This window comes from Oncorhynchus clarkii, chromosome 33 (assembly GCF_045791955.1).
Source record: "Oncorhynchus clarkii lewisi isolate Uvic-CL-2024 chromosome 33, UVic_Ocla_1.0, whole genome shotgun sequence".
NCBI lineage: Eukaryota > Metazoa > Chordata > Actinopteri > Salmoniformes > Salmonidae > Oncorhynchus > Oncorhynchus clarkii.
Window position 1 is genome coordinate 488,385 of NC_092179.1, and position 112,980 is coordinate 601,364.

At 42.3% G+C, this 112,980-nt stretch overlaps 1 protein-coding gene across 2 annotated transcripts; it reads left to right on the top strand.

Moving 5' to 3' along the window:
• Window positions 1-10,000: 10,000 nt before the first annotated feature.
• LOC139393157 (fibroblast growth factor 12-like) lies at window positions 10,001-77,258 on the top strand. 2 transcript variants are annotated; one of them, XM_071141549.1, is made up of 5 exons: window positions 10,001-10,337; window positions 56,103-56,213; window positions 63,957-64,060; window positions 76,071-76,269; window positions 77,023-77,258. In XM_071141549.1, the coding sequence occupies exons 1-5, from the start codon at window positions 10,196-10,198 to the stop codon at window positions 77,166-77,168; spliced, it is 702 nt and encodes a 233-aa protein (XP_070997650.1). In that variant the 5' UTR covers window positions 10,001-10,195; the 3' UTR covers window positions 77,169-77,258. The 2 variants fall into 2 exon arrangements, with proteins under 2 accessions (XP_070997650.1, XP_070997649.1); XM_071141548.1 differs by lacking the exon at window positions 10,001-10,337 and adding an exon at window positions 52,122-53,317.
• The last annotated feature ends 35,722 nt before the right edge of the window (window positions 77,259-112,980 follow it).

The window sequence follows — 112,980 nt, forward strand, 5'->3', positions numbered from 1 at the left end:
TTTCCTTCACTCTGTGGTCCAACTCATCCCAAACCATCTCAATTGGGTTGAGGTCGGGTGATTGTGGAAGCCAGGTCATATGATGCAGTACTCCATCACTCTCCTTCTTGGTCAAATAGCCCTTACACAGCCTGAAGGTGTGTTGGGTCATTGTCCTGTTGAAAAACAAATTATAGTTCCATTAAGCGCAAACAAGATGGGATTGCGTATTGCTGCAGAATCATGTGGTAGCCATGCTGGTTAAGTGTGCCTTGAATTCGAAATAAATTAGACAGTGTCACCAGCAAAGCACCCCCAGACCATCACACCACCTCCTCCATGCTTCACAGTGGGAACCACACATGCAGAGATCATCCGTCGTTCACCTACTCTGTGTCTCACAAAGACACGGCAGTTGGAACCAAAAATCTCAAATTTGGACTCATCAGTCTAAAGGACAGTTTTCCACCGGTCTAATGTCTATTGCTTGTGTTTCTTGGGCCAAGCAAGTCTCTTCTTCTTGTTGGTGTTGAGATGTGTCTGTCACTTGAACTCTGAAGCTTTTATTTGGGCTGCAATTTCTGAGGCTGGTAACTCTAATGAACTTATCCTCTGCAGCAGAGGTAACTCTGGGTCTTCCTTTCATGTGGCTGTCCTCATGACTGATTTTAATGTCTTAAAGTAATGATGGACTGTTATTTCTCTTTGCTTATTTGAGCTGTTCTTGCCATAATATGGACTTGGTCTTTTACCAAATAGGGCTATCTTCTGTATACCACCCCTACCTTGTCACAACACAACTGATTGGCTCAAATGCCAAGTGTTTAACCCTTTTTAGGTTACTACATGATTCCATATGTGTTATTTAATAGTTTTGATGTCTTCACTATTATTCTACAATGTAGAAAATAGTTTAAAAAAAAGAAAATCCCTTGAATGAGTAGGTGTGTCAACTTTTAACTGGTACTGTATGTTAACGTGGGCTATTTTTAGCACTTTCCTGAGATGTATGATTGTTTTCATTGCTTTACTGGGAAGCTTAGCAGATGTAGACATGCTCATGTTATTTATGTTAGTGCAAGAGTGAGCTGCAGACAATGGACTTCCTACTAGCGCACACCACCTCAGTTAACATACTTACTCTGGTTCATAGGAACATACTGCATACACTAGCTGTAGGATCAGCAGAGGCATTCAGGGCAGTTAAGAGAGACATACATTAGGTTACTTACATTGTGTCTTTCACCACCCCTGGGATAATGTACATTTGCTGAAGCATTATGCCAACTCAGTTACACAATGGTAGGGATTACCTGACCTGGGCTTTGGTCCTTGATAAGTCAACTCAACGTGGCCTTATAATGCTGTGAAATGATCCAGGATCCCAAACAATTTGGGTGGATCCCATTCTCCTTATAAAACAAGCTTTGTTTCCAGAAGGTATCAAAATTGTCAATCAATGTTACATCCATATAGCTGCAATAGTCTCGATGCCAGGTATGGAGGGCTGAAAGTCTGAAACTTTCAATGCCACGATTTAGGGAGTGTACAGGGCCAGATATTTTTGGGCATTTATTGGTGTCAAGCAGTGACCCAATCAATTCTTCAAAATCCTTCTTCAGCTGTTCTGAGCTGTCCTTCAAAATGTCATTGAATCCCACATGAACTATGATAGACAAAATTTCCTGATGCAGGTTTAAAATGTTTGGTAGTAGCTTATTGATGTCTTGTACTGGTGCTCCTGGATAACACAATGTTTTTGCTTCAGGGAATAAGACATTTCACACCATTGAACTGCCCAACACAACAGCCGGGAAAAGGGGATGGAAAAATCTGCCCATTCCTACCCCTCACACAATTTGTTGAACCTTTCATGGGCCTACGAAAAGCCGGATAGAATACGCCCGCTGCTCCCGGTGATCGGTCCAGACCTTCCACAGTAGGTAGTGCCCCGTCTGATCCAGAGAGGGAAAGGAGCTGGACTCAACGACAAAGCCGCTGCTGAAGTCAGCGTGGCTGGGGTCATTGTAACATTGTAACCTAGCAAGCTAGCTGGCCAGTTGGTAGCAGGTGTTGACACAAACACTTATGAACAAAATAAAAATAAAACAAAATAAAACTTCAGAAACAACAGGCCTAACCAACAGGTCGAGGAGCAGGAGGTATCTGAGTTCGTGACAGAAATTACGACCGTTAAGGTGAAGAGAGGGGTGGGGGTGTGTCCCTTAGAGATCGCGCACCAGCTGTTGATACCATTTAAGGTAATCTATCTCTCCTGATTTAGTATACCTCATGATAAGCTGCAGAATGCAGATCATACTATTTACCAAGCGAGTTTACAGTGCCGTGAATAAGTATTTGCCTCAGATTTTCAAATTTTTTGCATATTTGACACTGAATGAGATCAGATCTTCAACCAAAACCTAATATAATATAAAAGGGACCCTGAATGAACAAATAACACAAAATATGTATGCATATTTAATTTATTTATTAAAGTTATGCAACACCCAGTTATGAAAAAACCTCTTGGACTCTGGTTACGCCACCTTTAGCGGTAATAACTTGCAATAACTTAAACCAAACACTTCATGTAGTTATCAGTTAGTCTCTCACAGCGTTGTGGAGGAATTTTGGCCCACTCCTCCATGCAGAACGTCTTCAACTCTGATATTTCTGGGTTGTCGAGGGTCCTGCCACAACATCTCAATGGGATTTAGGTCTGGACTGATTAGGCCATTCCAAAACGTTCAGTTTCTTATTCTTCAACCATTCTGATGTAGACTTGCTTGTGTGTTTTGGATCATTGTCTTGCTGCATGACCCAGCTGCGCTTCAGCTTCAGCTCACTGATGGATGGCCTGACATATCTGATACAGAACAGAATTCATGTTTCCTTCAATGATGGCAAGGTGTCCAGGTCTTGATGCAGCAAAGCATCCCCAAACCATGACACTACCCCCACCATGCTTGACCATTGGTATGGGGTTCTTACTGTGGAATGTATTGTTTGATTTTTGCCAGATATAACGGGCTCATATCAGCCAAAAAGTTCCACTTTTGACTCATCTGTGCATAGAACATTGTTCCAGATCTTTTGAAGATCATCCAAGTGCTTTATGGCAAACTTGAGATGAGAATTCATGTTCTTAGTGAGCAATGGTTTCTGCCTTGCTAATGACAGAAACCATTGAATCCCATTTTTGAATTTCTGGTGATGGAATCATGAACACCGACCTTAGCCGAGGCAAGAGAGGCCTGGAGATCCCTGGATGTTGTTCGATATGGATCTGACTATGGTTCGGTGTAGCCCCATATTCTTAGAAATGGCATTGTAACCCTTTCCAGACTGATAGCCATGAACAACTTTTTTTACAGAAGTCTTCAGGAATGTATTTTGATTGTGGCATGATGTGCCTCTAGAATCTGTGTGCTCACAACTTCTCTCCGAAGTTAGTCAAATCTATATTGGGCAGGGCTGGCTCAAGTCAGGCCTGATTGTTAACCTAAGTAATCAAAAAGCTTACTCTAATTATCCCTTTAATTGGGTTGAGTTAACTAGGCGTGGGGGCAATAACTTTTTCACACCTGAAGATTGCGTGATTGGTTACCTTGCACACCAAACAAATGAAAGAAGCACCAAATTTGTGTCATTTTTTCTCTCGGACTCCCTCTATATACCACTACAACCCACAAAAAGATCTGACCAAATTCAATGTGAAAATGTGCAATAATGCAGAAAAACAGACAGGGTCAAATATTTCCCACGGCACTGTATATGTTTTGTAGCTGTCTACTAACCACCACAAACCAATGCTGGCACTGAAACCACACTCAATGAGCTGTATAGGACCATAACCAAAAATAAATACAGTTGAAGTCGGATGTTTACATACACTTAGGTTGGAGTCATTAAAACTTGTTTTTCAACCACTCCACAAATTTCTTGTTAACAAACTATAGTTTTGGCAAGTCGATTAGGATAATTTTTCCAAGTATTGTTTATGGACAGATTATTTCACTTATAATTCACTGTATCACAATTCCAGTGGATCAGAAGTTTACATACACTAAGTTGACTGTGCCTTTAAACAGCTTGGAAAATTCCAAAAAATTGTCATGGCTTTAGAAGCTTCTGATAGGCTAATTGACATAATTTGAGTGAATTGGAGGTGTACTTGTGGATCTATTTCAAGGCCTACCTTGAAACGCAGTGCCTCTTTGCTTGACATCATGGGAAAATCAAAAGAAATCAGCCAAGACCTCAGAATTTTTTTTGTAGACGTCCACAAGTTTGGTTCATCCTTGGGAGCAATTTCCAAACGCCTGAAGGTACCACGTTAATCTGTACAAACAATAGTATACAAGTATAAACACTATGCAGCCGTCATACCGCTCAGGAAGGAGACGCGTTCTGTCTCCTAGAGATGAACGTACTTTGGTGCGAAACGTGCAAATCAATCCCAGAACAACAGCAAAGGACCTTGTGAAGATGCTGGAGGACACAGGTACAAAAGTATCTATATCCACAGTAAAACGAGTCCTGTGTCGACATAACCTGAAAGGCCGCTCAGCAAGGAAGAAGCCACTACTCCAAAACCGCCATAAAAAAGCCAGACGGTTTGCAGCTGCACATGCGAACAAAGATCGTACTTTTTTGAGAAATGTCCTCTGGTCTGATGAAACAAAAATAGAACTGTTTGGCCATAATGACCATCGTTATGTTTGGAGGAAAAAGGGGATGCTTGCAAGCCGAAGAACACCATCCCAACCGTGAAGCACGGGGGTGGCAGCATCATGTTGTGGGGGTGCTTTGTTGCAGGAGGGTCTGGTGCACTTCACAAAATAAATGGCATCATGAGGGAGGACAATTATGTGGATATATTGAAGCAACATCTCAAGACATCAGTCAGGAAGTTAAAGCTTGGTTGCAAAAGGGTCTTCCAAATGGACAATGACCCCAAGCATACTTCCAAAGTTGTGGCAAAATGGCTTATGGACAACCTAGTCAATATATTGGATTGGCCATCACAAGGCCCTGACCTCAATCCTATAGAATATGTGTGGTCAGAACTGAAAAAGCATGAGCGAGCAAGGAGGCCTACAATCCTGAGTCAGTTACAACAACAGCTCTGTCAGGAGGAATGGGCCAAAATTCATCCAACTTATTATGGGAAGCTTGTGGAAGGCTACCTGAAACAGTTGACCCAAGTTAAACAATTTAAAGGCAATGCTACCAAATACTAATTTAGTGTATGTAAACTTCTGACCAACTGGGAATGTGATGAAAGAAATCCAAGCTGAAATAAATCATTCTCTCTACTATTATTCTGACATTTCACATTCTTCAAATAAAGTGGTGATCCTAACTGACCTAAAACAGGGATTTTTTTTTTAGATAAATGCCTTCCGTGCTCGCTTCGAGGCAGGCAACACTGAACTATGCATGACAGCACCAGCTGTTCCGAACAACTGTGTGATCCCGCTCTCCATAACTGATGTAACAAATTTAAACCGGTTAGCAGTCACAAAACCGCAGGGCCAGACGGATTACCAGGACACATACTCAGAGAATGCACTGACCAGCTGACCCCAAGCATACTTCCAAAGTTGTGGCAAAATGGCTCTTCACTGATATTTTCAAACTCTCCCTGACCCCGTCTGTAATGTTTCAAGCAGATCACCATTGTCCTTGTGCCCAAGAACGCCAAGCTAACCAGTCTAAATGGCTATAGCACTCACATCTGTAGCCAAGAAATGCTTTGAATGGCTGGTCATGGCTCACATCAACACCATCATCCCAGACAACATGTACCCACCAATTCGCATACTGCCCCAACAGATCCACAGATGGTGCAATCTCTAATGCACTCCATACTGCCTTCTCCCATCTGGACAATAGGAACAACTACAGTGCATTCGGAAAGTATTCAGACCACTTTTTCCACATTTTGTTACATTACAGCCATTTTCGAAATGCTTTAAATAGTTTCCCCCTAATCAATCTACACAATAGTTTGTGTTCAAGTCTGCGCTCTGGCTGGGCCACTCAAGGACATTCAGAGACTTGTCCCGAAGCCACTCCTGCATTGTCTTGGCTGTGTGCTTTAGGGTCGTTGTCCTGTTGAAAGGTAAACCTTTGCCCCAGTCTGAAGTCATGAGCGCTTTGGAGCAGGTTTTCATCAAGGATCTCTCTGTATTTTTCTCCGTTCATCTTTCCCTTGATCCTGACTAGTCTCACAGTCCCTGCCACTGAAAAACATCTCCACAGCATGATGTTGCCACCACCCTGCTTCACCATAGGGATGGTGCCAGGTTTCCTCTAGATGGGACATTTAGAATTCAGGCCAAAGCATTCAATCTTGGTTTCATCAGATCAAAGAATCTTGTTTGTCATGGTCTGAGAGTCCTTTAGGTGCCAACTGGAAGGTTCTCCCATCTCCACAGAAGAACTCTGGAGCTCTGTCAGAGTGATCATTGGGTTATTTTGTCATCTCCCTGACCAAGGCCCTTCTCCCCCCATTGCTCAGTTTGGCCTGGCGGCCAGCTCTAGGAAGAGTCTTGGTGGTTCCAAACTTCTTCCATTTAAGAATGATGGAGGCCACTGTGTTATTTGGGACCTTCAATGCTGCAGACATTTTTTGGTACCTTATGTAGACAAGTGTGTGTGCCTTTCCAAATCATGTCCAATCAATTGACTTTACCACAGGTGGACTCCAATCAAGTTGTAGAAACAGGCTGCACCTGAGCTCATTTTCAAGTCTCATAGCAAAGGGTCTGAATACTTATGCAAATATATTTAACAGATAATTCTGTTTTTATTTTGTCATTATGGGGTAATGTTTGTAGATTGAGGGAAAACATTTGTTTAATCAATTATAGAATAAGGCAGTAACATAACAAAATGTGGAAAAAGGGAAGAGGTCTCAATACTTTCCAAATGCACTGTATGTGAGAATGCTGTTCATTGACTACAGCTCACCTTACTGTAGGGCCCTCCAAGCTCATCCCTAAGCTCTTGGACTGAACACCTCCATCTGCAACTGGATCCGGGACTGCCTGACGGACCACCCCAGGTGGTGAGGGTAAGCAACAACACATCAATGGGGGCCCCTCGGGTTTCGTATTTAGTCTCCGCCTGTACTCCCTGTTCACCCACGACTGCGTGGGTGCACACGACTCAAATCGAATTGTATATGTCACATGCGCCGAATACAACAGGTGTAGACCTTACAGTGAATTGCTTACTACAAGCCAATGCAGTTGGTTAAGGGTAACAAATAAATAAAGAGCAGCAGTAAAAGAACAATAGCGAGGCTACATACGTACCAGTACAGAGTGGGTTTGCTTGGGCACCGATTAGTTGAGGTAATTGAGGTAATATGTACAGTGGGGCAAAAAAGTATTTAGTCAGCCACCAATTGTGCAAGTTCTCCCACTTAAAAGATGAGAGAGGCCTGTAATTTTCATCATAGGTACACTTCAACTACGACAGACAAAATGAGAAAGAAATACAGAAAATCACATTGTAGGATTTTTTATGAATTTATTTGCAAATTATGGTGGAAAATAAGTATTTGGTCACCTACAAACTAGCAAGATTTCTGGCTCTCACAGACCTGTAACTTCTTCTTTAAGAGGCTCCTCTGTCCTCCACTCGTTACCTGTATTAATGGCACCTGTTTGAACTTGTTATCAGTATAAAAGACACAACCTCAAACAGTCACACTCCAAACTCCACTATGGCCAATACCAAAGAGCTGTCAAAGGACACCATAAACAAAATTGTAGACCTGCACCAGGCTGGGAAGGTCTTATTGTCCTGCTGAAAGGGGAATTTGCTTCCCAGTGTCTGTTGGAAAGCAGACTGGACCATGTTTTTGCCTGTGCTTTGCTCTGTTCTGTTTCCTTTTATCCTACAAAACTCCCTAGTCCTTGCCGATGACAATTTAACCTTTATTTAACTAGGCAAGTCAGTTCAGAACAAATTCTTATATACAATGACGGCCTACCAAACCAGGACGACGCTGGGCCAGTTGTGCGCCGCCCTATGGGACTCCCAATCACAGCTGGATGTGATACAGCCAGGATTCAAACCAGGGACTGTAGTGACGCCTCTTGCACTGAGATGCAGTGCCTTAGACAGCTGAGCCACTCGGGAGCCCATAACATGATGCAGCCACCGCCAAGCGTGGTAATCAGTAATGTGTTGTTGGATTTGCCCAAATATAACACTTTGTATTCAGGACATTATTTATTTTTATTTAACTAGGCAAGTCAGATAAGAACAAATTCATATTTTCAATGATGGCCTAGGAACAGTCGGTTAACTGCATTGTTCAGGGGTAGAACAACATATTTTTTTCCTTGTCAGCTCGGGGATTTGATCTCGCAACCTTTCGGTTACAAGTCTAATGCTCTAACCACTAGGCTACCTGCCACCCCTTAAATATGTGAGATAAGGAACCAAAGACGGTCTTGGGATATCAAACAACAGCTTGGGAAGTGTGAAAACAGTGGAGGATATCATTTTTTAAATGTTGGGGTTGCTCTTTGCTGAAAGACAAACTTCCAATTTTGGCTTAAAGAACATTAAACGGGGTTTACACAACCCATATTTCTTGACAAACCCTACTTGTTTTACCAAGAATATATACAGTAGGGTTAAGGACTGGTACTAGTAAATAAATTGAGTTACCAGCAAAGCACACCCATTGACTATACATTAGAATTAGCTTATTATCATTATCGAAATTAAGGTTCTCATTATCCGAAACAGACCTAAAAATGATGGGATAATGAGAAATGTGTGTTTCGGTAATGAGAGGGCCTTTAGCTCAACCTGTAAACAATAGGATACAGATTATTATGAGTCATCAAACAATTGACAACATCACTGAAGCCCATTCATGCCCCCATGTTGGTAAGGTAATGTTTTTTTCTCTCCCAATTTGAGATTTTTAGCTGTTTCAGTAACAAGAAGGTTAAGTTGGGTATAGGGGGTGTCTGAGAATAAGAACCTGGTGAAGGCATATAAGCAAATACATTTACTTAGCATGTGCTCATCTAAGGACTCCTCCTCTAAATGATGCATCATTGGTGAATAAAACTTCATTTAAAAACTGATTGGAGTTTTTACAGGAACTTGAAAAGGTGTTACGTTAATGAGACACATGTCCGCAGACACTGTGTTTGTACGTAATAAATGTTATAGTTTAATGTAAACTTCAATAAGTATACCAATTGTATGATTTATGGACAGACTACAGCAACATATTTTGTGTTGTATTCAAATAACTTTGTTTTTTTCTAAAGTAACATTTCCTAAAATTCCCTGAATTTAATCCGGACGCATTTATGTAATGAGAATATTCAGGCGAAAATGTAAAATTGATATAAAATAAAACACTTTGGCAAAAACTAGCCATCTTAGTCTTTAGAATTTTCTAATTTATGCAGAATCATGATGGGTTTGTAACTGAATTCCCCCCCCCACCCACACAAACGTACTTGAAGATCACTCATAGAAAAAAAAAACAGTGTTCAAACATTTACTGACTTCCATATTTACCCACCTACACCCTGGTTACCTAACGAAGACATACTCTCTTTAATATGTCTCTGATGTCTTGCCTCTGTCATTGCTCACTGGGAATTTCCTCTACCAGCACTTTCTCCACGTAAACACAGATATAAATAGTTCCCACCATGCAGTGATGCCCATTTACACTATCAGAATAGACCCTATCCATTTCTATTGCATGGCGTGCCGGGGTCAAGGGATCACATATCCACATAGTTAAACCATTTGAATAACTCCTAATTGTGTTTGACGCATGGCGTTGCACACACTGGACAGGGAGGTGTGCAGCTGTCCCGCTTGACAAAGGTTAAAATGTTGATTCCAGTGTCTCATTGCAGTGTTAGATAACCTTCTCGTAAAGTCAAGGCGCGTATGGACGCAAGCGTGTGTGTGCTACAGGAGCCTGGAGAGAGTGGTGGTGGTGAGGTGGGGGTTTAGGGAGTTAGAGTTTTAGTGTTGCTGCAGCCAGGGCTAAATATGGCCAGACAGACCCACACCGAGTAGACTAGGACTGGTCAGCTAACCTATCCCTTTACAAGTGACATGGACAACTGACTTATACAGGTGCAGAGGGGTTGTGTAAGCAGCGGCAAAGGGGGGCGATAGCAGATTAAGGGATACAAACTGTGTCTTTATGGATGTCTCAGAGAGAGTTGAGGAGCCAGAAATGACTCGTTCGCTTGGTAGCCTGTTACGACGGTTGCTGTCCAAAGACAGTAAGGGAGAGGAGGAAGACAAGGAGGAAGGAACAGCAAAACCGGACAGCGATGAGCAGGGTGAGTTCTCTCTACTCCAAGCCAGGGGTTTCAAACTCCTTCCATGGAGGGCCGAGTGTCGGCAGGTTTTTTTTTCTTCCCTTTCAATTAAGACCTAGACAACCAGGTGAGGTAAGTTCCTTACTAATTAATGATCTTAATTCATTAATCAAGTACAAGGGTGGAGCGAAAACCCTCAGACACTCGGCCCTTCGTGGAATGAGCTTAACACGTGCTCCAAGCCATCCGCATAGGCTCAGAAGGAGTAGTTGGCGATAGTGTTCAGTAAGCTAGCTGTAGTAACGAAGTTAATTCAGTGCACGCTCATGTGAGGAGTAACTTTGCCTGAGACCTGAACTTGCATTAGCTCCTACCTAGATGACTAGGATTTATATCAACAGGCTGAGGCAGTCTTGTGGAATTGGTTCAATGGAGTTGGTTCAGTGCACACTGACATGAGGAGTAACATTGCAGTGTGCAGTGCGATGGCGATATCCAAGATAGCAATCCAAGATGGCAACAACTTACAACAAACTAGTGACAGACAAATGACTGTCACTAGTAGATTTTAACCTACAAATAACCTATTAATTTATGGTGGAGCAAATCTACAATTTCCTTGTTGTGTAGTGCAAACTGTTTAGTTTTGCTGGTGTAAAGATCGTGGGTCTCCCTCAACTCGGGTATATATATTTTTTGCTATTTGCACTCCTTTACTTGAAGTTTACTCAAGTAACCCTCTATGGCTGGCTTGGGTTCTATCCTTAGCTTTCCCTCTGAGGAGTGTCTCGTCCAAGCTGCTCCTCTTCGCTCTCAGCCTGATTGGCAGCTAAACAATCCGCAACCCGTTCTCTCAATCGACCTCCCACGCCCAATCTACTCACACATGCACACACTCACATACAGACTCATACATACACACAGTACCTCTCTCCCCTTACTTTTCCTTGGCCTCTATTTCTTACATCTCTCAGAGAAAATGTCAATTTTCATGATATTGCTTTGTTCACTGAAAAACAAACATTGCCGCTGGGTGAGTACATCTGACAATGTGCTCTCCCGTCCATTAGACATTTTGTCTGTGGGAACTCACTCTTTTTCACTCGGTCCACTTGTCCAAGTCCTGATGCATTTGTGGCATGATGTGAACAGTATAAACTTGTGTCACTACCAAAGTCTAATAGTTTTTAAATGACTGTTGGTTAAAGCCGGTGTCTGATTTTATTTTATTTTATCAATGTACCAATCGGGCTTCAGGAAGAAGCATAGCACAATTACAGCTGCCATGAAGGTTTTAAACGATATCACTGAAGCCGTTGACAAAAAACAGCACTGTATCTCACTTTTTATTGATCTTATCATCAATACTGACAAAACTAAACTAATGGTGTTTTCTAAAGCAAGAAATAGACCTCTGAACTTTTCACCTATTACTACCTTTCAGGGAAATGAGATTGAGACTAACCTCATATAAATATCTTGGTAATTGAATTGATGACAGCCTCTCTTTTAAATTGCATATTCAACAACTTACAAAAAAATTGAAGCTGAAGTTGGGATTTTATTTTAGAAATAAGGCCTGTTTTTATTTTGTATTGTCTGGAAACTCACTTGTAGAATTTGCTTGCAGAAGGTCTCTTAAAAAAGAGAAGCCGTTCAAGATTATTAAACAAAGAAGCCTAGTTATTCTTCTTTTGTTGATATCAAGTAATGTGCAACCTAACCCTGGCCCTGATATGCAATGTCTCCAAACTCCCTCTGATTTTAAATCTAGATCTGGTTTTGGTAATTTCTCATTTAAATGTATGCAGCTTGTTGTTGAATTGATGGGTTTAGGATTTGGCCTAAATCAACTGATGCTGATGTAATTGTCTTTTCTGAAACCTGGCTCAGCAAGTCTGTTCTTGATAAGGATATTTGTATAAATGGTTACAATGTGCATCGCACTGATCGAGTTAAGAAAGATTGGGTGTGGCTATATATGTAAAATACTAAATTCCTTGTAAGTGTGGCAAAGTCTGACTAATTGTAAACAGTTGGAATTTCTTGCTTTGAATCTTGAGGTTTCAAAGGGTCTTTCTATAACTGTGATTGACTGTTATAGACTCCCCTCTGCTCTCAGTGATGCATTTTCTTCTCTGCACCTTATGTCTAAACTTCTTTACAAGTGAAATGATCTTGATTTGTGTTGGTTAAAGCCGGTGTCTGATGATTTTAAAATGTTTTGTAATTCTATGAATCTAGCCTGGGCTAAAGCAAGGAAATCATTTTCTGATGCTGATTGGCTTCTTTTTAGGCAGCTACAAAACAAGTGTTATTTTCTTCTAGGGGAGGCCAAGTCTGAATATGTTATGTCTGTTTCCACTGATAACCTGAATGACCCTAGAAAGTTTTGGAAGGCAATTAAGTCTGTATGGTAAGAGTAAGGTTAATGAATTACCGTCATGTGTATTGAAGGACTCTGTTGCTGTATATGACAAAACTGAAATGCTGAATTGTTTCAATAAGCGCTTTGTATTATCTGGTAGGCTGTTTGATTCAGTACCCTCTGTCTCTGTACAACCCTGTGTGGATGAACTAGTGAGAGCAGGTCAAAGGTTTAGCTTTTTGACATTCTCAGTGCAGGAGGTACATAAGCACTGAAATCCTTAGATCAGAGAGAACCTGCAGGTCCTGATCTTCTTGATCCCTGCTTTTTAAACTTGGCAGCTGATTTCATAGCTGAACCACTTACATCTCTGTTCATTGAGATTAATTTTAAACTGCAAAACCCTTACACACCACTGCACTTTATATAGAAGGGTGGCTGGCCTTTTAGTCAATCGTAGGCTCAGTCACTGGTATACTTTTATTTACAAAGCCATTTTGGGTTTACTACCATTTTTATTTGGGCATTTCTATTGTTCAGACATGTGGTGGGTACTCTCTTCGTTTGCAGGACTTTAACTGTTCCAAATGTCCAAATGAATTTGGTAAAAAGGGCTTTTATGTACCATTGGCTTGGAACGCCTTACAAAATACTTTTAAACTGGAAGAACTTGTCCCGATTGGTGTTTTTAAATTGTTGATGAAGGATTTTGGGGTTGATTCCCTGACCTGTCAATGTTTTTAATTTGCTGTTTTACGATGTTTATGATGTACTCTTGTGACTTCTATGTTTTTTTACTAGATAACCTGTAGTTTTTCATGTCTGTCTGTAATTGTATAATGACTTGGTGCTGTTTATCTTGGCCAGGACACTCTTGAAAAAGATATTTCAAATCTCAATGAGCCCTTCCTGGTTAAATAAAGGTTAAATAAAAATGTAAGTAACTTTGTCTGAGTCCTGAAAACTTGCGTTAGTTCCAACCTAGAGCAAATGCCTGGGCTTTAGCTCAACAGGCTGACACAGACCCGAGTTCGAACCCAGTCAGTAATAATGCCTATGCACATGGTAACAGCTGAAACATTAAGAGACCATAATATAGTTGTCATTCACCTGTACAAGTTGAGGTTTTCATGGGAAAAAGTTGTTTAACATTTTAGGGTTTTGAATAGAAGGCCTGGATAGTGTAAAGATAAAATAAAAACATCTATAAAATTGCCTGGTTAGTTTTTGTGATAGATGATGGTGAATCATGATGATGATGAGGATGATTATGTGGAAGAGAAGAGGGATGATGTGAATGACTATAATGGTAATTGTGATGATGGTAGTGACGATGAAGAGTACAGTAGTAGCTTGGTCTTGGTGGGATGGCTCGCTCTTTATTATACATTGCTCCTGGCTTAGATTGGAGGGGTCGGAGTGTGGTTGGCAAGGAATTTGTGTTTGTCTAAGTGGGGGGATGAAACTGTTTCTGTTTTAATTTCCAAATATCAGGGAAAGTAAGTTAGTAGGTTGATAAGAGTATGATAAGGGTAAGCAGTAATATGATGATGATGATGATGATGCTCTCTAAAGTATCTGTGACACTGACCCAGTTCCAACTTGTCCACACCTGCCATCTGCCAACCAAACTTCTTCCTCCCCCTTCTCTCAATGCCGGCAATAGAAAGTACACAAATACTCAACACTGTATAAAAATACATTAATTATAAGGAGCTCCGATCACCTCTCAAATCTCACAACTCTCTGCCCACAATGTCTCACCTCAGAAATATCTGTGTGTTAACACCACCAATAGGACAAACATACGTGCCCCCATACGTGCCCCTGCACATATACACACACAACATTGTATTATTTTTTATGAGAATATTCTGTGAGTGGCAATAGTCTGCACATCTGTTCACTGGTAGGCCTATGTGTTGGATCCATAACGGGGGGCAGAAACGATGAGAAACGATGAGCCATATATGAAATCCATATTAATGAGGCATACAAGATTATTAGGCACATGTGAGAGGCAGAGATAAAGGACCGGAGGGTGCTACAGTGGTGTGAAAAGAGTGGGGTGCGTTGACAATTTGTCATTCACTTCTGTCTTGTCTGCCTAATGTGTGAGACTGTGTTTGCTGCTCTTTGTGTGTTAGTGGGTGTGTGTCTGTGAGAGAGTTGATGTTCGTTGCCTATTCTCCCTGTGTGTGTGTGTGTGCATCAACGGACCTTGACCATGAAGACTGTGATGCATCTATAGCAGTCAGTAGCAGTAGCATAGTTCCTTTTTCTATCTCATTTCAACACTCAAGTCAGAGATTTCATCACCCTGTAAATCTAGTGTGTACCTGGGCATAGATAAAGAGACAAAACTATGGAAATATTGACGGCTATTTTCTAGTGCTATGATGAAACAAAATACATGTTCAGGTTGTCATCATGCAGTCATGAAAAAAGTGAGGAGGGTATTCTGTGTGGCACAGAGATAGGTTGCACAATGTTTACAATAGGACCACAATGAAACTGTAAGCAAAATGTAATTAACACAATTTTTTTCTGTATCATATTTAGTAAATAAGTATTGATTTCATACTTTTCAATATTATGAAACCATAAAATGACTCTGCAGTAGGAATGAAGGTAATGTAGTACCCTATGAAGAGAGCTGTGTGTTGTTTGGTGTTTAGTTGCGTTGACTGTACGTGTACGCAAGTACATAAGAGCGTCGACCTCCCATCCTTTGATGTAGATGGATGTGATGGGGAGCCAGGGTTCCCATGTGACAGCTGCATTTGCCTCAGTCCCTCAGCATGATACCGCCCCCTCCTGGCATGGAGCTGTGAGCACATTCACCTGAATAGACGTTAGTTGCCTATAATAGGCCTATAGCTGGCAGGTTTACATTTTATTGGAATGAGTCTTATCCTGGAGGCAGAGATGTGCGATTTCTGCTAGATGTGCCAGCAGCAAAGTAAAAATTGTCTATATCGTAAAAATTCATGAAAACAAAAATGATCTTCTCCTGATACGATCATCTTGTTTAGCCCTATGGTCCCAGTGCAGGCTACCTGCAGGCTACGTTTCAATGTAAAAATATTCCTAGAAACAATTTATCTAATGTTATCACTTGGCATACTTAATGTTGCCTGTAGTATAGAAAAAGCAAAATGTGATTTCATAGTCAAATGCATAACTTGGGCAGTGAAATAAAATACCAGTAGGGTAGTTGTTTTTTCAGAAAAAAACATACTCCCTAGACAGTGGACCCACTCCTCGCTTTGCCTTTAAAATCTTCAAACCCACCAGCACACGTCTGCGGACTGTAACCACACTCTCCCCTTTCCCCTTGGCCACACATATAATCAACAGTGCCCGGGAAAACTGTTTCTCATTGCTACTGATTGGATCATGTTCTGCGAATGTGTTATTCTACTCATACACATTTCTCTCTTTTACTCACCTTCTTCTGAACCATGATGGTGTAGCCTATGTCTCTGCCTCATACTTCTGAACAGCTAAAATAAAAACCCTGCAGCGATTTGAATGAACAAACATTCAAGGCCATTATGAAGGATACAACCTTCTGTCTGTTGTAACATATATTGCAGTTGCACAAGCAGGACATAGTCCCTACAAATCACATTGGAGCAAAAACAATCTGTGTTTTGTGTGACGATGTAGGCTAATCTTTATAGTTGATGCCATATCATAGTTACTAGCCAGAGTTGCTGAACAAGAACACGATTAATTTGACTGCCTCTCTGCCTCCTGCTTAGCCAATGTTTGCAATGATGATTAAAACATAACATTAAATCGCTAATTAGACTGTCTGTGTCTTGCTTGTGTTTGTTGTAACTCCCCACTTTAGTTTTGCCCTTGAGTTTGCGTTTGCGAGTTTGTACAAACATGTTGATAATTTATTTTGTACACATGTAAATAGCTGCATGTAGCCTAACTACCTTCCTGAAAGAATGACATGAAATAGAGCTTATTCTTAATAGCCGACTGAGGCATGGAATGCAGTAGTTCAAACATGTCGACCATGACCTCCTATGTACAACATGAAGTTTGTAGGCTACACCAGACAAAGGCGCTCATTGGGGAAGCGGCAGTGGAGCATTGAGGAGCAGCAACGCAGGCAACAGAGTGGGCAGCGTCTACCTAAAATAATACACATGCGCAGAACTATCGTATAATTTAGCCACGGCAAATCAGGTTTCCAGAAAATCCGGAACAGCAGCCACTTCGATAATCAATAGCTTCTCACTGACATGTCCTGGAATCTCTTGCGCCCCAGGCTTTTCGCACCACTATAGCCAACCACCAAAGATGAACAAGGCGCATTACCTCATCCACGGTGATCCTGTCACTCTACCCTGCGGTTTAACTTTGGCGTGCGCGCTTGCACCAGAAGAGTCATCGTTTTGTCTGCGAGTAAAACCGAAAGGAGGCATGGGCTATGGGAAATTATTCTGACGTCCTTGCAGCATAACTTGCAATTCATGGAGCCATGGGTGTTTTTGTTGGATTTCTTATCAATGAAAAATATCTCAAGATGTGTCGGTCTAATCCATCGCGTCCCTTTGTTGAGGCTTTTCTGCCGTTTTCGATCTGCTGAGGGAAGCCAGAGATCTGGATAGCACGGTGGTCGACCTGAGGTGGCTATGCTTCAATAACCTCCATCGCAATAGAGCGTGTCAGATTGCGTGAATTGACGAAGGAACACAATAACCCAAATCAATGAAGATTCTGAGGCTTTTCCTGAAGAAAGGTGCGCATATGCTGCAGTGTCTCTGTGGAAAGCGATCGAAGTCGACTACAACCACGAGCGGTGAGACATCTTGCATACTTCTTTCTTTCAGTCTGTTCTCAGTAGTGTCGTGGGGGGATTTGCTTCTGCAGCGCTGTGCTTTTAACAGTCTAATTTTCTCAATGGGAGGAACAGTGAGAGAGGTAAATTTGAAAACAAACAATTAGGCATTATGGTTGACTCATTACCATTGAGACAAAATGCCTCCTTTATCAGCAGTTTTACTCAATCAGTGCGACCAGCTCGACATCTAAAAGTCCTTATATTCAAATCAGTGGAGTGGGCTACTGAGAGGCAGTAATTTCATACAGAGTGAGCATCTATGTACATGAGCCATGCCACTTATATGATCATATTTCATAATCTTCTATTTGATGTGTAAGTCAATGTGATTTTATCAGAAAACATGTTTGTGCGTTGGAGTATGTCAGTGTGTGGATACATTAATGGGTGTATGTAAGCCTAGACTTTCAAGTGCAAAGTTTCACAAGTCAATAGTGTAGTGTGTGTAGAATAGATTGCTTCAAACAGTGGAAGAAAGTAACTGCATTCAGGAATTGTATTCTGGGGCGCTGGTATTCCACCCAGCGATGTCCAAAGTCGCCAAATAGGTGCAGACTTCTATGTAGTAATGGATTGACTGACACAGGAGCTGGCTGTGTAGTATGCTACTGTACCTTTTGGCCATGTGTCCCCACATATATATAATGAGAGAGAGATGCATGCAGCTGACATTCAAATAACTACATCAAACTGTTTTTCTACTTCTAATACTAAGACCTCAATAAAACAAAATTTACATATAATCTTAGGGTATTTTGACAGGGAGGAAATCAAAGGTGATACAGGCAAGTGGGAGAAAAAGATTGAGAGGTTGGAGTGGGAATTGAACCCTGGTCTCTGGTGAGGAGAGGAGCAGTGGTGATTTTAGCATGTGAATCTTGATGGGGTAAAACAAAAAAATGTGGCTTTGCTGGCATGCATCCCACTACACACAACCTAAACAATTACATGAATTGCACTCAAACAGCAGAGTCCCAACACCTTACCACTGCTACACCTGGCTTTCAGTTGAGCGTTGTCTGGCAGTGAAACAGTTCATTCAGCCTCATTTACTGCCTTTAAAAAAAACATAGCTGATATGGCTGACTTGCTTAAACAAATGTGGGTTCTACTGACAATTGAAATGCACAAACTATGGCATAAGGGGACGACAAGTGGATAAGAGGCAAGCCGTAATTTCAATGAAGACATTAACCTCTCTGGGATTGTTCGGGGCGCTAGCGTCCCACCTCGCCAACAGCCAGTGAAATTTCAGGGTGCCAAAAACAGAAATTTCACAATTAAAATTCCTCAACCATAAGTATTTTACACCATTTTAAAGATACACTTCTCGTTAATCCAACCACAGTGTCCGATTTCAAAAAGGCTTTTCGGCGAAAGCAGAACATATTGTTAGGTCAGCAACTAGTCACAGAAAGCATTCAGCCATTTTCCAACCAACGAGAGGTGTCACAAAAAGCAGAAATATAGATACAATTAATCACTAACCTTTGATCTTCATCAGATGACACTCCCAGGACTCAATGTAACACAATACATGTATGTTTTGTTCGATCAAGTTCATATTTATATCCAAAAACCTCAGTTTACATTGGCGCCATGTTCAGAAATGCCTCCAAAACATCCGGAGAAATTGCAGAGCCACATCAAATAACATAAATACTCATCATCAACTTTGATGAAAGATACATGTTTTACATAGAATTAAAGATACACTTGTTCTTAATGCAACCGCTGTGTCAGATTTCAAAAAAGCTTTACGGCAAAAGCACAATATTCAATAATCTGAGAACAGCATTCAGCCACAAAAGCAAGCCATACAGTTACCTGCCAAATTGTGGAGTCAACAAAAGTCATAAATAGCATTATAAATCTTCACTTACCTTTGCTGATCTTCTCCGGAATGCCCTCCCAGGACTCCCATTTCCACAAGAAATGTTTGTTTTGTTCGATTATGTCCATATTTATGTCCAAATACCGTTTTTTTTTTGCGCGTTTAGTTCGCTATTCCAAAGGCACAATGCCGAGCGCAAAATCCAGACGAAAAGTCAAAATAGTTCCATTACAGTTTGTAGAAACATGTCAAACGATGTTTACAATCAATCCTTAGGGTATTTTTATAATAAATCTTCAATAATATTCCAGCCGGACAATAGCGTATTCATTACAGAGGAAAAAGAAGGAACGGCGTAAACAACTGATTGGCCTCAGCCTAGTCCACTTGTTGAAACATCTCTTATTCGACACCCTTCCACAATAGAAGCCTCAAACAACTTTCTAAAGACTGTTGACATCTGCTGGAAGCCTTGGGAAGTGCAATATGGCCCCATAGACACAGCATATTGGATAGGCAATCACTTAAATGAAACTACAAACCTCAGATTTCCCACTTCCTGGTTGGATTTGTCTCAGGTTTTCACCTGCCATATGAGTTCTGTTATACTCAGACATTCAAACAGTTTTAGAAACTTCAGTGTTTTCTATCCAATACAACTAATAATATGCATATATTAGCATCTGGGACAGAGTAGCAGGCAGTTTACGCTGGGCACCTTATTCATCCAAACTACTCAATACTGCCCCCCCTGTCACCAAGAAGTTAATGAGCGAGTGACGACGGACGTAGTCAATATAACTATTTGTTCAGCACTTTTGAAATGTACAGCGACAGAATTCAGAACATGGGCCGTTCTTAGTGTACTCCCTGTACAACAAGTCAGAACCATAGGATAAATAAAGGGGGCATATAAATAGCCAATGAAAGCTCTTACTATATTCAAAGATTTTTCTAAAACAGGTTACATGTGCACCACCAAGTTAGAACAGTAGGTGAAAATAGACCAAATTATTAGGGTGAGGCACTTTGCGTGTCAAAAAAGATGCACGTCATATAACACAATAGAATGTTGTGTGTGCTAAATTTGCAGGTGCAAGCCAAGCGCCACCACCACTATCAGTTGCACTGTGAAAGCTGTACAAAAAAGTTTGCAAACAACCACACACCGGGCCACAAACAATGTATTTACAATACCGCGTAGATGAAAATAGGTCAAGTTATTAGGGTGAGGCACGTGGGCTACAAACGGCTTACTACACAACATACACTTAGTATTAATTTCTTAGCTACAGTATGCAGATCTCCCTTGCATACATATGCATATATAATTCATGCAGCTGCATACAAAACATTTTTGGACTCGCCTTGTGAAGGTTGCGCAGCTGTCCTTTGTGGCCAAATGTTGTCGTCATAAATTCGGCATTCTCTGTATTTATGGTGGGAGAGGGGGGGGGGGGGAGAGGCAGAACCCACACAGCCACTCCATTGAACGTTAGTGGTTGCTTTGCCATGCTTGCAGTTAGCCACTGAATCCTTCCAAACGACTCATTGTGGAATTTGCAATTTCAAATCAAATTGGATTTGTCACCTGCGCCGAATAGAATAGGTATAGACCTTAGTGAAATGCTTTATTAAGAAGTAAAACAAAATAGAAAAAAAGTGATAAGTAAAAAAATAAAATGAACAAATAATTAAACAGCAGCAGTAAAATAACAAGCGAGGCTATATACAGAGTACCGACACAATGTGAGGAGGCACCGGTTAGTTGAGGTAATTAAGATAATATGTACATGTAGGTAGAGTTAAAGTGACTATGCATAGATTATAAACAGAGTAGCAGCAGTGTAAAAGAGGGGTTTGTGTAGCCCTTTGATTAGCTGTTCAGGAGTCTTATGGCTTGGGGGTAGAAACTGTTAAGAAGCCTTTTGGCGCTCCGGTACCACTTGCCGTGCGGTAGCAGAGAGAACAGTCTATGACTAGGGTGGCTGGAGTCTTTGGCAATTTTATGGCCTTCCTCTGACACTGCCTGGTATAGAAGTCCTGGATGGCAGGAAAATTGGCCCCAGTGATGTACTGGGCTGTAGGCACTATCGTCTGTGGTGCCTTGCATTCTGAGGCCAAGCAGTTGCCACACCAGGCAGTGATGCAACTATAGAACCTTTTTGAGGATCTGAGGACCCATACCAAATCTTTTCAATCTCCTGAGGGGGAATAGGCGCTGTCGCTCCCTCTTCACATCTGTCTTAGTGTGTTTGGACTAGAGGTCGACCGATTTATGATTTTTCAACACCGATACCGATTGTTGGAGGACCAAAAAAAGCCGGTGCCGATTTAAAAAATAAATAAAATAATAAAATAAAATAAAAAATAATAATTATATATATATATATATATATATATATATATATATTAATAATAATAAATAAAAAAAGTAATAATACTTTTTTTTAAAAGAAAAAAAAATGATTTGTAATAATGACAATTACAACAATACTGAATGAACACTTATTTTAACTTAATATAATACATCAATAAAAATCAATTTAGCCTCAAATAAATAATGAAACATGTTCAATTTTGTTTAAATAATGCAAAAACAAAGTGTTGTAGAAGTAAAAGTGCAATATGTGCCGTGTAAAAAAGCTAACGTTTGAGTTCCTTGCTCAGAACATATGAAAGTTGGTGGTTCCTTTTAACATGAGACTTCAATATTCCAAGGTAAGAGGTTTTAGGTTGTAGTTATTATAGGACTATTTCCCTCTATACCATTTGTATTTCATTAACCTTTGACTATTAGATGTTCTTATAGTCACTTTAGTATTGCCAGTGTAACAGTATAGCTTCCGTCCCTCTCCTCGCCCCTACCTGGGCTCGAACCAGGAACACATCGACAACAGCCACACTCGAAGTAATGTTACACATCGCTCCACAAAAGCCACGGCCCTTGCATAGCAAGGGGAATAACTACTCCAAGTCTCAGAGCGAGTGACGTTTGAAACGCTATTAGCTCGCACCCCGCTAACTAGCTAGCCATTTCACATCGGTTACACCAGCCATTAGGCTGATGGGCTTGAAGTCATAAACAGCGCTGTGCTTGTGAAGAGCTGCTGGCAAAACGCACAAAAGGGCTGTTTGAATTAATGCTTACGAGCCTGCTGCTGCCTACCATTGCTCAGTCAGACTGCTCTATCAAATATCAAATCATAGACTTAATTATAACATAATAACACACAGAAATACGAGCCTTTGGTCATTAATATGGTAGAATCCGGAAACTATCATTTCGAAAACAAAACGTTTATTATTTCAGTGAAATACGGAACCGTTTGGTATTTTATCTAACGGGTTGCATCCCTAAGTCTAAATATTCTTGTTACATTACGTAAAATTTTGGCAAATTAGTTCGCAATGAGCCAGGCTGCCCAAACTGTTGCATATACCCTGACTCTGCGTGCAATGAACGCAAGAGAAGTGACACAATTTCACCTGGTTAATATTGCCTACTAACCTGGATTTCTTTTAGCTGAATATGCAGGATAAAAAATATAGACTTCTGTGTATTGATTTTAAGAAAGGCATTGGTGTTTATGGTTAGGTACAGTCGTGAAACGATTGTGCTTTTTTTGCAAATGCGCTTTTGTTAAATCATCCCCCAGCGTTGCATCGATTATATGCAACACAGGACACGCTAGATAAACTAGTAATATCATCAAACGTGTAGTTAACTAGTGATTATGATTGATTGCTTTTTATAAGATAAGTTTAATGCTAGCTAGCAACTTACCTTTGCTTCTACTGCATTCACGTAACAGGCAGGCTCCTTGTGGAGGCAGGTGGTTAGAGCGTTGGACTAATTAACCGTAAGGTTGCAAGATTGAATTCCAGAACTGACAAGGTAAAAATCTGTCGTTCTGCCCCTGAACAAGGCAGTTAACCCACCGTTCCTAGGCCTCATTGAAAATAAGAATATGTTCTTAACTGACTTGCCTAGTTAAATAATTAAATAAAGGTGTAAAAAAAAGACATCGGCAAAATCGGCTTCCAAAAATAGCGATTTCCGATTGTTATGAAAACTTGAAATTGGCCCTAATTAATCGACCTCTAGTTTGGACCATGATTTTTTGTTGGTGATGTGGATACCAAGGAACTTGAAGCTCACAACCTGCTCCACTACAGCCCCGTCGATGAGAATGGGGACGTGCTCGTGCTCGGTCCTCCTTTTCCTGTAGCCCACGATCATCTCCTTTGTCTGTCTTAGGCTGTCTCATCGTTGTCGGTGATTAGTAATACCACTGTTGTGTCATCGCAAAACTTAATGATGGTGTTGGAGTTGTGCCTGGCTGTGCAGTCATGAGTGAACAATGAGTACAGGAGGGGACTGAGCACGCACCCCTGAGGGGCTCCCGTGTTGAGGATCAGTGTGGTGGATGTGTTGTTCCCTACCCTTACCACCTGGGGGTGGCCTGTCAGGAAGTCCAGGATCCAGTTGCAGAGGGAGGTGTTTAGTCCCAGGGTCCTTAACTTAGTGATGAGCTTTGAGGACACTATGGTATTGAACACTGAGCTGTAGTCAACGAATAGGTTCTCACATAGGTGTTCCTTTTGTCCAGGTATTTCTGTTGAGTGCAATAGAAATTGTATCATCTGTGAATCTGTTGGGGTGGTATGCAAATTGGAGTGGGTCTAGGGTTCCTGGGATAATGGTGTTGATGTGAGCCATGACCAGCCTTTCAAAGCACTTCATGGCTACGGACGTGAGTGCTACGGGTCGGTAGTCATTTAGGCAGGTTACTTTAGTGTTCTTGGGCACAGGGACTATGGTGGTCTGCTTGAAACAACATGTTGGTATTGCAGACTCAGTCAGGGACTGGTTGAAAATGTCAGTGAAGACACTTGCCAGTTGGTCAGCGCATGCTCAGAGTACATGTCCTGGTAATCCGTCTGGCCCTGCGACCTTAAGAATGTTGACTTGTTTAAAGGTCTTACTCCCATCGGCTACGGAGAGCATGATCACACAGTCGTCCAGAACAGCTGGTGCTCTCATGCATGTTTCTGTGTTACTTGCCTCGAAGCGAGCTTAGAAGTGATTTAGCTCGTCTGGTAGGTTTGTGTCACTGGGCATCTCTCGGCTGTGCTTCCCTTTGTAGTCTGTAATAGTTTGCAAGCCCTGCCACATTCGACGGGCATTGGAGCCAGTGTAGTACGATTCAATATTAGTCCTGTATTGAAACTTTGCCTGTTTGATGGTTCGTCAGAATATAGCGGGATTTCTTATAAGCTTCCGGGTTAGAGTCCCGCTCCTTGAAAGCGGCAGCTCTACCCTTTAGGCAGTGCGGATGTTGCCTGTAGTCCATGGCTTCTGGTTGGGGTATGTACATACGGTCACTGTGGGGGCGACGCCATCGATGCACTTGTTGATGAAGCCAATGACTGATGTGATGGACTTCTCAGAGCCATCGGAAGAATCCCGGAACAAGTTCCAGTCTGCTAGTAAAACAGTCCTGTAGCTTAGCATCTGCTTCATCTGACCGCTTTCTTATTGACTGAGTCACTGGGGCCTCCTGCTTGAGTTTTTGCTTGTAAGCAGGAATCAGGAGTATAGAATTATTGTCAGATTTGCCAAATGGAGGGCGAGGGAGAGCTTTATACGCGTCTCTGTGTGGGGATTAAAGGTGAACTAGAGTTAAATAAATAATAATAATTCCCCTCTGGTTGCACACTTAACATGCTGGTAGAGATTAGGTAAACGGATTTGTGTTTGCCTGCATTAAAGTCCCCGGCCACTAGGAGCGATGCCTCTGGCGTTTTCCTGTTTGCTTATGGCCGTATACAGCTCATTGAGAGCGGTCTTCATGCCAGCATCGATCTGTGGTGGTACAGATGAAGTCTAAGTTTACATACACTTCGGTTGGAGTCATTAAAACTCGTTTTTCAACCACTCCACAAATGTCTTGTTAAACTATAGTTTTGGCAAGTCGGTTAGGGAATCTATTGTGTGCATGACAAGTAATTTTTCCAACAATTGTTGACTGACTGATTATGTCCCTTTATAATTCACTGTATCACAATTCCAGTGGGTCAGAAGTTTACATACAATAAGTTGACTGTGCCTTTAAACAGCTTGGAAAATTCCAGAAAATTATGTCATAGCTTTAGAAGTTTATGATTTGAGTCAATTGGAGGTGTACCTGTGGATGTATTTCAAGGCATACCTTGAAACTCAGCTCCTCTTTGCTTTACATCATGGGAAAATCAAAAGAAATCAGCCAAGACCTCAGAATTTTTTTTTGTAGACCTCCACAAGTCTGGTTCATCCTTGAGAGCAATTTCCAAACACCTGAACGTACCACACTCATCTGTACAAACAATAGTACGCAAGTATAAACACCATGGGACCGCGCAGCCGTCATACCGCTCAGGAAGGAGAGGTGTTCTGTCTCCTAAAGATTAACATACTTTGATGCGAAAAGTGCAAATCAATCCCAGAACAACAGCAAAGGACCTTGTGAAGATGCTGGAGGAAACGGGTACAAAAGTATCTATATCCACAGTAAAACAAGTCCTATATCAACTTAACCTGAAAGGCCGCTCAGCAAGGAAGAAGCCACTGCTCCAAAACCTGTGGTTTGCAATTCCACATGGGGACAAAGATTGTACTTTTTGGAGAAATGTCTTCTGGTCTGATGAAACAAAAATAGAACTGTTTGGCCATAATGATGACCATCATTATGTTTGGAGGATAAAGGGAACACCATCCCAACCGTGAAGCATGGGGGTGGCAGCATCATGTTGTGGGGGTGCTTTGCTGCAGGATGGACTGGTGCACTTCACAAAATAGATGGCTTCATGAGGAGTAAAATGATATGGATATTTTGAAGCAACATCTTAAGACATCAGTCAAATGCTTGGTTGCAAATGGGTCTTCCAAATAGACAATGACCCCAAGCATACTTCCAAAGTTGTGGCAAAATGGCTTATGGACAACCTTGTCACGGTATTGGATTGGCCATCACAAGGCCCTGACCTCAATCCTATAGAATATGTGTGGTCAGAACTGAAAAAGCATGAGCGAGCAAGGAGGCCTACAATCCTGAGTCAGTTACAACAGCTCTGTCAGGAGGAATGGGACAAAATTCACCCGACTTATTGTGGGAAGCTTGTGGAAGGCTAGCCAAAACGTTGGACCCAAGTTAAACAATTTAAAGGCGATGCTACCAAATACTAATTGAGTGTATGTAAACTTCTGACCCACTGGAAATGTGATGAAAGAAATCCAAGCTGAAATAAATAATTCTCTCTCTACTATTATTCTGATATTTCACATTCTTCAAATAGTGGTGATCCTAACTGACCTAAGACAGGGAATTTTTACTAGGATTAAATGTCAGGAATTGTGAAACTGAGTTTAAATGTATTTGGCTAAAGGTGTATGTGAACTTGGATGGTTGAGGGGCAGCTGTTGGGGAACTGTGGTGGGGGGGGGGGGGGGGGGGTTGGAGAGCTGGCGGTTGGGAGCTTGGGTCAGTGGCTGGTTCGGGTCTGCCTTTTTGACCGTGTGGGAGATCTGTCGACGTGCCCTTGAGCAGGGTGTTGCCCCTGGTTGCTTCTCTGTGTCGCTCTGGATGTGAGTCCGTTAGATGACTAATGTGATAGTTGTTGAGCTGCTTCACTGCAAGTATGTTTTAAATTTTCAATATATAAAAAATACACACACCTTTACACATAATTTGCTGCTGCTATTATTATCTATCCTCAAGTCTTGTCACTTTACCCTGCCTATGTATGTACACTATATACACAAAAGTATGTGGACACCCCTTCAAATGAGTGGATTCTGCCCATTTCAACCACACCCATTGCGACAGTTGTATAAAATTGAGCACAGACATTCAATCTCCATAGACAAACATTGGAAGTAAAATGGTTTAACTGAAGAGCGTGGTACTGTCATAGCCACTTTCCAACAAGTCCGTTCATCAAATTTTTGCCCTGATAGAGCTGTCCCGGTAAACTGAAGTGGAAACGTCTAAGAGCAACAATGGCTCAGCTGTAAAGTGGGAGGCCACACAAGCTCACAGAATGGGACCGTCGAATGCGAAAGCGAGTAAAAATCGTCCACGGTTGCAACACTTACTATTGAATTGCAAACTGCCTCTCAAAGCAACGGCAGAACAATAACTAAACATTGGGAGCTTCATGAAATGGGGTTCCATGGCCGAGCAGACACACACAAGCCTAAGATCACCATGCGCAATGTTAAGAGTCGGCTGGAGTAGTGTAAAGATTGCCGCCATTGGACTCTAGAGCAGTGGAAACGCCTTCTCTGGAGTGATTAATCACGCTTCACCATCTGGCAGTCCAACGGACAAATCTTGGTTTAGCGGATGCTAGGAGAACACTACCTGCCCGAATGCATAGTGCCAACTGTAAAGTTTGGTGGAGGAGGAATAATGGGGCTGTTTTTCATAGTTCCATTGAAGGGAAATCTTAACGCTGCAGCATACTATGACGTTCTAGATGATTCTGTGCTTCCAACTTTGTGGCAACAGTTTGGGGAAAGCCCTTTTACTGTTTCAGCATGGCAATACCCCTGTGCACAAAGCGAGGTCCATACAGAAATGGTTTGTTGAGGACGGTGTTGAACTTACGGGCCTGCACAGAATCCTGACCTCAACCCTATCGAACACATTTGGGATGAATTGGAATGCCGACTGCGAGCCAGGTCCTAATCGCCAAACATCAGTGCCCTACCTCACTAATGCTCTTGGGGCCTACAATCCTAACACCTGGATATGTTTATTTTTGAACCATTCCATTGTAGATTTTGCTTTATGTTTTGGATCATTGTCTTGTTGGAAGACAAATCTCAGTCCCAGTCTCAGGTCTTTTGCAGACTCCATCAGGTTTTCTTCCAGAATGGTCCTGTATTTGGCTCCATCCATCTTCCCAGCAATTTTAACCATCTTCCCTGTCCCTGCTGAAGAAAAGCAGGCCCAAACCATGATGCTGCCACCACCATGTTTGACAGTGGGGATGGTGTGTTCAGCTGTGTTTCTTTTACGCCAAACATAACGTTTTGCATTGTTGCCAAAAAGTTCAATTTTGGTTTCATCTGACCAGAGCACCTTCTTCCACATGTTTGGTGTGTCACCCAGGTGGCTTGTGGCAAACTTTAAACAACACTTTTTATGGATATCTTTAAGAAATGGCTTTCTTCTTGCCACTCTTCCATAAAGGCCAGATTTGTGCAATATACGACTGATTGTTGTCCTATGGACAGAGTCTCCCACCTCAGCTGTAGATCTCTGCAGTTCATCCAGAGTGATCATGGGCCTCTTGGCTGCATCTCTGATCAGTCTTCTCCTTGTATGAGCTGAAAGTTTAGAGGGACGGCCAGGTCTTGGTAGATTTTCAGTGGTCTGATACTCCTTCCATTTCAATATTATCGCTTGCACAGTGCTCCTTGGGATGTTTAAAGCTTGGGAAATCTTTTGTATCCAAATCCGGCTTTAAACTTCTTCACAACAGTATCTCGGACCTGCCTGGTGTGTTCCTTGTTCTTCCTGATGCTCTCTGCGCTTTTAACGGACCTCTGAGACTATCACAGTGCAGGTGCATTTATACGGAGACTTGATTACACACAGGTGGATTGTATTTATCATCATTAGTCATTTAGGTCAACATTGGATCATTCAGAGATCCTCACTGAACTTCTGGAGAGAGTTTGCTGCACTGAAAGTAAAGGGGCTGAATAATTTTGCACGCCCATTTTTCAGTTTTTGATTTGTTAAAAAAGTTTGAAATATCCAATAAATGTCGTTCCACTTCATGATTGTGTCCCACTTGTTGTTGATTCTCCACAAAAAAATACAGTTTTATATCTTTATGTTTGAAGCCTGAAATGTGGCAAAAGGTCGCAAAGTTCAAGGGGCCGAATACTTTATATATATATGTATATATATGCAAGGCACTGTATATATATATATATATATATATATATATATATATATATATATATATATATATTTATATATGTATATATATATATATATATATATATATATATATATATTTATATATATATATATATTATATTTATATATTATATTTATATATATATTATATTTATATATTATATATATATATATTATTTATATATTTAAAAAAAACAAAAAAAATCAGAACAATCGGAAATCGGTATTTTTGGGCTCCATTTAAAAAAAAATGTAAAAAATAATTCAATCTTTATTAAACTAGGAAAGTCAGTTAAGAACACATTATTTTCAATGACGGCCTAGGAACGAGGCAGAACGACAGATTTTTACCTTGTCAGCTCGGGAGACCCAATCTTGCAACCTCACAGTTAACTAGTCCAACGCTCTAACCACCTGCCTCACGAGGAGCCTGCCTGTTACGCGAATGCCAAGATAAGTTGCTAGCTAGCATTAAACTTATCTTATAAAAAAAACAATCAATCGACTGTCGTTGCTCCAATGTGTACTTAACCATAAACATCAATGCCTTTCTTAAAATCAATACACAAGTATATATTTTTAAACCTGCATATTTAGCTAAAAGAAATCCAGGTTAGCAGGCAATATTAACCAGGTGAAATTGTGTCATTTCTCTTGCGTTCATTGCACGCAGAGTCATGGTATATGCAACAGTTTGGGCCGCCTGGCTCTTTGCGACCTAATATGCCAGAGTTTTACGTAATTATGACATAACATTGAAGGTTGTGTAATGTAACAGGAATATTTAGACTCATGGATGCCACCCGTTAGATAAAATACGGAACGGAATAAATGTTTTGTTTTCGAGGTGATAGTTTTCGGATTTGACCTAAGGCTCATATTCCTGTGTGTTTATTATAGTTAAGTCTATGATTTGATATTTGATAGAGCAGTCTGACTGAGGGGTGGTAGGCAGCTGCAGGCTCGTAATAGTCAAGGGTATATGGTTTAGAGAAATAGTCGACGCGTTATAATTCCTGTAATAACTTGCGGCTGAACTTGAAAGGGGTTCCTTCGTTATTTTACCGTTCATGGTTTCCATAGAGAATGTGTTGATCTACTTCAAATAAGGTCTGTGTTTCGTGAAGGCTTAAACCACCTCTGCGTTTTGATACCCGTGTAAATCTCACTAGGATAAAGTAACATTTGTCAAAATATTTTCATAAATCCACTCTACAAAAAAAATCTTTGCTTATATTTAGCCAATATTGATCAGAGTTACCTTGTTCTATGGATATCTACACAGTTATAAAATTGGCAAGGTGGTGTAAGCCTACACGAAACACAGACCTTATTTTAAGTGAATCTAAAAATATCCTATGGAATAAATGAATGAAGGAACCGCTTTTCAGATGTTGCTAGAAGGTGTCATGGGAATTATGACTCGCACTTTGGTAGTCAATTCTTACCAATTCTTACCATGTCCACTATTAAAATATGATTTCCTGCATATAGAAATGACAGTTTTTGTTTTCAACATTCATCACAGGTATCTTAAACTCTATTTTTATTCAAACAGTTGAGAGTATTTGTCTCCTAAGCAGATTCTTAAGTATCATTGTCACTTCAGAGCTTTGTGTGTGTGTTTTACAGATGTCAGAGAAAAGCAGAGCACCAGTGTGGGACTATTACATGGAATTGGCACCAGGGAAAGCAAGGTGTCTTATTTGTGATAAAGATGTAATCATGGGGTCCGCAACGACTAAATCAAAAAATACCACCAACCTGTGGAATCACCTTAAGAACACCCATCTAAAAGCCCATATGTATTATATTAAGTGAAAATAAGTGTTCATTGTTCATTCAGTATTGTTGCAATTGTCATTATTACAAAAATGTGTGTTATTATATTATTGGAGGACAAAAAAAAGCAGATACCGATTAAAATCGGGCAATTTTTAGTATGTATGTATGTATGTATATCGGTATCGGCGTTGAAAAATCATAATCGGTAGACCTCTAGTCCGAGCTGTGCGCCAGTAGTTCAAACAGACAGCTTGGTGGATTCAACATCAAGACCTCTCACAAATACAAGTAGTGATGAAGTCAATGTCTCCACAACTTTGAGCCAGGAGAGATTGACATGCATATTATTCATGTAAGCTCTCTGTGTGCATCTAAGGACCAGCTGTGCTGCCTTGTTCTGAGCCAATTGCAATTTTCCTAAATCCCTCTTTGTGGCACCTGACCACACAACTGAACAGTAATCCAGGTGCGACAAAACTAGGGCCTGTAGGACCTGCCTTGTTGATAGTGCTGTTAAGAAGGCAGAACAGAGCTTTATTTTGGACAGACTTCTCCCCATTTTAGCTACTGTTGTATCAATATGTTTTGACCATAACAGTTTACAATCAAGGGTTACTCCAAGCAGTTTAGTCACCTCAACTTGCTCAATTTCCACATTATTCACTACAAGATTTAGTTGAAGTTTAGTGAATGATTTGTCCCAAATACAATGCTTTTAGTTTTTGAACTATTTAGGATTAACTTATTCCTTACCACCCATTCTGAAACTAACTGCAGCTCTTTAAGTGTTGCAGTCATTTAAGTTGCTGTAGTAGCTGACGTGTATAGTGTTGAGTCATCTACATACATAGACACACTGGCCTTACTTAAAGCCAGTGGCATGTCGTTAGTAAAGATTGAAGAAAGTAGACCGCTGCCCTGGGGAATTCCTGATTCTACCTGGATTATGTTGGAGAGGCTTCCATTAAAGAACACCCTCTGTGTTCTGTTAGTCAGGTAACTCTTTATCCACAATATAGCAGAGGTCTAAAGTCATAACACAAAAATATTTCCAGCAGCAGACTATGATCAATAATGTCAAGAGCTGCACTGAAGTCTAACAAAACAGCCCCCACAATAATTTGATCATCAATTTCTCTCAGCCAATCATCAGTCATTTGTATAAGTGCCTTGCTTATTGAATGTCCTTTGCTATAAGTGTGCTGAAAGTCTATCAATTTGTTTACTGTAAAATAGCATTGTATCTGGTCAAATTTTTTTCTCCAAATGTTTACTAAAGGTTGGTAACTGGCTGATTGGTCAGCTATCTGAGCCAATAAAGGGGCTTTACTATTATTAGGTAAGGGAAATTACTTTTAGTTCTCTCCAGGCCTGACTTTCTAGTAGGCCTAGATTGAAGATGTGGCTCTTAGTTAAGTGTTTCAGTCATTTCAGTTGTCGTAGTAGCTCAAATCAAATCAAATTTTATTTGTCACATACACATGGTTAGCAGATGTTAATGCGAGTGTAGCGAAATGCTTGTGCTTCTAGTTCCGACAATGCAGTAATAACCAACAAGTAATCTAGCTAACAACTCCAAATCTACTACCTTATAGACACAAGTGTAAGGGGATAAATAATATGTACATAAAGATATATGAATGAGTGATGGTACAGAGCGGCATAGGCAAGATACAGAAGATGGTATTGAGTGCAGTATATACATATGAGATGAGTATGTAAACAAAGTGGCATAGTTAAAGTGGCTAGTGATACATGTATTACATAAAGATGCAGTAGATGATATAGAGTACAGTATATACGTATACATATGAGATGAATAATGTAGGGTATGTAAACATTATATTAGGTAGCATTGTTTAAAGTGGCTAGTGATATATTTTACATAATTTCCCATCAATTCCCATTATTAAAGTGGCTGGAGTTGAGTCAGTGTGTTGGCAGCAGCCACTCAATGTTAGTGGTGGCTGTTTGACAGTCTGATGGCCTTGAGATAGAAGCTGTTTTTCAGTCTCTCGGTCCCAGCTTTGATGCACCTGTACTGACCTCGCCTTCTGGATGATAGCGGGGTGAACAGGCAGTGGCTCGGGTGGTTGTTGTCCTTGATGATCTTTATGGCCTTCCTGTGACATCGGGTGGTGTAGGTGTCCTGGAGGGCAGGTAGTTTGCCCCCGGTGATGCGTTGTGCAGACCTCACTACCCTCTGGAGAGCCTTACGGTTGTGGGCGGAGCAGTTGCCGTACCAGGCGGTGAGACAGCCCGACAGGATGCTCTCGATTGTGCATCTGTAGAAGTTTGTGAGTGCTTTTGGTGACAAGCCAAATTTCTTCAGCCTCCTGAGGTTGAAGAGGCGCTGCTGCGCCTTCTTCACGATGCTGTCTGTGTGGGTGGACCAATTCAGTTTGTCTGTGATGTGTACGCCGAGGAACTTAAAACTTACTACCCTCTCCACTACTGTTCCATCGATGTGGATAGGGGGGTGTTCCCTCTGCTGTTTCCTGAAGTCCACAATCATCTCCTTAGTTTTGTTGACGTTGAGTGTGAGGTTATTTTCCTGACACCACACTCCGAGGGCCCTCACCTCCTCCCTGTAGGCCGTCTCGTTGTTGTTGGTAATCAAGCCTACCACTGTTGTGTCGTCCGCAAACTTGATGATTGAGTTGGAGGCGTGCGTGGCCACACAGTTGTGGGTGAACAGGGAGTACAGGAGAGGGCTCAGAACGCACCCTTGTGGGGCCCCAGTGTTGAGGATCAGTGGGGTGGAGATGTTGTTGCCTACCCTCACCACCTGGGGGCGGCCCGTCAGGAAGTCCAGTACCCAGTTGCACAGGGCGGGGTCGAGACCCAGGGTCTCGAGCTTGATGACGAGCTTGGAGGGCACTATGGTGTTAAATGCCGAGCTGTAGTCGATGAACAGCATTCTCACATAGGTATTCCTCTTGTCCAGATGGGTTAGGGCAGTGTGGTTGAGATTGCATCATCTGTGGACCTATTTGGGTGGTAAGCAAATTGGAGTGGGTCTAGGGTGTCAGGTAGGGTGGAGGTGATATGGTCCTTGACTGGTCTCTCAAAGCACTTCATGATGACGGAAGTGAGTGCTACGGGGCGGTAGTCGTTTAGCTCAGTTACCTTAGCTTTCTTGGGAACAGGAACAATGGTGGCCCTCTTGAAGCATGTGGGAACAACAGACTGGGATAGGGATTGATTGAATATGTCCGTAAACACACCAGCCAGCTGGTCTGCGCATGCTCTGAGGGCGCGGCTGGGGATGCCGTCTGGGCCTGCAGCCTTGCGAGGGTTAACACGTTTAAATGTTTTCCTCACGTCGGCTGCAGTGAAGGAGAGTCTGCATGTTTTAGTTGCGGGCCGTGTCAGTGGCACTGTATTGTCCTCAAAGCGGGCAAAAAAGTTATTTAGTCTGCCTGGAAGCAAGACATCCTGGTCCGTGACGGGGCTGGTTTTCTTTTTGTAATCCGTGATTGACTGTAGACCCTGCCACATACCTCTTGTGTCTGAGCCGTTGAATTGAGATTCTACTTTGTCTCTATTCTGACGCTTAGCTTGTTTGATTGCATTGCGGAGGGAATAGTTACACTGTTTGTATTCGGTCATGTTTCCGGTCACCTTGCCCTGATTAAAAGCAGTGTTTCGCGCGTTCAGTTTCACGCGAATGCTGCCATCAATCCACGGTTTCTGGTTTGGGAATGGAGAAACCAGCTGGCTGCACCGACTCTGATAGCGTCTCTCCAGTGAGCCATGTTTCCGTGAAGCAAAGAACGTTACAGTCTCTGATGTCCCTCTGGAATGCTACCCCTGCTCGGATTTCATCAACCTTGTTTTCAAGAGACTGGTCATTGGCGAGAAGAATGCTAGGGAGTGGTGCACGATGTGCCTATCTCCGGAGTCTGACCAGAAGGACCGCTTCGTTTCCACCTTTTACGAAGTAGTTTTTTTGGGTCGCCGGCTGGGATCCATTCCGTTGTCCTGGGTGAAAGGCAGAACACAGGATCCGCTTCGCGAAAGTCATATTCTTGGTCGTACTGATGGTGAGTTGACGCTGCTCTTATGTTCAGTAGTTCTTCTCGACTGTATGTAATGAAACCTAAGATGACCTGGGGTACCAATGTAAGAAATAACACGTAAAAAAACAAAAAACTGCATAGTTTCCTAGGAACGCGAAGCGAGGCGGCCATCTCTGTCGGCGCCGGAAGTAGCTGACGTGTATAGTGTTAAATCATCCGCATACAAAGACACACTGGCCTTACTCAATGACCTTAGTGGTCACTGTTTTACAGCCTGTGTTTGTAATGGCTGCTCAGTGAAATGACCTGTCCTGACTAATCATAGATGCTTTCTCAACTTTAATGAGCAAGCCTTCCTTCATTATCTTATTTATAAAACCCTCTTAGCCCTCACTCCCCCCTACTGCAGACCTCATCTTCCACATTGTCGTGGAAATTCTAATCAATAATGAGGAGAGACAAGGTCAATCACCAATCAGGATATAACTTTTTTCAAAACGTATTAATAAGGAAAGCATGTCACACCATACACACAAGTGAGTGATGTGAGTGTTCTGCAATAATGGCCAAAAGCCAGGGAAAATGCAGGGCGCCAAATAAAAAAAAAACACTATAAAAATCCAACTTTCATTAAATCACACATGCAAGATAGCAAATTAAAGCTACACTTGTTGTGAATCCAGCCAACATGTCAGATTTCAAAAAGGCTTTTTGGCGAAAGCAAACAATGCTAGGATAAGATATGCATATTAGTAGATTTGGATAGAAAAAACTGAAGTTTCTAAAACTGTTTGAATCATGTCTGTGAGTATAACAGAACTTATTTAGCAGGCAAAACCCCGAGGACAATGGGTTATCATTGGGAAACCAGATTTCTAAGGGACCTTCTTGCAGTTCCTATCGCTTCCACTGGATGTCAACAGTCTTTAAAAATTGGTTGAGGTTTTTCCTTTGTGTAATGAAGAAGTACGGCCGTCAATTGAAGTGTACTGTTAGATAGAGGCGCGTGACCAGAAAGCTAGCTACAGTTTGTTTTCCTGCTGTATTGAACACAGATCACCCCGTCTTCAATTTGATCGATTATTTACATTTAAAAAATACCTAACGTTGTATTACAAAAGTAGTTTGAAATGTTTTGGCAAAGTTTGAAATATTTTGTAGTCAAGTTGGAACCGGTGTTTTTCTGGATCAAACGCGACAAATTAAATGGACATTTTGGATCTATATCGACAGAATTAATCGAACAAAAGGACCATTGGTGATGTTTATGGGACATATTGGAGTGCCAACAAAAGAAGCTTGTCAAAGGTAAGGCATGAATTATATTTTTATTTCAGCGTTTTGTGTCACGCCTGCAGGGTTGAAATATGCTTCTCTCTCTTTGTTTACGGAGGTGCTATCCTCAGATAGTAAACTGTCAGTAAACTGTCATGGTTAAAACATATTGATACAACAGTAGCTAAGGTGGGGAGAAGTCTGTTCGTAATAAAGCGCTCATCTGCCTTAACAACACTATCAACAAGGCAAGTCCTACAGGCCCTAGTTTTGTCGCACCTGGACTACAGTTCAGTAGTGTGGTCAGGTGCCATAAAGAGGGACTTGGGAAAATTACAATTGGCTCAGAACATGGCAGCACAGCTGGCCCTTAAAAGTACACAGGAAGCTAACAATGATATGCATGTCAATCTCTCATGGCTCAAAGTGGAAGAGAGCTTGACTTCATCACTACTTGCTTTTGTAAGAAGTGTTGCCAAGCTGAATGTACCGAGCTGTCTGTTTAACTAACACACAGCTTAGGCACCCATGAATACCCCCACAAAACATGCCACCAGAGGTCTCTTCACAATCCCCAAGTCCAGAACAGACTATGGGAGGCGCACAGTACTACATAGAGCCATGACTACATGGAACTCTATTCCACATCAGGTAACTGATGCAAGCAGTATAATCACATTTTTAAAAACACAGCTTATGGAACAGCGGGGATGTGAAGAGACACACAAAGGTACAGACAGGCATATGCACACAAGCACTAGCACACGCACTCTACACACGTGTACATTGTAATATTTTTGTATGGTGGTATTATATTTTGTATTGTAGATATGTAGTGGTGTAATAATGTTTTGTGATGTACTGTTTTATATTTTGTTTTATATGTAATGTAAGTTCCTTAATGTGTTTGGTCCCCAGGAAGAGTAGCTGCTAATGGGGATCCGTAATAAATACAAAAATGCTAATATTTTAAATGTTACTAAATCAAGTAAATCATGATTAAGTTATATAATCTATATTGTTTTATCAAATGAAAATTTAGTCTTAAGCTATCTTGAATGGCATATTATATATTTTGCCATTTTAAGGTAAAGAATGAAGGAAATATAGGCTTACTACTTCTATACGCTTATGCCGCGTTTATGTTCTAGTGCGAACTAGGAAACTGAAATTTCCGACTTGCTAACGCAGCACATTTATAACTACAACCAGTTATCAAGTCAGACATTTGAGTTTCCTAGTTCCAACTAGCACATGAATGCGGTATTTTACTCAAATACATATATTATTATTTTTTTTAACATTCAGTATCCTTGGTTTCTAATGCTCCGTATAGGTCGATATTTCATTGTGGCGGGAGTATAGATCCTAGACCAGCTGTCAGGTGTCATAATCGCCTGATGTGGTAACAACAATCATTTGGGGTGCAATCATTCCTTTAATTCTGTAGCAAAATGTTTTGCAACAAACCATTTACTCCAAACTGAAAACAAGTGTTTCTATTGGACAAATTCAAGCAGGTCCAGTTTTTTTCTGTTTCTGTAATGAATACACCCCTTATCTGCTGTTTTATCCTTGTGGGTTTTTTGTTGCCATCAAGCTTAGTTTAGCCCACAGGTGCATGTAATCTCCCGTTAGTAGCATTTTAAGAAATCCAGCGGTAACCTGCAGGATCACGTTAAGTTCTGCCTGTTGGTTGCAATCAAGCCTCTGAATCTACTGAAATCACTTGTCACAACATCATAATGGTTGACATGAGCAACCCCACCTGGCTAGATTAAGTAGGTAGAAGTTGCCCCTTACCCGGTCCTAGATCTGGGGTTAAGGGCAACTTCACCCTCAACACATGACGTGATGATGAGCCTAGATATAGCTTATTATCCGACTTATAGACATGGCTTGAGACGAGAGACTAGCCCAGACATGGTTGAAGAGCGTGATGCGGTATCCATTATGTAACATTTCTCAATCATAAAACGGTGGTGGCAGTCTCTCGGTTAGAGAGGGGGACAGTAACCAAAGGGTTGCTGGTTCACATCCCAGGGTGGACAGAGAGCAATCTGGTGCAAATCTCGTGTACCAGCTACTGCCATTGTGCCCTTGAGCAAGGCACCTAACCGGATCTAGGGGTGCTGCTCAGCAGCTGACCCTGTGCTGTTTCCAACCTCTTGTATGTGTGGTTTTCGGGGGGGAGGTTGGGAATTTCCGATACAATAACATTTTGTTCTTGACTGTATTGTAAAATTAGAGATGGTAATTATTTAAGCATAAAGAAAGCAGTAAGAGTACAGTGATTTACTTACATTTAGGATACTGATGGGAGAGTGCAGTGCGCTCTTGAAAAACAGAAGCCAAATCTCAAATTTAGTCATTAGTTGTGTAATGGAGCTTAGAGATATGTGGTATATGCGTGGGTGCCCGGCTGAAAGAGCAAGGCTATCTTTCAGAGATGTATATTTGTAAGCTACAGGAAACATACTGTGTCTCCTTAAACCCTATACAAAGTAATTTATCCTTCAGATATGATCAAACAGGGGCGGCAGGGTAGCCTAGTGGTTAGAGTGTTGGACTAGTAACCGAAAGGATGCAAGTTCAAATCCCCGAGCTGACAAGGTACGTTCTGCTCCTGAAAAGGCACCCACTGTTCCTAGGCCGTCATTGAAAATAAGAATTTGTTCTTAACTGACTTGCCTAGTTAAATAAAGGTAAAAAAAAAAAAAAAAAACAGTGCTGCTGATCATTGTAGTGGAGTACAGTTCTCATGAACATACACTAGATGGCAATGTCTCATTAATAACTCACCCATCAACATACACAGTATTTTGTTTCTATTCTGCAAGGATTCATAGTATTCATAGTAACCTTGTTATGTTATGCTCATATTATTTGCATTTGTGTGTGAGTGTCTACACAACTATTTGCTAAGGCTATTTATCCACATACACCTAATATTAGGGATGCAATGGTACAGTGGGCCCACGTTTCGGTATGTATCACGGTTTGTGGGCCACGGAAATGGTACAGTTTCGGTATCTTTATATTTAAGAAAAAAATTTAAACATCACCCTTTAAACAATGGACTCTTTATTTATTTTTAACTCTTTAAAACTTTCCATTCAGAAAAATGGCAGCATGACTGACTAGGCCTGGTTTTTGTCTCTACTGTATGAAATCAAGGGGAGAAAAACATTACAATTAAAAGTGCTTCTTAGCTTTGACAACCTGTAGCTCTTCATCTCCCAATCCAGTACATAGTGAACCGTCACAGTGAGGTAGCTTTGGAAGTCCAACTATCAGTGGAGAGGGCTAGATAGGGTGTCTGTGTCAATTTGTTTTCAATTTCTCTGTTTCATAGAGTTTGGGAATTACTTTGCTGCTGAAATGTGTGCGGGAGGGGATATTGTAACACGGTTACATTTTTTTCATCAGGTGACGAAATCCTCAGTTTGTAACCACCAACTAGGGCTGCAAATCTTTGGCTATGAATACTCACACTGCTTTCGTTATTTCTTGTCTTACTGAATTTGTCACAAATTGTTGTTGGAAGGCAGCAGCGAGAGAGTGTTGTGTTTTCGCTAATGAGTGGACTCTCCTTGCGCCAGCTCCACCTGCAATGGACACAGCTGGGTGATGGCGACGTAAATGACACATAATGTTAGAAGTGTTTCCACTCAAGTAGCCGACAGTGGCAAAGCAATGCTTGCAGACTGTACTTTATGTTCTTCTTACCCTCGTCATTGTATTGAAGGCTGAATCCAAAATGTTCACCCACAGCGGATTTGAAAGACATCGGTGCCAATTCAAATGTTCTTCTCTCGGTCTCACTAGCACTTGCCATTGTCAGTTGGGGCTGAGAATATTTGTTTTTAATTCCCCCTCTCTTCATGGGGCCCCTTTAGGGAGGTTTTCTACTGAGATGTCATTGCAAATCATCCATTAGTTAGTCACTACATTTTGAGACATTGCTGTGGAGTAAAGTTTGTCAACCCTCAGGAGCCCCTAACGGCCACAAGCTACACGTCTGGTTCTGTGGATCTGAATGTACAATGTGCGTGTAGTCTGCATCGTAATATGCAAGTTTTGGAAATTATAGGAAAATGACAGGCATACCGGAGTTCCGCGGTTCACGTGCGCATATTGAACCATTGGGGGCGTACCGAATATTGTGTACTGTTGCATCCCTACTTAATATGCAAACCTGTTCAACAGACCTGGGTTAAAATACTATTTGAACTATTTCAAATACTTTTATCGTTTGCTTTATCCTGCCTGGAGTGCCAGATGGACAGAATTTGCACTCCTTGGTTCTATTGTGTCAGGAATGCTCAATCAAGCCCAGATAAAGTATTTGAGATCATTTCAAATATGATTTGCTGTGCAGATGTTTTTAAAGCAAAAATAACTCCACTATAATAGATTTAAGGGGACTGGGAGGTGTTGACTCTGGGCCAGAGTGTTCTCAGTGTTCTCTGAGAACAGGAAAAACATGTCATTGGCTTACATTCACGTCGACTTGAATGTTTAATGCTGATAGCTTGTAGGCCGGCGCGCAAGAGGGATTTTGTGTACTTAGTAACACTTTTTAAAAACACAATGCACTGATTGCCTCCCTCCTCATCCCACGGGAGACAAGGCCATCATCATAATCTCCTGCCTCTACTGTGTGCTGTAGGTTGACTCAGGTGCACACAGAGAGGAAGTTGTAGGAAAATTGTCCTATTTACTCACACTGGCACAAATGAGTTGGATACATGCAACCTGACGCCTGTAATAATGCGCAGTGTGCTATGATGAACTGCATCTAACTGATTTAATCAAGTGGCAGCTGCTTTCATATACAGTGCATTCAGAAAGTATTCAGACCGCTTGACTTTTTACACATTTTGTTACGTTATAGCCTTATTCTAAAATGGATGAAATTGCCCCCCCCCCCCCCCCCCATTTACTCAGTACTTTGTTGAAGCACCTTTGGCAGCGATTACAGCCTCGTCTTCTTGGGTATGACGCTACAAGCTTGGCACACCTGTATTCGGGGAGTTTCTCCCACTCTTCTCTGCAGATCCACTCATGCTCTGTCATGTTGGATGGGGAGCGTCGCTGCACAGCTATTTTCAGGTCTCTCCAGAGATGTTCGATCGGGTTCAAGTCCTGGCTCTGGCTGGGCCACTCAAAGGACATTCAGGGAATGTGGGGATGTAAACAAAGCCACTCCTGCGTTGTCTTTGCTGTGTGCTTAGGGTCGTTGTCCTGTTGGAAGGTGAACCTTCTCCCCAGTCTAAGGTCCTGAGTGCTCTGGAGCAGGTTTTCATCAAGGATCTCTCTGTACATTTCTCAGTTCATCTTTCCCTCGATCCTGACTATCTCCTAGTTCCCGCTGCTGAAAAACATCCCCACAGCATAATGCTGCCACCACCATGCTTCACTGTAGGGATGGTCCCAGGTTTCCTCCAGATGTGACACTTGGCATTCAAGCCAAAGAGTTCAATCTTGGTTTCATCAGACCAGAGAATTTTGATTCTCATGGTCTGAGAGTCCTTTAGGTGCTTTAGAGGAGTGGCTTCCGTCTGGCCACTCTACCATAAAGACCTGATTGGTGGACTGCTGCAGAGAAGGTTGTCCTTCTGGAAGGTTCTCCCATCTCCACAGAGGAACTCTGGAACTCTGTCAGAGTGACCATCGGGTTCTTGGTCACCTCCCTGACCAAGGCCCTTCTCTCCGATTGCTCAGTTTGGCCAGACAGCCAGCTCTAGGAAGAGTCTTGGTGGTTCCAAACTTCTTGAATTTCAGAATGATGGAGGTTACTGTGTTCTTGGGGACCTGCATGCTACAGAGATTGTTTGGTATCCTTCCCCAGATCTACGGTCAATTCCTTCGACCTCATTGCCTGGGTTTTGCTCTGACATGCACTGTGAACTGTGGGACCTTATATAGACAGGTGTGTGCCTTTCCAAATCATGTCCAATCAATTGAACTTACCACAGGCGAACTCCAAGTTGTAGAAACATCTCAAGGATGATCAATGGAAACAGGATGTACCTGAACTCAATTTTGAATCTCATGGCAAAGGGTTTGAATACTTATTTACATAAGGTATGTTTTTTTTTATTTGTAATACATTTGCAAAATTTCAAAAAACCTGTTTTCGCTTTGTCATTATGGGGTATTGTGTAGATTCATGAACATTTTTTATTTAATCCATTTTAGAATAAGGTTGTAACGTAACAATGTGGAAAAGGGAAGGGGTCTGAATACTTTACTGAGTGTACTGTAGACGATTTCGCCATAGTCTTGGGCGGGTAGGAACGCCGACTGAATAATCTGCTTTCTACTATTTAGCGAGAGGCATGACTTACACATTTTTTTAATAGAAGGAACCCATTTTTATTCTCAGCTTCTAAACAAACTAATCAATATTCTTTCAAAAACAGCTTTTTCTCGAGTTGCCCAGATATATGGAAGCAGGGCACCATCCAAAGTACATATGCTTAAATCATCAGAGTCATGTTTGTGAACAACATTTACACTGGGGGGGAAAAAAGTTCACAAATGTTCCATATGTACAAAATGCTTATTTCTCTCAAATTTTGTGTACATCCCTGTTGGTGAGCATTTCTCATTTTCCAAGATAATCCATTCACATGACAGGTGTGGCTTATCAAGAAGCTGATTAAACATCATGATCATTACACAGGTGCTGGGGACAATAAAAGGCCACTAAAATGTGCAGTTTTGTCACACAACACAATGCCACTGATGTCTCAAGTTGAGGGACTGTGCAAGTGGCATGCTGACTGCAGAAATGTCAATCAGAGCTGTTGCCAGATAATTGAATGTTATATGTTATTTTAGAGAATTTGGCAGAACATCCAACTGGCCTTACATTGGTAGACCATGTGTAACCACGCCAGCCCAGGAATTCCACATCCGGCTTTTTCACCTGCAGGATTGTCTGAGACCAGCCACCCGGACAGCTGAGGAAATGGAGGAGTATTTCTGTCTGTAATAAAGCCCTTTTGTGGGGAAAAACATTCTGTTTGGCTGGATCTGGCTCCCAAGTGGGTGGGCCTATATCGCCCCAGGCCTACCTATGGCTGCACACCTGCCCAGTCATGTGAAATCTATAGATTAGGGTCTAATTAATTTATTTCAATTGACTTATTTCCTTATTTGAATTGTAACTCAGTAAAATTGTTGCATGTTGCGTTTAATTTTGTTCGGGATACATTTAAAAAAATATATATTTCATATATAAAGAAAGATCTTAGATGAGATTCTAATATTTTAGCCAGCCAACAACGTTTTGAAATAGGGTGATAGTTATTTAGGTCCCAAGGGTCACCACCTTTGTGAATAGGGAGTACCTGAGCCGCCTTCCAAACCTAATCGTCAGGTTAAAAATGTAGGTTAATGATTCCACAATCATTAGGGGAGCAGAGAGCTGAATCAAAAATGGATCAAGCTTATATGCTTGATCACATGTTGAAATTAAAACAAAGATCACTAGAAGATGGCTTAACCACCGAGTCAGCTAAAGGCTGGGAGAGGGAATAGCAGTCAATTGACTGACCACGGTCAAATACACCACTGGTTCTCTCAAACATGATAAAATGCTGGTTAAAAGAATGGGATAGGTTCCCATTCTTCTCAGTAATGATGCCAGAGTCAGAACTTGCATGGAAGAAGAGGAATTTGTATGCATTAACTGTTTTCCAAAATTTGAAAGACTCGAGATGGCGCTTAAAAAGTAGCTTGATTTAGCTAGCTTAATTGAGAGAGTACATCTTTCTCAGTTGTCCAAAAGATTGCCAATCCATTAGTCAGTTTTCCTTGCCTGTCCAGGCCTGGTTTCTCATCATGGTTTCTTCAGATAGCTCTGAAGAAAACCAAGGGTTAAATCTAAATCCATCACCCATTATTTTATTTTTTTGTGTGAATTTTTACCCCTTTTTCTCCCCAATTTCGTGGTGTCCAATTGTTATAGTAGCTACTATCTTGTCTCGTCGCTACAACTCCCGTACGGGCTCGGGAGAGACTAAGGTTGAAGTCATGCGTCCTCCGATACACAACCCAACCTAGCCGCACTGCTTCTTAACACATCCAACCCGGAAGCCAGCCGGAAGCCAGCCGCACCAATGTGTCGGAGTTAACACCGTGCACCTGGCAACCTTGGTTAGCACGCACTGCGCCCGGCCCGCCACAGGAGTCGCTGGTGCGCGATGAGACAAGGACATCCCTACCGACCAAGCCCTCCCTAAGCCCTCCCTAACCCGGACGACGCTAGGCCAATTGTGCGTCGCCCCATGGACCTCCCGGTCGCGGCCGGTTACGACAGAGCCTCTGATGGCACAGCTGGCGCTGCAGTACAGCGCCCTTAACCACTGCGCCACCCGGGAGGCCCTAAATCTCACCCATTTTAAACTATTCAGAGTTAATCTGGCAGGGCGTAAATACGGAGGAGGATGCAGAGCCAACTAAGGGTCAGGAATAGAGGAGACAGTGGATCATTTACTGTAGAACATTTCATGTAAAAACCCTTGAGAAAGGGACATAATTCCTACCTGTGTCAGACATTATGTAATTTAGTTGCTTATTGTTTACGACTCAAATGAATAAATAATTCATTTTTTTTTTTTTTTTCATTATATAATTAATGAATATAATTACAAATTATGTAGGGAAACTTTTATAACTTCAATACAATTTTATTGATCACAGAATGGAAATGAGAAACTCCTTGAGGGCAATTAAAAACATCACTAATACCACTGATATAAACCCAACTCACTGTAGGGTTACACATCCAAACTCTGTCCTTTGCCATACAGGATCAGCTCTGTTCAAACTTCACACCTGGAGCACACAAGCGAGTATGATTGGAACAGTTGGAACACTTAATGACCTAATGACAGGAAACAGGCCACACCCACGGCAGGCAGCAAGTGGATTGACCCGCCTGCCCATTGACACCCTGCTGTGTTGTTTTCCCAGTTGATAGGGAAAGTGGTGATGGTGAAGGGATTCCATGCAACACACACACACAAACACACTGTGTTCTCCGAACTGCTGAATCAGCAGTGGATATGAAGTTCTAATTTATGTATGCTAAAACGCAGTTTAAAGGAGCCATTGCTAACTAGCGTTAATGCAGTGACAAAGTCTACAGGAAAAGCTAGCATGCAGAAACTGAATGTTAGCTGTTCCTGTAGACTTCCAGTTGTTGCGCTAACACTAGTTAGCAATGGCTCCAGATACTACCTTCAAACTGCAGGCAGAGACATAAACATGGTATCCATGAGTTTTGAGTAGAAAAAAGGGCAAATTTACAAAATGTCACACTATCCCTTTAAACCCATAAAAGGAGGGAAGGGTTACTGTATATATTGTGTTAGGATTCACGAGTGGTTTGAAACAGGCGGATGAACCTCCTTATTGGCCAATGAATGAGTGTCTAAGACTGAAAAATAGTTGTGATTGGCTGGGGGATGCTGACATACGGGATGGTAGGATAGGTCATACATGTCACTATCGATTGGATGATCTGCTTGGTCAATTGGTTTTGGAAGTCATTGCCTGGAATTTTGTCAAGCAAACTTTAATTGAAATGTTTTATTTCTGAACCATTTTCTAGTTATGACATGTTGGTAGCACTTCTTTTTTTTTTTTACAGTATAGACATTTTCTGGAATTGACTTCAAAATGACATGGTAAAGGCCTCCTATTCCAATTTATTTTTCAATCTCTTTTTCCATTTTTAAATTAAATATACCTTCCGGTAACCCGCCTCACTCAATGTGCCACGGATCCGCTATTTTTTTTAGACCCTATAGCCAAAACTTTCATCAGAAGGTAGCCAGATAATTAGCTAAGTTACTATTTAGTCATAAGCTATTTAGTCATTGTTAGCCACTGCTAGCGGCCTTTCCCTCTGCTCAGGCACCAGCCGTTTTTTTAGCCTGGATAACACCTGCCAGCCTCGTACTGTTTTTCTCCACTACAACGCCAGATTCCTGCCGTAAACCCTGGACCATTGATCATCACAGCTAGCTAGCTGCCACTGAGTGACCCAGCCCCGAAGCTAGCCCTGAGCCAGGCATATCTCCCGGCTAGCAAACTAAATTACCACAACTACAATACCTCTTTCGCCATCTGGCCCTCAAATGTCAATATTCCTTGTATACTGTTGTTTAGGATAATTATCATTGTTTTAGTTTACTGCGGAGCCCCTAGTACTTGCCTTAGATACCTCCTTTGTCCCACCTCCCACACATGCGGTGACCTCACCCAGTATAACCAGCATGTCCAGAGATGTAACCTCTCTTATCATCACTCAATGCCTGGGCTTACCTCCACTGTACCCGCACCCCACCATACCCGTCTGCACATTATGCCCTGAATCTATTCTACCACGTCCTTTTATTCTCTGTCCCCAATGTACCCTGATCCTACTCATCCTCTGTTCCTCGGGTGATGTGGAGGCTAACCCAGGCCCTGCGTGTCCCCAGGCACTCTCATTTGTTGACTTCTGTAATCTAAAAAGCCTTGGTTTCATGCATATCAACATCAGAAGCCTCCTCCCGAAGTTTGTTTTACTCATTGCTTTAGCACACTCCGCCAACCCTGATGTCCTTGCCGTGTCTGAATCCTGGCTTAGGAAGGCCACCATAAATTCTGAGATTTCCATACCTAACTACAACATTTTCCGTCAAGATCGAACTGCCAAAGGGGGCAGAGTTGCAATCTACTGCAGAGATAGTTTGCAAAGTTCTGTCATACTTTCCAGGTCTATGCCCAAACAGTTCGAGCTTCTAATTTAAAAAATGAATCTCTCCAGAAATAAGTCTCTCACTGTTGCCGCCTGTTTATAGACCCCCCCTCCGCTCCCAGCTGTGCCCTGGACACCATATGTGAATTGATTGGCCCCTTCTATCTTCAGAGGTAGTTCTGTTAGGTGACCTAAACTGGGACATGCTTAACATCCCAGCAGTCCTACAATCTAAACTAGATGCCCTCAATCTCACACAAATTATCAAGGAAACCACCAGGTACAACCCTAAATCCGTAAACATGGGCACCCTCATAGATATTATCCGGACCAACTTGCCCTCCAAACACACCTCTGCTGTTTTCAATCAGGATCTCAGCGATCACTGCCTCATTGCCTGCATCCGCTATGGGTCCGCGGTCAAAAGACCACCCCTCATCACTGTCAAACGCTCCCTAAAACACTTCTGCGAGGAGGCCTTTCTAATCGACCTGGCCCAGGTATCCTGGAAGGATATTGACCTCATCCAGTCAGTCGAGGATGCCTGGTCGTTCTTTAAAAGTAAATTCCTCACCATCTTAAATAAGCATGCCCCTTTCAAAAAAATGTAGGACTAAGAACAGATATAGCCCTTGGTTCACTCCAGACCTGACTGCACTTGACCAGCACAAAAACATCCTGTGGCGGACTGCAATAGCATTGAATAGTCCCCGCGATATGCAACTGTTCAGGGAAGTCAGGAACCAATACACACAGTCAATCAGGAATGCAAAGGCTAGCTTTTTCAAACAGAAATATGCATCCTTAGCTCTAACTCCAAAAATGTTTGGGACACTGTAAAGTCCATGGAGAACAAGAGCACCTCCTCCCAGCTGCCCACTGCACTGAGGCTAGGCGGCATGGTCACCACCGATAAATCCATGATAATCAAACATTTCAATAAGCATTTCTCTACGGCTGGCCATGCTTTCTTCCTGGCTACCCCAACCCCGGCCAACAGCTACTACAGCTACTTGCCTGAGCCTCCCCAGCTTCTCCTTCATCCAGATCGCAGATATTCTGAAAGAGCTGCAAAACCTGGACCCGTACAAATCAGCTGGGCTAGACAATCTGGGCCCTCTCTTTCTAAAATGATCCTCCGCCATTGTTGCAACCCCTATTACCAGTCTGTTCAACCTCTTTCGTTTCGTCCGAAAGCTGCCCTCTTCAAAGAGGGTGACACTCTAGACCCAAACTATTACAGACCTATATCCATCCTGCCCTGCCTTTCTAAAGTCTCTGAAAGCAAAGTTAATAAACAGATCACTGACCATTTCGAATCCCACCGTACCTTCTCCGCTGTGCAATCCTGGTCACGGGTTCACCTCAGCCATGCTCAAGGTACTAAACGATATCATAACCACCATCGATAAGAGAGTACTGTGCAGCTGTCTTCATCGACCTGGCCAAGGCTTTCGACTCTGTCAATCACCGTATTCGTATCGGCAGACTCAATAGCCTTGGTTTCTCAAATGACTGCCTCGCCTGGTTCACCAACTACTTCGCAGACAAGAGTTCAGTGTGTAAAATTGGAGGGCATGTTGTCCGGACCTCTGGCAGTCTCTATGGGGGTACCACAGGGTTCAATTCTCGGGCTGACTCTTTTCTCTGTATATATCAACTATGTCGCTCTTGCTGTGGATGATTCCCTGATCCACCTCTATGCAGACGACACCATTCTGTATACATCTGGCCCTTCTTTGGACATTGTGTTAACCTCGAATCTAGGGGGCAATATTTTCATTTTTGGAAAAATAACATCCCCAAAGCAAACGGGATATTTTGTCAGGACAAGATGCTAGAATATGCATATAATTGACAGCTTAGGATAGAAAACACTCTAAAGTTTCCAGAACTGATATTGCAGGCGAAGGCCTGAGAAAAATCCAATCAGGAAGGGACTCTTATTTAGAAAGCTCTGCGTTCCTTTGCGTCCCTATTGAGCAGTGAATGAGATATCAACCAGATTCCTTTTTCTATGGCTTCCCTAATGTGTCTAGTGTCACAATACATAGTTTCAGGCTTTTATTTTGAAAAATGATCCTGAACGTCAACATTGCGTCAGTGGTCAGCTGAAGTCTCTCAGAGTGTTTTGTGCGTAAAGGACAAATGCGGCCCATTGTTTCTCTCTATCCTACTAAGAAGCCACCAGTCCCGGTTGATATATTATCGAATAGATATTTGAAAAACACCTTGAGGATTGATTATAAACAACGTTTGCTATGTTTCTGTCGATATTATGGAGCTAATTTGGAATATTTTTGGCGTTGTAGTGAACGCATTTTCCGGTCGATTTCTCAGCCAAACGTGAAGAAAACACGGAGCTATTTCACCTACAAAAATAATATTTTTGGAAAAAAGGAAAATTTGCTATCTAACTGGGACTCTCGTGAGTGAAAACATCAGAAGCTCATCAAAGGTAAACGATTTAATTTGATTGCTTTTCTGATTTTCGTGACCAGGTTGCCTGCTGCTAGCTACGTGGACAACTACAAATACCTAGGTGTCTGGCTAGACTGTAAACTCTCCTTCCAGACTCATATCAAACATCTCCAATCCAAAATGAAATCTAGAATCGGCTTTCTATTTCGCAACAAAGCCTCCTTCACTCACGCCGCCAAACTTACCCTCTTAAAACTGACTATCCTACCGATCCTTGACTTCGGCAATGTCATCTACAAAATAGCTTCAAATACTCTACTCAGCAAATTGGATGCAGTCTATCACAGTGCCATCCACTTTGTTACCAAAGTGCCTTATACCACCCACCACTGCGACCTGTATGCTCTAGCCGGCTGGCCCTCGCTACATATGCTCACTCGTCAGGACACTGTTGTTCAGAGGAGCTAGCCAACAACACAGCTAACAGAATCACTTCAAACAGTATTTGCACTGGTGACAGACAATGCTAAGAACATGCATGCATTGAATCTGCTCCTCAAGGACATCATGGCACTGAAAACAATGGATACACTCTACAAGAGAGCCAAGGAAATGGTTAGGTGTGTGAAGGGTCATCAAGTTATATCAGCAACCAAGCAAAGTGAGAAGAATAAGAGCACTACATTGAAGCTGCCCACCAACACTCATTGGGGTGGTGTTGTCATCATGTTTGATGTCTCTCCAAGAAATGGCCATATCACAGTCTGCCGATATGGACAGCCCCATCAACAGGATCCTCCTGGATGATGTATTTTGGGAGAGTGGTAAGCAGCCTGAAACTCCTGAAACCTATAGCAGTAGCCATTGCACAGATTGAGGGAGACAATACCATCCTGTCTGATGTTCAGACTCCGCTTGCAGATGTAAGAAGAAATCCAAACTGCCCTGCCTACTTTACTGTTGCTCCAAGCAGAGGAAACTTCAGTTCTGAAATGCATCAAAAAGCGTGAAGACTTCTGCCTGAAGTCCATACATGCCACAGCGTACATGTTGGACCCCAAGTATGCTGGCAAGTGTATCCTGTCTGGTGCAGAGATCAACAAGGCCTATGGTGTCATCACTACCGTGTCTCACCACCTTGGCCTGGATGAGGGCAAGGTTCTTGGCAGTCTGGCGAAGTACACTTCCAAGCAAGGGCTTTGGGATGGAGAAGCAATATGGCAGTCGTGCCAGCATGTCTCATCAGCCACCTGGTGGAAGGGACTTTGTAGATCTGAGGCTCTTTCCCCATTGCCTCCATCTTCCAAATCCCACCAATATCAGCCACCTCAGAGCGCAACTGGTCCTTGTTTGGGAACACACACACAACAGACTGACAAATACAAGGGTTGAAAAATTGGTGGCCATCCAGGCAAATTTGATGCTTTTTGAGGACGACAATGAGCCGTCCTCAACAAGGTTGGAAAGTGACAGTGAAGATGAGGCCTCAGTCTAATGTTCAAGAGGTGGACATTGAGGAGGTCCAGGGAGAAGACATGGAAGCTTGAGAGGAAGACAAATAAAGCTTTAGGTTCTAGACTATAATTTTACAGATGTATGTTGAAAACGTTTCTGGGAGATACGATGGATCATTTGGGATCATTCAATATTCCCCACAGGTACAGATACAGGTTACTAGCCTAGGGGCTAGACAGTGGTGGAAAAAGTAAGGATACCTTAATAGAAAATGACTCAAGTAAAAGTGAGTCACCAAGTAAAATACTACTTGAGTAAAAGTCTAAAAGTATTTGGTTTTACATTTATTTAGTATCAAAAGTAAATGTAATCGCTAAAATATTCTTAAGTCTAAAAAGTAGCCCTACAAGTAAAAGTGTGAATCATTTCTTATTCCTTACATTAAGCCAACCAGACGGCACAATTCTTGTTTTTTATTTTTGGATAGCCAACACTCTGACATCATTTACAAATAAAGCATGTGTTTAGTGAGTCTGCCAGATCAGAGGCAGTAGGGATGACCAGGGCCGTTTTCTTAATACCTGTGTGAATTGTACCATTTTCCTGTGCTGCTAAGCATTCAAAATGTACTTTTGGGAGTCAGGGATATGTATGGAAGTACATAAGAAGTACATTATTTTCTTTAGGGATGAAGTAAAGTAAAAGTTGTCAAAAAAGGAATAGTAAAGTACATATACCAAAAAACGACATAAGTAGTATCATAAAGTAGTTATACTTAATTTACACCACTGGGGCTAGGTTTGCTTTACCTCATCCCCAGGCTATATTGCGCCCAGGAAGTATGGATCACTTTGCGTGATGGAGACCTGCCTTTCTCATTGCCTTTGGTAAAATTATGTTACCGAACACATGTAAACTGCTGGCGCACCTCCAGCCAAGCAGCCCACCATCGCTTTCGTTTACAATGCCGACCCCCCCCCCCCCCCCCCTTCGCTAACTCTCTTAACCCCCCTCCTGCTCTCTCTCCCTCACACACACTGGCACAAAAAAAAAGTTATTCTCGCTCTCTTTTTCTCAGCCCTCCGAGAATTCCTTGTCCGAACCATAACCACGTAGGATTGCATAGTTAGAAAAAGAAAGGCTGCTTGCAAACCGGGCGACGAAGAGCAGGCTTCACCAGTTGCTCTGATGGTACTTTTCACTACAAGCTACCGTGCGATTTGTGCTTAGATTTTTCCAACAGGGCACAGACGTCAATTCACATTGGTTCATATTAATTTGAAAGAATTTACGTGGAAATAACGTTGATTCAACCAGTGTGTGCCCAATGTGTTTGAATTATGTCAGTTTAGGATACTCATTACCTGTGATTATGAAGGCGACAGATTTTCGACGGTCCTCCAATTTGTTGTGACTCTCCGTTTTCCAGAGAACATTGTGTTTTCGATTTTGGATTATTTTTTTACCTGGGGCTCGCGTGTCGAGCCCGTAGTTGAGCGAAAGACAATGCCGTCCGCGGGCTGCGGGGCTAGTGAGTGAGCAGTGTGTCCGCGCACATCCAGTACGCTGCTGCTACTGCACTCAGATAGTTGTGGAATGTCGAGCACTGGAAATTTAAGAGGAATGAAAATGATGGATAATGAAACTATTTACGGGACATTTTATCTGGATACCTGGGAATAATCTGGACTGGAGATAAAGAGCAATACTTTGGACACATCTGCACAATATACATTTATGAATTAATGTATTTATAGATATAGTAGCCTACCTATTTGTAAAGACTGCCAGTGCAATATTTTATATTTATATCGATGTTGTTTCCATTATTTGGATGACAAATATGTTTGAGTTCAGCATTCAGCAAGTTATCATTTTATTCACCTTAACTACATATTTGTCATCATGGCGCACGTATGCAACCTCATGCATTGGACCAGCCATAATCAGCACCCTCAGCAATATCTTGACAACATCTCGCTCATAGAAGATTTTGAGACGATTCAAGTGGTCTACACTCAGGATAATCTACCGGGGAGATGGCGGCGGCGCTCGCCAGCTCCCTGATACGTCAGAAACGTCAAGCAAGAGAGGGAAACAGCGAAAAGGTCGCCACTTCCAAACGGCGCACCAGTCCCAGCAAAGACCCCCGCTCCTTGTGCGAGAGGCATATATTTACTGTCTTCAGCAAAGTTCGGTTCTGCAGCGGCAAGAAAAGACCAGTCCGTAGGAAACCAGGTCAGTGACCACAGAGCAGCTCTGCGTTCAGTACATAAAAACGTAATAGAACGTTCAATTTAAAGGACACTGTACTGAACGACCATGGATAAACGGGGAGGGGTTGGGTTGTGGTATAATAATGCACTGCTTCCCTTTAAATACTTAACCCGTTGCTTCAAGCCACACCCCGCACAACCACTGAGCAGAGCAAACATTATCTTAAAGTCTGTTCAAGAACACGGTACAAGGACGTTTTGGGAAATGGTGTCTTTCAGTACAAATCGTTCTGCAGCTTAGCAAACGTTCAAGCAAACTGAAAGTAAAAAAATAATATAAATTCAGATAATCACAGGGTATGCTGTGATTAGTCACGAATAATCGCATATTCAGAATTTGATCAAATTACGTTGTAATCTAAGAATTTATTTTATATAAAAAGCATTACAATAATGTTGACTTGTTGATTATATCCAAAGTATTGATTAGAAAAATGGAAACCTCAATGTCAACTTGTTTTGACATTGCATTGTTGTTTTGAGCTGTATAGATAATGGATTTTTGATGCTTTCATGAGATTATTCGCAATTTTAAAAAAAATTGTGCACTAAAATTACAAAAAGCTAACTCCAGTTAACTGATGAACTCAGACAGACCTAATTCAAAATAAATCTCTCTGTAGAAAAGTATCTGTTTACATTAATTCCAAAAGCAAACACATTCACACATTTTCAAATACATAAATATTTAGTTTAGGCCGGTGTAGTAAATGTAACAAAAACCAATGGACAGCTAACAATAACAGATGCTAGCTAGGACGAAATGGAAGGATAGCTATCACCTTTCACTAAGCTAGCTAGCAGTTAGCAATTAACATGCAATGATTAGATACACATTTCATAGAAAGTAACCTTCTAAAATATATATAATTACCGTGGTTCATATGTACACATTTAAATACACTCAATATGAGCTCTTGTTTGTAAAAAAAAAACCCAAATGGAACTATTTAAGAGCCAAAACATTTATAATGGAAATAAACTATATTTCAGAAACGCCATCTTGTTCTCATTGACTTGCATACAAACATAACTAGCTTGCTAGCGACTTAGCTTGGCTACACTCATGTAAATGTGAAAACCTCACTTGGTCAAAACAATTCAATTATACATGAAAATTACCAGAACTCAACACCGTTTAGTTAAACATGTTATCTCTAATTTTTTTTTAACATAACCATGGGTAGAAACCAACAAACAGGATAAAAATAAGGAGACACGGAGAGCTAGCTTCTCTGTTCTTTTCACTGGGCTTCATCCAACAATCATGGACCAATGTACGAAGAAATTAGGTGGTACCTGCAGCAATAACACTCCGAATACATCTCCCTTGTGGTAGTGTTAAGTATACATGTATATGAATGCAACACTATGGAGGACTACAATAATAATGGAGTGGATGAGCTTAGAAGTAAGAAATTATTATTTTGTATGATCAGCAAGGCTAAGTAACATTTTTACAGAATATGCAATTCCACATGTTTACACCACCTTTTCACATGTGAGGAGAGTAAACACTATTTCACCCACACATGTGAACTTACAATTGTGAAGTTTTCTTACATCTGAAACTGCAAATGAGAACTTGTTATTATTCTAAGCTTATCATGTGAAAAAAGACAAAAAAATAAAATAAATTGTTGTAGTGCGGGTTCCTCCAGTACATGAAGTGAAGGAAGGCACACTAACGACCTAGACCAGAGCTATCAGTGTCCATGTTAAGGTGAACTATTGTTGGTGAAGAATGCTTTATTGATCCACCAATGGGCCAATTCTCACAGTTCGGCTACAAGCAAGTTAGACAGAGGTTTAAGAGTATCATATCTATCATCGATAGATGAGAGGACGCTGACCACACACTTCTGCATCCTATTTAACGTATCCCCCCACCTTTCAGTGTTTCTATCATCCACTGGGTCTGCCTCATCATCAGCGTTTAACTGGCACACCGACTTGCTCTAAATAGTGCTGTATTTTAGTCTTCTTCTGTCTCTTCCTGCATGATTTGGGCGTCAAGCGGCTGTAGTGCCAAGTTTATCTGTCCCACATTGTGTGCCCTGTTCATGATTTGGAGGTGGCTTCTTAGACCGTTTGTTTTTCGGTTCGGTTTTGATCCACCAACTGAACCTTTTTTATCTATAAGACTGGGAGATGGTTTTTCACTGATTAGTGTTATGTTGGTGTCTGCATGCTCTGAATGGCCCTAAAGTACTGTCGTGATTAACCTCTTCCTTTTATTATTTTTTACCTCTATTCTCTTTACCATTGAGTGATGGTCTAAGGAGGTGGCTCGAGAGAATCTGTCTGCCTCTCTGTCATGATGGGAGGCATTGTTTGCTTCTGTGTCATCACATGTATCACATGGCATTTAATTCATTATGTAGCCTATCACACGGTACTGCAATAATGGGTACTAACTAAGGCTTACACTATAAGACCAAGAGTTTTTCCAGATCACGTGACCAGACCAGGAAGTGCTCTGGGCCTTAGTTATAGTCTGGTTTTTGCTGGTCTCTCCCTAATCATTGTAAATGGTATTAAGAGTATGAGGGCATGGCATTCAAGTGTTTTGGTGTCTGAGTAACCTGGGCCTTGTTCATTGCAATGGAAAACAAAAATGACTATTCTTATTGGACACATTCAGGTAGTTCCTCCCAGTTTCAGTCCATTTTATTATGTTTGGTGCTTAATGAACATGACCCAAGCAGCTAGCTAACCCTTATCCCTGTTGTGTTGTGTTGTTGCAGAGCCGCAGCTGAAGGGCATTGTGACGCGACTGTTCAGCGAGCAGGGCTTCTACCTGCAGATGAAGCCGGACGGCACCATAAATGGGACCAAGGACGAGAACAGCGACTACAGTGAGTTTATATGACACACATTACAATTCCCAACATGTACATCTCCTATCATACAATCTTAAAGTACAATACACTTTGTCCTGGTGAGGTCACGTGAGTACGAAAAAATGCCTAGCCGTTACGATAACAAATGCCATTTCATCATGATAGTGTACATGGATATTAACAAACCACAATTTAGAATTCCACAGAGATCACCTGTGCAAGCCTCACCACTCCACGCACACCTGTCTGCATTACCTTCACACACCTGTCGAACAGGGTTACGTTTGTGTCACCTTCACAAACACAAACAACTCTGTGTGTGTGACCAGCTACATCTGTGCAGACACACTGAAAAGAGTGGAGTTGAGTAGAGAGGAGTGATGGATGGCCCGCACTCTGTCGCTGTATTTCTAAGCTAGGCGGGCCGCTTCACCCCAACTATAATTGTCATCGCTCTCCACTCTGTTTTCTCAAACAATCTATTAACTGTTGGGCCAGGATCATTCCCCTCCATCCGTTTGGCAGGAAGGTGATCTGTCCCCTCCCTGACTTACGTGCAGTATCAGCCTGGAGGTACACAAGTTACGTGCATGTACACCGTGACTTGTGTACGTTGTGCGCGCATAAACACACACACGCACAAACCGACAGACAGATAGACACTAAAGTGACAGATAAAGTTGATGTCCAGAGCAAAGGGTTGGCCCTGTAAGTTACTTTTATCCAAAGCGATTTAGAGTCATACAGTAAGTGCATACATTTTTGTATGGTGGGTGGTCCAAGCTATCGAATCCACAATCCTGGCATTGCAAGCGCTGGGCTCTACCAACTGAGCCACACACATCCAACCTGTCTCAATAGATATGAAGAGTATTAAGTAAGTAGTTAACCTGTGTGCTTGGTTGACTCACACACAACAACTTTTTACCCTATCTATGTCAGAGTGTGTGTTAGTGCTGCAGCACATACTGTATTGCAGGGGCGATATTACCTACTGTACCTGGCAGTTGTGAAACGGTAGAGAAGAGTGGGTGACGGCAGCCATAGTTCCCACAGTAACTCTGCTGAACAAAAAACTATTCAGCAAAGAAAAGTCAAACTTTCTCCCCTTTCTCCTCTGCTGTACCAGGGGGAGAGAAGAAGAAGGCCTCTCATTGTATCAGAAGGAAAAGATCACAGCATATGAGTCTCCAGAGCTTTAGTGGAAGGAGAATAGAAGAAGAAACAGCTGGCAATATGTTGGGCTTATTTCTTTCACATCTCCTACTCATTTTGAAGAGATAGATGGAATAGAGAAGTCAGAAGGATGTGATGTAAACTCAATGAGCTCTATGAGATGAAGAGAGGAGAGGGGAAGAAAGGAGAGGAGGAAAGAGAAGAGGAAAGCTGATAAGAGGGGAAGAGAGGAAAAGATGGGGGAAAGAGAATAGAGGATGTAAAAAGGGCTGATAAGAGGAGGAAGATAGAAGAGAAGAGAGGAAAGGAGAGGTTGTAGCTGGTCCAAAAAGTCTCTTGTTTCCTGGCCCAAAATGACAGGCCTGCCCAGTTGTGCTTTTTCAGAGTGGATGTATGGTGGGTGTACAGTACAATATGTGTTTTCGTGTAGAGAGAGAGGATTAATGCCTGGTGAGCTGTGTAGCCAGAGGGCTCCTTCTTCACACAGGAGCTCAGTTGCACCCACTCACGATGCTGGACTATTTTTGCATCCCCTCCTTACCCTGTTGGATTTGTGTCCTCGCGGATTATATCACCTATCCCTCTCCGTTTAAAAACAACAACTTTTATCTGCCTAGCCCACATCAGTGCATCCGATAGGCTTAGCGTTGTTACGTGATCCATGAATGATCGTCCCAGCCCTGCTTTGTGAGGATTGGCATTGTGGAGTTCCATAATGTTGGCGTTAACATGAGGTTTATGGGCTGCCGAAATTAAAGTGCTTTATTTTCTGGGCTTTGGCTCAGAATCCAGGAAGCAGTGGTGAGAAATGCTGCCAAGTCTTAGGAGGGTTTTAAGGATATGATGTTAAAGGGACAATATGGGATTGGTACATACATTTTTGGACCTATAATAAATTATTTGATACATAGCCATTGATTCTTAAAGAATATAATTGATAAATGCTTCATGAGCGTAGTTCAACTGTCACCTTAAATATAAGATTTCTTAAATCCATTGTTCGTAAACAATGTAATTGTGAACAAATACTGTATAGCCTAAAAACATTTTTAGGACATGTACTCGATCCATAGTGCAGTGTTGTGGACAGCTGACAATTTCGTTTTTTAAAGGTCATTTCCAATTGAGCTGACATGTACAGCTTTTCCTGTGACTGCAGTCACCATGATAGTGAGAACATTGCCTTTTACATTTTTCCAAATCCCTTCAAGTTATGAGCATCTTAGGATAAATGAGGTAGGAGCTGAGGGTGATGCAAGGAGAACAGTTAATGCAGGGATCATTGTCCTGTGTGGCTAAGTTGGTAGAGCATAGTACTTGCAACGTCAGGATCCTGTGCTCGATTTCTGCTGGGGCCACCCATACAAAAATGTATGCATTTTTATTTATTTTATTTCACCTTTATTTAACCAGGAAGGCTAGTTGAGATCAAGTTCTCATTTACAACTGCGACCTGGCCAGGATAAAGCAAAGCAGTGCGACACAAACAACAACACAGAGTTACACATGGAATAAACAAACATACAGTCAATAATACAGTAGAAAAAGTCTATATATAGTGTGTCCAAATGAGGTAGGATAAGGGGGTAAGGCAATAAATAGACCATAGTGGCGAAATAATTACAATATTGCAATTAAACACTGGAGTGGTAGATGTGCAGAAGATGAATGTGCATGTAGAGATACTGGGGTGCAAAGGAGCAAAATAATTAAATAAATAACAGTATGGGGATGAGGTAGTTGGATGGGCTATGTACAGGTGAAGTGATCTGTGAGCTGCTCTGACAGCTGGTGCTTGAAGTTAGTGAGGGAGATATGTCTCCAGCTTCAGTGATTTTTTTTTGCAGTTCGTTCCAGTCATTGGCAGCAGAGAACTGGAAGGAAAGGCGGCCAAAGTAGGAATTGGCTTTGGGGGTGACCAGTGACATATACAGTGGGGCAAAAAAGTATTTAGTCAGCCACCAATTGTGCAAGTTCTCCCACTTGAAAAGATGAGAGGCCTGTAATTTTCATCATAGGTACACTTCAACTATGACAGACAAAATGAGAAAAACAATCCAGAAAATCACATTGTAGCATTTTTTATGAATTTATTTGCAAATTATGGTGGAAAATAAGTATTTGGTCAATAACAAAAGTTTATCTCATTACTTTGTTATATACCCTTTGTTGGTAATGACAGAGGTCAAACGTTTTCTGTAAGTCTTCACAAGGTTTTCACACACTGTTGCTGGTATTTTGGCCCATTCCTCCATGCAGATCTCCTCTAGAGCAGTGATGTTTTGGGGCTGTTGCTGGGCAACACGGACTTTCAACTCCCTCCAAAGATTTTCTATGGGGTTGAGATCTGGGGACTGGCTAGGCCACTCCAGGACCTTGATATGCTTCTTATGAAGCCACTGTCTTACGAAGCCACTGTCATTGTCATGCTAAAAGACCCAGCCATGTTTCATCTTCAATGCCCTTGCTGATGGAAGGAGGTTTTCACTCAAAATATATATGGCCTCATTCATTCTTTCCTTTACACGGATTAGTCGTCCTGCTCCCTTTGCAGAAAAACAGCCCCAAAGCATGATGTTTCCACCCCCATGCTTCACAGTAGGTATGGTGTTCTTTGGATGCAACTCAGCATTCTTTGTCCTCCAAACACGACGAGTTGAGTTTTTACCAAAAAGTTATATTTTGGTTTCATCTGACCATATGACATTCTCCCAATCTTCTTATGGATCATCCAAATGCTCTCTAACAAACTTCAGACGGGCCTGGACATGTACTGGCTTAAGCAGGGGGACACGTCTGGCACTGCAGGATTTGAGTCCCTGGCGGCATAGTGTGTTACTGATGGTAAGCTTTGTTACTTTGGTCCCAGCTCTACGCAGGTCATTCACTAGTTCCCCACGTGTGGTTATGGGATTTTTGCTCACCGTTCTTGTGATCATTTTGACCCCACGGGGTGAGATCCTGCGTGGAGCCCCAGATGGAGGGAGATTATCAGTGGTCTTGTATGTCTTCCATTTCCTAATAATTGCTCCCACAGTTGATTTCTTCAAACCAAGCTGCTTAGCTATTGCAGATTCAGTCTTCCCAGCCTGGTGCAGGTCTACAATTTTGTTTCTGGTGTCCTTTGACAGCTCTGTGACCTTGGCCATAGTGGAGTTTGGAGTGTGACTGTTTGAGGTTGTGGACAGGTGTCTTTTATAATGATAACAAGTTCAAACAGGTGCCATTAATACAGGTAACGAGTGGAGGACAGAGGAGCCTCTTAAAGAAGAAGTTACAGGTCTGTGAGAGCCAGAAATCTTGCTTGTTTGTAGGTGACCAAATACTTATTTTCCACCATAATTTGCAAATAAATTCATTAAAAATCCTACAATGTGATTTTCTGGATTTTTTTCTCTCATTTTGTCTGTCATAGTTGAAGTGTACCTATGATGAAAATTACAGGCCTCTCATCTTTTTAAGTGGGAGAACTTGCACAATTGGTGGCTGACTAAATACTTATTTGCCCCACTGTATATATATATATATTTAAAAGCATTAATGATTTGCGTAAATGTAATATACATATTACTCATGTTAAAAATATGAAATGATATTACATTTGGTGAAGAGCACATTATGACTTGTTTTTAACTTGACTCAAAGTTTAGGACTTGAGACTTGACTCGGGTCTTGAGTGCTAAGACTTGAGACTTACTTGTGACTTGTAAATCAATGACTTGGTCCCACCTCTGCCTACTACCATACCCTGTTCAAATGGACTTAAATCTTGTGTCTTGTCCATTCACCCGTTTGAGTGGCACACATACACAATCCATGTCTCAATTGTCTCAAGGCTTAAGTATTTTTTTTTAACCTGTCTCCTCCCTTTCATCTACAGTGATTGAAGTGGATTTAACAAATTACATCAATAAGGGATCATAGATTTCAGCTGAAGTCATCCTGGTCAGTCTGTCATGCAAAAAGCAGGTGTTCCTAATGTTTTGTTCACTCAATGTATTTTGGAAGCAGGTGCTTCCACACTGGTGTGGTTCCTGAGTTAATCAACATCCCATCATGCTTAGGCTCATGTATAAAAATGTTGGGCAGACCATTATTTTGTCTTAAATGGTTATATCCCCATAGGATGACTATGCCCCAATCCACAGCGCACAAGTGGTCACTGAATGTTTTGATGAGAATTAAAACGATGTAAGCCATATGCAATGACTGTCTCAGTCACCAGTTCTCAACCCAATTGAACACTTGTGGGAGATTCTGGAACTGCGCGTGAGACAGTTTTCCACCTCCATCAACAAAACGCCAAATGATTGAATTTCTCGTTGAAGAATGGTGTCTTCAGACACTTGTAGAATCCATGCCAAGGTTCATTGAAGGTGTTCTGGCTTGTGGTGGCCCTACTATTAAGACACTTTATGTTGGTGTTTCCTTTATTTTGGCAGTTACATGTAGTTAGACAACCTACTGTAACTTGATTGATAGCCTGAAATGGCTTGGTAGCTAGTTATGAGGTTGGGAGATTGAGAACCTATCTACCTGGCTAGCTAAAGCCATCTTCATAACATTGCTAGGTGGCTAGTATTACAGAGAAACAATAAAACGTTCTCATTTATTTATTCATCAAGAAGGAATCATTAAGCTACATAGCTTGATCAAATTAATTTACAAACATACCTCCTGCGAGTGCTGCCTATCACTGGCAGCTAAAACTATTCCACTGGCCTATGGGCATGATGCCTCTGAACAGAGTACACAAACACTTACACAGCCATTTCTAACATGTTTTCTCAGTCTCTTTATCCCACACGCATACACTCACACTTATTCCACTCCGTCATGCATTTGTTTTGATCCACCCCCATAGTGCTCAGACATCCACACATATGCATGCAAGTCACACGCACACACACACACACCATTTTTGGGCTCTTGCTTCGCTTCTCTCCTGGCTTCAGTTATGCATTACTTTTTTTCTGCCTCCAAAGACAATTTCAAATTAAATCAAATTGTATTAGTCACATGCTCCAAATACAACAGTAGACCTTACAGTGAAATACTGACTTACTAGCCCCTAACCAACAGTGCAGTTTCAAATAATACGGATAAGAATAAGAGATAATAGTAACAAGTAATTAAAGAGCAGCAGTAAAAAAAATAACAATATATACAGGGGGGTGCCGGTTAAATGTGCGGGGGCACCGGTTAGTTGAGGTAGTATGTACATGTAGGTAGAGTTAATTAAAGTGACTATGCATAGATGACAACAGAGAGTGGCAGTGGTGGGGAGGGGGGCAATGCAAATAGTCTGGGTAGCCATTTGACTAGATGTTCAGGAGTCTTATGGCTTGTGGTTAGAAGCTGTTTAGAAGCCTCTTGGACCTAGACTTGGCGGTCCGGTACCGCTTGCCATGCGGTAGCGAAGAGAACAGTCTATAACTTGGGTGGCTGGAGTCTTTGACAATTTTTAGAGCCTTCCTCTGACACCGCCTGGTATAGAGGTCCTGGATGGCAGGAAACTTGGCCCCAGTGATGTACTGGGCCGTTCGCACTACCCTCTGTAGTGCCTTGCGTTCGGAGGCCGAGCAATTACCATACCAGGCAGTGATGCAACCAGTCGGGATGCTCCCAATGGTGTAGCTATAGAACCTTTTGAGGATCTGAGGACCCATGCCAAATCTTTTCAGTCTCCTGAGGGGGAATAGGTTTTTTTCGTGCCCGCTTCTTGACTGTCATGGTGTGCTTGGACCATGTTAGTTTGTTGGTGATGTGGACACCAAAGAACTTGAAGCTCTCAACCTGCTCCACTGCAGCCCCGTTGATGAGAATGGGGGCGTGCTCGGGCCTCTTTTTCCTGTGGTCCACAATCATCTCCTTTGTCTTGATCACATTGAGGGAGAGGTTGTTTTCCTGGCACCACACGGCCAGGTCTCTGACCTCTTGCCTATAGGCTGTCTCGTTGTTGTCGGTGATCAGGCCTACTACTGTGTCATTGGCAAATTTAATAATGGTGTTGGAGTCGTACCTACCCTTGGTTGTGGGCCGACCAAGGAGCCTGTCAATTTTCACTGAGTGAAATTGAATGGCACATTACCTCCTACACCTGAGGTTTTTATCTGATTCGCTTATTGTCTTTTCCCTTATTCATCCAAAGATCCACCATAGATCACTTTTCTTCCACGTCCTACCTTATTCACTACAATGACCCCCAAATAACACTGAACCTGGTTTCCATTCAGTCAACACCCTTCCGAAATTTAAAAGTCACACAGTGCTTTGATGTATGAGCACTAGGGTATTTAAATGGGTAGATGGTTAGGAATACACTGTGACCTTTATTAAAGGATCCATTCAAGTGAGTGTTCTTTCTCCCGATCCCTCTATCTCTCTCTCCCATTATATCTCCTCCCGTCTTCCTCTTTTCCTCCCGCTCTCTCACGCTCTCTCTCCATGTCTCTCTCTCTCTCTCTCTCTCTCTCTCTCTCTCTCTCTCTCTCTCTCTCTCTCTCTCTCTCTCTCTCTCTCCATGTCTCTCTCTTTTTCCTCCCCCTGTCTCTCTCTCTCTCGCTCTCCCTTCCCCCTCAGCTCTGTTTAACCTCATCCCGGTGGGGCTGCGGGTGGTAGCCATCCAGGGGGTGAAGGCCGGCCTCTACGCAGCCATGAATGGAGAGGGCTTCCTCTACACCTCAGTAAGTCCTGCCTCTTTTACTATACCTGACAGACTGAGTGTGTTTTTTTTGTTTGTGTGCGTGATTAATTATATTCTAGATATATTAAAACTTGTTCTACAGTTTAGAAAAACTTTATTAACAGGTATTTTTGTTGTACTGGATATTACTGACTTAGTACTGTGGACCAAATCAGTGTAGATTCACTGTAGGTCTGCATTTGAACACTGTTTGTTTGTGTTCCAAATGGCACCCTATTCCCTACATAGTGCAGTACTTTTGAGCATGGCCCATTGGGCTCTGGTCAAAATTTGTGCACTACATAGAGAATAGGGTGCCATTTGGGATTCAGTCTCTTGTCTCTTTTGGGTTATTTATGGATAATGGCTATTTAGTGTCTGCCTCAGTGAAGTCCTATCCTCTTTCTATCCCTGTTATCATCCTCCTTTCCATCCATACATTCTATCTGTTCCTTCCTCTTCCTCCTTTCCCTCCCTCCTCTTCTCATGTTCCCTTTTACTTCACCTATGTTACCTTTTCTTCCTTCAGTCTGGTGGTATATAATCCTTTATTCAGGGCCGTTTTCATCAAGTGTCTCAGATTAAGTGTGCTGATCTATGATCAGTTTTGTTTTTAGATGTTAATGAATCAGATTATTATGGACAGGGAGAATCTGATCCTAGATCAGCACTCCTATTCTGAAATGTTTGATAAATACGGGCCCATATTTTCCCAGTTTGTTTTTGGGTCGTTCTCTGGAGACCATGAGATATCGTACAGCGCACACACACACACACACACACACACACACACACACACACACACACACACACACACACACACACATAGCAACAGCTCTCTAAATTGCGATTTCATTAATGCCCTCTGACCATAATACACTCATTCCTGTCGTAGAAATCCTAATCAATAATGAGGAGAGACCAGGTCAATTGCTTTATTCAAAACGTATTAATAACATTTATTATTTATTGCAATAATGAAGCTTATCGACCCACCAGTTGAGAAGCCCAACGAGCGGATTTGAGCCACAGCATTTTATAGCAAAGTCCATCCTCCTGGATGTTCATGACAAACAACAGATGCATGGAATGGGTCACAAGTTTAAGATTTGTATGAAAGATACTAATAATTAACAGCAAACAGCATCAAAAATTCCTCTATGGCGGACAGGTAATGGCAGACAGGTAATGGCGGACTGAACGAAGTTATGAATCCCCTGGTGGGGATTCAGGTGGGGTGCCCCCACCCAGGCAGTGGCAGTGCTGGAAACACTAGCTGCAGGGGGGTCGGAGGTGGTCTGCCGGGAATTGCGATGACGGCCCAGCTCGGGATGAGGAGGGCTTTTAGCGGGTAGAATGGTGGGGACCAATTGGAGGTTTACTTAGTAGCAATGCAAATATCATGGTACAGCTATATAGACACTCAATCATCATGTTACTTTTTAATGGTACGTTTACAAACAATATTTTGATAAATAGAATTGAAAGTTGTCTCATTATGGTAAGTGGTGAAATAAGTATAGCCAGTTACAATTGTAATGGCCTAGCAGATAATAAGAAAATACAATCAGTATTTACCTGGCTAAAAGAGAAGGAATATAATGTATATTGTTTACAGGAAACCCATTCAACAATTTTAGATGAAATTTTGTGGAAAAAGTCCTGGGGGGGGCGAAATATACTTCTCCCATGGGCAAAGAAATTCAAAAGGGGTGATGGTTTTAATTAACAGTCATTTTGATCCAAATGTGCAAATTGTCCAAACAAATTATCAAGGTAGATGGATTATTTTAAATATGTTATTGGACAAAAACAGATATGGCTTATTAACCTATACGGTCCGAATAATGATGATCCAAGCTTCTTTGAAAATATTTATAAGAATTTATCAACTCTACAAGCAACACTAGACTCTATTATAATGGTGGGAGATTTTAATATGGTCTTAAATACCTCTATGGACCGGAAAGGAAATCACACTACAAACTATCACCCTCAGGCTCTTAAGGAAATCATGAATGTCATGGATATATTGGAATTAGTAGATATATGGAGACTTAAATACCCTGACCTAGTGAGATATACATGGCGGAGGCTTAATCAAGCTAGTCGTCTTGACTACTTTCTTATACCATTCTCTCTGGCAACAAAAGTTAAAAATGTGTTGATAGGGGACAGAATGCGGTCGGATCATCACATAATTGGCATATATATTACTCTTACAGAATTTCCACGTGGGCGAGGATATTGTAGATTTAATCAAAGTCTACTAGATGATAAATTGTTTAGATCTAGGACATAAGAATGTATAACTGTACAGCAGATCCCCTTATTGTATGGGACACTTTTAAATGTGCCTTTAGAGGCCATGCAATTCAGTACTCATCTATAAAACAAAAGCAATTTAGATCAAAGGAGTCCATATTAACAAAGGAAATTGAAGGACTAACAGTACAGTTAGATAGCAATAAAAACGGTACCATAGAGGCACAGAATAAGTTAGAGGAAAAACAAAAAGAAATGGAGGAACTTATTCAAGAAAGATCCAGTGTAATAGATTATAAAAAATAAAGTGAACTGGATGGAATATGGGGAAAAATGCACCAAATGTAGGTCTATGGTGGCCTGAATTGGTTCCCAATCAGAGGCAGCTGTTTATCGTTGTCTCTGATAGGGGATCTAATTTAGGTTCCCATTTTGGTTTTGTGGGTTATTGTCTATGTGTAGTTGCATGTCAGCACTCGGTCTATGTAGCTTCACGGTCGTTTTGTTTAGCGTTCTTTCTTTATTAAAATAAGAATGTATTCATATCACGCTGCGCCTTGGTCTCCTCTATACGACGAACTAGGTGTAAAATAGTAACTAATGGCTACATCTCAAAGTTTTAAACTCTCTAGAGGAGTAAAACAAGGTTGTCCACTATCAGCATATCTATTTATTATTGCCATCGAAATGTTAGCTGTTAAGATTAGATCAAACAATAATATTAAGGGATTAGACATCCGGGGCTTAAAAAGTAAGGTGTCATTGTGCGCTGATTAATATTTTCTTTTAAAACCACAATTAGTCTCTCCATGGCCTCATAGAGGATCTAGATACTTTTGCTATTCACTCTGGATTAAAACAAAATTATGATGTGTACAATATTACGTATTGGATCACAAAAAAATGCAAACTTTACATTACCATGTAGTTTACCAATAAAATGGTCTGACGGAGATTTGGACATACTCGGTTTACAAATCCCAAAAGAAAAATGATCTCACTCCAATACATTTTTACAGAAAGTTAGCAAAAATAAAACATGTAAAACATACGGGGTCTGTAAAACAAATATAGGTTCAGAACTTTTGTGAAATAGCACAGTTAGAAATAGAAATCAAACTGGATGGACATCAGAAATAGAGGAAGGACTAAAAGCAAACAAAAAATAACTATTGTAAAATAGACTGTGTCTGTAAAATGTGTATAAGATGTATACATTGAAGGTAAAAGCCGAAGTTTTTATTAGTTTACTCCAATTGGGGGATCGGTGGTAGGGTTTGCGGGGAATAATAATAAAGGTATATTCTTCAAAAAAGTATGTATGTCTATATAGGTATGTGTATGTGTATGCATGCGTGTATGGATATATATTTACCCCCAAAATATATGGGGGATTGGAAATGATGCAGACAATTACATTGATGGAACCAATATTCTTTCCGCAATATTAAGCTCATCCACCACCCCCCCCCCCCCCCAAAAAAAAAAAAAAACAGTATCTGCTGTAAAGACTTCTCATTTTGTAGAGACCAGGGTCTGGCCCCGAGCCATCTCTCCATGGTACCTTCCAGTCAGGCACACAGACACTAATCCTGCTATGGAATGCGGTCTTTATCACCAATCCGTCGTAAATCCATTGTCAGTGTTAAATCTCCCAGAGGCCCACTTTCAGTTCACACAGACACAATAGAGTTATAAAAACCCTCTATTCTGTTGTATAAAACAACCATTTGATGCAATAACAGTATTATACCATAATCTTGTCATTTATGTTCTGACACTGCATAACACACCTACTAAACAAATGTGTCCTAGAAGTATGGAAAATACCATTACCCCCTTATTTTGGAGCACTATACTGTATTTCTTGGGTATTGTTATTCTGGCCAAGATCAACATTAGATTTCAAAGGGGAAGGACAACTCCCTAAAGAGTGGAATTGCAGAGGTTGGAGCCATTTAGTTTGTTTGACATCCCAACTTAAAGCACAGTCTCTCTACAACTGGCCTCTTAGCAGTTGTGCATGTATATCTGTGTGGCTCTTAGAGAAGGCGAGAGTGGGGCCACTGTCTTTGTATGCCACTGTGCTGTGGGTCCATCCCTAATTCATTATTGATGCCTCTGGCTATAAAGGTAAAAAAAAAATGCTATTCTTGATTTTCTATATGCAGAGAAGGGGGGTTTCTTTCAGTGTCAACAAGCAACCATTGTTTTACGAACAAGCCACTGTCATGGGTCTACTGCATCGCCAGTGTTTTCTCAGATCAAAGTCAAACGTGTTTTTATGCTTTGCCCATGATGTGAATATAATAAATTCTGCTGTACATTTTTCAAGTGAATCAATGTCAAAACTTACTTGACTATCTTGGATATTGTTTATAGCAGTAATAGCACAAACAATCGATTTAAAATGTCAGTCAAAACTTTCCACAGCCCCCCTCATCTCCCCACCTCACAAATGGGCCTACACCCAGTAGTGCACTACGCCAGATTCAGCCGTGGATGATTTTTTCTTGATCGGATGGTCAGGGTTCTGAAGCATAATTACAAATAAATTTTGTCACAAAAAGATTGGCCACAAAAAGCCCAAGCAGATATAATAGACTAACAATCATTTCAAACCTTGTTTACATTTGTATATGGTCACATATACAACATCTTTATTATGCGTGGGAATACTTTGGAACAGATTTCCAAAATTGTAATCACTTGTAGCTGATTTGCTGGTGTTTTTACAGTCTTTTGTGTTCAACAATAAAAAAAAATGTAAATTTAACTTTTTTGGAAGGTGGTTGTGTGCAACAAGGAGTGGCAAGAACAACAAACAAGGAAATTGTTATAACATTTCTAGCCTGTCTATTGAGCAAGTTGACATTTATTGTCATGAATCTTACCCTGGAGGCAGAACTTTGATTTCCGCTAGATGGGCTAGCTGCAATGTCAACATTGTCAACATTGTCTACATTGTAAAAATATATGAAAACAAAAATGTGCTTTTTTGGTCTTAGTTTAGGGTTATGCATTAGAGTGAGAGTTAGATTTAAAATCAGATTTTATGACTTTATGAATGTGCCAGCTAGTGACCACTCTGCAGAGCTGCCTCCAGGGCAAGATTCATGACAATCAATGCACTCCTGTGTTTATCTATGAGAAACAGTGTTGATGTGTTATGCTCGACCTGCTCAGTTTTCCAGCACGAAACACCAGAAAAAGTCCTAAAAGAGTAGAAGCAGCCCACCTGCTTTTACACTATTGGATGTTCAATGTTTCTTTTGTAAAAAATATTTTTAAATTAATAGTTTAAAACGAGAGTTCAGTTCACACTTTTGTCAAAGCAACAAAATGAACTAAGGCTTTGCAATGATGGTGAGAACTTGGGTACAGTTGGGAGTCAAGAGAGGGTGCACGAAGATACATGTCAAATGCTTGTAATATTGGTGCACAATGTAAACTTAAAATATCAGAGGGATGCAAAAGGCACTCTTTCAGTTGAACGACCCAGGAACCAAAAGGAAAAAGTGTAATCGTGGGGTGTGATTGCGTTGATTGCTGTTTTGCTTGTTAAACTGACGTGTGTTCGCTTTTTTGTCATTTTACTTGATCAAGATCTGTGGCCGAGGAAATAAATAACCTTTGTAGCTACAGTCTCCTACAGCTACGTTTGCGTTATGTAATGTCATAAGTGTGACAGTGGTGTTATCAGGAGGATTAGACATTTGTTGCTGTAGTTAGTGATGATTGTTGGTGATGGGAGTGTAATAAGGAGGCTCCGGCTGCGATTCCCTCCTCCATTTCAGAAATCGATTGATGGAGACCATGACGGGTAGAAAGAAGATATGTCATGGATAATCTTGATAGGATATGGGTATCACAGCACAATAAAGTGAGTGGCCTCCAGTTTTGAGGTGGACTGGGTCATTACAGCATATTGGCCTTTTATCTTCCTGCTTCAATAGCTGTCATCAGCTTGCCCTGCGCTGCCTGGAACTAAGCCTTATTGCTTAGTCAGTGTTCTTCTCCGGTATAAAGTGAGCTTAGTAACACAACCTGCAGGTATAACTCAAAATAACTGTTATTTAAATGTTATCATCCAGTGGAAGCAGCCTAAGGCGGGAAATCTGGGTTATTAAACCTTAAAGCGGAAGAACTGCTTTCATTGTAGGAGATAGAGAAATGTTTGGATTGGATATACAGTACAAGTCAAAAGATTGCACACACCTACTCATTCAAGGGTTTTTCTTTATTTTTTAAATATTTTCTACATTGTAGAATAATAGTGAAGACATCAAAACTATGAAATAACACATAGTAGTAACCAAAAATGTGTTAAACAAATCAAAATATATTTGAGATTCTTCAAAGTAGCCACTTTTTGCCTTGACAGCTTGGCATTCTCTCAACCAGCTTCATGAGGAATACTTTTCCAACAGTCTTGAAAGAGTTTCCACATATGCTGAGCACTTGTTGGCTGCTTTTCCTTCTCTCTGCAGTCCAACTCATCCCAAACCATATCAATTGGGTTGCGGTTGGGTGATTGTGGAGGCCAGGTCATCTCATTCAGCACTCCATCACGTTCCTTTTTGGTCAAATAGCCCGTAGACAGCCGGGAGGTGTGTTTTGGGTCATTGTCTTGTTGAAAAACAAATGATAGTCCCACTAAGCGCAAAGCAGATGGGATTGCATATTGCTGTGGTATGTGGTAGCCATGCTGGTTAAGTGTGCCTTTAATTCTAAATAAATCACTGACATTGTCACCAGCAAAGCACCCCCACACCATCAAACCTGCTCCTCCATGCTTTACGGTGGGAACAACACATGCAGAGATCATCCATTCACCTGCTCTGCGTCTCACAAAGACACAGCTGTTTGCACCAAAAATCTCAAATTTGGGCTCCTTTAGTAGTGGTTTCTTTGCAGCAATTCAACCATGAAGGCTGATTCACGCAGTCTCCTTTGAACAGTTGATGTTGAGATGTCTGTTACTTGAACTCTGTGAAGCATTTATTTGGGCTGCAATCTGAGGTGCAGTTAACTCTAATGAACTTATCCTCTGCAGCAGAGGTAACTCTGGGTCTTTGTTTCCTGTGGTGGTCCTCATGAGAGCCAGGTTCATCATCCCGCTTGATGGTTTTTGCGACTGCACTTGAAGAAACTTTCAAAGTTCTTGACATTTCCCGGATTGATTGACACAATAAAAAAGTTATCCTTTTAGATAAAACTATACTCAATATATTCACTTCACCAAATAATTGATTAAAACACACTGTTTGCAATGAAGGTCTACAATAGCCTCAACAGCACTCACTGGGGTAGCACCATGGTGTAGCCGGAGGACAGCTAGTTTCCGTCCTCTGTGTAAATTGACTTCATTACAAAACCTAGGAGGCTCATGGTTCTCATCCCCTTCTGTAGACTTACATAGTAAGTATGACAACTTCCAGAGGACTTCCTCCAACCTATCAGAGCTCTTGCAGTATGAACTGACATGTTGTCAACCCAATCAAAGGATCATAGTAGGAATCTAGTACTGATAGCATAAGCTAAAGCTAGCTAGCACTGCAGTGCATAAAATGTGGTGAGTAGTTGACTCAGAGAGAAAAATACAATAGTTGAACAGTTTTGAACAACTTAATTTCTTCAAAAATGAAGGAGAAGCAAGAGAGAGAGAAGGCTAGCTATTTTTTGTATTTTTTTTCGCTTTCACTTACCTAGCTAGAAATTGCATCTAGCAAGTTTAGCCTACTCAAACACCCGGCTCAAACAGAGAGGGATGCTATGCTAGCTAGCTGACTATGGCTATCCAACACTGGAACTTCCAAGTCAAGGTAAGCTTTTGTTATTATTCATTTATTGGCATCGGGGCCCGCCGGGGTAACGGCTAAACTGCTTGCTACACACTGTACTGCATGATTGTAGCGTGTTTAAGAACGCCTTAGTTCTAGTTGACTATAACGATAGCTAATATGATGACAATGATGTAGGCTGTGTGTTGTGGTTAGGTATGGCTTTGAAAGGTTTTTTCGCCGGGTCACAGACAGCTGTTGTATTGTGCACTGAAAAGGTGAGAGGAGGAGAGCGCGTAGATTCTAGAAGGAATTATACAACGAGCAAATGTTCATGCTTTTTGGACGTGGCTGCTATGAAAATGAACTGTGTTTGCGTTGATCAGGGGTGTATTCATCTTTTATAACCTTTGTCTATGAGTCAGTCTAGCAGATGTGTGAGAGCCTGGTGGGAGCATAGCGTACAAACAAGTGATAACGGCAGTTTTCTTACTATCTAGCTGCTGCTGCTCAAGCTAACCACTGTTCTCTTTATATCTCCACACAGCTGTGCCCTTGAAAGATACAAAAAGTACAGGATGGACCAAAAAATTTGTGGTCACTCTCAGACGGCCCTTTGTCTTTGACCGCGTGACTAAGTTACACAAAGACCAGACTGGAAGAACCCTAGCTTCTTCTTACATGACAGAAACAGACAGTGGAAATGTACAGGTTTAAGGTTTAATATATACAGCGTATGTATTTAATAGAGTTTGTAATTTTCCACCTTACTCCACCAATCAGGCCTTTATGGTAGAGTGGCCAGACAGAAGCCACTCCTCAGTAAAAGGCACATGACAGCCCACTTAGATTTGCCAAAATGTCCCTAAAGGACTCTCAGACCATGAGAAACAGGATTCTCTGGTCTGATGAAACCAAGATTGAATTCTTTGGCCTGAATGCCAAGCGTCACGTCTGTAGGAAACCTGGCACCATCCCTACGGGGAAGCCTGGTGGTGGCAGCATCATGCTGTGGGGATATTTTTCAGCAGCAGGGATTGGAAGACTAGTCAGGATCAAGGGAAAGATGAACGGAGCAAAGTACAGAGAGATCATTGCTGACAACCGGCTCCAGAGCACTCAGGATCTCAGACTGGGGCGACTGTTCACCTTCCAACAGGACAACGTCCCTAACCACACAGCCAAGACAACGCAGGAGTGGCTTCGGGACAAGTCTCTGGATGTCCTTGACTTGAACCCAGACTTGAACATCTCTGGAGAGACCTGAAAATAGCCGTGCAGCGACATGTCCCATCCAACCTGACAGAGCTTGAGAGGATCTGCAGAGAAGATTGTGAGAAACTCACCAAATACAGATGTGCCAAGCTTGTAGCGTCATACCCAAGAAGACTCGAGGCTGTAATCGCTGCCAAAGGTGCTTCAACAAAGTACTGAGTAAAGGGTCTGAGTGCTTATGTAAATGTGATATACAGTGGGGCAAAAAAGTATTTAGTCAGCCACCAATTGTGCAAGTTCTCCCACTTAAAAAGATGAGAGGCCTGTAATTTTCACCATATGTACATGACAGACAAAATGAGGGGATTTTTTTTTTTAAATGAATTTATTTGCAAATTATGGTGGAAAATAAGTATTTGGTCACCTACAAACAAGCAAGATTTTCTGGCTCTCAGAGACCTGTAACTTCTTCTTTAAGAGGCTCCTCTGTCCTCCACTCGTTACCTGTATTAATGGCACCTGTTTGAACTTGTTATCAGTATAAAAGACACCTGTCCACAACCTCAGTCACACTCCAAACTCCATTATGGCCAAGACCAAAGAGCTGTCAAAGGACACCAGAAACAAAATTGTAGACCTGCACGAGGCTGGGAAGACTGCAATAGGTCTGCAATAGGTAAGCAGCTTGGTTTGAAGAAATCAACTGTGGGAGCAAATATTAGGAAATGGAAGAAATACAAGACCACTGATAATCTCCCTCGATCTGGGGCTCCACGCAAGATCTAACCCCGTGGGGTCAAATTGATCACAAGAACGGTGAGCAAAAATCCCATAACCACACGTGGGGAACTAGTGAATGACCTGCAGAGAGCTGGGACCAAAGTAACAAAGCCTACCATCAGTAACACACTACGCCGCCAGGGACTCAAATCCTGCAGTGCCAGACGTGTCCCCCTGCTTAAGCCAGTACATGTCCAGGCCCGTCTGAAGTTTGCTAGTGAGCATTTGGATGATCCAGAAGAAGATTGGGAGAATGTCATATGGTCAGATGAAACCAAAATATAACTTTTTGGTAAAAACTCAACTCGTCGTGTTTGGAGGACAAAGAATGCTGAGTTGCATCCAAAGAACACCATACCTACTGTGAAGCATGGGGGTGGAAACATCATGCTTTGGGGCTGTTTTTCTGCTAAGGGACCAGGACGACTGATCCGTGTAAAGGAAAAAATTAATGGGGCCATGTATCGTGAGATTTTGAGTGAAAACCTCCTTCCATCAGCAAGGGCATTGAAGATGAAACATTCTCATTAAAAAAATGTTGTCCTCCTTCATCTTAAACGGCACCGACCGCCACTGTAGACAATGTACGTTTTTATTCAAATGATGTGATCTTATATCTGAATAGAGTGATTTGGGTTGGGAGGTTAGACGGTGATATTAAAAGCCATGACCTTTGACTGAAGTTCACTGTCTATTTCATAATGTGTAGCCTACTATATTCTCTACTTTTTCTTTTCTGTCCCTCAATTTCCCTTTGCTCTCCCCCTTTCTTCTCCCACTGTCCTCCATGCTGTCTTCCTCACAAAAGCATCCCTCAGAGATCATGGAAACATTACCATTGGCTGAAATAATGGAGGGGTGATGGTAGAGATAATGTTGTCAAATTGAATTTCTGGAAACAGGGCGATGGCTGTCTTTTCATCCATGTCTACAGTATGTGTCAGGTGTGTGTGTGTACACAGTACTTGATGTGTTTTGTGCTGTGATTAATCGTATTCTCCATAATGTCCACCTGTTCACAACTCGAGGGTACACAATGGCACAGTCATCCAATTCCAAAGCCTGGCGAAAAGGAAAAATCTAGACCAAATGTTACTCTCTGTAGGTGTCGTGAGACGGAGAATCTTTTTGAGGTCGACTTGGATTATTCTGCTCAAACTCCACCAATTTACTGGATTTTATACATATCCAACCTGTAATACCCAGTGGACAGGGATGTAGGTAGAAATCCTCCTAATTTCTTCCATCAACACTGGTAACACCCCTTCAGGCAAAAACCTGACATAACTTAAAATTAATGTCAATTTCTTTTTTCTTTTTTTTCTTTTATTATTTTTTACCCCAATTTCGTGGTATCCAATTGTTAGTAGTTTTGTCTCATCGCTACAATTCCCGTACGGGCTCGGGAGAGACAAAGGTCAAGAGCCATGCGTCCTCCGAAACACAACCCAACCAAGCCGCACTGCTTCTTAACACAGCACCCATCCAACCCGGAAGCCAGCCGCACCAATGTGTCGGAGGAAACACTGTACACCTAGCGACCTGGTCAGTATGCACTGCGCCCGGCCCGCCACAGGAGTCGCTAGTGCGCGATAAGACAAGGATATCCCTACCGAACAAGCCTTCCCTAACCCGGACGACGCTAGGCCAATTGTGCGTCGCCCCATGGATCTCCCGGTCGCGGCCGGCTGCAACAGAGCCTGGGCTCAAACCCACCCACTGTGATGCAGTGGAGGCCTATTAATGTCCATTTTTGGTGGATAATTATTTGAGTTGTCAACATGTGAATTCTACTTGAAATCTTATCATTGATTGGTGGTTGAAATGCAGTTCAAAATTGTGTACGTTGACAACTTTTTGCATTTTCAACCAAAAATTCCATTGATGTTCAGCGTATTTTAAATCGGTGGGATAGCGCTTTGAGCACTGTAATACCTGATCTCAAGTCTTTCACTCTTTGCTTCTCAGGACTTGTTCACAGTAGAGGCGAAATTCAAGGAGTCTGTGTTTGAGAACTACTACGTCATCTACTCATCAACACTGTACCGGCAGCACGAATCTGGCAGGGCCTGGTACATGGGCCTCAACAAGGATGGCGTGGTCATGAAGGGCAACCGGGTGAAGAAGACAAAGCCCTCTTCACACTTTGTGCCCAGACCCATCGAAGGTGAGATCGAAACACAGTCTGACTGCCAGCCAGCCACACTCAGGGCTGGATTCAAATGCAACACCTGCCATTAGTCAAGTCAAGGTTTATTTAACAGTCACACAATTCAGGAAGTGTTCTGAATTGAAAATTTAAAAAAAAATTAACTTTTGAAATAAATAGCTTCTCCTTTTCAGTTTATTGAGAAGTCATAGAAAATGTACACTATTTTTTTCAATGATTGAATTAGAATTTCAGTTTATTTCTTGAGTTGACTGACTTCAATTCAAATTGACCCCAACCCCACTGGGGAGCAAATGTAGGTTCTAATGTTGTTTTTAAACTAATTTAACTAAAATTACTATAAACTAATGCTTAATCTCTCAATTAATCTCCTCTGTTTTTTGTCTCTCCCTGACCTTTATCTCCTCTCGCTCTCCCTCTCCCTCACCTATATCTCTTTACTATACTGTATATCCCTTCTCTCTCTCTTTCTCTCTCTCGCGCTCTCTCCCATCCTGCTCTCACCTATATATCTTTACTATACTGTATACCTATCTCTCCTCTCTCTTTCTCTCTCTCTCACACTCTCTCTCTCTTTCTCTCTCATATTGTATCTCTCCCCTCCTTTCTCTGTCCTCCTGCTCTCACCTATATCTCTTTACTATACTGTATAAATATCCCTTCTCTCTCTCACTCCTCTTCGCTCTCTACCTCCCTCTCTATCTCTCTCTTTTGCTCTCTCTTGACCCGCTCCCCCCGCCCCTTCTGCAGTTTGCATGTACAAAGAGCCATCGCTGCATGACATCGAGGAGAAGGGCCGCTCACGGAAAGACTCAGGAACTGAGGCTCCCGCTCTCCTAAACGGAGGAGAAAAAGTGGCGGGCCAGGACTCCACAGGGCAGGACGGTGGCTCATAGCCTGCACATCGCTCCATTGATTTCTTACACCTTGTTCAACGACAACAACAACGACAATAAATGAGAACACAACAAAATATAAAAAATAAATATATTTTAAAATCAGGACGTTGAATTGACATTTTATGCAAAAACCTGATGCGAGTGTGGCACCAGGAAGCTCATCCTCCTTATCATGACAATGTCAATGTTTCAAAGTCAAGCTCTAAAATAAGCTTTAAACCATGCTAGTTCACACATCTTGATTTAATGAATGCGACAGCACTTTCATTGTGTTGTTATAATCATGAATAAGAATTGTATTGTAATTGATTTAGGGCTCTATTCAATCTGATCGACTTTTGTCGGCATACGCATAGCGGTCGTCTTGGCGGTGTCGGAGATGGAACTGCGCTAGAGCTGTCAAATCGACATGCGGCTCCTGGCATTATACCTAAAGCAGACATTGCCATTAAGAGAAATCCCATGCAGCCTTGTTTACAAGTTCGAACACAGGAATGTGAGATTAGGCTGATAGAAATCCTCATAATTTAGTTTAAAGATTTTCAATTTGAGCGTCATATTTTCTCTATATCCTACACTTTCTCATTCTGAACTCGGGTGTGGCTTCATGACAATGATCAAGAGCAGCTGCTCACAGATTTGACAGCTCCAACACAGTTACACCTCCGACACTGCCAAAACATCAGCTATGGGGGTGTCTGCTATCGCCGGTTAAAGCTTGATCTGATTGACTCTAGGCCTAAGACTCTTTCCCCCCTCCCTCCTATCATTACGATAATTTTTCTTTTGGGTTGGAGGAGGGGAGTCATGGCGGGGTATCACAAATCCTGCTCTCTGATTTGATATGATGCTCATTGGGAATATCAAATCAGAGAGCAAGATTTGTGATACACGCCTATTCCCCTATGAAAGCAGTGTCTGTAGAAGAGACCCTCAAACCTCCCCGTGCCAAACCCCTGCCTTTACCCCGCCATGACTCCCCTCCTCCAACCCAAAAGGAAAATTATCACTGTGGTAGGGGGTTTAGCTACCTGTCCAAAGGTAGGCTGGTCACGTGGTACAGTTTAGTATTATGGTTATCCACTTGAGCTGTTAGTGCAGCCACTGTTCTCCTGCACTCACAGAGCAGTCACGCTGGTACAGAAGTTTCTGTGAGACAGACATATGTAGAGTTCCGATACTGTACAGTAGTCAAGGATTCATATAATTTTTTTTTTACGGCAAGAAACAGTGTACAGAGTATGAAACTCTGAAAAGGAAGTCTTATTATTGGTGTGAGGCTTTTTTTTTTTTTTTTAATAGTTTGCTACAGTAATGAGCATTTGAACAAAAGACCCAGAAAAATATTTGAATGTGAGCTTTGTGATGGTCACTCTTGAAGGATCCTGAGTGAGGGGACAGCTAAGGCTAACGAAAGAGGTCAAAGGTCAAATCCTGATGTCAGCTTTCATGATACTTACTGCTGCCATCAAAACCTGAGTTCCACGCCCAGTTATACCTTCAGACATCATCCAGGAATTCCTTCATATTTCATTGGGACCTCCACTTATTATAGCTATTTATATTTTAGAGTGCTCTACTAAAAGCACAGACTGCATTCTCGACCATCCAAATCATACAATGTGTCATTGTATGAACCTCAGCATTCCTGTGTGATAATTTGCACTACTGGGAATCTGTTATACACTGCCCTGATTCATTGTAGACTCTGGATCTGCTGCTGGGAATATCTACACACACTGCCCTATATCCTATTGTCTTATCTCCATACTCATAACAGTTCAACTCATCATAACTCACCACAGTCCACCAACACTGGAGGAGAGTTTTTAGATACATTCAAATTAGACTATTAAGGAGTCATGAGGTCTATGAGGTTGTCTCTGATTGGCTGCTGTGCTGAAGAAGGCCCAACCTGAAGGTGGGGTTCCCACCTGAATTTTCTTTGTGTAAATTGGCGATTTTGCATTTCATCGGTATACTACTACTCCACTAAGGGAAAAAAATATCCAATCACTCCATACTGCCTCTGAGAAGTCTTCCATTGGGGAAAAATGACACCAGCACTACGACTACTTGTGTTGGAGGGTTGGGGTTGGGCTCATTGAAATTAGGTCAGGTCCATGGCATGCAGGCAATGGTATGAGGGCAAAAATAAAATATGTACCACTCTTTTTGGATGTCTCATAAAGGAGATAGGCCCTTTGTCGATCTCACCCTGACCATGGAGGGTAAAACTGAAGGGTGAGATTAATGCCATATTTACGGTAAATGATCTTTGTTTGCTATTGTTTGCTCCTTTATTGAAACACATTCATATGCATCATATAATAGAAAAACTTTGCAAATAAACAGCAGGATGAAAAAAATATAATTGAACAATAAAAAAGAATGGTACCAAACAACAGTCTCTGTGGCATTTAATTGCTCCTGTAGTTTAAACAGGAGTCTGTGGCTTTTGAATGCCTTTGAATTAGATCTGAATTAGATACATATAAACTATGCAAGTTTAATTTCTAAATGTTTAAGTAGAATGTCTTGAATGTTGGTTCATCTATTTGATGTAATAATAATCAATTTCCTGTCATGAAACTACACAATAGTTTTAGGCAAGCAAGGTAAATTGGCTAATTTGCAGGACTATTGTAGTGAAGCAATATTTAATATGTTTGTATTTTATATACTCCTCACATGCGACTCGTAATAGGATTAAGCAATTAGCCCATTTAATGATATATCTGACTCCATAAAGATGATAAAGCAATATGCCAGCGATAATAGTTATACCATGTGCAATCAAGTATTATGCGCTTAGTTGACTAAGATCAAGAAATGGTCATAAGAATTGTTTATATCAAAGGCAATAATTTACGCTGAACAAAAATATAAATGCAACATGGAAAGTTTTGATCCCATGTTTTATCAGCTGAAATAAAAGATCCCAGAAATGTTCCATAAGCTAATTTCTCAAACATTTTGTGCACAAGTTTCTTTACAAGCATTTCTCCTTTTAATCCATCTACTTGACATGTGTGGCAAATCAAGAAGCTGATTAAACAGAATGAACATTACACAGGTGCTCCTTGTGCTGGGGACAGTAAAAGGCCAATCTAAAATGTGTAGTTTTGTCACACAACACAATGCCACAGATGTCTCAAGTTTTGAGGGAGCGAGCAATTGGCATGCTGACTGCGGTAATGCCCACCAGAACTGTTGCCAGAGAAGTTCATGTTCATTTCTCTACCATAAGCCGCATCCAATGTCGTTTTAGAGAATTTGGCAGTCCGTCCAACTGGCTTCACAACCGCAGAACACGTGTATGGTTCTGTGAGTGTGGGTGTGCTTATGTCAACATTGTTCTGTGTAGCTTCTTAACTACTACAATCAAACGTCTGGTCCCAGACGTGCTCAATGGGATTGAGATCCGGTCTCTTCACTGGCCATGGCAGAGCACTGACATTCCTGTCTTTCAGAAAATCAAACACAGAACAAGCAGTATGGCTGGTGGCATTGTCATGCTGGAGGGTCATGTCAGGTTGAGCTTGCAGGAAGGGTACCACATGAGGGAGGAGGATGTGTTCCCTGTAACGCACAGCGTTGACATTGCCTGCAATGGCAAAAAGCTCAGCCCGATGATGCTGTGACACACCACCCCAGACCATGACGTACCCTACGCCTCCAAATCGAGCCCACTCCAGAGTACAGGCCTCGGTGTAACGCTCATTCCTTCAACGATAAACGCAAATCTGACCTTCACCCCTGGTGAGACAAAACCGCGACTCGTCAGTGAAGAGCACTTCTTGCCAGTCCTGTCTGGTCCAGCAACGGTGGGTTTGTGCCCATAGGTGACGTTTTTGCCAGTGATGTCTGGTGAGGACCTGCCTTACAACAGGCCTACAAGCCCTCAGACCAGCCTCTCAGCCTATTGAGGACAGTCTGAGCACTGATGGAGGGATTGTGCGTTCCTGGTGTAACTCGGGCAGTTGTTGTTGCCATCCTGTACCTGTCCCGCAGGTGTGATGTTCGGATGTACCTATCCTGTGCAGGTGTTGTTACACGTGGTCTGCCACTGCGAAGACGATCAGCTGTCCGTCCTGTCTCCCTGTGCGCTGTCTTAAGCGTCTCACAGTACAGACATAGCAATTTATTGCCCTGGCCACATCCTCAGTCTTCATGCATCCTTGCAGCATGCCAAAGGCACGTTCACGCAGATGAGCAGGGACCCTGGGCATCTTTAGAAAGGCCTATTTAGTGTCCTAAGTTTTCATAACTGTGATCTTAATTGCCTACCGCCTGTAAGCTGTTGGTGTCTTAACGACTGTTCCACAGGTGCATGTTCATTAATTGTTTATGGTTCATTGAACAAGCATGGGAAACAGTGTTTAACCCCTTTACAATAACAAAGTTATTTGGATTTTTACGAATTATCTTTGAAAGACAGGGTCCTGATAAAGGAACGTTTCTTTATTTGCTGAGTTTATAATGGAGTGTGCAAAGCTGTCATCAAGGCAAAGGGTGGCTAATTTGAAGAATCTAAAATATAAAATATATTTTAATTTGATTTGTTTAAGACTTTTTTGGAGATTAATTTAGGTACTAATAATTCCATATGTGTTATTGCCTAGTTGTGATGTCTTTACTATTAATCTACAATGTAGAAAATAGTAAAAGTAAAGAAAGACCCTGGAATGAGTATGTGTATTTTAACTTCTGACTGGTACTGTACACTCTCACAAAAAAAGGATTCCAAAAGGGTTCTACAGCTGTCCCCATAGGAGAACCCCTTTTGGTTCCAAGTAAAACTTTTTGGGGGATCCATGTAGAACCCTCTGTGGGCTTTTGGAACCAAAAGGGCTCTACCTTCAAAGGGTTCTCCTATGGGGATTGCCGAAGAACCCTTTCAGGTTCTAGATAGCACCTTTTTTTCTAAGAGTGTACTAGTCGTACTCTGAGTGTACAAAACATTAGGAACACATTCCTAATATTGAGTTGCTCCCCCTTTTGCCCTCGGACCAGCCTCAATTCGCCAGTGAATGGACTCTACAAGGTGTCGAAAACATTCCACAGGGATGCTGGCCCATGTTGACTCCAATTCTTCTCACAGTTGTGCCAAGTTGGCTGGATGTCCTTTAGGTGGTGGAACATTCTTGATACACACGGGAAACTGTTGAGCATGAAAAACCCAACAGCGTCGCAGTTCTTGACACCCTCAAACCGTTGTGCCTGGGATCTACTACCATACCCAGTTTAAAAGCACTTAAATATTTTGCCTTGTCCATTCACCCTCTGAATGGCACACATACACAGTCCAAGTCTGTGGAATGTTTTACATTCTCCCAGACCTACTTAAAAAGGGGTGAGCACAACCACTCCGGTACAGTATAGAGATAAATAAAACATTCTGCAAAAATCCACTTCAGGGCCCTGTGTCTTCAATGTCTTGCTGTCTTAAGAGCAGCAGATGGTTATAAAATATGTATGAAGGCCAATACAAATACAGCTCTTCTTCACACTGTGACAGATAAAACAATACTCCATGTCAAAACGACAATTATAAACAGATTGACACTAATTTATTTTTTTATTTCACCTTTATTTAACCAGGTAGGCTAGTTGAGAACAAGTTCTCATTTACATCTGCGACCTGGCCAAGATAAAGCAAAGCAGTGCGACACAAACAACAACACAGAGTTACACATGGAATAAACAAACATACAGTCAATAATACAATAGAAAAAGTCAAAATACAGTGTGTGCAAATGAGGTAGGTTAAGAACTAACTAAGAAGTTTTAGGGAGCTATTAAAACTGATAACAACATCTTCACACTCTCCATGTCTTGCTACTGTCATAGCAAACAGTGAATGTTCCTACAACGTTAGGTAATGTTCCCTATGGAGTCCCAATTGACCCATTGTCTAGCCCAGACCTCCTACTGTTGCTATTCAGGCCAAGCTCAATTCTCCATTTAAACCAATGGAGAAAACCTCTCACAATGATCCCAAACTGTGTTTTTAATATACAATGAAAGTTAACACAGACTACCCCTTGCTAATCAGGAGACTTTCAGGTATGTTGTGGTAGACTGTCTTAGTTATATTAACTGGCTACCTAGCTAGTGTTACCAGCATTTTCAATGGTGGTCAATGAGAGCTAGCTCACCAGCGAGCAAACAATGTAACAGACTCTGCATTTCAGGAATTACAGTTGCAAGTACCTCTGGTGCACTGTTCAATAATTTAGCCATTTAAACAATTTATTAGGTGAGCGTGTTGAAAGCCAAGCACGACTGTAGAAACTGTTCATTCTTTTTCTTATTCACTGCCACCTAGATAGTGTGGACCAGAGCTATACTAGAGCAAGAGCGGACCAGTGCTAGCTAGCTACTAGCTATGCCCCGGACCAGAGCTCTGGTCTTTCTCTGGCTCGCACCAACTAAGATGTGTTCCGGAGCATAGCAAGGAGCTAGCTAGCTAGCTCTGGTCTGCACTAGGTCTGGTCCAGGGAGTAGTTAATAGCTAGTTAGCTCTGGTCCGCACTATCATCGGTCTTGCTCTGGTCCGTGCTAACTAGGTCTAGTAGCTAGCTAACTTTGCTCTACACTAACTGCACTAGCTGTGGTGCTTGTCTTCCCAGTGGCCTACTTGATGTGTGAACTGCTGACTGCTCATAATTTGCAGATCAACCAGAATTAAGGGGAAGGGTCATTTTTTACTTGTTTTGGTAATCAGTGGATCTTTTCTGAGTGTTCTGTGCATTCAGAAAGTATTCAGAACCCTTGACTCTTTCGACATTTTGTTACGTAACAGCATTATTCTAAAATTGACTAAATAGTTTTTCTCCCCCATCAATCTACACACAATACCCCATAATGACAAAACAAAAACAGGTTTAGAAATGTTTGCTATTTCATTTAAAAAAATGAAACATCACATTTAAATAAGTATTCTGGCCCTTTACTCAGTACCTTGTTGAAGCACCTTTGGCAGCGATTACAGTCTGACGTCTCTTGGGTATGACGCTACAGGTTTGGCACCTATAGTTTCTCCCATTCTTCTCTGCAGATCCTCTCAAGTTCTGTCAGGTTGGATGGGTAGTGTTGCTGCACAGCTATTAACAGGTCTCTCCAGAGATGTTGGATAGGGTTCAAGTCTGGGCTCTGGCTGGGCCACTCAAGGATATTCAAAGGTTTTCCCGAAGCCACTCCTGTGTTGTCTTGGCTGTGTGCTTAGGGTGGTTGGACAACACCCTGGACAACACCCTGTCATTCTCTGCAAACATCAAAGCAGTGACTCACTCCTGCAGGTTCATGCTCTACAACATCCGTAGAGTACGACCCTACCTCACACAGGAAGCGGTGCAGATCCTAAACCAGGCACTTGTCCTCTCCCGTCTGGACTAATGCAACTCTCTGTTGGCTGGGTTCCCCACTTGTCATCAAACCCCTGAAACCTATCCAGAATGCTGCAAGCCACCTTCCCAAGTTCTCTCATCTCACCCCGCTCCTCCGCATGCCTTACTGGCTTCCAATCGAAGTTCGCATCCATTACAAGACCATTGGTGCTTACCTACGGAACAGCAAGATGAACTGCCCCTCCTTATCTTCAGGATATTCTCAAACCCTACACCCCAACCCGAGCACTGAATTCTGCCACCTCAGGTCTCTTGGCACTCCCACCCCTATAGGAGGGCATCTCCTGCTCAGCCTAGTCCAAGCTCTTCTCTGTCCTGGCATCTGTAGCTTAAACAATCCTCTTCCTCACCTAAATCCCCCTTCTAGCTCTCATTCGCACTTGCTGTGGTCTAGCGCTGGACCACACTATCTCTAGTCCAGCTCAGGTCCAGGGCGTAGCTAGTACTGTAGCTAACTGTCTCTGGTCTGCACTAGTAGTTAGCTGATAATGGTTAATAATGGTCCAGCTCTACTCCAGGGCGTAGCTAGCATTGGTCTAGCACTGGTCTGCATTAACTAGCTCTGGTACAGACTGACTCATCTTAGATTGCGTCAATAAAGCTTTATGCTTCAAATTACAATAGTCACTACTAATACCACTACTATTGAAGTTACTACTACTACTGCCACAGTCACCACTACTATCACTACCATTACTACTAGCCCACTATAACTCTGTATAACTCCACACCTACAAACCATCCTATAGGTCACTATAACTAACACCTAGCCTATGAAAACCCTATTACTACTACCATTATTGCCGTCACTACCACTAATGGTACAACTTCTTTAATTACCATGAAAAACACTTAAAGAGGATCAAGCACAACACATTTTCTTCAGGAAATATAATTTTCTAGTTGCCATAGGCCTCATTGGCTTCCATGCATTTGGAAACGAGAGCTTGCCCTAGGCGTCAGACTTCAGCTTGGTTAGTGACAACTGCTATGCACTGGAGCGATTGGTTGTTCAGCAATTCAACCAAATGACCAAAATTCTGGGGCGGGGCTTGACAATGGGTCAATTTGGTTTATGGCTAATGTTAGCATGACAATCACCCCATGAATAAAATAAAAAAAGTTCCACAGAATATTATTTGATACACATAAACATATTGTGTATCAGGCTATGTGATTCACAATAGGCAATGAGTAGGCAATAGGCACTGAAATAGGCCAGGAGTTTTTCCTGATAATAAGACCTGACCAAGTTTTTCCTGCTTCAATCACATAGCCAGAAAAAACTCCTGGCCCGAATTACTTGTATGTACTGTAACTTACAGTCTACTTACAGTAAGCTAAAATATTTTCAGGAGGGCTGTCAAGTCTAAAGACACAAATGGCAGAATGAAAGACTCAGCTACAGCAACAGAAAGGAAAATACAAATATTTAAATGTGATTTCCCTGAACAATCCGTGTCAATAAACGTGCCAAAAGTAGAGATATGTTTGAAATGAAAAGTGCAATACATTTGTATAAATGCCTGGAGTAAGAGGTTTGATTTGCCAGCTTGCATTATGTGATGACATCCTAAAGAGCCATTGTATTGTGAAATAGAGAACCTCCCTCAGAGACAAACCTTGTCCCAACAATGTTTGCTAAATCTGGGAGATGGAAATATAGTTCTATGTGCATTACTTCTTTCAAAGGAACGTAGTAAAGTAAAAGTTACCGACACTTTTTTTGCAAAATCAATTTCTATTATGTCATAATAAACCATTTTCTAACTACACTTTGATAATGATAGCCTATACTTGCCCCTATTCCAAAACAGAAAGCATTTATCTAGTAGTAGCGACAGATTTCCACATAACCGAAAACTCTTCTGTGCTTTTACTTGACCGTGGCTGTTCTCACTGTGCCTTGTTGCAAAAGGTTTATAACCGACCAGTAATGTATACTCAGCACAGCCCCTGCACCCTGCCATTAGATACCAGAGTCTAGCAAAGGACATGTATTAAAAGAGTCATAGGAAACTGCTTGTAGACAGGCACACTGTTCGACATGGCCCACTTGCTAAACTAGAGCCAAGCAGGAGCATCATTTTCTACTGATTCTGAGAAAAAGAGGTAGTTGTACTCTGACGATTGACTCTTGAACTGATATAGAGAGCCCGCCACACACCCAATGACATTCCCTTGCACTTGAACAGTAGCTCCTCCTGTAAGCCTGAGCATAAGGAAATTAAATCCTAAATTGATATCCTGAAGCTTAACTGCCGTATACAGAACACAAATCTGATAACATGAGCTCCCTGGTTTAATATAGCCTGGACCCAAATCTGTTCGTGCTATATAGCCAAGTTACAGCACAAACAGATCTAAGATCTGACTAGATTTCATACCCTGGCAGGATGCCGATCACATCCTTGTGGTGGTCAGGTATTGAGTCAATTCGAATTGAAGCCACAAAAAAAGAAAAAAATGTGGCTGGTATTTCCATTATCTGAGAATTGGAGAGAGCCTGTGTTGGTTTCTCATGATAGGCATTGCTCACCACCTACTGGTTGTGGTTGGATGGTGCATTTGGAAAGCTGCAGTGCAGTCTGAGGGTGAGTCCTTTGATTCATTCCCTACGTCCTCTCCTCACCTTATCTTTCCTCACCTTAGCAAAATGTTTACAACAAAAATAATCAAATGGTAAACAGGAGTACCGTTTCAATGAGTTCAGTCAAAAGCTTGAGATATACAATATCAGTCAAAAGTCTGGACACACATACTCATTCAACAGTTTTTCTTTATTTTTACTATTTTCTACCTGTAGAATAATATTGAAGCCATCAAAACTATGAAAGAACACATACGGAATCGTGTAGTAACCAAATAAGTGTTCAAAAAATCGAAATATATTTTATATTTGAGATTCTTCAAAGTAGCCACCCTTTGCCTTCATGACAGCTTTGCACACTCTTGGCATTCTCTCTACCAGCTTCACCTGGAATGCTTATCCAATAGTCTTAAAGGAGTTCCCACATATGCTGAGCACTTGTTGGCTGCTTTTCCTTCACTCTGTGGTCCAACTCATCCCAAAACATCTCAATTGGGTTGAGGTCTGGTGATTGTGGAGGCCAGGTCATGTGATGTAGCACTCCATCACTCTCCTTCTTGGTCAAATAGCCCTTACACAGCCTGTGTGTGTTGGGTCATTGTCCTGTTGAAAAACAAATAATAGTCCCACTAAGCAAAAACCAGATGGGATGGTATATCGCTGCAGAATGCTGTGGTAGCCATGCTGGTTAAGTGTACCTTGAGTTCTAAATAAATCACCTACAGTGTCACCAGCAAAGCACTGCCACACCATCACACCACCTCTTCCATGCTTCACGGTGGGAACTACACATGCGGAGATCATGCGTTCACCTTCTCTGCGTCTCACAAAGTCATGGCAGTTGGAACCAAAAATCTCAAATTTGTCAGTTAAGAACAAATTCTTATTTTCAATGATGGCCTAGAAACAGTAGTTCAGGGCAGAACCACATATTTTTTTTACTTTGTCAGCTCAGGGATTTGAAATTGCAACCTTTCAGCTACTAATCCAACACTCTAACCACTAGGCTACCTGCCGCTCATGTTTCTTGGCCCAAGCAAGTCTCTTCGTTTTCTTATTGGTGTCCTTTAGTAGTGGTTTCTTTGCAGCGATTCTACCATGAGGGCCTGATTCACGCAGTCTCCTCTCCTCTTCCTCTACTATTGCGGTCCACATGAGAGCCAGTTTCATCATCGCGCTTGATGGTTTTTGCGACTGTACTTCAAGAAACTTTCAAAGTTCTTAATTTTCCATAGTGACTGCCTTTCATGTCTTAAAGTAATGATTGACTGTCATTTCTCTTTTCTTATTTGAGCTGTTCTGAACATAATATGGACTTTTACCAAATAAGGCTATCTTCTGTATACCACCCCTATCTTGTTACAAAACAATTGATTGGCTCAAATGCATTAAGGAAAGAAATTCCACAAATTCACTTTAACAAGGCACACCTGTTAACTGAAATGCATTCCAGGTGACTCATGAAGCTGGTTGAGAGAATGCCAAGAGTACAAATCTGTCATCAAGGCAAAGGGAGGCTACTTTGAAGAATCTCAAATATAAAATATATTTTGAACTGTTTAACACCTTTTTGGTTACTACATGATTCCATATGTGTTATTTCATAGTTTTGATGTCTTTGCTACAATGTAGAAAATAGTAAAAATAATGAAAAACCCTTGAATGAGTTGGTGTGTCCAAACTTTTGACTTGTACTGTACAACATAATTCATTTAAGGTCCCAAGTTCAATCGATGGCTTACACAGAGTTCTTATTCTATCCATTCTTTAAACACTACACTACAATTCCTCCCCACTATATAAGTCCCCAAAATAAACTATTCTCTCTTTTAGAACTCTAATGTGCTTGAATAACAGTACTTAGTCCTTTAAAAAAAAACAAAGCTCTTGTTCTTGTAAGATAACTTTGTACAGTCCACACAACTGTGGTGGGATAGGAGTCCGTCTAGGATAACGTTTCCCTTCACAGGTTGGAGCAGGAACTGACAATGCTTGGCGTTGTGGTGATGCTGCAATCACTTACAGTAGTAGTAGGTAATCCAGGAGGTATGCAGGTGCAGGCGCTAAGGTCACATTTGGAAGAGTATCATCCAGAGGAACATTTGATCTTCTCAACTGGTAGATATGGCATCTCCAGATCATGTCTTTGACCTTTGCAGGTATCCACTTGCGATTTCCTCTGTAGTCCTTGGTGAATACAGTTTCTCCTACATAAAACTGTCACATTTCCCCCCTCCTAGATGTTGCTTTATCTGATAGTCCTGTACACTCCTCCTCAGGTTTGGTTTAAATTGATCCAGCCTGGAACGTAGAGGGCGTCTCTTTCAGTGTCTTTAGGCTTGGGTTCTTTATCCTTTCTTTCCCTCACACTGTACACCAAATGTGTCTTGGGGTTATCAATATATACCACTCTTCCTGTCCCATCATGTACTGTTCGTACTTTAACATGATCGGGCATGCCCCAAGTAAGTACACATACAGGGTGCACATAGCCAAATTGATTTGGATCAGGCAGATTAGGCTGAACATACCCCTTACTCTAAACACTAGGGTTCCCTAAGACTAAACTTTACATCTGTAGCCTGTTGTACTTATGAATAGCCCCTGTTGACAGGTCCCCGGGGAAGTGAGTTGTCTGAAAAAAAAAGTAATCTAAAACAAAAAAAAAATCCAGTTATTTTAAAAATATAGCCAGTTTAAGCAACTCAAAAACCATCAAAGAAAAATAAAATCTTCTTATTCCGGGCAGACTCCTCAAAATGCCATCCTCACTTGGATCACACCTTGAGTGCTGTCCCCCTGACAATAAGACTCATTATCTCAAGCAACTCAACATCAGTTTCTCCCTCCAGTGTCTAGCTCAGCAATGGCCCTTATTTGCCTTAAGGCCCAAAGTTGTGTTAAGATCTCCATGACCTCTGCTGTTTTAACTGAGAGGGCCGCTAGCTCACCAGCCTCTATCCTAGCCCTTTTATTCCCTTCCACCAACACTTCACTCATCTCCTGATAGGCCAACAGACTAACCATCCCCCTTTCCTTTCCCTCTTCAGCCTTTCTCTGAACTGATTCTCCCCTGTGAAAACTGAGGTTAAGGCTCCAAAAGTCCCATCCTCAGTTCTCTGAGGTTCCATGCAATTCACCGGTTTCAGTCAGGACTGGAATCAAGGCACCAGTAGCCCCATCCCCAACCCCGGTTGATTCAGGCCATCTACCAAGGTGTCTGTCCGCTCTCTAGGCAGAGATGGTGATTACGGTCATCATTGCCAGTGGCCTTACAAGTACTACTAGAAGTTATGTAAACTGCTTCACCATGTTTGATTATTTTACTGAACCATAAAAGTCACATTTCCCCATTGTCTTCACAGAGAGCTGTCTTCACCCTAGTTCTTTCCCCAACTTTTGCTCTCTAATTTCTCAATGCTCCCTTTCCCACAAAGACTGCTCTCTTTCCACATAGGTTGGTCCTCGGCTCCCCGATGGTGCATATGGTGGGGAGACGGCCGACGACTCACTTTGGGATGGGCTACTACCTGTCTGAGGTCCTCTGCCCTCTCCTTTTCCACCGGAACCTTCCATCCCTGGTCTAGCCTTTTCTGATGATGATGTGCCACAAAATGCTAATCATAACAGGCACTCCATCCTCCAAATCTCTCTGCATAACTAGCCTCGCTAGTGGTATATCTCCTGGGTACAGTGAGCCTTTATACTCCCACAACTCTCTAGTTAACCCATTCAAGTACTCAACTACTTCCTGAGTCTGTGTCTTGGGTTCGCAAGCATTGTGACTACACTTAGGGCAATTTGTCCTCTGGCAAAATCCACACTGGCAAAATCCACACTGTAAGCCTGAGAATGGCGCCGGAGGGGATGACTAACCAACTGTGCTATTTGTTAGTTTTTTTGTGTTGTTTGTAACTTATTTTGTAACTTCTTTGTACATAATGTTACTGCTACCGTCTCTTATGACCGAAAATTACTTCTGGACATCAGAACAGCGATTACTCACCTCGAACCTGACAAAGATTTTTTCTTTAACGAATCTGACATGAAAGATACACTGCTTTCTCAGGAACGGGCCCAAATCCTCGTCATTTGCGTGAAGAAAAGACAGAGAAAAAGGGGTTGCCTGAAGTAGTTTACCTTCTGATAGACTGTACCCACACTATCTATCTATCAATAGAGTTCTCATCTGTATCATTAGTAGTCGGTATTTACCACCACAAACCGATGCTGGCACTAAGACTGCACTCAATCAGCTGTATAAGCCCATAAGCAAACAAGAAAAGAAGCGGCTCTCCTAGTGGCCGGGGACTTTTTAATGCAGGCAAAGTTAAAATTGTTTTATCTAATTTCTACCAGCATGTCACATGTGCAACCAGAGGAAATAATACTCCAGACCACCTTTACTCTACACACAGAGACGCATACAAAGCTCTGCCTCGCCCTCCATTTAGAAAATCTGACCATAATTCTATCCTCCTGATTCCTACTTACAAGCAAAATATAAAGCAGGAAATACCAGTGACTCAATACGGAAGTGATGAGATGACGCGGATGCTACGCTACAAGACTGTTTTGCTAGCACAGACTGGAATGTGTTTTGAGACTCATCCAATGGCATTGAGGAGTATCGCACCTCAGTCATTGACTTCATCAATAAGTGCACACAGTGACCGTACGTAAATACCAACCAGAAGCCATGGATTACATGCAACATCCGCATTGAGCTAAAGGCTAGAGCTTCCGCTTTCAAGGAGCGGGACAGACCACTACGCTCTCAGACGAACCATCAAACAGTCGAAGCGTCAATACAGGATTAAGATTGAATCCTACTACACCGGCTCTTACGCTCGTCTGATGTGGATGGGCTTGGAAACTATTACAGACTACAAAGGGAAACCCAGCCACGAGCTGTCCAGTGATGCGAGCCTACCAGATGAGCTAAATGCCTTTTATGCTCGCTTCGTGGCAAACAACACTGAAGCATGCAGGAGAGCACCAGCTGTTCCAGAAAACTGTGTGATAAAACTCTCGATTACCGATGTGAGCAAGACCTTTAAACAGGTCAATATTCACAAGAGCCATATGGATTACCAGGATGTGTACTCCAAGCATGCATGGACCAACTGGCAAGTGTCTTCACTGACATTTTCACGGACTCTCCCTGACCGAGTCTGTAATACCTACATGTCTCAAGCAGACCACCATCGTCCCTGTGCCCAAGGAAGTGAAGGTAAGCTGCCTAAATGATTACCACCCCATAGCACTCATGTCGGTAGCCATGAAGTGCTTTGAAAGGCTGGTCATGGCTCACATCAACAGCATCATCCAGAATACCATAGACCACCTCCAATTTGCATACCGCCCCAACAGATCCACAGATGACACAATGTCAATTGCACTCCACACTGCCCTTTCCTATCTGGAGAAAAATAAAAACCTACGTGATAATGCTGTTCATTGACTACAAAGCTCAGTGTTCAACACCATAGTGCCAACAAAACTCATCACTATATGCTAAGGACCCTGGGACTAAACACCTCCCTCTGCAACTGGATCCTGGACTTCCTGACGGGCTGTTCCCAGGTGGTAAAGGTAGGCAACAACATGTCTGCCACGCTGATCCTCAACACTGGGAACCCTCAGGGGTGCATGCTTAGTCCCCTCCTGTACTCCCTGTTCACCCACAACTGCGTGGCCAAACACGACTCCAACACTTTCATTAAGTTTGCTGACGACACAACAATGGTAGGCCTGATTACTGACAACGATGAGACAGCCTATAGGGAGGTCAGAGACCTGGCAGTGTGGTGCCAGGACAACAACCTCTCCCTCAATGTGAGCAAGATAAAGGAGCTGATCATGGACTATAGGAAAAGGAGGGAAGCACAGGCCTCCATTAACATTGACGGGGCTGTAGTCGAGAGTTTCAAGTTCCTTGGTGTCCACATCACCAACAAACTATCTTGGTCCAAACACACCAAGACAGTCGTCAAGAAGGCACGACAACACCTTTTCCCCTTCAGGAGACTGAAAAGATTTGGCATGGATCCCCAGATCCTCAAAATGTTATCCAGCTGCACCATCGAGAGCATCCTGACCAGTTGATTCACAGCCTGGTACAGCAACTGCTCGGCATCTGACCGTAAGGCGCTACAGAGGGTAGTGCGTGCGGCCCAGTACATCACTGGGGCCAAGCTTCTTGCCATCCAGGAACTATATACTAGGCAGTGTCAGAGGAAAGCCCAAAGAATTGTCAAAGACTCCAGTCACCCAAGCGTTACCAGAACTCCAAATCTAGGACCAAAAGGCTTCTCAACAGCTTCTACCCCCAAGCCATAAGACTGCTGAACAATGAAGGAAATGCCCACCCGGACTATTTATATTGACCATCCCCCCCATTAGTTTTTACACTGCTGTTACTCGCTGTTTATTATCTATGCATCGTCACTTTAACCCTACCTATATGTACAAATTACCTCGACTAACCTCTTCCCCCGCACATTGACTCGGTACCGGTACCCCTGTATATAGCCTCTTTATTGTTATTTTATTGTGTAACTTTTTATTGCATTTTTTACTTTAGTTTATTTAGTAAGCATGTTCTTAACTCTATTTCTTGAACTGCATTGTTGGTTAAAAGGATCCACCCCTTTAATAACAAATATGAACCTTTTTTGTACCATCATATTTGAAATGCAAGAGAAAGGCCTTAATGTATTATTATAACTTAGATTTTGGCCACTGGATGGCAGCAGTGTATGTGCAAAGTTTTAGACTGATCCAATGGACCATTGCATTTATGTTCAATATGTTGTTTCAAGACTGCCCTAATGTGCCTAATTGGTTTATTAAGGCATTTTAAAGTGGTATTCTTTCACTGTAATATCTACTGTAAATTGGACAGTGCAGTCAGATTAACAACAATTTTATCTTTCTTCCAATATCAGATATGTCTATGTCCTGGGAAATGTTCTTGTTACTTACAACCTCATGTTAATCGCATGAGCCTATGTTAGCTCAACCGCCCCGAGGTCGGGACACCAATCCTTTACATGGTAACTTTGTAGGGCTAGGCACTTTTTTCTAAATTTCCGCCTGAATGACGTGCCCAAGTAAACTGCCTGTAGCTCAGGCCCTAAAGCCAGGATGTGCATATAATTGATACCATTGGAGAGAAAACACTTAAATATTGTAGGAGAATATAGCTCAATAGATATGGTAGGAGAAAATCCAAAGAAAAACATTTAACTCCTTTTAGAGGTGGTTGTTTTGAATGTAAGATACTTAATCAGGACACACATATTCATCCTTATCTTCTACTATTTTTCTAACCTTTCTTAGCAACAATACTTTATCTTATTTCCAGGTGCACATCTTGTTTATTGCTGCACCTATTGTTACTCCTTCTACAACCTTTTCTACTGTTTCTTTAATCTGTTTAAATGTTTCTATAATACATCTGTAGTTTGGAATCCCCACCATACTCTACTCTTATCCATGGTAGAACACCTGGGTAGTGTATATAACTTTTAACAGAGTTAACTGCAGAAACCCAGTGCAATTATACAACCAGTATCCTTTCTCTGTAGGTCCTGTTTGACGTATAAGGCATCTAGTACCTCCCCATGAATGACCTTTTAAAGGATCCATGGTGAAGTCAATCAATCAATCAATAAAATGTATTTATAAAGCCCTTCTTACATCAGCTGATGTCACAAAGTGCTGTACAGGAACCCAGCCTAAAACCCCAAACAGCAAGCAATGCAGGTGTAGAAGCACGGTGGCTAGAAAAATCTCCCTAGAAAGGCCAGAACCTAGGAAGAAACCTATAGAGGAACCAGGCTATGAGGGGGGGCCAGTCTTCTTCTGGCTGTGCCAGGTGGAGATTATAACATAACATGGCCAAGCTGTTCAAATGTTCATAGATGACCAGCAGGGTCAAATATTAATAATCATAGTGGTTGTCGAGGGTGCAACAGGTCCGCAGGAGTAAATGTCAGTTGGCTTTTCATAGCCGATCATTTAGAGTATCTCTACCGCTCCTGCTGTTTCTAGAGAGTTGAAAACAGCAGGTCTGGGACAGGTAGCACGTCCGGTGAACAGGTCAGTGTTCCATAGCCGCAGGCAGAACAGTTGAAACTGGAGCAGCAACACGGCCTGGTGGACTGGGGAGAGCAAGGAGTCATCAGGCCAGGTAGTCCTGAGGCATGGTCCTAGGGCTTAGGTCCTCCGAGAGAGAGAGAAAGAGAGAGAATTAGAGAGAGCATACTTAAATTCACACAGGACACCAGATAAGACAGGAGAAATACTTCAGATATAACAGACTGACCCTAGCCCCCTGACACATAAACTACTGCAGCATAAATACTGGAGGCTGAGACAGGACGGGTGAAGTCCCTTCCCTCCATCGTCTTACTCACACACCGATCCAATTCTCTGAAATGTGTTTTATTAACCCCCTCAATGTCCCCAGGACTAGGCTGGCGTTGTACCCACATTTCTCTTTCACTTTCTACCATTCTTCTATGGGTGTGCTTGGATCAAGTAGATATAAAGTTACAGGTCTTTTCCACATCCATGGTAGGGTTTTATTAATCTCACTATCTATGCCTACCCCCACTATACTGCGATATCCTGGACAATTACCACCACCCAAAGGGTAACTGTTACAGTAAATGGGGCCCAACACCCCTCTATGGTGCATGGTTGTCTGTCCACCCGCAGTCCTTTATCCATGTTCAATATTGCGTCAACACAATTCTCATAATATTTATATACAGCTGGGTCTACCGTAGTCTGCCTACGGCCTTGTGATTTTCCTTTAAGAGGTTCACTCTGGGTCCGTTTTACATTAATCAATTTCTCTGTTCTGGAGCATGTCAAGTTTAAGTTACCCTAGAACAGACTAGAACGGGGTATGTTTGCCTTGATTCACTGCTTCTATACACTCCTTTTCCCATAAAGGCCTGCCCTTGTCCCCTTTAAAATACTGAACACACCAATCTGAGTACAGCCTTGGTTGTTCCCTTTCCTTTTTAATCCAGGTCACTTGTATGACTTTATCTTCCAGCTCGGTCCAGTGCACTGAGACCCGGTGTAAGTATCTACGGTCCCAGTTCATGTCCAAAACCCGGTACCCAACATCATCATTTAAGTGACCGTCAACCGTCCAATTTACTAGTCTCTGTGAGCACCCAGCTCGAGTTTCATTTCTCTTTCCCTACTTCCCTCAAACTTTTCCCATCTTCTTGCTGACAATCCAGTGCTTACAGTAAAAAGCAAAACCCCCTTTGTAGAGTTCATTCTCTGCCCCCAATCACATATCATTGGGAGTGCATGGGTCTCAAACACTGCAATGTAGGCAGCCTTATTTGATATTTCAGTTGGCTTTATCCCTGCTCTGAAATGCGTTTGTTCCCGGCCTGGCTCCCCTATCAAGTACAGAGTCACCACTCGAAGTACTAGAAACAGCATGCCCATGCTCCCGTGGAAACAGTATTTACACTTTGGTGGATGACCCCACTTTAGGAGAGATTCGTGGTCTAAGAATGGGAGTCTAAAGAAGAACAAACACTTTGTGGAAGGCTCCCCAGCATGCCCAGCTCTTCCTCCTTCTCCATCCTCATTACTCATCCTTTTCACAGGTTCTTTGCTTGAGTCCTTTTGTTTACCCTTACTACCGCTTACTTTAGGTGATTTCAGTTTCGTCTTTCTGACTCAGCAAATCCTGGTGCTATCTGCATACAGAGTGAAAAAACACCTTTGCGTGGTACCACCACGCCTTAATAGTTATTTCAAAAATTGTCCGGCTGCCCCCTGTCCTATTCCCTGAGATCATCAAGCAACCCTGAATTGCGTTAGTCCCCCTCCTAGCTCCAATGGTCACCCTTTTTCTCTAGTACTTCCAGACATTTTTCACACTTAAACAGCCGGGCACCATCCCACTTACAGGTACAGTCAGTGGGCATCGTTACTTCATCACCCTCATTTTCCCACTCAACAACTATCTTCAGCCTAGGGAGTAGGTTAAACTCAGCAATGGTAACAAAACACTATATCCCCCACTTTAACTGGTCCTGCTGTTATTCAATCTAATCTTATCAGGACATCGTTCCCGCCCGGTATCCTTGGCCTTTCCGTCCCAGGACCCTTCCAGACTACTGGCAATAGTGTCCCAGGTAAGGTGGCACACTCGCCGCCAATAGCTTGGCACCACCTCAGACCTTCAGATATCGTGCTAGTTATGCCGTCCTTCCCTAGCTGTAGTAGTGCTTAGGCCCTTCCTGACCATATGTAAGTATGTCCCCTTCTTACTAATCCCTTCAAATTCACAACCTCTGCCCCCAGAGGTAATGGTAATTGGGATTTAGGTTTGGTCATAGGGTCTGCCTTGAAGTGCTGATTTAGCCTGCTTTTCCTATTCTAGGTATTTACTTAATCACATAATAAAATGACACTAAAAGGTGCAGTTTTGTCACATAACACAAGAGCACAGATGTCTCAAGTTTTGAGGGGGCGTGCAAATGGCATGCTGACTGCAGGAATGTCCACTGGAGCTGTTGCCAGAGAATTTAATGTTAATTTCTCTACCAGAAGCCACCTCCAACCGCAGACCATGTGTAATCACGCCAGTCCAGGACCTCCACATCTGGCTCCTTCACCTGCGGGATCATCTGAGACCAGCCATCCGGAAAGCTGATGAAACTGAAGAGTATTTTTGTCTGTAAAAACTGGCTGGGTCTGGTTCCCCAGTGGGTTGGCCTGGCTCCTAACTGTGTGGCCTATGCCTATGCCCACCCATGGCTACGCCCCTAAATAGTCATGTCAAATCTATAGATTGGGGTCTAATGAATTTATTTCAATTTACTGATTTCCTTATATGAACTGCAACTCAGTAAAATTGTTGAAATTGTTGCATGTTGTGTTTATAATTTTGTTCAGTATACATTTGACGTCACACAGTTTTTCAGTTTTGAATACCTTTTACTCTGTATCCCATTGCTTTCAGCTTTTCCCTAGTTAATTTCATCCCTTGGTTTTCAAAACCCATATGGACACCAGAGATCAGCTCTCCCTTAGCCTCCTCAGGGACCTCTCCCTTCAGGAGTTGTTTTCTACCGTTCCCCCTTCCACTATTATACTCCTCATCTAAGCAATAGCATCTACTTCCTCATTACCCTGCCAGTTATCTCCTTCTTTCAAAGTGCTTTCTTGTGTATTATTTAATGTTGCAAATCCATTAGCAACTTAGCTATTTAATTCTGTACATCTTCATTGGCAATCTCCTTTCCTTTAGCTCCTTCATAACCATTTCATTCACAGATCCAAGTCTTACCTAAGTCTCATTTTAAGGCTATATGGTAGTAGCCACTATTGGTTATTATTCTCTGTTGAATGTGTGTATCTTTAGTTTTTAACAGGCCTTCAAGTACCCACAATAATTGGGCCCCCTCAGAGAAGCCATAAGTGTCTAGTAAATGTTTAACTCTAGACAGGTAGTTTATTTTTTTATTTAATTTTTTTTTTTTTACTGTCTCTTTTAGGCAACACTGCCTATAATATTTTCAGTTCTTGCAACACATCAGACTGAAGCAAGGTTGTTATGGGTAACGCTTGTGGTTGCGGTAACCCAGCTTCTGTAGCGATTTGCCAGAGCTTTGATCTAAACTGCCAGAACTTCCTGTGGAGGAAGAACTGAGGCCCCGGGTGCTGTTACTATTTAACATCTCAGAGCTAGAGTCATCTCCCTCTGAAATTCTAACTCTCCTCCTTGTTTTAGTGTCTGCTTTCAGCTCCTTTATAATCTTTCTCATAATCTCCTGTAACATGTGCCACTTAAATGATGGACATTTTAAGGGGGAGAGTGAGGCCCTGAGCTGACAATAAATGCTTTGAGGAGGGGTGATTGGCAAAATTCACATAATCCCCATAAGTGAATTGTGTTTCACAAGTTCCCTCATCCATCTTATCCACCCAAGATCTGGGATGATAACTACAGTCTATTCTGTTGTAGGGACATAGTATTCCCTACCATCCGGCCCCATCACCGTCCCCCAATAGGTATTAATTGCATGCTTTCTAGTAGCTCTTTTGTGTTTTTGCTTTTTATACTTGTGTTGCCTTTGTAGCAACCCTAATGATGGAGCAGCAATCACTAACGTACACCCCAGATTTCCTCATCGGTCCTCCTCTCCATCCTCATCATTCTGGTCTCACTGCATGTATCACATATTTCCTAACCTCTCCTGGGGGGGGGGGGGGGGGGGGGTGCTTTGGGGCAGGTTACCTCCAGTAATGATACATTTTTTTTTAACCTTTACTGGTCCTTTACTGCTACCCGGGCTTGTCCTTCTACCTCTAATCAAGGTACCGCCCAATAGCTATATTCCTGCACTAAACCCCCTGGATGATTCAGGTGACCATTGGCGGCATTGGTAATGGCCTGAGTGTGTGCCCCGCAGATGAGTGATCCTTATTTGGGGTTGTCAGGGAAACACTATGCTTCCCTTTATTTCCAGGGGCACATTGGTGGGATTTTGCTTAGGGGCTGAGCCATCTCTTTTTGCCTCTGTCCCTTTTGCTATCCCCCCCCCTGACCCTGGCCCACTCTGGTCTCGGCCCCTTGCGGGTGTGCACCCCTTCTCATTTCCATTTGCCCCCTGGGTTCTGTAATCATAGAGGCAAAATATTCAACCATCTTCCTCCAGGTTGCCCCAGATGAGGTTCTAGGCACTACTACTGGCTTGTGTATTCTTGAACACTCCGCGCTTAGAGGTCCCTACTACTTCGCTATCACCAGTACGTTCAATCGGGGACCCATACCATGGCAGGGTCCTCCGCGGACCGGAGTCTAGCTTTTTGTGTATTTCTTCCCCTTCCGACTCCACATCCACTCATTCACCTATATCATCTGACCCAGAAACATACTCCACACCCTCGGTGCAAGACCCCCCTTTAATTCCTAAAGGGATCCGTCAAACCTTGGGGTGTTTGTTCCGTAACTCTGGGCGGGTCCACTTTCTTCCTTCCGAGTCCCATGTATCCCTACTTATTTTGGAGGGGGAGTCGAAGGGTGTCCGTGAGTAAGCGATTTTTGGTAAGAGGGAGGTGAAGGTATATATGGAGGAGCCAACCTTGCCGGGTCCAGGTGCTCTGGCACTGAACCTCTCCATCCAGGTAACTGGTCCTGTCTGTCCCACTTCTCATGCAACTGTAAATAGCATGTTTGCCATTCCGGGTCTGAGGATGCCATAGAGGTCGACGTTATATGGACACTATATGGACATTGCATTGCTGCTTGCCCCCCCCCCCCCCCCCCCATTGCTCCGCCAGGACCCCTCATCCTACACTGTATGACCTTCTTAAATTACTATACCCATACAGTGCACTACACACTCCCCTCTCATAGTCAGCTACTGGGGGTGTGACTTCCATTACATTTTCTGGATCCACATACTCAGATGTCTGAACAATCAAGGTGGGGTTGGTTGTACTTACCAAGCGCCACCAACCATCTGTCCATTTTTGGGTACTAATTATTCTCTCTCAATTTCCCTCCCTTCTTCTTAAATTTTTTTGCCTGGCCACCCAGTTCTCCAATGTTGCTTCTGCCACTACACCCGGAGAGAGGGGCTCCGGTCAGTATCAGCCTATGCTGCCATGTAAACGGATTCCAGTAGAATTGCCCTCCTTTCAACTCCACCATCAACTTAACCCATTTGTCACAGTTCATTTCTCAATTAATTAACTGGCACAATATCCCACACTTCTAGGACCGGTACTGGGTCACTGGTATTGCTGAGCCTTCGTTTGACCCATGTGCCATTTTGATTACTTTACTATATTGTATCTAAGCATAAGACACATTTTCTCACAACTATTTACTTTAACTAGCCTCTTGAAGCAATTCAGGATGACAGAAGTGAGTGCTACCAGGCACTAATAATTTAGTTAAGTTTTCTTTGCTTTCTTGTGCACAGGAACAATAGTGGACTTCTTGAAGCAGGTGGGGATGGCAAATTGGGACTGGGAAAGATTGAATATGTTCGTAAACACTCCAACCAGCTGGTCTGTGCATGCTCTGAGGGTGCAGCTAGGGATGCCGTCAGGGCCGGCAGCCTTACGAAGGTTAACACGCTTAACTTACTCACGTCGGCCACGGAGAAGGAGAGCCCATAGTCCTTGGTAGCAGGCTCAGTGGCTCTGTGTTATCCTAAAGGCGGGCGAAGAAGCTGTTTAGATCGTCCGGAAGCAAGACGGCGATGTCTGAGACGTGGCTGGTTTTCCCTTTTAAATCCGTGATTGTCTGTAGACCCTGTCACTTATGTCTCCTGTCTGAGCCGTTGAATTGCGACTCCACTTTGTCTTTATACTGACATTTTGCGAGTGCTGTAGTGCTACAGTCAATGTGTTGGTATAACTTCAACTGTATTTTTCTCAAATTTGCTTTGTTAAAATCCCCAGCTACAATAAATGCGGCCTCAGGATATGTGGTTTTCAGTTTGCATAATTCCAGTGAAGTTCTTTGAGGGCCATCGTGGTATCGGCTTGCGGGGCAATATATACGGCTGTGACTATAACAGAAGATAATTCTCTTGGGAGGCATTTGATTGTGAGGTATTCTAGGTCGGGTGATCAATATGACTTGAGTTTCTGTACGTTATCAAACCATTAGTGGTTAATCATGAAATATACACCCCCGTCATTCTTGTTCCCAGAGAGTTCTTTATTCCTGTCTGCACGATTTACTGAGAACCTAGCTGGCTGTATGGACAAAGACAGTATATCCCGAGAAAGCTATGTTTCCGTGAAACAGAGTATGTTACAGTCCCTGATGTCTCTCTGGAAGGAGATTCTCACCCTGAGCTTGTCTACTTTATTATCCATAGACTGAACATTAGCGAGTAATAATGCAGGGGATTTTCCCAAAGTTGCTGTTGACGCATATCCCACGTAGTTATTGGGGTCAGATTTGCCTCCACTTTTGTAGATTGTAGATCAGTCCTTGGTTCCAAATATTGGAGAAGATGCCAGAACTAAGGATGATGTTAAAGAGTTTAATTATAGCCAATTGGAATTTGTGGTCTGTATTAGAGGTCGGCCGATTAATTAGGGCCGATTTCAAGTTTTCATAACATTCGGAAATCGGCATTTATTTTTATTTTTTATTTTTTTATACCTTTATTTAACTTGGCAAGTGAGTTAAGAACACATTCTTATTTTCAATGACGGCCTAGGAACGGTGGGTTAACTGCCTTGTTCAGGGGCAGAAATGCAGATTTTTACCTTGTCAGCTTGGGGGATCCAATCTTGCAACCTTACAGTTAACTAGTCCAACGCAATAACGACCTGCCTCTCTCTCGTTGCACTCCACAAGTAGACTGCCTGTTACGCGAATGCAGTAAGCCAAGGTAAGTTGCTAGCTAGCATTAAACTTATCTTATAAAAAACAATTAATCATAATCACTAGTTAACTACACATGGTTGATGATATTACTAGATATTATCTAGCGTGTCCTGCATTGCATATAATCTGACTGAGCATACAAGTATCTAAGTATCTGACTGAACGGTGGTAGGCAGAAGCAGGTACGTAAACATGAATTCAAACAGCACTTTCGTGCATTTTGCCAGCAGCTCTTCGTTGTGCGTCAAGCATTGTGCTGTTTATGACTTCAAGCCTATCAACTCCCAAGATGAGGCTGGTGTAACCGAAGTGAGATGGCTAGCTAGTTAGCGCGCGCTAATAGCGTTTCAAACGTGACTTGCTCTGAGCCTTCTAGTAGTTGTTCCCCTTGCTCTGCATGGGTAACTGCTTCGATGGTGGCTGTTGTCGTTGTGTTGCTGGTTCGAGCCCAGGGAGGAGCGAGGAGAGGGACGGAAGCTATACTGTTACGCTGGCATTACTAAAGTGCCTATAAGAACATCCAATAGTCAAAGGTTAATGAAATACAAATGGTATAGAGGGAAATAGTCCTATAATTCCTATAATAACTACAACCTAAAACTTCTTACCTGGGAATATTGAAGACTCATGTTAAAAGGAACCACCAGCTTTCATATGTACTGAGCAAGGAACTAGCTTTCTTACATGGCACATATTGCACTTTTACTTTCTTCTCAAACTTTGTTTTTGCATTATTTAAACCAAATTGAACATGTTTCATTATTTACTGGAGAATAAATAGATTTTATTGATGTATTATATTAAGTTAAAATAATTGTTCATTCAGTATTGTTGTAATTGTCATTATTACAAATAAATAAAATTAAACAATTGGCCGATTAATCGGTATCGGCTTTTTTGGTCCTCCAATAATCGGTATCGGTATCGGCGTTGAAAAATCATATTTTATCATTTATTTTAGGATACCATCAACACCACGGGCCTTTTTGGGTTGGAGGGTTTGTATTTTGTCCTGAAGTTAATTTAATGTAATTGGAGTACCAGTGGGTTCTGGTAGTCATTAATAGTTGATTTTAAGATTTGTATTTGATCATGTACATGTTTTTGCTGTTTGTTCTTTGTTATATGTGTGAGGACAGATGCTGGAGATGAGAAGCAGGTACAGGGAGTGAGCATTTAATAACCAAAGGACAGGAACAGAATACAGTGTCTGGACCGGGGACACTTAAACAACAATAATGCTGACATGGGGAACCAATGGAGGAACAGACAGATATAGATGGGGCCATCAACAAGGTGAAGGAGTCCAAGTGAGTCCAATGAGCGCTGATGCGCGTAATGATGGTAACAGGTGCGCGTAATGAAGGCCAGCCTGGCACCCTCAACCACCAGAGAGGAAGAGCGTGAGCAGGTGTGACAGGTCCCCCCCTCTAGGGGCCTCACCCGATGTCCCACCTGGACGAGTCTGACGGGCCAGCCGAGGCATGGGCGCTGGACATGCCGACTGTCGTGTAGAAGCCCAACGAGCCAGCAGAGGCGTGGGAGCCCAGGCGTGAGTGCCTGAAGATCCGGCTGAGGCGTGAAGGCCTGATGATCCCGCTGAGGCGTGGGAGTTTAACGAGCCGGCTGAGGCATGGGAGCCTGATGAGCTAGCGGAGGCATGACATAGGATGGGCGCCTGTAGAGCCAACCGAGACAAGAAATCCTTTCAAGCCAACTAAGGCGTGGAAGCCCGATGAGCCAACTAAGGCACCCCCAGTTCCATCGGCGACAGCACCCGGACCCGACGTCACCAAAAATAATTAAACTCCCTGTTGCTTCACATATGGGTGTCAGCATTCTGTGAGGACAGACGCTGGAGACGAGAAGCAGGTACAGGGAGTGAACATTTAATAACCAAATGAAAGGAACAGAATACGGACAGTGCTTGGACAGGGGAAACATAAACAACAATAATGCTGACACGGGGAACCAACAGAGGAACAGACAGATATAGATCGGGCAATCAACAAGCTGAAGGAGTCCAGGTGAGTTGAATGAGCGCTGATGCATGTAATGATGGTGACAGTTTTGCGTAATGAAATGCAGCCTGGCACCCTCGAGCACCACAGAGGGAGAGCGTGTGCAGGCGTGACAATAGGGCCAAACATTTTGGAGAAGTGGTTTATCCATACATCTCCATTTTGGAGAGATAACTCTTTGTGTTGTTTGTTTCATTTTTTCTGATTTTCCCAGAAGTGGTTAGAGTCCACGGATTCTTCAATTACATTGAGCTGATTTCTGACATGCTGTTTCTGTATTATTTTAGTGATTCACCATAGTGAAGGCATAGACTCAGGTTTTCTGGGTCTCTATGTTTTTGGTTGGATAGGTTTCTCAATTTCCTTCTTAGGATTTTACATTCTTCATCAAACCATTTGTCATTGTTGTTAATTTTCTTATCTTGCCTGCTTGACATTTTTAGATTTGATAGGGAAGCTTGAGAGGTCAAAAATACTGTTTTGTTTTTTTACTGACGAGTTTACACCTTCACACCTTCATGACTCTCCTGTGAAGATTTGAAGGATCAGGTTAAGGTGGGTTTGCTCTACGGCTCCCTCTCTCTCCCTCATAGGTGGAGAAGGTTGAAGTTGGTCGTTCTGTGACTGTCGCAAATACCTGCAGGAACTATCTCTCTCTCTCTCCCACTCTGCAGAAATTGAAGTTATAAATCCCTTTGTTATACAACAGAGAGAGATTTTGCAGTACTGTGACATCCAAGATTGGATAATGTTGTGGAATTTATAGGATTAAATGTTAAAATATTTGTGAGAAGATGAAATATGACGTTAGCCTTCTAAATGAGAATTGTTTTTCATATAAAAGTTCTACCCTGTCAGTGACCACACCCATGTGAGCATTATGTTGGCGTCATGGAATGCCCCCTTTTGCCAGAGTGCATAAAACCCCTCCTAACGAAATTTACATTAGACCAAGCAGGCGGGTGTTGAACCGGACGTCACGAATGTTCAGACTCTATGAGACCAGAAAAACGTGGACCATGGCTGCACGTTGAAATGGTTAGAAACTCTGAAACTCTCTCTCGAAGAAGACTACACAGGAACATCCAGTCTGCAGCTGTTTAAGTACTTTAGTCTAGTAAACTCAACCGAGAACCACCGGGTGATACTTTGAAAGATCTAACGAACACTTCCTCTGGAAAATCCGTTCTCACAGACACTCCGAAACCAAGAAGCTACAACTACGAAAGACACTGCGATCTCTGGGGACAAACCAGAGACTTCTGTCGAACTACTCTCCCCAGACGGACCGGCGATTTCAACAGAGAGACAACAAAGACATACAATCCTAAATATGTACATTGCATTTCTAAATCCGAATGAGCGCATGTTGGGGTGCTAAATATACATTTTTACGATGAGCGTATTATTCAACTGTATGTCTCTTCTTCCACTCTTTCTTACATGCCCCTCCATTTTCATTTTTGTAACAAGCCATCATATCAGGTTAGTCCACTAGGGACTTTTCATTGCATTGTGTAGTAATTAATGTGTAAGCTATCCTGTTTGTGTGTTTATGTAATTCTGTGTGATTATTTAGTTAGTTATTAAAAAATAATTAAGCCAATTTGTATATCACTGATTCATCATTTATGCTAGGATTTGTACAGATTTTCAAGTGTTTTGCGACATTAAGAATGAGACTGAAGGTAAATAAGAATTAATGAATTCACTGTGACTGATGTAAGAGATATCTTTAGAGTTTAGTTGTTTTATAGTATCTCATTAAATAATTGTTCCTGTGGTGCCCCAGATTACTACTTAATTAATTGTTATATGTTTAATTTAATTGCGTAATAATTGAACGTGGTATGTAATAAAAATACATTAACGACATATTGATGCCCCCGTGCGAGGAATCTAAGATAGAATGAGGTCTTCATGTTGAATTCAGCCTATGAAATTGAAAAGCAGATTACATTATGGACCCAGATTATATTATGAGAGTTGTAGACAGGAATTGCTGATTGTTTGTGTTGCCATTTGAACAATACATAGAGGTTGCCTCTGTGTTGTTTCTCTGACATAGTCAGTGTAGTGTCGATTACCGAATGCTATGAGCCAGACCATACATATGGGCCAGTCAGTTTAGCTATTCTGAGAAATACAGCATTGGGCCGAACGTGCTATTTCTGTCACTTGCACCTCAGGAGCGAGTAGACTCTGTCAGTATTCATTTCTTGAGCCAGACATAATGGGCTGGCAATTAGAGAAGTTTTAGTAGCTATATTAGCTTAACTTCTCTGGGATATGTGGGAGGGTAGCGTGCCACCTCGCCAACAGCCAGTGAAATTGCATGGCGCCCAAAAAAAATAAAAAATAAATCCCATAATTAAAATTCCTCAAACAAGTATTTTACACCATTTTAAAGATAAACTTGTTGTAAATCCAGCCACAGTGTCCGATTTCAAAAAGGCTTTACTGCGAAAGCACACCAAACGATTATGTTAAGTCACCGCCTAGTCACAGAAAAGCGCAGACATTTTTCCAGCCAAAGAGGAGTCACATAAAGCAGAAATAGAGATAAAATGAATCACTAACCTTTGATGATCTTCATCAGATGACACTCATAGGACTTCATGTTACACAATACATGTATGTTTTGTTCGATAAAGTTCATATTTATATCCAAATGTCTTAGTTTACATTGGCAAGTTATTTTCAGTAGTTCCAAAACATCCGGCGATTTTGCAGAGAGCCACATCAATTTACAGAAATACTCATAATAAACATTGATAAAAGATACAACTATAATGCATGGAATTATAGATACACTTCTCCTTAATGCAACCGCTGTGTCAGATTTTTTAAAAACTTTACGGAAAAAGCACACCATGCAATAATCTGAGTACAGCGCTCAGACACAAAAACAAGCCATACAGATATCCGCCATGTTGTGGAGTCAACAGAAGTCAAAAATAGCATTATAAATATTAATTTACCTTTGATGATCTTCATCAGAATGCACTCCCGGGAATCCCAGTTCCACAATAAATGTTTGTTTTGTTTGATAATGTCCATCATTTATGTCCAAATACCTCATTTTTGTTTGCGCGTTTAGTACACAATCCGAACTCACGAGGCGCGGGCAAGTCCAGGCAAAGGTTCAGACGAAAAGTCATATTACAGTTCGTAGAAACATGTCAAACGAAGTATAGAATCAATCTTTAGGATGTTTTTATCATAAATCTTCAATCATGTTTAAACCGGAGAATTCCTTTGTCTGTAGAATTGCAGTGGAACGCAGGTCACTCTCACGTGAGCGTGCTTGATCAGCTCATGGCACTCTGCCAGAGCCCTGACTCATTCAGCTCCCATTCCCCCCTCCTTCACAGTAGAAGCATCAAACAAGGTTCCAAAGACTGTTGACATCAAATGGAAGCCTTAGGAAGGGCAATGCCGGCACCATGCACCAGGCCTACAGTGCGCCTCGCCAGTCCAGAGTGTACGGCAACAGTACCCAGTCCAGAGCGTCTGGCGACAGTACCCAGTTCAGAGCGTCCGGCGACAGTACCCAGTCCAGAGCTTCCGGTGACAGTACCCAGTCCAGAGCGTCCGGCAACAGTACCCAGTCCAGAGCTTCCGGCGACAGTTCACAGACCGAAACCTCCAACGACGGGCCACAGTCCGGAACCTCAAACGACGTGCCACAGTCCGGAACCTCAAACGACGGGCCACAGTCCGGAACCTCAAACAACGGGCCACAGTCCGGAATCTCCAGCGACGGTCCCCAGCCCGGGGTCTCCAGCGACGGTCCCCAGCCCGATACCACCAGTTCCTGTCACCACGCACCAGGACTCCTGTGCACCTCCAGGGTCCAGTACTCCCTTTTCCTGCTCCTCGCACTCGCCCTGAGGTGCGTGTACCCAGCCTGGTACCACCAGTGCCGGCACCACGCACCAGGCCTACAGTGCACCTCGCCAGTCCAGAGCGTCCGGCGACAGTACCCAGTCCAGAGCGTCCGGCGACAGTACCCAGTCCAGAGTTTCCGTCGACAGTTCACAGACCGGAACCTCCAACGACGGGCCACAGTCCGCAACCTCAAATGATGGGCCACAGTCCGGAATCTCCAGCGACAGTCCCCAGCCCAGGGTCTCCAGCGACGGTCCCCAGCGGGGTCTCCATGATCCGCAGTAATGAGCCTCCAGCGAAGATCCACAGGTCAGTGCTACAAGGGCGGAGGGTTCAATATAAAGAAGGGGGGCGGCGTCCGGAGCCAGCCCGCCACCAAAGTTAGATGCCCACCCAGACCCTCCCATATATGTTTAGGTTTGCGACCGGGAGTCAGCACCTTTGGGGGGGGGGGGGGGGGGGGGGTGATCTTAGTTATCTTTGTTTTCTTTATTATTTTGGTTAGGTCAAGGTGTGACGAGGGTGATATATGTGTTTTTGACATGTCTAGGGTTTTTGTACGTTTATGGGATATTCCAGTCTAGGTGTTTTTATGTTGCCTAGACTGAGAACCAATCAGAGGCAGCTGTTTATCTTTGTCTCGGATTGGGGACAATATTTAGGTAGCCATATTGCTTGGGTATTTCGTTGGTTATTGTCTATGTGTAGTTGCCTGTGACAGCATTCGGTTTATATAGCGTCACGTTCGTTTTGTTATTTTGTATGTTTGTTTAGTGTTTCTTAGTTTATTAAAGAGTATGTATTCGTATCGCGCTGCGCCTTGGTCTCCTCCTTACGACGAATGTGACAACGATTCAGTGTCGGTTCATAACATTCATAACATATTACATACATACATACCGTAGAATGATAAATCATGCAATTGTTATTCTCAAGCTAACCAAAAGCATTCAGCTACGAACGCCCGTTCTCGCTATTTTAAGTTAAATTAATCTAACTTTCTTTCATGTGAACTCATAAGCAGACCATGTCATATTTGTTTCATAGTTGATATATTATCATATTTCATGACAGTGTGATGGTTAGCTTTTTTTTACAGAAGGATGAAAGAACACAATATGTCTGTCACAAATTGTTAGGGAGTCTTTGCAGTGTGTAAATGGTGCAGGTAACGTTATCATTGCATATTTCCCATCACCTAATGAACAACCACAATACCAGTCTGGTGTTAAGCTTTCTGTGCTGTATTGACGCATCCTGAAAATGACATCTGCTGCTTCAGACTGAACAGTCATATCTCAGTTATTGTTTCAATATCTAGAAAAAATAAGCTATTTGCTTTTTCTGTCAGAGAGCGAGCTGAACAAGGGGTCAAATGTTCAGATTTCAAATCAAATCAAATCAAATTTTATTTGTCACATACACATGGTTAGCAGATGTTAATGCGAGTGTAGCGAAATGCTTGTGCTTCTAGTTCCGACAATGCAGTAATAACCAACAAGTAATCTAGCTAACAATTCCAAAACTACTACCTTATAGACAGACACAAGTGTAAAGGGATAAAGAATATGCACATAAGATATATGAATGAGTGATGGTACAGAGCGGCATAGGCAAGATACAGTAGATGGTATTGAGTGCCGTATATACATATGAGATGAGTATGTAAACAAAGTGGTTAGTGATACATGTATTACATAAAGATGCAGTAGATGATATAGAGTACAGTATATACATATACATATGAGATGAATAATGTAGGGTATGTAAACATTATATTAGGTAGCATTGTTTAAAGTGGCTAGTGATATATTTTACATAATTTCCCATCAATTCCCATTATTAAAGTGGCTGGAGTTGAGTCAGTGTGTTGGCAGCAGCCACTCAATGTTAGTGGTGGCTGTTTGACAGTCTGATGGCCTTGAGATAGAAGCTGTTTTTCAGTCTCTCGGTCCCAGCTTTGATGCACCTGTACTGACCTCGCCTTCTGGATGATAGCGGGGTGAACAGGCAGTGGCTCGGGTGATTGTTGTCCTTGATGATCTTTATGGCCTTCCTGTGACATCGGGTGGTGTAGGTGTCCTGGAGGGCAGGTAGTTTGCCCCCGGTGATGCGTTGTGCAGACCTCCCTACCCTCTGTAGAGCCTTACGGTTGTGGGCAGAGCAGTTGCCGTACCAGGCGGTGATACAGCCCAACAGGATGCTCTCGATTGTGCATCTGTAGAAGTTTGTGAGTGCTTTTGGTGACAAGCCAAATTTCTTCAGCCTCCTGAGGTTGAAGAGGCGCTGCTGCGCCTTCTTCACGATGCTGTCTGTGTGGGTGGACCAATTCAGTTTGTCTGTGATGTGTACGCCGAGGAACTTAAAACTTACTACCCTCTCCACTACTGTTCCATCGATGTGGATAGGGGGGTGTTCCCTCTGCTGTTTCCTGAAGTCCACAATCATCTCCTTAGTTTTGTTGACGTTGAGTGTGAGGTTATTTTCCTGACACCACACTCCGAGGGCCCTCACCTCCTCCCTGTAGGCCGTCTCGTTGTTGTTGGTAATCAAGCCTACCACTGTTGTGTCGTCCGCAAACTTGATGATTGAGTTGGAGGCGTGCGTGGCCACGCAGTCGTGGGTGAACAGGGAGTACAGGAGAGGGCTCAGAACGCACCCTTGTGGGGCCCCAGTGTTGAGAATCAGCGGGGTGGAAATGTTGTTGCCTACCCTCACCACCTGGGAGCGGCCCGTCAGGAAGTCCAGTACCCAGTTGCACAGGGCGGGGTCGAGACCCAGGTTCTCGAGCTTGATGACGAGCTTGGAGGGCACTATGGTGTTAAATGCCGAGCTGTAGTCGATGAACATTATTCTCACATAGGTATTCCTCTTGTCCAGATGGGTTAGGGCAGTGTGCAGTGTGGTTGAGATTGCATCGTCTGTGGACCTATTTGGGCGGTAAGCAAATTGGAGTGGGTCTAGGGTGTCAGGTAGGGTGGAGGTGATATGGTCCTTGACTAGTCTCTCAAAGCACTTCATGATGACGGAAGTGAGTGCTACGGGGCGGTAGTCGTTTAGCTCAGTTACCTTAGCTTTCTTGGGAACAGGAACAATGGTGGCCCTCTTGAAGCATGTGGGAACAACAGACTGGGATAGGGATTGATTGAATATGTCCGTAAACACACCAGCCAGCTGGTCTGCGCATGCTCTGAGGGCGCGGCTGGGGATGCCGTCTGGGCCTGCAGCCTTGCGAGGGTTGACACGTTTAAATGTTTTCCTCACGTCGGCTGCAGTGAAGGAGAGTCCGCATGTTTTAGTTGCGGGCCGTGTCAGTGGCACTGTATTGTCCTCAAAGCGGGCAAAAAAGTGATTTAGTCTGCCTGGGAGCAAGACATCCTGGTCCGTGACGGGGCTGGTTTTCTTCTTGTAATCCGTGATTGACTGTAGACCCTGCCACATACCTCGTGTCTGAGCCGTTGAATTGAGATTCTACTTTGTCTCTATACTGACGCTTAGCTTGTTTGATTGCCTTGCGAAGGGAATAGTTACACTGTTTGTATTCGGTCATGTTTCCGGTCACCTTGCCCTGATTAAAAGCATTGGTTCGGGCTTTCAGTTTCAGATTTACACCAGTTAAACACAGCCATTTTTACTGGACTATCTGTTGTTGCCAAGTCATGATACCACTGGGGCTCAGCCTTGCAATAACCAAGTGGTGAGACACATAGCCCTCTAAATGCTTTAGCTAGCTAGATTATTTTCATCCATTGTTTCACAAGATGACAGCCTGGTTTGCTGGTTTTCTCAGGAGTCCCTAAAACATAAATAGCGATTTTCGTAAATGAACTTTATGACAAAAAAATATGCATCCCTACATTAACTAACATATTCCTCTCAATTGTATATTTGTTGCTTGACTCGTTATGATGTTATAACTACTTACATTTGGTTCCACCATAATGTTTTGTCAGCCATCTTCAGCCAGGGACGGGTGACTCGCATCAAATTTGTCATTGGACGTCATTGGTCATATAAAAACCTTGGGACCCAAATGCATAATGAGGGCTCTAACTCCCCTTGTGGTGGTCTGGAGCAATGAAGCCATGACGCTGGGTACCTCTAAGTAACGCGGTGGAAGTACAACCATAACTTATTGCCACAACGCTGCTCATTTGGGAAGAAATTGAATTATGTATTCTGTGAGTGTGTGTGTGTTGTTGTTAACACCTGCCTAAGTTACTGCCTAGGTCCACCAGCCTGGACGACCAGACGACGTGTCCGTAACAACGATCCCAATCCGGACATCCGCTGCCCATCCTGGTGGTGGACTGCTCCATTGGCAGAAGGCCTACCAGGGTAAACCACCAGAGGGGGACCGCAACGGCGATCACCAACCAGGACATCCCCTGGCCATTCTTGTGATGGTTTGCAGCTGTAAGAAAGCCTTCCAGGGTAAACCGCCAGGGGGAGTAGTGCTATGCTGATCCACAAACCAGGACGGACA

Bases quoted from the DNA above. Each gene is read 5' to 3' on its own strand.
- LOC139393157 (XM_071141548.1), top strand. From the start codon at position 53,119: ATGGCGGCGGCGCTCGCCAGCTCCCTGATACGTCAGAAACGTCAAGCA. The intron at 53,318-56,102 runs GTCAGTGACCAC...GTGTTGTTGCAG, and splicing joins ACCAGTCCGTAGGAAACCAG to AGCCGCAGCTGAAGGGCATT. The intron at 76,270-77,022 runs GTGAGATCGAAA...CCCCTTCTGCAG, and splicing joins TGTGCCCAGACCCATCGAAG to TTTGCATGTACAAAGAGCCA.